The sequence below is a fragment of the Gallinula chloropus genome (genome assembly GCF_964237585.1).
Source record: "Gallinula chloropus genome assembly, chromosome: 2".
Lineage (NCBI taxonomy): Eukaryota > Metazoa > Chordata > Aves > Gruiformes > Rallidae > Gallinula > Gallinula chloropus.
In genome coordinates, this window is record NC_140086.1 from 41,933,648 (window position 1) to 42,063,291 (window position 129,644).

The 129,644-nt window shown below is 43.2% G+C and overlaps 3 protein-coding genes across 3 annotated transcripts; 2 read left to right on the forward strand and 1 right to left on the reverse strand.

Annotated features, from left to right (window-relative positions):
- Nucleotides 1-9,659: 9,659 nt before the first annotated feature.
- RPS20 (ribosomal protein S20) lies at nucleotides 9,660-12,758 on the forward strand. Its single transcript, XM_084280227.1, has 4 exons — nucleotides 9,660-9,793; nucleotides 11,300-11,399; nucleotides 12,064-12,137; nucleotides 12,535-12,758. The coding sequence occupies exons 1-4, from the start codon at nucleotides 9,791-9,793 to the stop codon at nucleotides 12,715-12,717; spliced, it is 360 nt and encodes a 119-aa protein (XP_084136353.1). The 5' UTR covers nucleotides 9,660-9,790; the 3' UTR covers nucleotides 12,718-12,758.
- A 2,949-nt stretch (nucleotides 12,759-15,707) lies between these two features.
- LOC311189019 (kinesin-like protein KIF20A) lies at nucleotides 15,708-37,857 on the forward strand (the record flags this gene model as incomplete). Its single annotated transcript, XM_084260604.1, has 18 exons — nucleotides 15,708-15,839; nucleotides 16,985-17,059; nucleotides 18,964-19,083; nucleotides 19,987-20,125; nucleotides 20,229-20,413; nucleotides 23,741-23,837; nucleotides 24,295-24,489; nucleotides 24,574-24,685; nucleotides 26,324-26,395; nucleotides 28,265-28,411; nucleotides 29,020-29,185; nucleotides 30,498-30,668; nucleotides 31,311-31,450; nucleotides 32,656-32,821; nucleotides 34,402-34,519; nucleotides 34,603-34,670; nucleotides 36,299-36,418; nucleotides 37,582-37,857. The coding sequence occupies 18 exons, from the start codon at nucleotides 15,708-15,710 to the stop codon at nucleotides 37,855-37,857; spliced, it is 2,499 nt and encodes an 832-aa protein (XP_084116730.1).
- Nucleotides 37,858-41,093: 3,236 nt separating this feature from the next.
- Nucleotides 41,094-96,199, reverse strand: LYN (LYN proto-oncogene, Src family tyrosine kinase; the record flags this gene model as incomplete). Its single annotated transcript, XM_084279801.1, has 13 exons — nucleotides 96,130-96,199; nucleotides 75,267-75,403; nucleotides 74,004-74,052; nucleotides 73,806-73,911; nucleotides 73,364-73,462; nucleotides 73,166-73,269; nucleotides 71,562-71,711; nucleotides 69,754-69,906; nucleotides 61,357-61,539; nucleotides 59,542-59,618; nucleotides 47,805-47,958; nucleotides 46,081-46,212; nucleotides 41,094-41,296 (listed from the first exon to the last, which is right to left on the reverse strand). The coding sequence occupies exons 2-13, from the start codon at nucleotides 75,396-75,398 to the stop codon at nucleotides 41,094-41,096; spliced, it is 1,542 nt and encodes a 513-aa protein (XP_084135927.1). The 5' UTR covers nucleotides 75,399-75,403; nucleotides 96,130-96,199.
- Nucleotides 96,200-129,644: the final 33,445 nt, after the last annotated feature.

Sequence of the window (129,644 nt, forward strand, 5' to 3'; positions counted from 1 at the left end):
ATGTCCAGGTCTTTTTATGTTACACCCCTCATTCTCCCCGCCCACCCCCACCTCCCCCCTCCCCCCCCCCCCATAAAAAAAGGGTGAAGGGAAAACAGTTTTATTTTCAGGCTGTGTATCTTTCTCAGCCACTTCAAAAATGGCAGAAGGGGTTTGATTCAGATATGGCACGAGTAAAGCTGGCCCCAGTGTCAAGTACACAAACTTGCCCCTGAACAGGGACTGTAAAAAAGCTGATGGCAAATGTGGGAATTGACAGGCGTGGGGAGGATGGATGTTCTTCTTAATAGTGGTTAACAGTAGATATTAAACAATACAGCAAGTTTAGAGAGATATTTAGAGATATACACTTTGGCCACATCCTTGTTTCTCTCTTATCTAACAGTTCCATTAGAAGGGTTTGCAGATAACACAGAAGCCACACACAGAGCTTTTGAAGCCTGTATTGCTGCACTGACATGCTGGTAGATGAATGGCACAAGAATTTCTCTTTGAGTAGAAGGTGACAGAACTTCTCCAGACCTCCCTTAAAGTTGTCAATCCCTGTACAGCTTTTGGGAGTGAAATGGTTGCTATTTCACATTTTGTAATTTAAAGGGAAGAAAAAGGATATGCTTAAAATTTAATTAATCATTCCTGTCAACAGCTGACTTTCGGAGGAAATATCTTTTTTGAAAGGAAAGCATTTTCCCACTTGCATAATTAATTTAAAAAGTTGTGTAGTGAATTGCAAACAGCGTTTGACAAAGTATCCCAACTGTAAGAACTGGCACTACCTGACAAATCATAGCAAGGCTGGTATGAAACCACCATGCCTGCCGGAAGGTGGCTGGCAGAGGCAATGGGACCACTCAATAGCGGGGACAGGGGAGCCACCCCCCAAAATGAACCCATTTCCTACAAGCTTTTCGATGAGTGAAGCTCTCATTGAGACATAAGGTTATGCTGGCATGTGCATGTCTGTGGCGTGTGCTAGAGCTGCCTGCCCACTGGACTGTTGGGACCCCGAGTGTCTCACACTAAGGTCTTGAACTAGTACTTAAAATTAGATGAGGCCACCAATTCAGTTCAGAGCCATCACCCATCACCACTGGGTCATAACAGTCTCTTGCTTAGTTAAGAGGCATAGCCTTCCCCTCACTGCCAGGCTTGGGGTCCCCAAAACCCAACTGTCCTGGCCCATCAAAATTAAAAATCAGCTAATTTTAAATGCTTGGTGAACCATTGCTGACCCAAAAGCCTGTTGAGTTTTCCCTTTCTTTTCTTGATGATCACACTATGTGCTAATCGCGATGATTAGTTAGTGCTATACTTCAGTAACACAAATGATTCAGCAATGTACTAGTACACAATAAATGAAGGACTTTTAATTGGAAAATAGATTTATTTTATATATAGAAGATTTTAAGAGTGAAAACCCCAGTTTTCTCTACCAAAGGGTAGATCAGGTACTTAGGGATATGGTTTAGCATAGGATGGGAACAGTTGGACTTGACGATCTTGACAGGTCTTTCCCAACCTTGTGATTCTGTGAAAGGCGTGTTGGCTTTCATTTTGGGTGGTTTTTTTTTTTTCCCTAGGGAAGAGGAGAATTAATCCCTAGATATTAGCACAAGCATTTGTGCCTGCCAGAACAAAGTGACTGGCACTACCTCACACCAGGAACATTTCACCAGAGGTATGAGAAGAAGCCCTTCCCCTGAACACACGTGGGACTCTTAAAAAGGAAATGTGCCCATTGCAGGGGGGCCAGTGACAGAATGAAGTACCTGCTGGGTGCTCTCAGAAACATTTTCCAACAGTCAGAATTACTGAAAAATTATTTCATAATATACATATATTCTACTTAAATACATAAAAAAATTTACAAGAATTAATATATCTTGAAATTTTTTTAGGGGACAGAGCTACCATACTCAAAAACATCTTCTACGTCTGCCACAGTAAATGTTGCCTAAAAATGGAATGCTAGACCTCAGCCTTCTTGAGCGCTACCTTCTCCTCAGCTTTAAACCAGTGGACAATACTGCTTTCCTTGACTTGTGTCTGGAAAACCTTTTGCTAGAGTTTGTGATGTGTACAGAGGTAGGAATGTTGGGCCTTCTATGAAATGACATTGCAGACTCTATGGATGTTTTTCCTGCCCCCCCCCCCCCCCCCCCAGTTTCTATGTAGTAGGCTGCAGCTGCTGCTTTGCCACATTAGCTTTTCAGAAAAGTTAGCAAGCCCTTTGAAACCAAAACTTCTTAATATTTGATGCCTCTTGGATCACTTTCGTGTTACATTGTGGACCCAACCAGCTGTTCTGAACAATCAGAGTGTAATGATTTCCTCCGTGGTTAATAATTCCTGCTTCTAAGGCACATCTTTAACACCATAGTATCTCCTTTAGTTCCAGGTCCTAAGTTTTATGTTATTATTTCTGTTTCTGTCAGGTTTTGAGTAATTTCACTGGGCTAGTTCACAGGGGGTCAGGTCACAACAGGAGAAGCATTACTGAATTGGCTTCAGTCTTTCTTTCAGATGCCAGGGTTGGGAAGGGTATCTCTCCACAAGTCCCACAGACGTCAATCTGAAAATGTAATCTAGACAAAACTGTGAGATGCAACTAATATCCTGTTCTGATAGCACCATCAAAATGGCAATTCCCCCTTGCTTTATATCCCTCATCATCCATGGCAAGCATTTGCTAAATTTTGTGCTTGCAAACGTTCATTATCTGAAAACCAGTTGGATCAAGAATGTCACAAGGAGGAAAGTAATCTTAAAGGGAAGAGAAAAACTTCTCAGGGGAAAAAAAAAACCCAACCACAACGCAGGATGCAGTCTATATCAAGAGGAGGTTTTCCTCTAGTTGTAAGGCAGTGTGAGGTTAGGATCATTCTTTAAATTATCCCTGCTCCATGATAGAGGCAGCACAAGCACCGTGAAACAATTCCCTCTTACTCTGTCTCGCCATAGAATTAGATTAGATTAAACTGCTCTTTGCAAGAAAAAAATGTGATCAGTGGCTGCATAAGTGGGCTCTAAAGCAGTAGACAGTGGGTCATGGGCAAAAATATACGTGGGCTACATATATTGGTGAACATAACTGCTCTAATATTAATCACATTTTTCTTCCTCAAGGGTGGACATCCAACCATGCAAACACCATGCTGCTGGTAGCTTCCCACAAAGTCTTGTCAGGAGGCAGACACCGGAAGGAAAGACAACTCTCAAGTCTTTGTTACCACAGAATTGTGAGAGTTTCCACACACCAACATGTATCTCTAGTTCCTGACCACTCCAAGTTCAAAGTGCCTGAAGAGAAGCAGCGAGGTAAGTGTAGCAAACCAACCCACACCCCAGAAGCCATTTCCAACCCAGTTGGTGGCACAACTTGCTATGTTCAGAGGGTCACCTGGGTATTTGAGAAGATGCAGCTTTCCACCATATGCTACAAACTATTGCAATCATCTTGACCATCCATTTTTTCAAAGTAAAACAGATCACAACACACTGTGCCAAGCAGTCCTGCCTTGAGCAGCCAAATCTGGATCAGAGAGATTTGTGTAGTTTGGAATCTCTTTTTTTATATTTGATTAATCTTTCCAAGCATCAAATCTTCCAAGGTGATTTCCAAAATGAAAACTGGATGCAAAAATACCAGTTTTGTTTGTGTGTCCACTAGTTCTGCTTTCACTGTACAGGAATTGCATGTTCCCTTCTTGGTAATGTGGTCTGGATAACAGCAGATGATATGGTAGGAACGTGAGTGCAAATAGCGAGTGTGAACAAAGTACCCGAACTGGCATGTTCTGAGAGGATGTTTGCCCAAAACCTGATAACACGAAGAGGAAATTAAAAATAACAAAGCTTGCTTAAGACAATGATCACCCAGATTAAACAGTAACCAGGGGGTTAGATTACCAAGAGCCTTTGGAGAAAGAAGGAAGCTTGAAAAGCAGCACAAGAATTTGTGACTGTAGGAAGAAACCTTGAGGTGGGAAAGCAGCGTCAGAGTAGCAGACATTGCTACTTCTAAGGCTAGACAGCATCCTCCCCATGGGTCCCAGTAAGAAGCTGACACCTCACTCCCAGTACAGGCTGGGAGACAGACTGGACAAGGCATAGCACTCAGGAGTGTACAGGAACTCTCAGGGTACGTGGATTAGCTGCACAGGTGCCTGCGCCCATATCTCCAGCAAGGATTTTAAAAGAGGGGAATTTGCTCCCCCCGAAGCAGGAGTGTGCTTTTGTAATTCACACTTCTTGCAAGAGAGGAGATGTGCATGTAGAGCTGTGTGAACCCGTGAGTGGGAATCAGATTTGGAAGATTAGTTGTAGGAGGGTATGTAAGAAATATGTAGGTCCTTGTTAACACTTTTTAAGCATTTAGTATTCTGGTTTCTGTTGTACTGCTGATACTGACCCACAATGTATAATTCACTTATTGGCAAAACACTTATTGCTAATTAAGAAACTGCTATGATGCTGTCAAGAGTATGCCAGCTGTGCAGTTACTCTCTGCAAAAAAAAAAGTAGTTGTTTCATTATTACAAATCTGACAGAAGCTTCACATCTGCAGAGCAGGGAGCAGAGAGGCTATGTTCTTCCAGACAAGCACAGAAAACACAATTCAGCAATTTGGAAAACAAAACAGAACTAAAAATCTTAAGGCTGAACTACAGCAGGACAAATCCAAATAATATCCTCCTGAAAGCAGCCCAGATGTGCAATCCTGTTTCAGTCCTGAGACATATTGCAGTGATGTACCACCGATTCAGCACAACTAGAGATGCTCTAGCATAGGAGCAGCTGTGTACTTTTTGTTACTGTGATTTGTGTCAGAAGAACAAGGCAAAACAGGCTGACAAAGGAAAAGTTTTGCCCTAACCAGGTCAATGATACCAGAAGCTAAGTGTGTTATCTGTCAGGTGTTAAGTAGTATTTAGCTTGGAGTTGTAGCTATGGAGTTCATGCTGTCTCGTAACAATCAATACTTGCAGCAACATTTGTCAACAGTAAAGAAGTCCACCAAAGCACAATTGTGCTGAGTTATGGATCTAGTTCATGTTTTCCATGGTTACATGAGACATTTTTAAGTTAAGAGAGTCTAGTGGTTTTGGGGAGGTTGCATTTTGATATGCTGAGCTTTCCACCGGGAGCGACATGAGAATTTCAAACAGACAAGCAAAGGTGTGACATGAGAACTCTGCCTGGAGCCTGGTGCCCATGCCCTGTGCGCTCTGTCTGTCTGCTACCTGCAGAGAACATTAGTTACCAACTACCCAGCTACACAAACTGATCTTTAAAATGGGGATATTTTCAGTTCCAGTGGGTTTTCTGGAAGTTTCAATAGCTGAGGCACTTGTAGACACAGCAAACTCAGATGTTCACAACCCAGAGAGGTAACACCTAGCTACTGAGCAAAGAACTTGGAGGAGGGTAGAGACAAGACACAGCAAGTGTCAAGACACACAAGAGTATCAGAAGACACCTACAATTAAAACCAAGCAGATGCTGAAGCCTTTCTTAAAAGGCTTAAAACCAGTTCTCATTGGATTGCTGCTGACTGGGTTTAATACTCCACCACCTACTGATGATTTCCCGAGAAGCCTCGCATATGAGGCTGCTTTACAGCTATTTTATGCCCAGAAGTTCAAACAAAAATCTTTAAGAGCCCACATTCAGATTTCAGAGACCTTGGAGAAGGAAGTAACTTTTGAAGTAAATAAGCATATGTTGTCAATACCTTAATCACCATTGAAGGCAAAGACTAGAGGTATTAGGCTGGCAAAAGCCACACCCCACTTCCAGGGAACTGCCCACATCAAATAATCCCTCTGAACAATGACAAAAGCAGATTTAAGGAAGCTAGTGTGAGCCCTGCCAAAACCACCCACTGGCCACCCATGTGGAATCAGTAGAATATGTCTACTCAAAAGAATAAATTGTGTTCACCAGCCAGTTTGCAAAGCCTGGGGAATACATCTGTCCTTTGAACAACTCAAAGGTGCTTCAGAGTTCAGCATTCACCAAGAGACAGCAGAGGCTTTCTTTTCCAGAGGTTATTACAATACTTCAGAAGATGCTGAGTGACTGCAGGCACATATCCTTCAGTTAAGTCTTCACTCACACAGGTAGTCTCATATCAGGATCTCCTCGTGAATCATGACCATCCTAAGCACTACAGAAACATCCAGAAGATCACCTTGAAGATCCTTTTTGTCACAGGAACAAAGACAGACAGAAGGTTAACTGGTATCAGGACTGAAAGGTTTTAGATTTGTAGAGGATTGGCACATCTTGTCTGAATTAAAAACTGTGTCACTTTTAGCCTGTCACAGAGGAAAAAGAAGTATCTTCCCAGGCAAAACCTAGCAAGATTAAATGCAATGGTGTAAGTAGCTAAAGAATCAGGCGACCATTGAATTGGCACAAAGTAAATACTTTCAGGCTAAAATTAAGCAAAGGACCAAAAATGCCTCACAAGAACCTACCTCCCTACACATGCCTATTTAATTAATAGGAACGAAGTTATTCATTTGAAAGCATAAACTGAATCCAGTTTGCTTTACTCTAAGCTAATAGGAAATATGTGGATAACAAATTATTCAGATCATTACTCAATGGTCATAACAACCCCAGGCAATGCTACAGGTTTGGGGCAGGGTGGCTGGAAAGCAGCACAGAGGAAAAGGATCTGGGAGTGTTGGTTGACACATGAACATGAGCCAGCAGTGTGCCCAAGAAGGCCAACAGCATCCTGGCTTGTATTAGGAAGTCAGTAGGACCAGGGAGGCGATCATCCCCCTGTACTCAGCTCTGGTGAGGCTGCAACTCGAGTACCATGTTCAGTTTTGGGTCCCTCACTACAAGACATCGAGGTCCTTGAGTGTGTCCAGAGAAGGGCAATAAAACTGCATCTAGAACACAAGTCTTATGAGGAACAGCTGAGGGAACTGGGACTGGTTAGTCTGGAGAAGAGGAGGCTTAGGGGAGACCTTACTGCTCTCTATAACTACCTGAAAGGACATTGCACTGAGCTGAGGGTCAGCCTCTTCTTGCAAATAACTAGCAATAGGACAAGAGGGAATGGTTGCAAGTTGTGCCAGGGGAGGTTCAGGTTAGAAATTAGGAGAAATTTCTTCTCAGAAAGAGTGGTCAGGCATTGGAATGGGTTGCCCAGGGAGGTAGTGGAGTCACCAAGGTATTCAAGGAAAGGTTCGATGAGGTACTTAGGGACATGCTTTTGTTAGTGTTATAGATGATAGGGGGACTGTTGGACTACATGATCTTGGAGGTCTTTTCCAACCTTAATGATCCTATGATTCTATATATCCAAACTCCCAGCCTTCTAACTAAACATTACCTGGAGAGAAAAATGTGTTAAAACCAATTTGGAACCAAAGGAAAACTAGGCATAATACAAAATATGAATCAGAAGCTAAGAATGAGAAAATATTCACAATGGATGTTTACCCAGGCACATAGCATGAAGAAGTTGGTGGGAGGTTAATAGTGTATTTCAGAGAAAGCAGGAATTCAGATACATTTCTGGCCTACATTTGTGGAGAACAAACAACATATTAATATCACTACATTCTAACAATAGCTAAGGAAAGCCTTAAACATAGAAACAGAAGTAAGGTGGTTTTTAAATCAGCAGCTCCGGATAGCTTGCATCCAAGAATTTTAAGAGCTGGCAAAGGAGACTTGTGTGCTGTTAATGTGGATTTTCCATAAGCTTTGAAAGATCTGGGGAAGCTGGGGAAGAAAAAAAAAATATCAAAGAAGGCTGATGTGATGCCAATCCTGGAAGTGTGGGGAGAAGTAACAAAACAAAAAAATGCAGGAACTTACTGTCAACCTTGCATTAATCCCAGGGAAAGAAAAATACTGACTTCACAGTACAGGAGCAAGAAATAAAGGAGGAAATTTTACTTAAATTCCGCAGCTTAATGAATGGGAAAAAAAATGTATCTTTTCAGATTGACTTTTTGTCATGCAATTAGATACATTTGGTAAACAACAGTTCCAGTGTTGCTATAACCCATTTGTACATTGGCTTGTTCGGCAGGACACTGACAAAGAGGCAGAGCACAGTTCATAGTAAGTAAACGAAAACAAAAGTGACAGCCATCAGTGAGGAAAATGGGACTTTTCTAAGTACTGGTCTCCATCAGCAACCCATTGCTGCATTTCAGGAAGCAGCAGGAGGATGACTACTTCCCAATCTGCGTTTATTGGAAGGGCTTTACTGCAATGCAGCATCTAGTCCAAAGAAGTTAGTAGCGAGCCAGAGAGTTCAAAGAGCAAGTACAAGTGAACCAAGCGCAAAAGAAGTCTAGAATTGGTCACCACAACGGAATAACTGGATTAGAAATGTTATCTCCATCATGTCAGGTTTAAGGACCATGTGAAGCCCTACTGAAATACTTTGGGGGAATTATAGTAAATGCAGTGTGATAGCTGAAAGTAAGTTCAGATTAAAATACCACAGCATCTTTTTGGAACAACTGTAGTAATTAATAAGTTTCCCAAGGTGGCAGCAGTTCTGCTGACAGCACACACATCTATCATCACTGGACAACCCCCACCAAGCTAGTATTAAAATATTTGTTTTAGAAGACGATCACAATGACCCACTGGAGGCTGTCATTTCATAAATTAGAACATGTTTCTCCAGCCAGATACACCTGCAATACAACTAAAAACTGGCATGGCCTCAGCAAAGTGCTTGTTTTAGGACCAACAGGTATCAATACCCAAGCCAAATCAATGGCTGTTCTCATTAAAAAAAAAAAAAAAAAAAACAACCAAATCAGAGGCACTTCAATAAATGAAACACACGCTCTTACAGTCAGGAATGAACAAAACCAGAGATTTTATTTAAGACCACTTAAAACTTCCATTCTCGCACCCCCACTTCCAGTAGCGACTAAAAAGGGGGAAAAGGAAAACAACACACACACACACACACACACACACACACACGCACACACACAACTTAGAGAGGCTTAGAGGTGAATGGGCTCGCCGCCTCTGTTAGTGATGAATCACAGAATCATAGAATTGTAAGGGTTGGAAGGGACCTCGAGAGATCATCGGGTCCAACCCCCCTGCCAGAGCAGCTCCCCAGAACAGATCACTCAGGCATCCAGGCGGGTCTTGAATATCTCCAGAGAAGGAGACTCCACCACCTCCCTGGGCAGCCTGTCCCAGGGCTCTGTCACCCTCACTGGGAACACCTGCTTGCATGCCGGCCGCCGAGGAGAAGGCCGAGATCTACCGGTAAACGTCGCTAGGAGGGCAAGCTGCCCGCGGGCCCCAGGGAGACCGGCGCTATGCCCCAGCCCGGCGCGGCGGCCACGGCCACCCCACGAACCGCCCTCACTGCGGAGCCCGGCCCGCTCGGCACCTCCCGCGGCAGGCCCCGGAGCTTACCCCTGCCGCGCGTACGGAGGGTGCACCCGCCCCTCACCGCCACCGGGCCCGGCAGAGCAAGCGAAGCCGCTCTAGGCCCCCTCTTTACTGAATGCGGTGAGTAGCCCCCAGCACCCACCCCACAGAAAACCAAACCAACCCAGTCCCCCCGATCCCTGCGCTTCCGGGCCCCGGCCCGGGGGTGAAAGGTCCCGCAGCACCCGGATGGAGGCGGCGCCGCTCGCTATATAAGCGCTCCGCGGCGCCCCAGCCCTCCTCTCCCCGTGCCGCCCGCAGCCGCTTCCTGGCTCACCGCTGTTCGCTGGGCCCTGCGCCGCCCCTCGCCCGGGAATAAGTCGGTCAGGAAGGTCCCGCTGCCGCCATGGTGAGGCGCGGGGCGCTGGGGAGGAGGAGGAGGGGGTGGGGAGGGAGAGGGGCCGCTGCCTCTTGCCGCCGGCAGCGCCGCGTGGCCGCCAGGCCTGGGCGGCCGCGTGCGCCCTGCCGGTGCCGGCCCTGGGCCGCCGCCTGGGCCTCGGCCGGGGGCGCAGGGTGGGTTCCCCCGGCTGCTGGGGCGGCTCTCGGAGCGCCTCCCTCAGCCCCCGACAGCCGGGAGCGCGGGAGAGGGGGACCCCCACGCCGGGGCCTGCGGGGGAGCGGTGCGTGAGCTCGGGGCGCGCCGGGCCAGGCCGCGGCGGCCGTAGCGCGTCCTCCTCGCAGAACCCCCCTTTGGGGAGCCGCTCCCGTGGCGGCGGGGCCGCGGCTGCCCGCGGGGGAGCGCGGAGGGGAGTAGAGGCGACCGCGGCCCGGCTTGAGGGGCGGTGGAAAGCCGTCGTGCCGCCCTTGGAGCCGGCTTTCATTAGGGCAGCGTGCGTCGCTTCCCGAGGCAGGGCAGCACGCCGGCAGCCTGAGGAGTGCCGTGTTAAACCCGACATGTTTTAAGGGCGGCCTAACTCCGTATTCAGTTCTCTTGGTCCACGCTAATGGCCAGTTACCCGCAAGCGCTTCAGTGCATAACCTTCTCGAAAAGTTTCCCGAGCGACTGAATTGGTGTTTCCAGCCAGCTGCCCCTCCTTGTTCTTGCTGTTCAGCTTGTTGCTGTTCCATTGATACCTTTGTCACTTATTTTGGGCTGAGATTAAGTTCCAAGATCAATGAAATTCGAAATGCACTTAGTTTCGAGAGCAAGTATTTGTGACTGGGCAGCCTGCTGTATATATGGACAAGTCAGAGAGGGATGTTGTTGCAGCTTCCCACCATCAGGTGCAGTTAAGACACAAAAAATTGCTTCATGGACCAGCTAGGCCTTTGCCCTTTTTTTTTGTTCCCACTATTTCTACCATACCACTGTACCTATTGGATATAGACCCATAGCATGGTCTGAGCTGGAAGAGACTTTAGAGATCACCTAGTTCCAAACCCCTGCTATGGGCAGGGACACTCTCCCCTAGACCAGGTTGCCCAAAGCTCTGTCATCTTGGCCTTGAACACTGCCAAGGAGGGGACAGCCACAGCTTCTCTGGGCAGCCTGTGCCAGGGCCTCACCACCCTCACAGGGAAGAATTTCTTCCTAATGTTTAATTTAAATCTACCTTCTTTTAATTTAAACCCATTACCCCGTGTCCTGTCTCGACTCCCTGAGAAACAGTCCTTCTCCATCTTTCCTGTAGGCCCCTTCAGGTACTGGCAGGCTGAAATAAGGTCTCCATGAAACCTTCTCTGGGCTTAACAACCCCAGTCGTCTTAGACTGTTCTTGTAGGAGAGGTCATCCGGTCAGCAGAATAAAATACTCCTGTAGCTAAATGGTTAATTACACTATAGAAGTTTGTTTTTAAGAGACTGCAGATAGTGTGTTGACTGCAGTGTGTGATACTTGTAACTTCAACATCTTAGGCATTTAAAGATACCGGCAAAGCACCTGTGGAACAAGAGGTTGCGATTCATCGCATTAGAATTACATTGACAAGCCGCAATGTCAAATCACTTGAGAAGGGTGAGTGATACTTGTTTGTTAAGTAATGAATTAGACACGATATGCTATATTGCAAAATAGACTATAGTGAAACCAGTTGTCATTAAAGATACTGGCATTTGCATGTTTGTATGTGACTTGGTTAACATGTCATCTCTAAGTCCTTCATACACAAATGAGTATATTCTAATATATTTTTTAATTGAAGCTTGCATTTTGGGGGTTTTCATCATGCTGAAAGCTTTATGTCATAACTAGCTTAAGTTCTTGTGGGGTCTTTACTTGTTGCTATTTGAATGTGCAAGAACTGAGAGGCACCAGTTTCTTTATTGGTATTTTGTCACTTGTTATGAAGTGGCTTTGCCAATGTTTTAATCATATAGTGTAAATGTTGTAGAATCACTATTCAATGCAGGATCTTTTGCCTGATAACACCTTTGATACAAGCTTAAACTTGTAGTAATTGCTTTTGCCTTCTGTTGTAACATGATTTTTGCTAACCAGGGTGCAATGCTTCCACTTGTATTTGGTTGGCTGTGAGGATAACACTTAAAATGAATAGCAATGATCATTTCATACGCTATTCTGAGCCAACATCTTGTTTTAAATCTTCACTTAAGAAAACAAGGAAAAATACTCACAAACCTGAGCTATTTTGTTGTTTTGGGATTGTTTTTTTTTCCAGTCTGTGCTGACTTGATCAGAGGAGCTAAGGAAAAGAACCTAAAGGTGAAAGGACCTGTTCGCATGCCTACCAAGGTACTTAACATTGTTTTCCTGTCTTAAAAGTGTTTTGTTTTGTTTTTCCTGCAAATGTGCACTTAAAACATGTCTTTAAATGAGACAAAAAGCAGCACTATTAAATTGGGGGTGTCCCAGATAATAACTTCGCAAGTTGCATTGGCACTTGGGGCAACTGTTCAGTGAAAAGCAAGTTGGAATATGGGAGGGGCTTTTTGCCCTTCAGTTTATATTAATAGTGATTTTTAAAATGAATTGAATATAGGGAAGGAGTACTAATATCAGTAGAACAAAACTTAAGAAGTAACTTTCCAATGACAGCTACTTTACAGTATTTTTAGGTGGATTTATTTGATTGTAGATTAGTCTTCTGTATGCATCAACTAAATACCCTGTGTTTGTGGGTCTTCTTCAGACTCTGCGCATCACTACCAGGAAGACGCCTTGTGGTGAAGGTTCCAAGACCTGGGATCGCTTCCAAATGCGGATCCATAAACGGCTCATTGACCTACACAGCCCTTCTGAGATTGTGAAGCAGATCACTTCCATCAGCATTGAACCAGGTGTAGAAGTCGAAGTTACTATTGCCGATGCCTGAGTGATGGTCATCGTTGAATAAAGTCAATTTACAAATTTTCATTGCTCTTTGCTTTTATGTTTGTGCCAAGAGCCTTGGTTGGCCCTACAGTGATGTTCATGAAGGAGGACAACAGAAATCACAAAGTGCTGTGTGAGGGGGTTATGTGGTGCTGATACTTAAGGAGGAATATGCCCGTTGTAATTGAGAGGAAGATGAAACTTGGGCATCAGTTTCACGGGGGGCTGGTGAACTGTATGGACATGCAGCACTTACTAACTCCTTTATGGAAAAGAATAATTAAACCTTGGCTGAAATCTTAGCCTATACCCAGACAAGCAGTAGCACTAAAATGGAAGTTTAGGTAAATTACTAGCTTTGGATTCCTAGTTTGTGCTGTGCATGGCTGAACTAACACTTGTCATACTTGGCTGATTTCTCCATGCTTTTCACAGCCAATGGATCCTGAGGGTGTTGGTTGTAAAACTTCATAATTTGTGCTGACTACATTGAATTTAGCAAGTTTGTTCTTTAGACTTGCATGTGGTCACACAACTCAGCTGAGGACCTCTAGTTGTCTGTCTTGGTTTAGATTTCCATAGATTTGAGTATTAAAGGCAGTATTAAAAGTAAAGCAATAGAACAGCCATTTTATTTGCTGCTTCTTAGCCCTCTCAAGTTTGTGGACGTGGGATTTTGATTTACAAATTAACCCTTAAAGGGACTACAATAAATTCTTGAACCTGACTTTTATAAGTTCTTGAAACCTACAAAGATTGTGTTGGTGCTTTTGCCTCAGCCATAGGAGAGAACTTGAACTCCAAGTGAGGAAACGTGCAGTTGTATGGACCTTGAGGTGCCATTTACATTTGCAAAAACTGGCCAAAGCTTGAGCTTTTTCTTACCTGAGGGATTCTCATCTGCTTGCTTGTCTTAATTTCATTAAAAGTAAAGCCTTAGGAGGATTCCCTCTAGTTAGCAGGCTCAAGAGCTTTGGTAGAAGGGAAAGGTGAGAAACATGAGTTGCATTTACACAGACTGTGACAAGCTCACTCCCTTCTGAAGCATCTCAGAGAGCTAAGGAGAAAGGAAAGACACTGTGTCTTCCTAAAGGTTGGTTTCCAGTAATACACAGTAGATATGAGCTGCCTGAAAAATACTTGTAGCCTAAAATGGCTTTTATTGTATGGTGGAAGGAAAGCAGGGTAAGAACTCAACTTCGCTACACCAGCCAGATTAAAAGGGGATAAACAAACTGGGGTGAAGAAGTAACAGACTAGAAGCGTTACCAGCTGAGGTGGACTGACCTTTGTGTTTGATCACCTATTTCACACAAGTAGCCTTCCCTCCCTCTGCTTAACCCAGTGGCCACCTCACTGAGAGCACCCTGTGGGATCTGGAGGAAGCTGGCTAGCATTAGTGTCATCACTGTCTTTGGTCAGGCCATAAAGGGGTTTTAATGTCTTACAGCCACCTGTGCTTCTGACTTACACGGTGACCCTCAATCATCGGTAATGACCTGAAGCCCCATCTGTGTTCTTTTGAGTGGCAGTGGCTCTTTGAAGTGTAACCCTTCTACTGCCTTGTGAGCGTGCTCCCCTCTATTCAGCTGTCCTGGACTTACAAAACCCAGGACAAGGCAACTTCCATCTCCCTGCCCGGGTGTTGGCACTTCACAGACATAAAACTCCCCCTGGATAGACCGGCTCGTACGTGGAGGTTTTCCCCTCTTCACCAGGCAAGGGGATCATTCGCTTGCGGAAGGTGCCGGGCCGTGGGTCCCTGCGGGGTCGGTCCCTCGGGCGGGGAGCTGGGTCCCACCCCCGCGCGGTGGGACGCGGTTCGTCTGATCCGCCCGGCTGCTGCCTTTGTGTAACCTCGGCGCTGGGCGACTTGTTTTCCACTGGAGTTTACGACGAGCCCGCGTAGCGTCGAAACAGTTACATAACGGGCACCGGGGCTTTATATAACGGCTTTGGTGGAAACAGTGAGGTGCCCGCGCCTCCCCCTCCGCGCCCCCCTCCCGCACGCTCAAACAAAGCACCCCTCCTCCGGCCGCTACCGCTGTCCCCGTACTTCGCCCGGCGCACTTTCTATCCCCCCGGTGCCGCGTTAAAGGCGGTAAATAAGCTCTGCGTCACGAGCGCACGCCGCAGACCCCCCCCCCCCCCGCTCCCCCCGCGTCGTTACCAGCTCCCCCCCCACACACACCCTCCCCGCGCGCGGCTCTGGGGCCGGCGACGCCGCGGCTGCCTTGTGCTGTGCGGCGGCGCCCCCTGCCGGGCCGAGAGAACCCCTGCTCTGCCCGCACCGACCTGTCCGTCATCGCCGCTCCGCCCCGCCCTCCCCCTGCCCTTCGGCCAATCAGCGCCCGCCTTCCCCGCCCATATGTTCCCTCCACCGGGCGCGCGAGGGGGGCGTGCGCTTCGCAGATTCCCGCGCGCGGCAAGGTAGTGGCGGTTGGCGCCGCGCGACCTGCCCGGCGCCTTGTTCCGGTCGGCCGCCTCCCGGGGCCGCCTCTGCCTCATCGGCGGGCAGCTGCCTGGTGGTGCCTGCCCGGTCCCCCGAGGCCGTCCCTTTCCCGTGTGGAAAGGGACAGGGCCTTGCTCGAACCGGCGGTTCGCTGAGGCAGGGCACGGTGGCCTCGGGGCTGAACAGGAGGGGCGCGGCCCCGGGCCCGGTGTCCGAGCCCTTAACGCCTGGGGCTGCTGAGCCTTCCGGGGGTCGGGGGCTACAGGCCGCGGCCCCGCGGTTGGGGGTGGATGAGAGTGGTGCCCTACGGAGACAGTTAGCGGGCGTTCGCATGCGTGTTCCTTGCCACAGCCCAGCTGTAACGTCTTCCTAAGGCTCCTTCACGCTCCCTGGCTTCTTTTGAGCACCTTATTTTCCTCAGAGTCACTTTTTTATACACAGCTGCCCTCACCTCTGCTTCACTCTCTCTGTCTCTGCCTGTTCTGTGGGAAAATGATGGAATTTTTTGTGTCCCCCCCGAAGTTCCTTTGCACAGAGCAATGGATGAGAAGAGGAGAAACTATGTTTCTGCGGAAGTATCTGATCTGCTTGAAACGGTTTCTTTTCTGAATGTAGAGGATAAGCCCTCACCTTTGGAGTCGACAGTATTGCCTAAGGCAGAGGATCAGGAGGTGTGGATTGGTTTTGTAATGTGTCTGTTAATTATGTTTTGGGGTGTTTTGTGGTTTGGGAGTTTTTGTTGTTTGTTTGCAGTTTTTTTTTTAAAGCTTTAATTCTAGAAAATATTTCTTTGGTAAGAACTGCTGTATTCCCCTGTCCCCAAGATGTGTTCGATTCATCTCATTGCTTACAAATAGATGGTAGCCAGTAGCACGTAGAGATTGATACTATGTGATGTGTTATGTTAAGCTTTTGAGAAAGAGGGACTTCAGTAATTATACTTTGAATATAATGGGACCGTACCATTCTTTTTAGTAAGCTGAAGCAGGATGTAAGTCCTTGTTGAAAACTTATTAGGTGCTTGTAAGTCTATAATGCTGTTCTGCAGTATGCTTTTGAAGATTCTACAGCCCTCTCTACTTTTTTGGAGTGGTGGCTTCCCTCAGGTGACTTACTTTTGTGTGATGAATGGGGTGCTCATCACGAGAGGGCTGTGGAGAGCTCTGGTAAATCCATCTGCTGAATGGAAGAGTTGCTGAAGCAGGGACTTTGAAGCTCTGTGAGAAAGGAAGGAATGCTGGGATCCCTCCCAAAATCTCCCTGGTATTACTGCCTCACTGGCATGGGGAGACCTTTGCCTAATGATATGGGATGGAAAAGCCCACCTTAATAACCAAGAGCTATTTTATAGTTGTTACTGTGAGGAGTACGGGAGTTCAGTGCCTGTGGTCATGAAAGGGTCTCTTGAGGCTAAGGATGTGTTCATCTTTGAACATGCTTCCTACAAAATGGAAGTGTGGTACTTCAGAGCAGCTGTTAGAGCATACAGCTTTAATTCACTACAGGCTGAGACCAGAAGGTGGAAGCAGTGCAATTTATGCCTTCAATAGGGTGTTCTTTTTAAATCGAAATCTTGGCTTTGTCATCAAAGAACGCTAAGGGTGGGAGGAGGTGGGAACAAAAAAAAAAAAAGGAGTTACTTGAGGACATGAGGAGGTAAAGAAGCAAATGAAAGCTTAGGGTAGGAACTTTGTAAGGAAGGAGAAAGTGAGGTAGTAAGCACATATTGCATCAGAGATATATGCTGATAAGATTTGGAGATGTTCTATTTTCTAAGTGGCCATTATAACTGGTTTGGGTTTTTTTTAATGAATAGGTATATCAACCTTTGAAAGTATTCTTGAGAGTGAGACCCTTTTCTGTCGCTGAGCTTGAAAACCATGAATCTCAGGTTAGTTATAGAATAAAGTTTTTCTTCTGCAAAGAATGCCTAGTATTGTAAACCAGAACTTTATTCTGTAAAAGCTGTGTACTGTATCCAGATAGTGGACAAATGGGGGGACAAACCTCTCTTCCTACCCTGCCCCCTCTTCCACCACTGTGAACACTGATGCACAGAGTTAGTTGAAGGACAAGGTCTCACAATATATTTCTCAGCCCTTATGTGCAGGGTCTCATAGGCTTTTTGATAGACATCTTGCTCCTGACCCATTCAGAGAAGGATTTAACATTGGTCCTAATTTGCTTCTTGCCATTTGCTTTTTTTAATGTATTCTTGCATTTAATCTGCTGGAGTTGGAACCTTTATGAAGGCTTTTTTCTCAGCCTCTGAAAACTCTGAATGCTTGACAGCATCCTTAATATTTTCTACTACTAATACTCTTAACTATCACCTGAATCTGTGAAGATGATGCTTGGTCACAAAAAACCAAACCCAACCAAAAAAACACCCCTTCCTATTTCTACGATCAATGAGAGATCAACTGAGTTTTTTGGTCCTTTTTTCGTCCTTGCCATGCATAATTTTCAGGAAAGAATCTTTGTTGCAAATACATAACAAGAAAAGAAAACAGTAGAACCCAAGACCTGTTTCTTAGAGCTGTAGACTGATGCTTTAAATAGATGGTCAACAGGTTAACTGATCCATCGTTGCTAGTAGTGATAATGATTTATACAAGTAAAGCTTAAGAGCTTTGGATGAAATTCTGTACTTGTGATACAACTGCCAGTGAGTCATCTGCTGGAGAGCAGGCAGTTGTCTTCAGATGTAAGTGATGTGTGCAGTGCCAGAAGTGTTCCAACTCCTGCCAACTTACCTGTGAGGTTAGCCATGGGAAGGCTACAGGAGTGATGTGTTACTGGCTGCTTTCCAGTCCTGCAGATCTGGCTGCTTCAAGGCCTCAGCTCATGAGCTCCGGTGAGGCTGGTGGCATCTGATGGCGCATGCTGCAGATGTTGAATTCTTCTGTAGCTCTGTAGGATTTAGTAGATCTGACCATTGTTATTGTTCCTGGCAAGGTGGGAGGAATATTAAAGAGTAAATGTGCTTAGAGCCTGGCACAGTAAGTTCAGTACCCAGTTTCTTAGAGCTGCTATACTAGTTGGTTAAAAGACTTGTTAATGGAGACTCGCACAAGCTGCACATGGATGATTAGCCTTACCAGCTCTGGCCAGCCTCTGAACATAAATGTCAGATGTAATTACACTCAATCCTTGGGCTGATGTCACTGTTAAACTATACTGGTTGTTCACTTTGTATTTCTGGTAGCCTGTCTGGTGTAAAATGAATTTTCCTGTGATACTGCAGTCTAAATTTATCTAGCTAGTGAGTGCTAGGTAACTGCATTTCACCTTTAATTGAGAAATAGTAATGAAATTACAACTAATTCAGTTTCTTTCATTACTGATAACACTATCTATCAATCAAAGAATACTTATTTTACTTCATTTATGCTGCTAATAGCTTGCTTCACATTGAAACAGTTGAAGTGGAAAGCCATTAGGTTTCTATACAGCTTTATTTTCAAGCCTAGGGTTGTGCAAGCCACAATCACAAAATAACTATGGCTTAGAAAGTGTTAAAGGTTGCTGGAAGGAATCCTAGAAACATTTAAAAACTCTTAGAAAGCTCCAGGTGATTGCCTCAGCTTTGTCTATACCCCGACTTTGATGTGAAGTGGCAATCTCTGTAGCTGTTACATGCCTTGAGTATATAAAATTTTGCAACTCTCTGTGGCTCTAGTAAATAGATTAAAACACTAGGGTTTAGAGTTTGTGGGGTTTTTTTTAGATAGCTTTTTTCCTAAATAATTTTGTGTAGAGTTTTCCTTTACCTTGCCTTGTGTTATTTTTAAGGGTTGTGTAACGATTGAAGATCCCCAGACAGTAATTCTTAATGCACCTAAAGAGTCTTCTGCAATGAAAAACAGTGAAAAAGGGATTGGCAATTCTGTGCACAAGTTCACCTTTTCTAAGGTATCCAAACTTCTTTCTAATTTTCAGTCATAGTTTGTTATATCCCCTGTAATGATAAAAATTGTGTTTTCTGCTATACCATGCAATCTGATATTTTTTTTCTTCTTTGAATTACACAGTACTTGCCTTAACCCCCCCCAGACGGCTGATTGTTTACTGTTAGGGCATCAAGAAAGCTGTGTTACAACGGAGGTGCTTATTAAATGAGACAAGGAAGCTTCTGCGGTATCTCTGTTTCCTTTGATTAGTTGCCACAAAAGCTTCTTGTAGGTGCAGATTTACAGTAGTTCTGCTGTTCTTGTAGATGCCCCCGTCTGGGAACTGTTACAGGAAATCACCTGTTTAAAACATCTTAGGTAAGCATAAGCTTAGGGACTTGCTTTTGAAAGAATTGCAGCCTAGCTGCTTTCTATACTGAAAGTAAGCTGCTTAATTCTGTGACCTGCTGCAAGAACTTCTTGCATCAAAACAGAAACAGCTCCAGGCATGGAGTCATTTACATCATTGTAATGCTGATCTTCTCGGTTGTGGGTGGCTGGTACAGAGTTGTGCATCACCAGCAGAGCTCTTGAAAGAATCCACTAAACACTATGTGATCCACCAGGCAGTATGTGATCAGTAGTAGGAAAATACTCAAAAGCTGTGTGGAAGGCAGAGTGACGCTCAGAATCAAGCAGGGAACCCAGTGGAAAACCTTGAACCAGAAGGGGTTCAGGCAACTGGAAACTAAGCTGGTATCTTCCACTCAGCTTGCTCTGAAAAACTAGTTGCTATTAATCACTACTTAATGTATTAAAATATATTAACATATTAAAAATATACTATATGTATAATGTATTAATATATTAAAATGCTTTGTAATTTATCAATGTTTTCCCCTCTTTCTCCATGCCACTTTTCCAGGTTTTTGGACCCAAAACTACTCAGAGTGAATTTTTTGAAGGCTCAATGAAAGAGATTGTAAGAGCGTATGTTAATGGTGTGAATGGGCTGGTGTTTACTTATGGGGTTACAAATGCAGGCAAGACATTCACTATCCAAGGTACAGACTGTTTGCCAAAAATATATACATATATAACAACAGAGTCAAAATCCAATGAGAAGTTTGTATGAATGTCTACATTTTATCTTTTGTTATTTTTAAGGGACTTCAAAAGATTTTGGTATTTTGCCTCGCTCGCTTGATGTGATTTTTAACCACATAAGGGGAAGGCATTACCTGAAGATGAACTTTAAACCATATTTGAGCAACAGTGTTAAGAAACTAGAAGAAGCACAAGTTAAGCAAGAAGAAGTCATAAAAACTGCTGTTCTCGCATCACTGAAAGAGGTCAGTTACCAAAGGCCTCCTGGTTACTAAATGGAGCTTCTCAAACACTTTCTAACTGACTGTCTTTAATAAAATCTCTGTGTCACAGTTGATTCTTTAGATTTATCTAAATCTACAGTATGGATACTTGGTGAACCTTGGGATAATAAGGTAACTGGTTGGTTTTGGGTTTCCACAGAGGAGCAGTTCTGACACTGTGGTACCACTTGCACTTGCCAAGTGTCTAAAGGCTGACCTATCTAGAACCTGCTTCTTTTGGGTCAGGTTCCCAGGCTGGGTCTCTGGGTGGTGCTCAGATTGCAGTACTAGCTCAGGAGAGATGATGGCAATATCTTAGTGGTGTCACCACAGAGGGCAAATGGCTTTCTTTTGGTGGAAGACAGTCTGAAGGCAGACTAAAAAGTTGGCAAAACTGTGATTTGCATAGCTTTATAAACAAACTTTTCTGATATGGTATATGGAGTGAGATACCACAAAGTGAATTTCCTGAGAGGGTTATAGCCTGCTTCTGAGGTTTGTATGTATCTTTTACTCTGGTCTCTGATGATGGTAGGTAGAATTACTGTGGCAGTCTCCTACTCTCATTATCTAGTAATTTCTGTGTAAGAAATGGGTCTCACCAGGAAATGGGTACCCTTGAGTGTATGACCGTTCTAAATTGGCTGGTTGTCAACTGTCACAAAACATCTGGCTTGTTTTCCATATGTTCAGAAAGTTTTTAACCTGAACTGTAAACATACTGCATTTGGGGATTATCATTTGTAGTGACTGAAGGAATTCTGAGAAGTATAGGAGTAATGATTGACTGGGTTTTCTTTTTTTTTTCTTTGTGGCCTTAGAGACCAATGTTGCCAAAGTACTCCAGTTAGCTCTGAAAGAATACTCTTCTATGAATCAAATGGGTGTGTAAAGTTCCACTCTAAATTCTATTGCTTAATTAAAACTCTGCAAACTGGCCTTAGTTTACACTGAGTCTGGTTAACTACTGAGGAAAGAGTTCAGATGAAAAAAATCTAAAAGATGGTGAAGGCTGCATATTTATTTGGAGTGTCTTAAAAGCTTACTCACATGAGTAGGGGGTGAGGGTCTTAAAGAAAAACTGAGACGGTCAGGAGGAGGATAGTAGGCAAATATCAAAAAACCCCCCCAAAAACAATCACAAGCAAACACCACCTTATGGAATCTACAGGCTTGCAAGAAAGAACAATCAGGAGGTCAGGGTCTGGAACAAGATGCCTTCTTTGTAAGGCAAAGAGTTATATTAAAAATACTCCATTTTTTAAACTGATGTCTGACTTCTTAATAGTGCAGTTACTGAATGTTGCAGCAGGGGATGGAGATGCTGCTGCATTACACTGAAAAGCTGGCAAGGGTCCACCATCGGGAGGGACAGGTACAAATGCACCTGGAAAACAATACATGCCAAGACCTTGCTTACGTGTTACAAAGCCTCCTCAGTGATAGCTCAGCTATTTGCAGTGCTGAAGCCATGTTGCTCGATAGCTTGTGAATAGCATCACTGTTTGGATGTTCACTCAGGCTTGTAATCTGAGAGCAGATATGGTTTGGTGGGCTTGGTTTTGGTTTACATGGGTTTCTGTAGGTCTTTTTCACAGGCTTGCTTTACATGTCATGCAGAAAGAGCCTGCTGTTCCTTTCATTCTTTCAATTTAAACTGCTCGGAGGTTGCTGTGATACCCTTGTATTTAATGTTCTACTGTTTGTGTTCTCTATACAGTCCTGCTGCAAAAACTCTTGTTTGACATGGTTCACACCTCTTTCTTTCCCTTTACTTGTTCTACACAATGGTGTAAATACTAGTTTTTACTGGATTAAAAGCTGCTTTACTTGCATTCCTATTCCCACCTGTCCTGTATTTGCTATTAAATGTCAGCTGCTGTCACTGGCAAACAATGCCAATTCCTGTTCCCACTTGTTTGCAGGCAGTCATCTTCATATTCTCTTCTGTATTTGGTTGTCTGATTTGAAGAGCAGGATAGCAATGTAGCTAACTCACTCAGTTTTGTTGAAATACCTTTACAAAAATTTAGCACATGCACAAGTACATTTTTTTTTTTTACATTGCAGTGCACATTTAACATGCTTAGATGTGCCATATGGGTCAGTCCCTTACCCTGCTTTAGAATTCTGCTTTATACTTTACAAACAAAATTAATAGAATCCATGCTTGTGTTTGTAAATACTTTAGCAACATAAGCATATAGACAGTGCAGTCATTGTAAAATGGTAATTTATAAAATAAATGCTGTTTATTTTCCAAATGGAAGACCTGAAAGTATGGCTTCATAATTTTCTGTTTGTGAAAATTCCACTGTGGATATATCGAGTGACACAGGTGTCAGTAGACAATCCATAATGAACTTAGCACTGCATTGTAATAGCTAGAAACTCTTTGAATCTGTTCCCTCCCCTTGCCTTCTACTGTAGGATGACTCTTGGGTAACCAGGGTGAAATGTCCTAATGAAAATTTACATCAGTGTATAAAATATGGGAAGGGAGGTTAGTACATGGAGATGTTGGAATCGCTGAATAGTGGGAGTTGCTACTTAATTACACCCGTTTTCCTAGTGGTAATTTGAAGCCTATGCTTTGACAAGTCTTGGCAGGTTTTTAAGTCATTTTGTTGATGTAAAGAAATTCAGCAAATGTGTATGCTTAAAGAAATTGTGCTGTTATCTGTACAGGATATTAAATGGCCTTTTAATTAAGTCTGAATTAAGCCGAATGAAGCTATTGGTTTATCAGGTTTAAGTCCTTTATGAAACAATCATTTCACTCTAAGGTCTTAAAGCAAGTTTGACTCAAACACTCACAGACCTGGCACAAGCTTATGATTCGCAAAAGTGGCTGGCAAAGAGTGAGCAAATGAGGAATCTCTGCTCCTTAATCTTCTGTTGTGCTGAACGAAACGCTTACTTCTCCAGTTCCTTTGGTTGACTGAAATACTGTTCAGATTTTACCCGTTCATAAAGGCATTCTGGGCTGTCACAGTCTGACAGGATTTGGGTTCTCCCAAAAGTGTAAAGTAAGTCTACTGTGTTAGCAGCAATTGGCTTCCAAAACAGGTTGCTGGCAGTAGCAGAGAGCAATAATTCTTGTGGGAGAAAGAGCACTTATTATTTTTTTAAATCTTTTTATAGTTCAGTACTGCAAAAAATATTTCACTTGCAGCTGGAGTAAGGGAAGCTCAACATTTAATACTACTGCTGTATTTAAATCTTAAATACCAGAATTACTGCCACTTTTTACTACTTCTATTCTGATTGTCCATTCATGTGGATGTAATGGTCTCTTATTTTCTCTAGGAGACAGAAAGCATCCCAAATACTGTCACAAACACATGTGATGTGGAGTCGCCGTCTTCACACAGTGCTTATAAATGTCTGTCTTCTGATTCACTAGGTAAAGTGGGGAAAAATTGTGGGGGGAAAAAGAATAGAAGTTTAGGAATATAAGTGGGTAATTATTGGTGGGTTAAAAGTATTTGTGTTGTGTTACAAAGTAAACATACATAGTTTTAAAAGAAATTTTAATGGCTTAACTCTAGAGAAAGAGTAACAATGTAAAAATATTTTGATAACTTCTCCTTTTGGTGGAAGAGAGAGGTTTAGTTCTGCAAAGCTAGTGTATAAGCTGCTGGAAGCTTGTGGTAGAGGGTAGCTTAGAAGTTGGACATGATTTGGTTACAGGTGACTGCTGAGAAGTTTAAATGTTCTTGGGTAAGCTGTTACATGCAGCTGTACTACACAAACATATAAAAGTCTCCCCCTTTTAGAAGGTTCTGGTTATATATACTGCAATTCAAACTTATCAATGAATTGTTTGATCATTGAGTTCTTTCTCTGTTTTGGATTAGCAGAGAACAACTCTGTTCCCCTTGATGTACACACGACTAAGGATCACCAAAGAACACAAGCATCTGTTTGGATTTCCTTCTGTGAAATTTACAACGAATATGTGTATGATCTATTGAACGTATTGTCTACATCAAAAGCTCAGAAGCGCAGAGTCTTAAGAATTTGTGAGGATCAAGGAGGAAATTCTTATATTAAAGGTAATAATACCAGTTTATGACCTCAGCAGTGTCACAGAATTTCTTTTATGATCAGAAATGTATGTGAAAGGTCTCTCTTCACAGACTTAAGGTGGATTAGCATTCGGAGCACTGAAGAAGCCTGCAAAATCCTAAAAATAGGAAACAAGAACCGAAGCTTTGCTTGTACTAGAATGAATGAGCAATCAAGTAGGAGGTTTGTTCCTCTAATTATAAGTATAGTCTGTCCTTTTTTTCTTTTAAGGGGAGGAGGAGGGGAAGGGAGGAGAAGACTGTAGAATATATTTGAAATGAGCTGCTCTTCAATAATAGCTTAAATCTTCGCTTGATTATTCTGGTTTAATTATGAAACTTTCTGGAAGAAAGCTGGGAGACACCCTATGACTTTAATAGTAGCTGGATTTGGGTTGCTGTTCATGGCTTTGGATAACCAAAAAGATCTGATTGTGGTGACGTTTGAGTGCCAACAGGGCTCTACATCTTGGCAAATGCCAATAGTGCCGAGTGGAATTGTCTGTATGAGGATGCTGAAGAAAAGCTGGATAATTCTCTGTCACTGGAAGCACATAATTCTTGGAAACCTGGAGTCTGTCAGTAGGAGACATACTGCATGACTCCTTCCTACCTTTCAGTGCTTCTAAATTATCTAGAGCCTTTTAGATTGTAGGATTTTAGCTGAGCTTCCTTGGTACCTTAAGAATTAAGCTCCTAGATCTTACCTAGCTCTCGGAGATAGATCAGGGAGAATGTGGTTTGATGGAGTGGGAGGAAATAGAGATGGTGGTATACTTTCTGCTAAAAATGCCTTTTTAATTTTAATGCCCACTTATTAACTTGTCCTTTAAGTGTGGAAGGGCCATGTTGTATGCTTAGCTAATACTAGGGCTAACCTGCTTTTTAGAGAAAAAGCATGAGTTATGTGGCTCTGTGTTAGCTCAAGACAGCTGCCATTAAATATCATGCTATGATTCCACATGAATTTCACTCAGACCTAAAGTAGTGCACAAAAGAACTAGTTTGTGCCTTTTTTTATTCAGAGAATATGTTGACCTCTACTTAGCTTACTTCTAAATTGTGTTTTTATATAATTTTGGAGTAATGTTTTGGGGGTTTTCTGTTTTGGGGTTTTATTTTTTAGAAAATTTGTTTTTAAATTGTTACTTGATGCTGAGTAACAACACACTGCTTTAAATCTATACTAGAGAAGTGTTTTCTTCTGTGCTTCCTGACCCCACTTTATACAGTAAATCAGGGCACTCTTTGTTCTGGGATTTTTCTGTTTGGTTTCAGACACCAAATGCCCACTGTGTTTGTAGCTTGATGACCAAAAAACCCTAGTCTTTAACTGATGTTAAAAATTCAACTTTTCTAGAAAACAGTCATTCCAAAACTGAACCAAGAACTGTGTGTGTTGAAGTAGGCAACATTACAGGACTTCCAAGCTTTAACTTCTTTTCAAGAAATTAATTGTTTAGATTTACTGAGTTCAAATACTGTCTAAAGCTTGTATACTATGAGTACTTGAATATTTATCTCCTGATTGGTAAAGTAAAAAGTTAAATGAACTGGTTTACTCGCTCTCCATGACAACTTTTAGGCTTCATGTGATATTTTCCCCTCTCCTGTACTGAATGAAGTGGAAAGTCACAAAATGCAACTTATTGCTGCTTTTTGCTGTTAAATGAATGCACTGCAAAGGTAACTAATGTACACTACTGAATAAATTCCTGTTCTTCAGCACTACACTTTCTGTAGCATACAAGTTTAATTTTGCTTCCCTGACTGCTTAATTTTCATAACTGTTGTTGTTAAAAAGGACTTCTTTCCGTTCCAGTCACAGTATATTTTCAATCAGGCTCCTAAGGCTAACTGATGAGCATCAACCATGTGTTCTGGGAGTTTCAGAGTAAGTGAATGCTTCAGCTGATTACTGGAATATAAATATTTTCTGGGAAGTTGATAAGCTGTAAATATGCTAAACTGGTGAACTGTTTTTTAATAAACAAATCCTCTGACAGCTGAGAAGGAAATCACATCTCTACTGGCTGCACCCCACTGATAGGGATGGGCATTGTAGTGTTTCCTTGCCTATTCTGTTAAGGTTTGTCTGAAGGAAGCTATTAAAACTGTCAGCAGGACATAAATTGATGGAAATATATGTATAATGTCTTATTGGGAGGTGGGGATAGAGTGATACTATGTAATAACGTGGTATATATTCCAATAATCTGGTAGAAACCAGTCTCTAAATTTAAAGTGAAGTAGTTGCTGCTGAAGACCCAAGGTATAAACTAAGCCAGTGTATATTTCTACTTTGGGACCAGAATGGAATTTATTGACTAAATGTTTATGGTACTACCCTTGATATGCTCCTGAAACACAAATTCCAGTCTGTCATCCAAAAAGAATGCAGGTGACCTGCTCTGGGATTGCTCCATGCTACAATCTACAGTAAGAGATGATCATCAGGTGATTTATTTAAAAATTGTTCAGATCCAAAACATTAATGTAGGTGTACCCAGTGAGCAGTGCCTACCTGTTCTGTTGTGATTTAGAGGAAGTGGTGTAATCTTTTGGCTAGACAGATAGCTGCTTTGGGTTTTTTTTTCTGATTAATTGTCCATTTGGCTTGATCTAGAAAAGTGAGGATAGTCTGTAATAGTGTTCTAGTTCAGTCCCATCTCCTACTGGTATAACACCTTTAATGTCAGATGTTACATTGATAGATACTCTAAGGAAAGATAACTTGAGGAAAGGACTGCTTCTGTGTTCCTTGCTGTTTCCTGTTGTCTTGTATTCCCCTGGCAAAGCTTGCAGCAGCTGTTAGGTGAATGGCAGAGTTTGTGTTGCTTATGAGAAAAAGCTCTTCATTCTCTACTAAAAAGGATAAAGATCATGAGATCACAGCCTTTAACAGAGTTGAAAAATATGCCTCATTAATATGTATAATATTAATATGTACTTAGCTCCATGAAAGGCTGTGATCTTGCAAAGGTGTTATTTTATGTAAATAAATGTATGTGTAAGTGGGTAATAGTTGGGTTACATAAATGATCTAACTTCCAGAGCTTCCTTTATTTCTAGGGCTTTCTTAATATAGCACAAGTGATGAAATTCTCTGATTATCAAGGATAACTGTTGCTGATTGTACCATGAGGGACAATTCAATAGCATGAGTCTTGTAGCACATAACTGCTATAGCCAAACAAAGAGCTCTGAGGTGATATGGGAAGGACTTCTCCCCTCATTTGCAATAGTGAACACATGGTTCTGCATCCAAAGAGGCAGACTGCAGTGGACTGAAGCTTACTGCTATCCTGCAGTCCTCTCTAGGTTTCTCTAGTGTAGCCCCACTATGCAAAACTGTTCAGAAATACCTCTCACCTTGTCTGGAAGTACTTATTTTAAGGATTGCAGTACAATTTTTGTTCCTAAACTGGATTTTTTACCTAAGAAATCCTACGGAGTTTTAAATGAACACTACAAGCAGGCTTCTTTGGATGTGTTGAATATGTCTTAGGAACAGCAATCTTGTTCAAATATTTTTCTGTACAATGGGAAGATAGGTTAATGCTGTTATCCTATCTAAACACATTGTGTAGTGCCTTCTGGACAAAGCATCAACAATAAAGTACAACTTATTCTGTGATCTAGGTAGGCTGAAATGTGTCACTCATTTACACTTTAGACATACAAAGAAATAAAAAGGCAAGCAGTTCTATTTTCATACTGTTTAGAAACAAGTTTGTGTGCTCTGGATAATTCTTTCACACAGGTTGTCTTTCTGTGATTTGGCTGGATCAGAGAGGTGTAATAAAACACAGGCCTTTGGAGACAGACTAAAAGAAGCAGGAAATATTAATAATTCTCTTCATATCCTTGGAAAATGCATTGCAGCATTGAAGCAAAATCAAAATCCAAAGTAAGTGACAAATTGTAAACAACTTATTGAGTTTTGGGTTGAAAACCTAAGCATCCCATTAGGTTTTTGCAAGGGGTTTGTGTGGCCAGAGGAAAATGGAAATTTATCAAATCCTGTATGCTGCCTTTATTACAGATGTCACTGGAGTACCTTAAATGAACATTTTTTTCTCTCTAAAACTGTTTGTGAGAATAAAAAGAAGCAACTAGCAGCTTTCCCCCCCGCCCAGTGTGTGTATGAACAATACACTCTGTGTAGAGAGTTCGTTTTGTCTGTTTCCCTTTCACCTCCAGATTATACAGGTAGATTGATCAGAGAGCTGACAGATGTCCCGCCTGCTTTGGCTTGTTCCAGTGTCTGCTTTGTAGCATGAGGGAACCGTGATGCAGACACTATAATACTTCTGCTTTTAAGTACTTCGATTTGTTGGAGAGCTTGAGATCAAGGGGGTGACCTTGCTCTTTGATGTGAAATAGATCAGACTTAAGTATGAGCATCCTGCTGGATCTCTTCTGAAAGAGAGAAGAAGAATTAAGCTAAGTTACAGTATTGCACAATTTAACAATTGTTTTTTTATTTCACAATTATGTTATCCTTTTCTCCATGAGGATGAAGCCAAGCTACATTCCGTTCAGAGAGAGCAAACTGACTCGTCTGTTTCAGCCATTTTTTTGTGGGAAAGGCAAAGCTTGTATGATTGTAAACATTAATCAACATGCTTCCACATATGATGAAACACTACATGTAATGAAATTTTCAGCTATAGCCAAACAGGTAAGAGTGCAGCTACTTCCTCTGCTATTTTGTATTTGTTACTCTTGGTTTGTGAAATGATCAGCTTGTATGGACTTGAGTGTGATTAGGGCTTTTGAATTGTCAAACTAATTCTTTTGCATTGGCTTCCCTCAAAAAGGCTTCCAATAACCTTGCCTATTCTCAGAGTGATAAGAAGTTAAGATAGTTGCTGCTGTCTGTGGCTTGTTTAGTTCTGCACCACAGACATTCTGTGTAAACGTAGAGAGGGGACTTTTGGGTATGACTGGTTATACCATATCTGAGCAAACGCAAGATTGAAATTCAAGCTTTTGATGAATTGTTTTTGATCAAACCAGTGTACAGTAGTTAACCATCTGTTGCACAAGATGGCAATTGTTTAAAATTTCTTAGACAACTAGTGGTGGTAGTTAAAGAACTGGCCTCTTATTTTATAGTTTGAATAGGACCTCTTGTGCCTGTGTTGCTGCTATTTGGTTAAGTGCAAGTAACAATGGTAATGAACAAAAAGGGAAGACTTTTTTGTAAGTTAAAGCTTGAAGGTAGTATGCTCCTCTCCTTTGAAGGTAAACCCCCTTTGCTAAATCTACATGCCTTCATGCTTTCTGCTAGCTTTGCTTGTCAGTCTCCCATTAAATTCAGGACTTGGGGTTGATGTTTGGTCTTACGCTCATTCAGTTTCCCTGGAAGCTGCTTTCTGTAGGGAGTAGGATCATGGGCTGTGCTGTCTTTCATGGCAGAAATCAAGTCTCTCACTAGCCTGAAACCATGGGTTAGTTTTGACACATTCAAGTCTGTAATGACATGTCTAATAAGATATCAGAGAGAAAGACTTGTTCTAATTCTGTTCAGCTCCGTCTTTCATAAGAACGTGCGCTGAGACAAGCTTCTCTGATACATAGTCCTATCACATAGACACTTAAAATCTTTAAATAACTACCGTGAACTGCTGAATCCTGGTCATAGTATCCCAGGAAGGAACAAATGTTTTAGGAATTTGCTGGTTTTCATTAACTTTCCAGGAAACTACACCAGAACCTTATACTTTAGGGAGGGAGAGAAAATGTTTCTAGATGAGCTTACTAAGTTTGAGAGTAGATAAATTTTCCTACTTACCCTTTGTTAAGAGTACCAAAGTCTTATATTTGTGTTGCTAGATGGTTTTGTCTGCTAAAAGACATGAAAATGTGGTTAATGTTCTTGCAATCATTAAATATAGTGTAATTACAACAGTGTGTTCGTGTCACTTCGTCCTAGTATCACAATACTTGCAATATTGATAAATCAGTGTGTTCAATTCTGGATTTTCCAGGTAATCCAGACAATCCTACCCAAAAGTTTTGGTTATTTTCCACCCAAGCTAGATGGAAGCAATGGCAAACCTGTTGTGCACTTTGATGCAGACACATCTGTAGATGACTTTCCTGACAATACTGAAACTTCCGCAGAAGAGGAAGTGGACATCACCATTTTGAGTCATGAGGTAGATACACATCTACTCAGAAGTCTACTCGAGAGCACCATTGCTATTGCCTCTATTATTAGAACCTTTTACCATGAGATGTGCTGGAAGCTGCATCAAATGAGAACTGTAAACTTCTGTTCAGTCTCAGAAAGGCCTAAAGCAGTCTAGTTCTGAGGGAACAAGTGTTGTTGTAGAAAGTCACCTGTGGCTTTCTAGTTAGTTCAAGTGTTAAATTTGGGATGCAGCTGATTGCTCAATGAGAAGAGTAAGGAAGAAATATGTATGATTAAAACAGCATTTTAGTAATTTGTGCTCTAGGGAACAGCAGGAACAAGTTGCAGCATTTTAAAAGGAAATCTATACAGTCTAATAGCACTAAACTGTAAAAATAAAGTAGGCTTTATGCTAAGTTTTTGTAGAAATATTTAACTTCCAGAACAGTAATAACCTTTCATAGCAGAAACCATCAAGATGGAGAAAGGTTGTCTTTGCAATAGGAAGTAATATTTGAAAATATATAACCTTTAGTGTAGCCCCCCTGAAAATACAGGCTGGTAGAAATGCCTTCTGTGGATGGATGACTGCATTAATAATTCATTTGACATACATTTCAGTATGTGTTTCTAGCTTGTTTTCTGAACTGAAATATGTTAAATTTAGGATCTCTTGAAAACTACAGAGAACCTAAAGGCGAAACTAGTTGCAGAAAGGCAAAGTAAACTCCTCCTGGAGGTGAAGATACGTAGAGAGATGGCAGAAGCAATGTTCCGACAGCTGTTGGAAACCGAGGAAGCCTGGAGGCAAGTCATATTGCAGTCCTTCTCAAGACTGAAAAGATTTCACATATATAAATGCATACATTTTTATATATATGCATATTTATGTATATGCAAGACATTCATACTGCTGTTTTTAGAGAAGTTAGGACTGGACAGTTAGACAGTTTCTGGTGAAAAGGGAAGGAGAAACATTAAAATAAACTTGTACAGATCAGCCTCTTCCTTGTACAGTGAAAAAGTAATGTTGCTTTCTGAACTTTGTATAATTGCTAACTCCTGGAGATTGTCCTGACACACTGCTAGCATCTAGCAAATGTGGAAGACTGTCACAGGTCACTGAGGCTTGTGATTGTTTCAAAACTTGAACCTGCTCATGTTAGTATGCATGCATGTGTTTTAGGTAGTTTAAATTTTAAACATTTTGAGGCCTCCTTTTGGATTCTTGCTCCTGGATGACTTATGAACCCTTGTTGGCATGCTATCTTAAAAACGACTGTGGTTGCCTGCATTGATGTTACTAATTTGGGGATTTTTTTCAAGTGTGTCTGGATTGCTCAAGCTGAATTCACTTCCTCTTAACTGTTCCCTTCTTGAAATCTGTTTCCTGCTCTTTGAATTACCAACAGAGACTAACCCCCAGTTAATTTGCTAGCTGAACACACTAGGGTTTAACACCTGCACTGACTTTAAATTTGCTTGGGTAGCTTTGACCAAATATGTGAAACAGGCATATTTTTTTCTTTTGAGGTGATGCTCTGTGTGTCTGCTGGGGCATTTTTTAAAAAACTGTGACCAGAGTAATGTGTCATGTAATGAAATAATAAGACAAAGGGAATTAGTCATATATATTTAATGGAAAAAATAAAACCCCAAACCGACAGTGTGAAAGATACCTCCTGGAAATACACTTCAAATATAAGGTCTAATTTAGTGTAGCAGTATCTATCACTACATGTTGGTGGATTTTTTTTTTTCATAACATGTTTTTGATAGATCTTAAGTATGTGTTTTTCTGCAGTGCTTTTTTTGGTATATGCCAAGTAGAAGTTATGCCTTGGTGCAAGTCTGTAGGATGACTGAGAATAAAGGAGTAAAGGGAGAGAATGACTACTTGGTCTCAACTTCACAATTTATGATTAGGTGAACTGGCAGTACCAAAGTTATTCAACACATGCAGTCAAATTGCAATGCTAACACATTAAGTAAACACAACATTTTGTACTTAGCAACCGCCTGGAAGATATGAAAGACAGTTATGAAGAAAAACTGGAGAGCAAATTTGAAATGTATAAAGAAGCCATCAAGAAACATGCATATATGTGTGCAATGGAACAAATTGAAGAGCATTATGTTCCCATAGAAGAATTTCTAGCTGAACAAGAGAAAGTTGAGGTATGACTTGACTGCTGTTTAAAAGAAATGTGTTAACCTTTTAGTGTCAACTTTTGCTTTTACTTAACAGAGTAATTCAGGAATCTTAAATGTAGCACTGAACAGACAAAATAGCAAGCAGTTCAGCCTGGCTGTTCTGGTGTCCAGTGCTAACCATAAGGAAAGAGCTGTCTTCTGTCTAACACTGCCTAAAGTGTATACCTGAACTTCCTCATCTCTGAGGGCACAGTTCAATTAAATCCAAATCATCTTTGTCTGTAGCACAATGACTGGTACACAAAGAGGGGTGGTGTAGACAGTGGTCTGGCTTTGTGGATATCCTCAGCATTGTGAGGTATAGGGTAAAAAACTAGTCTGGAAGGGCTGGTGGAGAATTCAGCACAGGGTAGCTATTTTAATCGTAATGGATCTCCCCTCTGAAGGTCTAAAGGGAGATTGTGGGACAAACTGATGAGAAATTAAACTTTATGCCAGAGAACTTAATTTCCTGAATGGTACTTATACCTAGAACTGCCTATAGTTGGTGTCTGTAAGTTCCTATTCCTTTTGCAACTGAGCCATGTGCAGCTCTGTTGGTCTTCTAGTGTCCGCATAGCTAAGGCAGCTCAGCGTGTCCGGAGGAGACCTGGGGGTTTCGGCCCCTTCAGGAGGTCTGCAGGAGAAGAATAGAACATCTGTGGTGTGCACCAGAGGGGCTTTCCCACTGCACACTGCACTCCATTGGTGGGTGGGTTCTTTTCAAAACATGAGGGAAGTGGGGTTCTGCTGTAGATTGTGATGTGTAAGCACTGCTGCTTTTACAGCTCTCCGGTCACTGACAAGCACCACTGTATTGTGTAACAGTCTCTGCTTTTACAGCTCCTTCAGGCTTACAATTTTCCACACTTAAACCCTGGGTTTATGTTCACATAAGTCCTAGCTACACACCATGTTGGAATGGAAGTGCTTTAATAGCACTCTCCATGATCATAGCTGTCTCTTGTACTGGCCACAAGGCTGTGCAAGGGAAGATTCAAAGAACAACATGGTCTTGGTACCAAGTTAAAGAAGAAACCTGATTAAATCCATAAGATGTAAAATTCTTAATTGACAAGGGAAAGCACAACATGAAATCCAAGTGGGCAGCTTCAGAGAACTATAATTAGATTAACAACTTCATAGTGACACGTTAAATTGCTGCGGTAGTATTTCAGAGTGAGAAATCAAGCATGTACTGAAAAAGATTGAAATGAAAATTTAGTTTTGTGAAGTATGTTCTTGTTTATTTAGCAAGCGAACTGGCAACAGCATTTAACACACATGCACTATGGTTTCCTTTCAGGTGTATGGTTAGCTTTAATACAGTTTGGTAATCATCAGTCATGAAGAGTTGACTGCTGTGTAAAAGAATTTATTCCTAAAAGGTCTCATGATCTGAGTGTTACTCCTTACTCAACCATAACAACTTCCACCTGAAATTGTTTTCAAACTGCATATATACATGCAGTATATGTAGTATAATTGCAGGATGTGCAGTAGTACATCAAGTTAAGCAGAAATTTTGACCAATTCTACCATGTGGCCTTTCTCTTCTTTTTCAGGACAGAGAGAGTAAAATACTGCAATTGGAAAGGCAACTTGATGAACAGTCAGGGAGGTTGTTGGCTCAGGGAAGTCCCAATCCAGATGTAGTGACTACTGAAAATAACATGGAACTAGGTAGGAATTTAATCTGGACATTCAAAGTTCAATTTAATTTTGGTATTGTGTATCAAGAAGCAAACTTCTCTTTTTGCTTACAGATCTTATGAACAAGACAATGAAGAGGGACAATGAAGTCCTGCAGAAAGAATGCAAGGAGAAAGAAGAGGTAGCTGTTGCTTAGTCATTAAAAAATCTGAGGATAACAGTCCTGAACTCTGGTGTAGTTCAGTGCTTTTAAAGGTCTGCACTGTAGACAAAAGCATGGAGATTCCTGCAAATTGGCATCAAGTTCAGAGAAAAAGCCTGTTCTCATTGTGCATTACTTTTGCCAGAGATTGGCTGTGTTCTGGCTTTGCTGTAGTTTTTAAAGTCATCCACTACTATAGTAAGTCACATGGTGACCATGATGCAGCTTGGAAGTAGGGAAGTATGTAGCCTTGTATTGTAATCGTTCCTGCCATGGCCTCAGTGCTTGCCTTCCTGAAAGGCTGCCTGCTCATGCACAGGGGAACAGTTAAAAGATCTGGTAACATTTCATGTCTAGAGGAACCAAAACAGTGCCTTAAACCAGTCCTGCCTCTAAGCACTGAACTTGTTTGTTCAGTGTAGTAAGTTCCCTGTGTTTTCAATAGCATATAGAGGTGGAAATGATGAGCTGCAGGAGGTGTTATCAGAACCAATTATTAATTATTTTTAGATATGCACTTTTGGTCTATACTTTGAATTACCTTCTTGTAAGGCTACAGCTGGCTTCACATATTTAAAGAGGATGGGCAGGAGGAAAGAGACAAGCCCTGCTCCTTTCACTAATAACAAATAGGAGTAGGGGTTGAAGAAATAGTTCCAGCAAGTTCTAATAAACCATGTAAAAGGAAAGTCAACTTAAACCCCTTTCTATTGAGAAAGTGTACTTCAAAAATAACTTTTTCACTAACAAGTTTAATGTCTTATGTCATGGCTCTGGTGTTTGTTTTCCACTCATGATTGAGAATTGTACATCGTTTTCCATTTCCTATGTCAGATTCAAATTCTGATGCTTGTAAGAAAGCTTGGCTTTTATGCTTGATATGCAGCATTGATTTTGTGTGCCTGTGTGTGTGGCTAGAAACTGTTAGACTGATGGCACTGCTGCCTGGCAATAACTGAAGTGAGAGTGACTTACAGCAGATGGTTCTGCTAGTGCCTTCCTGCTGCTTTGCCTGACATATCTGTGCATGTGTGATGAGTAATTCATTATTTTTAATTCCCTCCCATTCAGCCATTAAACATGGGCAAAGGTTTTATTTGCAATCTAGATATTTTCCCTCCAACCTTGTAGAAGTAAGTTGATGATATTAATTTTTTCTAGTTCAGAGTATTTCCCCCCACACACACCCCTCAGGACTTAATCCATCAGTATTCCCATCAGAAAGGAGAGGTCTTCTGTTGTAACTGTGTTCCAATGCATTAGACAAATGGTGTTATTGAGATGAGAACTTTCTTTTAACTATCCTTACTGAAAAGGAGCAGATTGTTCTAGTGTAGTCTGTGCTGTAGTTTTTTGACAGGTCTGTGTAAATCTAGTAGCTTTGGCACAATAGCCCTTGAGTGCTCCAGCTGTATTTTATCACCAGAAGTAATGGCTTGGGACACAAGAGGTTGAGAAGCAGGCTTTGTCTTCATTGCTTTCATCTTCCAGTTTGCACTGCTCAATATTCAGGAATGTTTATGGTGCCTGTATGAGTTCTAATCATAAACAAAATTAGTGTAAAAAGTGCTGTCTTGAACTTCAATGTGTATGGGTTTTATTTTCAGCTTATAAAATCTCTGAAGTGTAAAATAAAGAAATTAAACGAAACCCTGCTAGAAGCTAATGAAGGTTACAGAAAAATGGCAGAAGAGAACAGTCAACTGAAGCATACAATCATGCTCAAGGTTTGTCAACATGTTAAAAACAACTTTAATATGGCTTGTTTCTATAGTTGCTCTGGTTGTTTCTGCATCTTTGTGCACGTAAAAACACTGTTTGGGCTTACTAATTTGTTTTTATGTTAGCATAATGTTTTTATTTAAGCTTTTGGCTTGCTTTTTTTTCCCATCCTCAGAGGCTTTGTGCTTCTCTTCTTGACTTTGTATCTTGTAAGACAAGACTTGGTCAACAAGTTAACTTTGTGCTGACAACCCTCATTAATCTAAAGATGCTACAAATTATTGTCAAGCCATGAAAATACTACTTGGGTTCTAATCATGAAGTGTTTTGCTGAGGGCGAGTGAGTTGTTAGTGCCACAAGACCTAAGGATCTGTGGCTTTAAAGCTGTACTGACACTTCTGCAGAGGTTGCCATGCTGCATAAGAGATATGGGCAGGTAAACTGCTTAATAGAAAAACAAAAGAAATCTTTCCTTCAGAAGCAGAGACTTCATAGAGTTGACAGCATCTGACCTCAGGCATCAACTAGATACCTAAATAAAAAAAAAGTTTTGAACTGTTGACCCTTTGCATCTATGCCTCATCTGTAACCTGGCAAGGTAGGTACAAGACTGCTTAGGGATGCCTTCCTTCAGGCATTAGATCCTCCTGCATGCTTTTTGGTCTAAGTCTGAGACCTGAAAATTATTCATCCTGAACTTTGTGTCTTAACTAGTTTAAGACGTAGAAAGATGACTCTAACCACAAGGATTAGAGAGCATCTCTGAGACTGTGTTCTGCCCACTCAAAGTGTTTGTTCAGTCCTGGTTAGCAGGCATGTGACAATGATTACAGTTTTGATTTGACTAGTTATGCTTTCAGTAACTGCAGCTTAGGACAGCAAAGCTGCCTTTCACTGGTTCCTAGAACAACAGCAATTCTTTGCATGGTGTGGCTAAATGTCTTAGCATCAGCATCTTCAGTCAGGCTTAGTCTCAAACTAGATCTGATAGCCCTGTAGTCTGCTGTTCTCTAAAATGACACAGAAGAAGTGGGTACTGACTAGCCATCTGGCACAGTAATTGTAGGGGTGTCTCCTGGTACAGTAAAATAACCTGAAACAGGAAATGAGCTATTGTGAATGGGATTGTGCAGTGTTCACATACCTAACGCAGCCTTATCCTCACAGGATCAAGAAATGAACAGTCTGCAGAACTGGGCTAAACGTGTTCTTGAGCTTGAAGAAACAGTGTCTTCCCTGCAAAAAGAACTTGATGAACAGAAAAAGCATTCCTCTTTAGAGGAGCCAAAGCAACAAAAACCCAAGAGAGGTTTGCTGGCTAACCTGAAATCCACAGTAGCAGCAACTGCTAGTACGCCTCTTGGTAAAGGCTGGGGCAAGTATGAAGATGCCTCATCCTCTTCAAGAAAACATGTACTGTTCGCTCATAAAGCAAAGGAATAATATTTGGTTAATCAAAGGGTGCGATTTCTGGGCTTCTTTGTCAATCTTAAATTGTTAGTAGCTTTTTCTCACTCTTAGGTACCATCTTCACTGTCATGTTAATTGACAGAAAAATTTTTAATACAGAACTTTTTAATTGAGTCAGGGTTGAATTTGGATCTGTCTAAGTATAGACCAAAACTTGTGCTTTTACTGTTGATATGGGGATGTGATATGGGATACATAATTTTAATTCTTGATTAACTGCTATCATGGTCTTCTATACCAATAAATGTGTGATTCACACAAAGTGGGATGTTCATCTGCTGCTTTTGTTACCTTTTTAAATTAAGTATTTAATTTTCATTGATTCCTAGAAATCAGATCACTTGTAAGTTCAGTAGCTTGATTCTTCAGATAATACTTTGATCTGGAAAGTGCCATCCTGGGACCAAACTGATGAAGTTACTAACCCCAAACTTAAAGGCCAAATGATCATAGTGATTGACATATGATCTTGAGATGAAAGAATTATAGCCCTGATCATGTTTGTACTTTTATCTAATAACTCAAGGAAGGCTTTTGTAGAGCCATTTCAAGCCAGCTAAGGTGAGAGCTGTTCCTAACTGCTGGAAAGTACCATGTCTAAGTGCTGGAGGATTGCTTTAGAACAAGTCAGAACCGGTAAGTAAATAGGATGACTGATCTGTGCCTGTAATGCTGTATCTCATAGTGGAAGTGGACTCGGTTCAGAGCGGGAACCTCTCCCTCCCTGTGGAGACACTAGGTGGTGCAACCTTCCCGTGTGACACGGAGAACAGCCCTTCTCTGGCCAGACCGCTCCTGCCAGGTCTTTGGAGTCTCGGGTTGGTCTGTGCAAACGCAGTGGTAAGTAGTCGCTCTGATGTGTCTTTAACCAGCCTGGATATGCCCGTGCTGCTCATGTTATGAACTATTTATGTTAAATATAGGTTATCTGGCTCTTGTAGTTCTGAAGGCCTATATGCCTTCAGTGTGGAATTTCTGCAATATTCTCCTCCCACACAAACTCTTCCAGCTATGAAAGGTTTTGGTGTAGTGATACAATACAGTGTGTGGTGATTCCTCCAGTAAGGAGTCTGTTGCATACAAATCACTCTAAGAACAGCAATACTCCAACAGAAGTTAAAAAAAACCCAACCTCAAAACAGGCCAGTACTGGAAACTGTCTATAATGACATTTCAAATGATCTAGTGCTGCACCTCGACAGGCTGTCACTTGTCTGAGAGGGTATGTTAGAAAGTTTATGTAACACCAACTATAATGTCTTATTCCCTGAGTAACTGCTGTTTCCACATTTCTTCCTGCTTCCCAGAGCTCTTCATTTCCTTCAGGGAATGGTTTAAAAGACAAGGTCACATTATCTTAAGCTTTTTTTTTTAACACTTAAAATTACGTCTGTAGTGAAATATTAACCAACTAACTAATGCTTTCCAAAGAGTTGCAGTGAACTGTTGCCATTAAACTAAATGCTTCTGAGAAGCTGTTTTGAAGGACAGCTGAGAACTGCCTTCTCTTCTTCCTTTCCAGACCAAAAGTAAAACCCAGCAAGGATGCAGAAATGTCTGGTTCAGTTTTCTTCAGCTTCTCAGAGCACAATGGATGTAAAGAAAGCAGAATTCATAAATATTTACCATAGCAAAATAATCTCGTTAGTGATGATGAACAGATGTTCCTCTGCTCTGCATGAAGCTCACCACTCTGGGTAGAGTATCAGCCATTTGTTTTATCTCAAATTACTCCCATACAACTTGCTTTAGATTAGGTGTTTATTAAAATTAAAAATCACCATACAATATAAACTATTTACATATTTAACTGATAGTCTGCTTTAATGGCACAGTTTGACTGAAGGAAGCCAATAGAAAGGAAAAGCAATTAATATTTATGCTGCTGAACTTTAACGGCAGGCACCCTGGAGCTTTATCAAAAGGGCTTTAAGCTTCTGCAAAGTACCGTTTGTCTAAACAATTGGGCTGAGGGGTGGCAAAGATGTGCTGGGGTTCAGTTGTAAGAACCAGTGTCACTTTGAAGGAAGAAATAAAAATAATCTATGCTGTAGTTACATCACACCTGTCCTAGCTCAGCTGTTTTGGTAAGCAATTTGATAGAACAATTCCAGCTCTGCAAACTGCCTTCACTGTTATGCGTTAGATTTACTTATTGAGCAACAAACCTATAGTGTCCCTGCAATGTAACTCGATATCCTAACATGCATTTCCACAAAATGTTGTCCATAATGCTAGAGCTAGTTTCAGCTTTAAAACAGACTTGAGGTTAGTTGATTAAAGCAGCAAAAGTACAAGGAATATTCTTGAGTTATCACAGAGGATTAAAAACGAAGATTAAAATATTTTCACTGCTACTGGTCTCAGCAGCTGCAATAGAAGTATTAACTTCCTTCAACAATCCTGTGTTTTCCCTTGGACTTCAGATGGTGGCTTTGGCCTTGTGGGAAGTGTAGGCTGAATAGAGAGCTAGGTGTGCTGCTGCTTCTGCCATCGTGTGTGTGTGTGTGTTCACACTGTGCATCTGTGATGGCTGGGTGATGCCTTGGAAAGTATTTTACATTTGAGGAATACAGCAGTAAAACAGAATCAGTTCAGTGTCAAGAATTACATACATAACCCTTTCTTAAAGGAAAGCATGACACAGTTTAGGAAGTATTACAAGAGGTGACAGTACTCCAACTACTCATGTGAAATAACAAGGATATAAAAAGTAATTTTTACAATATACTGACTTTCAAAAAAATTATTAAAGACACCCCTATCTCTTAAATCTGTAAGTTTTCCTTCATGACTTTTTCTTTTGAAAGCAGCTGTTTGTGCCTCTTCTCACCCCTTTTATAAAGGTCTCCTTGTAATGTATTCCATGACTTAGATTAGATTGTTAAAAAAAACTGTTGTCAGACTGTACGGTGCATGATCGCTTTCCTTCCTTCTCCCTCCCCACCCCGAAAAACCCCTCCTTGGTTTGGGATGTTTCTGCAGATGCAAAACAAGAGCGTTTAAGAACTTCCATCTTTAGAGGAACTGTTTTTTACCAAAGAAAAACACCATTATTTCCCAGCAGTAGTACTCTTCCCTTCAGCATTTCAGCTTCGACACTCAGTTAAGACATCCCAGCTCCTGAAGGAATCAGTTTGAGCAGTCTGTCCAATTAATTGTCTGTGCCAATGATGATCCATGTCAATAGAAAAATATTGTTCTTTGTTCTATGGCTGTTGTTGATACTGCCCTTCTGTTGCTGTGTAGAAGTCATCAAGCACGCTCTGTAGATAATCAAATGTTGGCCTCTCTTCTGCTTTGTCTTTCCAACATGTTTTCATGATATCATAAAGCTCAGCTGGACAGGTTTCCATGCGTGGCATCCGGTACCCACGCTGAAGAGCAACCATCACATCTGAATTGCTCATACCTTCAAAAAGAAAAAGAAAGCTTTGATCAAACTGTCTCAATTTCTGATTAAATTATTGTTTTTCTTTTTTTGACTTTGCTCTAGAGCTCTTCACCCAACAACACAAAGCTATCTGGGAGGGCTCAAAACACTTGTCTCTGGAACCAGCTCCATTCTCCTCTGACCAGTCCTGCTACCAGTTGCTCTGCTTCCAGAGGTGGTGAGATTCACAGCAAAAGCCCACCCTGGCCTCAGCCTTTGTCTCCAGCTGCAGAATTTTCAACCCGTTCACCCATCCTAAGATGGTGAGGCACCCATGGGTTTCCCCACTGTGCAGTGTGATTCTGTAACACACTTTTTCCTCCTTCATCAGCTGCTGTGTAAGTGCTGCTGATTACAAGACCCTGGACATGATCACTTGTGATGTCATGACTTGTAACAGGCAATTTCCCTTCCCTTCTTCCTCATGCTATTCCTATTGTGCAAAACTATTTTGCTAGCTGTGCTGAGCTTTGCTTTGTTTTCCCGTTACAGGGGGTTAAGGACTCTACATACCAGCAGTGCATCCTGAGCCTCTTGTGCCAACTGAAGTCATGTGAGAGGCCTGCCCTGGATTTCATCCTCAATTTTCTGCTCTCCCTGGTCTGACTTCCCCCTTTTTAACTCCTTAAGAGAATGGTTCACAGAACAATTTCGACATCTCCTCTCACAAGGTCAGCTGTGGCAGGGCCAACAAAAGGGCTCACCACTTCCTACCCAGAAACCTGCCTCTTAGCTTGTCCCTTCCTCTGCAAGTCTTATGCAACCTAGTCAAGTACTGTGCCAGGATTGCCTTCTCTGGGGGACAGGCTCCAAACACACCATTTCTTCCAATGCCTGGGCATGCAGGAAGCACCTGTGCACCAGCCTAGGCATTTGCTGCCACTGGTGAAGGGCTTCCCTCTATAGAGAAGGGTATTGCAGACCCTGCAGCTGCTGGCCCCTCCTGGGGCTAGATGCTCTGTGTGGCACAGTTCTACCTCAGACTACAGCTTCTCAAGGGTGTTTTCTCAGGCAACTCAGCCTCTGGTCAAGTGTGTGTGTGACATTCACTGCTCCTGCTCATGCCATGTCCCCTGGGGGGGGTTGGGAGGGAGCAGCTACACTCTGCTGAGAGGAGGTGGGACAGTCTGGCTCAGAGCAAGGGTGGCAGGGGAGATGCAGAGGGGGTGCTCCCTCCCTTGAGTACTTGGTGCCTGTGCAGCTTTGTTGCTGCAGACTGTGAGATCTTTGTATGTGTTACCTGACAACTGAAGCTATGATTTAAACTGCTTGGCAGGTAAGGGCACACCTGAATTACAACCAAATGATAACTTTATTCTAAATAACTACTTTGACTAGTCAAGAAGCCTATAGTTCAAGTTCAGTTCAAGCCTGCTGGCTTTTAACTAGTCTAGAAATACTGTCAGCCATGAAATCTGGGTCTGGCTCAGAGTGCTTACTGTGAGCACATCTTTTGTATTCCCAGCTCTGCTTTGGAAGGAGGAGTGAAGTTTTCCTGAACTAATACTGCACATGTGTAGAAAAACAGTATTTTGGAGGTAGCTGTGGAATGGCATGTTGTCACAGAGTAAGGAATCGCTGCTATTTAAAGACAAAATAAACATAGGAAGACAGCCAATAAAGCACTTTATAGAGAACAGCAATCTGAGTGCTTGAGCTTAAAGAAATGGCTCGTGTATAACATACAGAGTAAAACAGTTACTGACATTCTGAACACTGAGGACAAAGCCTGGGTTTCAGCTAACCTGCTGTTGACTAGTCATTTAACTTCACAAGCCAAAAATGGAAAGACTTTTCTCAGTATTTCATAGTAAATGTGCCATGAACATACTTCTGTATGTTTGGGGGTTTATTTAAAACAAAAAGGCTTACCTGTCTACCCCACAGTCCAAGCAGTATTCTGTAAACAGTTTATTTTTGTGTGACTAGAGAATTACCTATCTCATCAAAGCTACAGCCCAGTCAGTAAAAGAAATATATCTGATGATATACATATTTGTTACACTCAGACTTCACTTCAGTGATAGCAAAGAGCACTAAAGGTTTGGTACATGTCTGTTCATTCACACTGCAGTACCTGGTAAGCTTCACAAAGACATATTTCCTTACATAGAGCCTGGGAAATGATGTGAACACAGTGGTAGAGAGGGAAAATCCCACCATATAAAAAGTGTCTTATCTTGTGAAAAGCAGCTGACAGAATTGGAATGCAAGTATGGATGGCAGGGGGGTGGAAATAGATGAGCTCCGGGGTTCCTTCCAACCCCAACCTGTTCTAAGTCACCAGTATTTGACATACTGTATAATTAGCTGGAAATTAGTGTTAACAACCAATTCAACTTGCCCGGAGATTCAGGTACTTGCTTCATATTTCAGAGGTAGTTCCTGAAACTACAGTCCCACTAATTGCTTTGAGTTTCTCAGGAAGAGAAACAGCCATTGGAATTTAAGAGCAAAGATCACAGAAGCTCCATGTTTCTTGGCTGGAAATACTTCCTACTGAGTTGCCTGCCTAGAGTTCCTTCACAGGTATTAACTACTTGCCAGTTGCAACTCAAACTGTTTCATATTCAGCTTTATGCTGACTACTGTTTAGTTGTTGGAACCAGTTAATATTTGAAAATAGTACTTTGATTTTTCAGTTTTAGCAAGGGTGTGGCAATATGCTGTTTCTCTGCAGTGGCTTCTGGTTACAACCAGATTACTCTTGACACAGTGGGGTAATTTGCTCAAATCTGTCACAACCCTTCATCTAAATTGCTCACCCATTTATTTTGCTGTCCCTCTGGTTCCTCAGAATAAATTTTCAGTCTAATAGGCTATTTTAATTTCTACTTCTATTTAAGAGAGAGAGACATACACCCCTCTTCCAGTTTAATGTAAGCAATGCCTGCCAACTAGCAAAATCTTCTCATACGCAGTCAAGAGGCTTCTGCTTGTTGACAAACAAATCCACAGTGTATGGCCTAGTTATGATGCTCATAAAAATGTTCCCATATTTAAAAAACCACCCTAACTTTCCCAGATTTCCCTTGGAAGAGATATTTTCCCACACTAGTAAAGCTTACTACAGTGAGCAGACAGCTGCAGAATTAAGTGTCGGTTTGAGGGTTGTATTTTTGTAGTGCAGGTTTCCAGGTGAGCTCACTGGTTTGCTCAGGGAAGGACAATTTTCAAGGCATCCAGGAATAACTAACTTTGCTGAGATGGCCTCACAGAGGCAACTGGCTGGGTACACAGACATGTGCTAACAGGAAAAAATTTACTCAGACTGTGGGACAAAGCAAGCATTACTTGGCTGCATACAACTCCCATCTGATAGTTCTTGAGGACATGAACAGTGTTCAGAATAGCTTTTGGAGGACCTGCTTCTCAGTCACATATTTTATAGCCCTTACCTAAAACCCAACCTGGAGCATATGTTTAAACACTTAGCTGTGCAAGCAGCCCTATCACCTCTTGAAGTTTAAGGGGTCTACTCTTGAGCTTAAGTGCTTTCCTGGACTGGAGCCTTACTGAGCAATGAGAATGTCTGGTCTGGCTCTACCTCTTGAATGGGAAGTTGATATGTTCTTCCATAACGTAAAGTTGGCTGTTGTCACTCCTTCCCACTCCCCCCAGGAGGTCTGCTTCCCCTGTGCCCAGAGGTGTTGAGCCTGCTGTCATTTCAGGGATTCAGGTCTACCCTTTGCCATCTCTGGCAGCTCAGGATGGAGAATTCCAGCTGTGCACAAAGTGGTAGTGACGATGTTTTCACTGTTTAATCAGCAAGAGCTGCTGCATTGGAAGCACTGGGAACATTTTGCTTGGGTGAAAGGTCTGGTCTCCCTTTGCTGAACCCTAAGGATTCTACTCAAAGTCACTCCATCCAGGCTACGTGCAGTACAGATGGACATGGCTGTGCTTTCCCCATTTTCCCACAAGACCAGAGAATTTAGGTCAATTTTCCATAACCTCAGTAAGCTTAAATGAACGCAGTGTGCTGCCTGGGGTTAATCAGCTAGGCCTGACGTGTGACAATGTCGTGCATGTAAAAATATCCTTCATCCAAGCTGTTTCTGTTGTGTTTAAAACATTAATATGTATTTTATTTAACAGAAAGGAAAGTGAAATGTGAAACATGAAGCACATAACCATTTCACAGCTACCTAAGGCAGCCATGACGGATGTACTGCTCTGTGATCTCATACCTGAACTGTACAGAACAAGCAAGAGTAAATATTCCTAGCAGTCTGCTAACACTGCTTCAAGGTCTGCTTGCATATTCGGTTGGGTTAGTTAATGCTGACAAATTATTACTGCCTGTTTGCTTGTGAAAACATGTGAAAGTACTGGAAAGGCATATTATGCCATTCAAACCCCCACAGCTTGCACAGCACCATCGGAACGTGTAGCGCTGCATCCTCACCACGTGACTGAGCTGCTGCCCGTACAGCCGGGATCCATGACATTGCAGCACCTGCTGCAGCTGTAACACCTTTTGCACGTGCAGAAAAGACTGCGTGCTCCTGGTGCCATTGGTCAGCCCACTAAAATTCACCCCAGGGAGGCATGTGGTTTACACAGCCAGTGATTTATAAGTTTTCAAAGCAGCACCATTACCTGCAAGACATGTTGCTGTCATGTCGCTGCTGTCAGATGCCAGCTCTTTCCCAATGCCAAAGTATAAATACTTTGATAGGATAGAAACAATACTTTGATAGGATAGAAACAAACATATATAGGTAGAAATACAGGGTAATGGTATAAACACAGGCCCATACCTGGATAAGGAATCTTTCCGTATGTAACGATTTCATACAGGAGAATCCCAAATGACCACACGTCGGATTTAATCGTGAAAGATCCGTAGTTAATTGCCTCTGGTGCTGTCCATTTAATAGGGAATTTTGCACCTAAAAAAAGAGTACAGTCTCAACCAGTTAAACTTAAACACTTGACATCAAGTGCCTAGAAGGTCTTAAACAGCTTGACTATGACACCTCTACACTAGCAAAGTTACCAGCAACTCCTCCTGTCCACGAGTTGTCAGCAGAGATGTCCTGCAGGATGAGTGTGGCCACACTGCATGTCCTGCACCAGAGGTGCAAGTAAGATGCCAAAAGTTACATAGCACCCTTTGACTCTTGGGCACGGTGAATTTTTGCTAAATTTGCAGTCGTCATTTTCCCTTCTGTGCAGTGGTCAGGCAACATTCTTACAATTCCCATCACCTGGCACTACACAAGTATTTAACTCGCTTTTCCTATTTTAAAGAAAGTTGGTCTAGCTTCAATATACACTTGGCATTTCACATTCAGCCATAGATGCAAAAGCAGTAGCAAGTCATATCTTAAATACTATCTTTCATGTCTAATTAAACTGATTCCAGAAAATCACATACAAAAGCCAACCCCTTCCTGTGAAATATTACATTAATCCTTCAGACACCAGAAAGAAGATTCTCTCTATCCTCTTTTTAGCCTGCTCTATCATTCTGGTACAAAATACCAAGTGAGCTAGGAAACTTTTCTGAACGGCAGAAAACACATCAAAGAAACTTGGCATAACGAATTTATAACCTGAAAGGTGCGTTTAATCAATATACAATGTCCAGATACAGCTAAAACAACACAGATAAGTGTTCTGTACCTCTGACAGCTGTTTAATCAGACCCATCCTTCTGATCTACTGAATTACCGTTACCCAGTGGCTGCTGAATAGCTCATCGTCCTTTAATCTCAACTGTAGCGCACTGGTCTCTTTCTTCCTCATACCTTAGTTCTTTCCCCTCTCGTCCCACATTACCATAGTTTCCATCCAGACTGTGTGAAAACACGAGGTAGTGCCTTTAAAGCTGAGAGGGGGCTAGCCAGCCAACAAACCTGCTCCAAAAAGTTACCCTTACTGCAACCAGCGCAGGGAAGCACAAACACAAACTCTTCACGACAACGAACTGACTACACACTTCTTGAGAGGATCCTTGACCACAGGAAACACAAACCTGGACAAATATCTTTAACAGTATTAATTTCCCCACTGCTGAACATGCAAACCAGCATTGCAGCTCCTAAAGCACCTTCAGAAAATAAAGTTCTCCTAGAAGTTTTCTTGGTACCAGCAACTACACCTGCTAGGGCTCCTTCCTTTCCCTAAGCAAAAGGAGGTGCGTTTGGCACTTAAGGATGTGAAAATCAGATCATATTTTCTTGGCATTTGATTCAGTGGGGTGGGAGCGGTGGGTGTGCAATTAATTTGTTCAATTTAGTGCAGTTAAGTACCCTGGATTTGCTTTGTTCTTCAGATTTACTCACACTTTTCCAAAAGTCTGGGGAGCACAGGAAGGTTATTTCTTTCCTTACTCTTTTTAAAAGTTGCTGGCATTAAAAGGCTGCCTCTAGGAAGCTGTTACAGCATTTTCTGACCTCAGTGACCACGTTACTGTTAGATACAGCCCTGCTGCCTCCCAAAGGCTGGAGTTTTTAAAGACAGAAATAAAACTACACACCTTCCCGTGCTGTGTATTCATTGTCCTCGATGACTCTTGCTAGTCCAAAATCAGCGATTTTACACATCAGTAAGTCTGAAACCAGAACATTTGCTGCTCTCAGATCTCGATGGATGTAATTTTTTCTCTCTATGTACGCCATCCCTTCTGCAATCTGTAAGAAAAAGAAACAACTGTTTTGGTATTTCAACACCACACAACACCTTTAGTTCTTCCAATGCGGCAGCAAAACCTCATCCCTTTATTCATTATGAATATCTTTGGAGCACTGTTTAGATGTAAGCGAGGAAAGGGTGAGTGCCACAATCCAGTCCTGAAAATCTACACTTATAGTGGTGGCTTCAGAAGAATTGTTTGGGTGACTAACAGCTGCAGGATTAGAGAATCGTATTAGAGACGTTTCCTGCAACAAAACCTTAATCAAAACATTACTAAAATTTCTAGTAAAACACTCTTGTGTCCAAATTATCAACAAGTTTATTTTTCCAAACACTAAGAAATTGGAAGGGATTAATTAATCAGATAAGACACAGACATTCTTTTAAGAATCAATGAAGCGACAGTTCAGATAGAGTTAAAAAAAACCCCAACAACTTTCTATTTACCCAGTATGGGCCTGGACAATCAGGAAACAATTACTAAGACAGGGCAAACAACTTTATTTTCTCCTACAGCAAAACATACCTGTTCATACATGAGGACTGCTTGGCAACAGCCAGTTCTCAGATATTATCATAAGTAAATTTAATTTGTATTTCAGCAACTCAAATTAATTTCCAAACCAAATTAAAGATGATTAATGTCCTCAAAATATGCACTGGGGATGATTATTTCAGCATATGCTCAGACTAACTCCCCCTCCAACCTCAAGAAGAAAAACATTTTACTTTTCAGCAAAAAAAGGAAGCAATAGTTTCTAAACTCAGAGCAATAAAATCGATGTGTAACTCATATTCTGTCCAAATGTTCAAAAGGAGCTAAGAAAAAAGAAAAATAAACCCAGTGCTTGTGAGCTGTCAGTTTTTCTTACTCTTGGAAGATTCTGGTGATCACAGAATCACAGATTCACTAGGTTGGAAAAGACCTTTAAGATCATTGAGTCCGACCATTCCTGTCCTCTACTAAACCAGATCCCTAAGTACCTCATCTATGCATATTTTAAACACATCCAGGGATGGTGACTCAACCCCCTCCCTGGGCAGCCTGTTCCACATCCTGACAACTTTTTCAGTGAAGAACTTTTTTCCCAACGTCTAATCTGAACCTGATGGGTCATTCCCAGGCAAAGCCCGTGGTCCAACCTGTGCCACAGGAACCTCTCCAGCATGTCAGCGGGCGGGTGAGAGCTTACTCTCGGCCACGCAATTTGGGGAACATAAAAACTCTCAGATTTACTAATGAAGCCACAGCAAAGCAGTGAGGGTCGTTCCCAGACACTCACACACGGGCTGTTTCCTCTCCAGCTCAGGAGCAGAGAAGCACACAGGTCCCTTCTCAGCCCCAGAGGAGCTCATTTCAGTCGGGAGCACCTGCCACGTTAACATCACTTCTGCTTACCCCTCATTTAAAAAAGTCCCCGAGGGGCACAGCAAAGACACCCGCTGCCACCACTTACAACACAAAACCACACGGTCTTTGTTCCTCTTTTTCAGTTTAGGCAATGGAAAAATAGAGCCACTTGCCCTCCCACCTCCTTCCACTGCAAACCTCTTCTTACAAACCGATGTGTTCTTCAGAGCAGAGAGTGGCATTGCCCTCGTACAGCGCGGGGGGGGTTCTCACACTAAACCAGAAAGAAACCCCGATGGTGAAGAGAACCAAGGACACCTGCATTTCATGTTGTCTAGAAATAAATGAGTTTTAGATGAAGGAAGCAGCTACTACTGAATAGTTGCCACAGAGAGTCTTACTAGAGACTCAGGGACAAAACAGAAGAAAGACTAGTATCTGATTAGACCCTCACCTGCCTCTCACTCCTCCCCATGCAATTGGTTGGGTTTGAGGAGGAATGAGGGATGCAAGGGAAGGTTTTGCTCTAAGACCAATGCTGAGATTGGACTTGCTAGACAGGTCCAGTAATGTCACCAAAACCACATCCCCTTTCACAAAGGAATCAGCTTTCCAACTGCTTCCCTGCGGAGGTTTAACATTTGGGCCAATATTTGGGCTGGATGAGGAATGAAGAACCACTTCACAAAAGAGACGTTCGCGATGGCAATATTTAGTTTCTGAGACCAACCAAACAAAACCATTGGAAGGATTATTTTATTTCCTCTCCTTTGTGCCAGACCCTCTGAAGTTATCGTCTGGTCAGTCACATCAAATGATGCATTATGTTTCAGCAGATACAAACCACATTCCTGGGAAATTCCAGGACAACAGTTTTGACTGCACCGAATCAGAGAAATTCCAAGACGACACGTATGTGTAAGCATTTGGGCATGCACAACATTCCCAAGTAGGAAAAGAATAATGGACAAGGAATTTTAATGGAAGAAGGAGGGGACTGGACAACTGAATTCACACGTCTGGTCATGTTAAACCTTTGCTTGTAGGAAAAGAAAAAAAAAAAGATAAAGAGGATTTCTTTGATCAAGAGAATGGGTGCCAGAGCCCACGTGATAACTCTTTATGATAATTACTGGGTTTTCATTCCCAAATGATATGTTAAAGGTAGAAAAATTCATGGGAACAAAAGAAAATTAAAGCCTTTTCCTCTTTCTTTTAATGATCATTGGTACCTGTCAAGACTGTTCAACGACATGTAACTACTACTCAGGAGCAGGACAGGAAAGCTAATTTGGGTTTCTGCAATCTGTTTTGTGGCCCTTAAGAGAGGATTCTGCCTACACTGCACAAGTGTTAGTACCACGAAGGGAGCAGCTTCCCCTTCCCCTTTAATGAACTACTGACACACTTCCAGAAATACCCAAGTGAAATCCTTTTAAAAACAACCAACCAACCAACAAGTCTCTAAATACCGGGGAAAATGCACCCAGGGTAAGAATGGCAGACAAGTTTTCTGGAAGAAATAAACGACACCACAAGACAGTCTCTGCACTGTAAAGCTTCAGCTAAACATCACGCAGTAAATTAATGGCTCGGAGCTGCAGTTCTGCAGGCAGCTCTGCTACCCTTTTGTGAGGAATTTCAGCCAGCAGTGCTCTGTCCTCTCTGTTTCTGCTCTTCCGACCTATAAAATAGGGTAATTACTTAACTTGCCAGAGTACCTGTGGGTCATCTCACAAACAGGTATAAAACTCTCAAAAATGCTGAAAGAAAAGGGTAGCAAAGCATGGGGCATAGGCTACTTTGAAAAGATGCAGCCCTTACTTTCTGATCCATTCTTTTAGCTTCTGAAGGCATTCAGGGAAAGAGACAAAAGCAGCAGAGGGCTTTGAAGTAGAGAGGGGAGAACCTACTGTCACAGAAGAGCTACACCTTCTGAAAAGCAAAAGCACTTGGTCACAACTCAGAGATTCCCTTGGTGGAACATCACAGCTGATATTAAACAGCATGTAGAGAGATGGAGAGGTCTAGGCTTTTTGTTTGATTGTTTGTTTGTTTGTTTTCAAAAGGTAAGATTCAGCTATTTTAATTTTTTCTTTCTTTTCTGCAAAACCAGAGAACTTCTGCATTCCTTCATGGGCCCATTTTTCAACTCAAAGACACGCTTCATTTCAGCTTCCATCCCAAAGGTCTGTGATCCTATTTTGCAGGAGTTATTTCAAACAAGGCATGTTTTACACAGTTTGCAATGCTGTTTCTTCATGCAGAGGAGGGGGGGATTTACAGCAACATGTGTAATGGATTCCCCTTGTTCATTTCTAGGTTCTGTGTAAAAATGTGGAATACTAAAGAGGCCAGATGGGTTTACTTAGAGGCAGCCTGATAGAGTGTTTTGACATCATGCTGAGAATGCGTTATATCATGGAGAGAAGGAAAATTGACAGGGATCATGAAAGAGAGTGGAGTGAATATGAAAGGGAATGAAAGAATAGCAAAATGTGTCAGGAAAGCAAGGTTTAAACAACTTAGAGGTCTGGCAGGTATAACCTAATGGGAAAAAAAGTCTCAGGTACAATCACATCATTAAAAAAATCCCAGTGATTGCAAGTGCAAATTACACTTATTGCAATGACAGTGCCTGACAAGGAAAATTTAGAATAGAATAGATTATTTCAGATTGGAGGCCACAACGATCATCTAGTCCAACTGCATGATCACTTCAGAGTTGACCAAGATAAAACAAGCTATGAAGGGCACTGGCAAATGTCTCTTAAACACTGACAGGCTTGGGGCATCGACTACCCCTCTAAGAAACCTGTTCCAGTGTTTTACCACCTTCTTGGAAAAGAAATGCTTCTTAATCATAGAATCATGGAATGCTTTGGGTTGGTAGGGACCTTGAAGACCATGTAGTTCCAACCCCCCTGCCATGGACAGGGACACCCTCACCAGATCAGGTTGCTCAAAGCCCCATCTAACCTGGCCTTAAGTGCCTCCAAGGATGCGGCTTCCACAACCTTTCTGGACAACCTTTTCCAGGACCTCACCACCCTCATAGCAAAGAATTTCTTTCTAACGTCTAACCTAAACCTTAAATCGTGGGGCCCTGCACTGCACACAGTTCTCAAGGCAAGGCTGCACCAAGGCTGAGTACAGTGGGATAGTCACCTCTCTTGTCTGGCTGGTTACTCCTTGTTTGGTGCACCCAGGATGGGGTTTGTCTCATGGCTCCCAGGACTTATATTGAGCTGCTAGCACCCAGCACCCCCAGGTCCCTTCCTGTGGGGCTGCTCTCCAGCCACTCCTCTCCCAGTTTATACTCGTGCCCAGCATTCCTCTGTCCTAGGTGGAGGATACGGCACTAAAAGTTCATGTCAGTAATCATTTCCCAATGCTTCAGTCTATCTAGATCCCTCTTCAAGGCATCTTGTCCCTCAAGACAGTCAACAGCACCCCCCAGTTTGGTGTCATCCACAAACTTACTAATGGCAGATTCAACTCCTGCACCCAGACCATTAATAAATTATTGAACAGGACTGACCCTGGGATTGGACCCTGAGGAGCAGCACTAGTGACCATTCACCAGACAGACGCAGCCTCATTTGCTAAAAGGTTGCCCTTCACCCAGCACACCATGAGCCCGCTCACCCCACAACTTGTCTAGAAGGATGCTGCCAGGGACACTATCAAAAGCCTTACTAAAATACAGAACAACTACACCCACAACCCTCCCTGATGGGTGACTTTATCATAGAAGGACATCAAATTAGTTAAACAAGGCTTTCTTTCCCTTTGTGAACCCATGCTGACTGTGATCTCATTGTTCTGTAAAACCCTTCCAATGGTTAGTACCCAGAAAAATTTCCATATTTTTTCCAGGAACTGAGGTTAAACTGACAGGTCTGTGGTTTCCTGAGTCTTCCCTCCCATCCTCTTGGTAGGTAGGAACAACATTGGGTAGCTTCCAGTCAGCAGGGACCTCCCCAGACTCCCAAAGACCTTTGGTAGATGATCAGTTTATCCAGATCTTACAAGGTCAGAAACACCTCAAAAATTATAAAGTCATAGAAAACATAGACTGCTGCCACCCCTCCCCCGACCAAATATGACAAAAGTCAGAAGATCTCACCCACAAAATATACTACAAATAGCAAATCTACAAAGGGAAAGTGGAAGTGCATTAGTAGTAGGGTAAGACCATGGACAAGACCAAGTGCAAGTGCTGGAGAGAAGTTTTTAAATGCCTGCCTTTGCTTCAGTGTCCACTGAAAGGGCCAAGGATGCACATTTGGTTAACATGAGCGACGAAGGGGTAAGAACACAGGGTGGAAAAGGGAAAGAACTGGGTTGGGACAGTTCTAGTGGGTATAGGTGGCTTATGAGACACCTGAAAACTCCTGGTAAATCCAAACTTATGCATCCTCTCTTGCCTGCAAAGCGGGCAAGCAGAATGGGGAAAAAAACACTGATGAATCAGTATTCAGAGTGGAGCCTAGTTTTTATCTGGTTAACTCTGTTACACCCCTTGTCCTTTGCTTGACAGGTGGGGTACAGCGACCTCAGACCTGCTTTTGGATGTCCATCATTTCAGGCCCAGGGCTCAGTGGGATGCGCCTGCCAAAGCAGATAAAGCAGCCTGAAAACCAGAGTGGCAATGAGCCCTAAGCACTTAGGGTGGGAGGAAGCATCCTGCTGGTGAAGCTTAAGCAGAGGAAATAATGGGCCTTATCTTGAGTTTCACACTGCCCTAGATTTGGTAATTCTCAATTTCTTAGGAAGACCTTCACTAAAAACAGGCTGAAGTTTTGAAAGGTTTGAAGCAAACACGTGTTACTGATCTTCACAAGATTGTCTTTGGTCTAGGATTAACCAAATTTACATTCCTTTCAATAATGTCCTGACACATGATAAAATAAAATCTACTTCTTGATCACAGAGTTTTTAAAAAGAGAGTTCATCTACCAATTTGCAGTTTGCAGCATCCTAAAGGAAAGGCTGTAAAAACATATCCCTATTGCTCCAGTCAAGTGGATCTGTAGTCAGAGCAGGCCCACATGGCCAAAAAAAAAATAATGGATTATTAAAGAAACATACATAATTATGCACTGGAACATTAGAGGGTATCATTAAAAGTGAAAGAAATCTGAAAAGGAATATGGTAAGTCTGCAGAGGAAATCTCCCAATGCCAAACAAGAGTTAAAATGAATTCTGATACAGGACTTTCCCTTTTCCCCTTAAAAAAAGGGGGGGGGGGGGGGGGAGGATTAAAGCACTGCTTCAAAGGTCTCTATATTAATTTTATTCTATTTTAATTTTATTTTGTAGCCTTAGAAGGCAGAAAGAAGAGGATACAAGTTGCCAGTGAAGTCATAGAACACAGAAGAATTACTGAAAGCATCAGCGCTGCGCAGGAAAGAGGACAGGCTGTGTTTGTGACAAGGCTTTGCCCAGTTTGGAAGGTATGATTTGAGTATGTTCAGTAACAACTGGTATCGTTTTCCTAACCACAGCCACCATATGTGTGTGTGCTACATGGTAGATAAGGGATTTGCATCAGAAGCAGGAAGAGTTTTCACATGCAAAGGGTCGGCTGAATTTGCGTCCTACGTGTTCATCGGCTCCCATCAAGGAGAAGTGAGTTCAAGAGCTGCGAAACAAGGAATCGGGAGCTCTCTGAGAAAATCACCTCTAGGGAGTGACAAAATACAACTAGGAAAAAAACCCCAACTAGTAAAAACAGCTCTGTTGCTCTGGTGGTGAAGGAGCCAGGCTGTCGCCTGCAGATGACTGAGGGGAATATAGGCAACGTCCCCCTGAGACTGTTTCAGCCTGCTGCACTGTCGAGACTTGGCAGTACAGCTTGTGGATGCAGTGATGACACTTGCTAGTCCTCCCCCTCCCGATTTGTAACTGGGAACCAACTGCACCTTTGGTTTCCCCGAGCCCGCTGATGGGCAGAAGCCGCAGGAAGGGGAACCGCTTGTCAACCGTGTCAGCTAACGGCTGCCGGGCGCATGGCAGCTGCGAGCCGCTGCCGTGCTGCTCACCCAGGCACCAGCAGTGGTCACGCAAGTTGGGAATGGGCTCACATTTTGCTTTCCTGGCTGTTCTTGCCCTGTCTGCTGACTGCTATGGGAAACACTACAGCTCTGCTCTGTACTGAAGCAGCTCATATGTGCTTGAAGACATGTTTGCAAAACTCAGCTCCTTTTAACACACACTCCTTTCAGAGACTTCTAGCATTCATCCCTAGTGGCCAAAATCATCTTTACCAGGGCACAGTAAACACTACGTTTCCCCAGCCCATATCACCCATGAATTGAAACATAAAAGAGAAACTTCAGCTTTTTCAGAGGGCAGATTGGTTGAGAAAGTGAGCTGAAGCACCTTCCTAGCAAACATTTTCTCACCATGCTTTCCAGAAGCCTAGTTTCAGAAGCTGTGGTTGTCAGTACAGAAAAAAACTGCCATGCAATTGGGAATCCACAGCTGTATGCTAACAGAGACACTAGATCTAAGTGTAACTAGGTAGAATCACAGAAACACAGACCAGTTTAGGTTGGGAGAGACCTCAAAGCCCACCTAGTTCCAGCCCTCCTTGCCATGGGTAGAGACACTCTCCACTAGACCAGGTTACCCAAAGCCCCATCCAACCTGGCCTTGAACACCGCCAGGGAGGCAGCTACAGCTTCTCTGGGTAGCCTGTGCCAGGGCCTCACTGCCCTCATGATAGAACATATTTAGCCTGACTGCACCCTTAAATGAAAAATTTAAAATAATTACCCCTTGTCCTATTGCTACAGACCCAGCTAAAAAGTCCTGTCCTCAGCACTCCACTGTCGTTGCCGAGTCCATGAGAGTGGGCGTTAAGGGAACAAAACAGCAAAATCAGTATGGCAGAGTAGGGCTGTATTTCATTACTTACTTGAAAAAACCCCTCTTTTAAAAAGGTGTTTATGTCACTTGGGGGAGCAGCCCTTGCTTTTTGCAAAATCAGAACATTCAGACCTCATAAATGCAGATTTCTTTCAAGACTATTCCAGGTGAAGGCATTATGAAGTCAGCGAGCGGAGCACTAGCAGCAGTCTGGCAGTTGGAAACACCAACCCTCGGTGCTCTTCAACACCACTTGGAAAATTGGCCTCAGCTGGGGGCTCATGTTCAACTACCCACACTCCATTCTTCAGCTGACAGTCACAGACTGCATCCTTCCCCACCATTCTCCAACTTCCAGTCCCTCCCTATCTGACAAGGCCACTGCAAGGTGGCAAAGGTCATTCCTCTGGAGAAGAAGGCACCCTACTAAATGGAACCTCTTCTTGCCCATTTTCTTCCTGCTGTATCACAAGTCCATTTGTAAAGTACCTTTCTAGAACGGGTTGGGTTCTTGCAGTAATTTTTGTTGCAACAGATGTCTTAATGTGAACATATGTGGATGTGAGCCAGCCAACTGTGTAGCAAGGCTGTGAGAGGACCAGCCTTGGACAGCATGCACAGATGCATGAGGGAAAAAATATGCCAACCCTCTGGTACCGTTTGTTGCATTTTCTCTCTAAGAAGCCTGGATACTCTGGAAAACTGCCTTTGCCAGTGGTGTGGTTGGACAGTCATGAAAAGCTCAAGTGTGTGTCCACCAAGGTGGAAAAAATATGCCTGATCTTAAGTAGTTCACCATGAACTTCCTTCCATGCCTTTTCCTACTTTTTATTTAACCTTTGCTGAAACATAGCTCTCCAAATTTCTTTCCCCTTAGGCTGTACATCACTGTTGTGAGAACAAATCAGTCCGTTTGTACAAACTAGAGTCACACCAAAACCACCAGACACATTTAGTGTTCTCCTTTATATGCAGCCTACATTCTGGAGAAGTGTGATCCATAGGTCTGCAGTAAAATTACCATTGACCCTCACAGCAGGCCAGCAGAGTTTGGAAATATTTTTGTCTGTCTTTTATCCTAATGACCCATCAATTAATGTTCAGACTATCAGAGAAGACCAGTGGAAACCTGTGTTGGACAGATGGAAATCTCTGGTTTGAGAACCACAGGCAGCCTGCAAGTCTATTCTGCGGAGTCCTGTGGCACTGAGGGCTCTTTACAAATGTGTACAACCTACACATTCTTTCTGTATGAGAAGTCCTGGTATCTCTGTTCCAAAGTTTTGACTGGCTTGCAGCTAGAGATCCTTAGAAAGACTGTCCTAAACATCCCTTTAAGATCACTCTGCAACCCAAACCGTGGCTCCCTCTCAGGAATTTCTGTTGATAGTCTACATATGAGGTGAAGAGAGGGACTTCTCAGATCACTTGTGCTGCTCAAGGTCCTGACCTCTGGGGCCAAGTGCAGGAAGCAGCTCCAAGAGACTGCTGTCAGACTGGGGTGACAAGCCATGGCCATTTTAAGCGACTTGACCTTCAAAGCTTTGTAAATGACAGTCGCTAGCCCTTGTCACCTTGGAAGTGATTCACTCAAGTTGCACACAGTTAGAGCTGCTGTAGTTCATACAGATTTTTAAGCTTTAAATTTCCAAAACCACAACAGTCGTTTAAATTGAAAGCAACATCCCTAACTCCAATGAAAAGGTCTGCTACAAACCCACACATGCTTTCCTCTTCACATCCTGAGTCTCCTCTCACGTCACTGCCCACAGATGTTCTTCTCTTCCTCAAGTTTTACACGGAATTCTCAAAGCTACATTTTCTTTTCTGTCCACTGTTATTTATCCCTCCAGACTGTGGCATCCAGCAGGTTTTCCACACCTACAAAGCTTTTGCCCCACTAAGTTCTCAAGCACTAGTTATCCAGAAAACTTAGGAAGCCTACAGCTACACTGGACCAACCATTATAGCAAAACCAGGTCCTGCATTGAATCTATGGCAAATAAAAACCTATATTTAATGTATTGAACATCTGTATAACAATATGTGATATATAATATAACACAGACTAGAAGAGTTCCAGTTGGAAATGACCTCCAGTGATCATCTAGTTCAACTGCTTGACCACTTCAAAGCACTTTAACCAAAGAGCAAGTGTGTTGTTAAGGGCATTGTCCAAATGCCTCTTAAAGACTGACAGGCTTGGGGCATCAACCACCTCTCTAGGAAACCTGTTCATTCCCATGTTTAACCACCCTCTCTGTAAAGCAATGCTTCCTGATAGCTAATCTTATATTTATGCATATGGCACGTGTTAGATAAAAGTTATATAAACTCACGGTGAACTTTTGGTCTGAATCCCCAGTGGTTTATTATGCCTTTTTAAATTTTTCTCATCTCTCCTCATGAATTATAACAAGTTAGTGTAAGAGGGTACAACAGTCTGTAAACTCTAATGCATAATAAAAACCCCAAAAGGTCGGTGAAAGAGTAACCCACCAGAAACACCTTCATTATTTATTAGCAACGTGAACTACAGCTTGCTAAAGCACAGTTCTTACTCTATTTTCTTTTATGCCTCCCTGGATGTCTACTGCTGGCAACTATCTGAGGAGAAACACTGCTCCAGACACCTTTGATCCAGGCTTTAACACACAAATCACCCTGGGGTCTCTCTGTACACCTTTTGCTTGTAGAACTTGTGTTATAACTTTTAAGCACTCATCACAGTTCAGAGTGGTTCCAAATAATGTTTAGCAATTAGTGATAGGCACTTTATATATATAAATATAAATATAAATATACAAAAATCAATCAGCTACTAGTACATGAAACATCAGTTGACTGGATTTCATTTATTGCCCTATAATTTACATGAGGACCTGTAACTGACAATAGTCTGGAGAGGTGAACAGAGGAGTTTGATGAATGGACATAACTTAAGAAGTACAAAAGAGACATTTATTAACACTGAGGTAATCTCATAAGCCCAAACTCGCACCCTTGTACTGATGCTTTCAATGCACAGCTGCTCAAAGTGAAAATGGCCTTTCCATGATGGAAAGTGGCTGCATACCTGTGCCACCTAAAAGCAGGGTACCACTGCCATCTAAGCACGTCACCAGCAGTATCTAAGAGCTAAGCTTAACTTCATGTAGTCCCTTTCAAACATCTTTTAGCTACTCATTCCTTTCAAGTAACCTTATTTACTCAGACCAAAACGTATTTGAAAATTAAATGCATTTTTAATGACAAAAGCCCCTTAGGATAAAGTTGCCCAGCAAGAGTTTCAGACTCAGAGAGAAATAAACTCAGAGAGAAATAATTTTGAGCATATTTTTTAACATTTACCTGAGCAGAGAAGTCGATTAACTTTGGAAGCAGCAATTTACTTCCTTCATCACTCTTCAGAAAATCCAGCAAGCTTCCTGTGATGACAGAGAAAGATTTAGTCAGTGAAATTTATTACTAATATAAAGGTCACACCAGGTCCCCAATTTTCTGGGTCACAAAATCTTTGCAGTGAAGTGTTCTGGTGCATTTTCAAGTTGACTACTCTAAGCTGGTCTCTTTACATGATCAATATGTCAGGTATCCAAGCTCTGTAATTTTCCTGGGCATAGAAAACTCCCATCAGACCATTCCTTAGTTCAGTGGTGCTGAGTTGGTAAGTACCCAAGTCTGTGGACTACTGGGAAATCTATCTAGGAGAATCATTCATATTAATCATTTCCAACTCATAAAGAATAAATGGCTCAACACTTGTTTATGAAGTTATCAGCAGAATTGCTTGAAAACAGAACAAGCCAAGAAAATCTGGGAAGGAAACCTCACTTATTTTGTGTAGTGATGCTCTAATAAAGGTTGCCTTTTTCCAGCACTGCAGCCATTCTTGCAGGATGACTCACCACTCATCTTATTACACAAATATTTACCAATTCAAGGGCCACATAAGACAACGGTTTGTTCTAATTGCCTTGCTATGACACCAGGCACAAAATTAGGTAGGGAACCCAAGGGAACCAGAGCTATTCTGGGGGTTGTGCTCTGCATCTGAACCAATTAAAAATGCCACAATTAAAATTGTGCTAAACCAGTTTATTTCACAAATGCACCAACAAATCATAAAATTAAATACTCAGCCTTCTTCTAAGACAAGTGCTCCTTCTCTTTATATCAGAGCATTCAAATGAAAACCAACAAAATCCCAAGTGTTCATTTTTTATTTATATTGGGTTTGCATGGCAAGGTTGGCTTCTGTGAGAAGCTGCCAGAAGCCTCCCCCATGTCTGACAGAACCAATGTCAGTCAGGTCCGAGATGGACCCAGTGCTAGCCAAGGCTGAATCCATCAGTGATGATGGTAGTGCCTCTGGGACAACAGAATTAAGAAGGAAAAAAAAAGCCCGCAGAAACGTTTTTTGCAGCCAAATTGCAGAGTGAGAAGATGTGAAAAACTCCACAGACACCCAGGTCAGTGAAGAAGGAGGGTGCTCCATGTGTCAGAGCAGAGATTGCCCCTGCCGCCACAGGAGAAGACCACGGTCAGGCAGGTTGCCCCTCTGCAGCCCACAGAGGATGATGGGGAGCAGAGATTCCACCTGCAGCCCATGGAGGACCCTACATTGGAGCAAGTGGAGACAGACGAAAAGGTTGTGACCCCATGGAAGCCCAGACTGGAGTGTGAGGAGTCCTCCCCCTAAGGAGGAGCAGCAGAGACAACATGTGATGAACTGACCACAACCCCCATTCCCCATCCTCCTGTGCCGCTCAGGAAGGGAGGAGGGAGAGAAGTTAAGCCTGGGAACAGGGAAGGGGTATGGGGAGATGTTGTGGATTTGGTTTTCACTCTCATTACTCTATCTTGCTTGACAATAAATGAGATCAATTTTTTCTGTAATAAGCCTGTTCTGCCAACGACTAATTGGTGAGAGATTATCTTGACTCCTTATCTGTCTTTATACTGACTCCTGAACCTTTAGTCATATTTTCTGTCCCCTGCCCAGCTGAGGAGGGGAGTGACAGAGCAGCTTTGAGGGGCACTTGGCCTCCAGCCAGGGTCAGGTATCCATCCCCCTAATATTCCCTCCTTTTTAAAGAAAGAGGATTGATTTAGGAGAAGCAGAAGAGTTTACAAAAACACTGCTTTCAGATCCAATGTTCTCACCTTTAGCCATGTATTCTGTTATAATATAAATGGGTTCTTCTTTGGTCACTACAGCATAAAGCCTAACGAGCTTATCATGCTGAAGTGTTTTCATGAGGTTGGCTTCCTCCAGGAAGGCTTGCACAGACATCGTTCCGGGCTTGAGAGTCTTCACAGCCACTTTTGTGCTATTCTGATAGTAACCTAGAAGGAGGGAACACAATCAGCCCACTTGAAGTCTGTCTGTGGCACAGAGCTCCCAGACTAGTAGGAATCTGTAAAGCAGGTGAGGTTGGATTCCAGTAATAGCTAAGACCCTGAGAGCAGGTGCCAGATGTAGCACAAATATTTACGCTAGAATTCCTTTTTGTTTTGCAACTGAGACAATGTTGCTGTGAAAAATAATCCATTCCCTATGTTTAGTAATCAGTTATCTGAAAAAAAAAAAAAACAGTGGATGAAAGCAAGCAAATTATTTTACTTCACACCAAGTTTTCATTTACAAGTAGTCATAGAATCATAGAATGGTCTGGGTTGGAAGGGACCCCAAGGATCATAGAGTTCCAATCCCCCTGCCACAGGCAGGGCCACCAACCTCCAGGCCTGGATCTACACAAGGTTGCCCCATCCCACCTGGCCTTGAACACCTCTAGGGACAAAGCATCCAACAGGTACCTCTCTGGGTAGCCCGTTCCAGCAGCTCACCACTCTCTCTGTAAACTTCCATCTAATATCCAATTTAAACCTTCCTTCATTTAACTTCAATTCATTCCCCCTTGTCCTGCCACTGTCTGCCCTTTTAAAAAGTTGAATCCCCTCCTGTTTATGAGCTCCCTTTAGGTAATGGAAGGCTGCAATGAGGTACCCCCACAGCCCTCTCCTCTCCAGGCTGAACAAGCCCAGCTCCCTCAGCCTCTCTTGGTAGGGGAGCTGCTTCAGCCCTCTAATCATCCTTGTGGCCCTCCTAAAACAGCCCATAAAACAGCCAAGAGAAGTTTTAATGAATGTCCATAAGATTTGTCTCAGAATCTAATATCCGCGGATTGCTTGTGAGCTTCTGGAGCACCTTTAAACACCGTGATTATCCCCATTGCATGCATGCCTGCCTCAAGCTTGCAATCCTTTCTGCAACCCCCAGAACTCAAAACGGGGAAGTGCAATGGGATGAGCGTTCGCGTGACCAGCAGAGATGCGCTGCCCGGATAGCAGTGCTGCAACGTTCCGAGCAAGATTGAAAATGTGATAACTTCTTATCACGTAGCCCATGCCATCAGTGGAATGGACTGTGGCTGGTTCATTTCTGTTTATCAAACCTTCTAATGTAATGTTCTAATTAAATAAAAAGTAACTATCGGTAATTTTCTGCTTTAGTTGTTTCCAAACGTGAAATAAATGTGAAAATGCCATTTAGAAACAGTAGAGGGGCAAGCTCTGATCCTAAATTTTATCTTGTGAGTTAATTTACCTTGACAAAGAAAAAATGTGGGGGGCAGAGCAGATAAATACAGCTTCTTCCTAACATTTCAGATACACAGAATGCTTCAGTGATACCAAGCCCCAGCTTTTTGTTCCCCACCATCTCCATTTCAACACTGCAAAAATATTTCTCAGAAGAAGTAAAACTTTAAATCAAATAGCAGCATTTCCTTATTCTGCAATAATCCAGGCGGTGTTACCACATCAGGCACATGGAGCCCACAATTACGTTAGGCCATTCATCATCTTAACATAAGAAATCAGGGGCAAAGCAAGGAACTCATTTCCAGGCCTTAAGCGATTGCTCTAACTGCTGCATCTTCCATCACCTGTCTTAAAGAAGGATCATCACCAGAGAAAAGTCATCACATCAATCTCAAATTGTTCCCCTCCATGATTACAATATATATTTTTCCAACCACGGCCAGGTTAAAGCATAACAGTAACCCTAGAATCAGACTTGTTGGTGTTGGAAGGAACCTCTGGAGATCACCTACTCCAACCCCCCTAGCCAAGCAGGTTCACCAAGGGCTTGTCACACTGGAACGCACCCGGGTGGGCTTTGAATGGTACGCCTCTGGATGATCAAATGCCCAGGTAAACAATTCACATCCTTCAGGAAAACAGAAGTTATATACATCTCTTTCTGCTTAAGAGGAAGAAAGTATGACTTCTACAATTCCATCATGTAACATGAAGCACAACACTAGCACCACTCCTAATTCGTTGAGTGCTCTAACGAGCATACTAATTAATAATGAGCATACTAATGAATATCACTATTTCTGTGAAGCAGTTGTGTCCAGCACACTTAGCATTAACTGTATGACAGCGTTTTACTTTCACTTAAGAGATCCGCCAAGCCAGGGTTGTAGTTACAGAAAGTTTCCGTTCCTACACCACCTGAGCGACACTGAGGTTTTCTCTCGGAAAACCTGACCCTCCGGTGGCACCACACAAAGCGAATTAGCTGGTGAGAGCAGTAAAGATACTTGATCATCATCTCTCTCAAGTTTACTTGCTCCCTCAGGTATTGGGAGGGATGAGACACCAAAACACTGAGGAGATGTTGTGAACTCTATGAGCCCACACAATGGCATCTGTAAAAAAGCAGTTTGGCAAACCTGGAGTTTGTCACTTTCCCTCACCCATTACAAACAAAAGCAGCATTAGCTTGATTTGGGCTGGGGAGCACACCAGAACTGAACCCTCACAGACCACGAGTCCCTGCCTCTCAGCTAAGCAAACGCCACCTCACCATCTGGGAGAAAGCTCCCATCATCTCAGAGTCAGAAGTGGCAGAGTAAGAACAAGGTACCCCAAAGGGAAGGATTATATTGGCATATGAGGTTAGACAGACCCGGAGCAGGCAGCGTCTTTTCAGGATGCATCTGTACCACAGCATCCTAGTCCTCATGTCAGGTCACTTCTCGTTACTGTGAGAACCTCTGTGGTAGCTTCCATGAAGGATACCTGCTTTGCAGGTGCGCTCTTGCTGTACAGGTAAGAAACTGTGGCCTTGTGCAAGCAGAGGGAAAACCAGTGACCTCAAGGTATTTCAGTGAGTGGGAGCAAATGTTAACATTCAATCTGCATCACAGCAGAATTCCAGTGGCACACAGGGAGCTGTGGGAAGGGGTGGCTACAGCACTGCATCGCCCCTGCTTCATACAGTACCTGGGGCTCTGAACCCTTGACTAATATCATCCTTTGCTGAACTGAGCCTGGCCCTGGGTGAAAGCCCAGAGCTGGCTGCGTCACAGTATTCCCTGCCATGTGATAGGAACAGACATGGTCAGTTTGCTGCCTGAACACGAATTCAAAAAGAGAGGTAAGCAATGAAATTCTTGCTCACATCTAGAGCATCCAGCATATGATTCATATTGCTTACAAGTAGCATTGAGTTTATGTACACACAGAAAATAATCCATTTCTGACAGTGATGAGATGTACCACCTCGTACCAAGCAAGTTTTCTTTCTTTTTAGACGTCTTTTATTTATTTTAACAATGGTATTTCTGCAGTATGGTTCTTCTAACAGCTTGCATAAGAAAATACACCTCCAAACTGCCTATTACTTACATTCTAACTTGGGGAGCACCGAATGAGAGAATCTTTTATACCTGAGATACAAGCAAAACGTGTCTCATCAATAAAATACAGCGTAATGGCTCCCTTTGGCTGGTTAACTTGTCTCTTAGCCCTGCTTGAGAATTCTCTTCATGGATTATTAACACTGCAGAACATTATGGGTCACATCATATCAGTGCACACTAAGAACAAAAATGCATAAAACATGGACGCCGCGCTCGCAACGCCACTCTGGCTCGTCGCGTCGCTAGAGAAGGTGCCCAGATGCACCAAACTCCAATGTCAAAAACCCTTTCATGCCATGGCAGCCAGCAAGTCTCTCCACCCTCTAGGCTTTCGTAAAAGTTAAATGTGAAGCGAGCAACAGTATGTAAGTCTGAGGGGTGTAATGAGAGAGAGCTGTGTTTTTCTCTACCTGCTACAAAAGAATCCTCAAAAAAAGTTGTTTCATGTATTTATGATCACTTGGACAGTATAGTATCTTGGATGGCCCAGTTGCCACCAAATTATTGCATGGACTTAACCAGGACAGGCTGCGATAGGAAATTGTGACAGTGAGGAGGTCAAGCCTACCGTTTCTGACCAGATGTCCAGGACTAAAGATGAACAACTTTGTGAACAAGCCTACAAGATGTAGCTCTCTTTCTCTGTCTTTGCAACAATTCCCTGCAAGGTTATACTGGCAGCAATGTGTTTGAGCCCTGGAGGTATGGCACTGTGAAAAGCCAGATAACGTCTCAGGCCACAATGACTGCAGGAGGTACAGTATTTCTCAAAAGCTCAATGAAGAAGAAACTGAGGAAGAGCAGCAGCTTCTCTGCATCCTAGCACATCTCAGCACATCACTCCTCCTTCGTCAACTGCAGTTATCATTCAGCTGAAGACCAGAGGAAGGCAATGGTGGCTCCATCTCCAACTCATGTCCATACAGCCCATTCAATGTGAAGGCAGAAAGCACAGGCTGCAGCTTCCTAACTGCTTCCATGGTGCAGTGCATAAAATGTGAACACAACCTGCCATGCTGTTTTCATCTGTCCTGACAGCACAGCTTTATAAAATGATTAAATTACACATAGATGTAATGAAGAAAGATATTAAATGCCCTTGTAGTGATATACAAAACTGGGAAACTGATGGTCCTTCACAGCAAGTTTCCTCTGTGTAAAAGAAACTCTTCGAAGCAGGAGGAGATTCACCTACCTACTTCATTAGTGACAAAGATTCTCTGCACAGGTTCACAGGTGCATTCAGAAGTAGCACAGCCAAGTTCCTGGAGGACATGGAAGTCTGGATTTTGTTCCTAGACTTTCCTTTGTTCTCCCATAACATAAGCGAACTTCCTCCAAAACTTGCAAGAGGAGGTCAACTAGGAAGCCAAAAGCATACTTATGGATGAACTAAAAAGAAAAGTCTATAAAAGAACACCGGCAAATCTTCACACTGCAGTAACAGTATTATCTCTATCTCTCCACATATCACAGAATCACGGAAGAGCTGAGGTTGGAAGAGATCTCTGGAGGGCATCTGGTCCAACTCTCCTGATCCAGCAGGGCCATCACCCACAGCTAGTTGTCCAGGACTGTGTCCAGTTGGCTTTTTAATATCTCCAAGGATGGAGACTCCACAACCTCCCTGGACAACCTATGTCAGTGCTCAGTCACACTCGTGTAAAAGTGTTTCCAGATCACAGAATGACTAGGTTGGAAAAGACCTTTAATATCATTGACTACCGGAATTAAAACATATCTCCAAGTACCTCACCTACCTGCCTTTTAAACACATCCAGGGATGATGACTCAACTACCTCCCCAGGCAGCTAGTTCCAAGTCCTGACAACTCTTTCAGTGAAGAACTTTTTCCTAACATCTAATCTGAACCTGCCCCGGTGCAGCTTTGTGCCATTTCCCCTTGTCCTATCATCTATCACTTGGCTGTCACTTGGCTGAAGAGACCATCTCCCACCTCTTTACAACCTCCTTTCAGATAATCATACACAGTGATAAGGTCTCCCCTCAGCCTCTTATCCAGGCTAAACATCCCCAGCTCCCTCAGCTGCTCCTCATAAAATTTGCCCTCCAGCCCCTTCACCAGCCTCATTACCCTTCTCTGGACATGGTCCAGGACCTCGATGTCCTTCTTGTAGTGAGTGGCACAGAACTGGACACAGCATTCAAGGTTTGGCCTCACCAATATACAGTGGCACAATCAGTTCCCTAGACCTACTGGCCACACTGTTTCTGATACAAGCCAGGATGCCGTTGGCCTTCCTGGCCACCTGGGCACACTACTGGCTCATACCCAGTCATCAGTCAACCAACACCCTGGCGTCCTCTGATGTTCAAAGAAAAACTCCTCTGGTTATGCCCATTGCCTCTGGTCCTATCACTGGGCACCCACAACATGAGTCTGTCTCTGTCCTCTTTGCTCCTTCCCTTCAATATTTGTACGCAATGATGAGAAGCCCCCAAGCCTTCACGTCTCCAGGCAGAACAGGCCCAGCTCTCTCAGCCTTTCCTCACAGGAGAGATGCTCCAGTCTCCTCATCATCTTTATGGCCTTTCACTGGACTCTCTCCAGTAGCTTTGTATCTCTCTTTGCTGGGGAGCCCAGTTCTTCTGAACAGGATGCTGTTCTCTCTCAAACCACAATTCTCGGTACCCTTCATTGAGAAGATGCTTCCTTAATAATTAAACTATGGAATAATATTTCTCCTTAATTCACACCACAGCTTCAAAATAATTTTGTTCTGTATAAGGAGAGGTGTAACAACTAGCTCCCTCATTAAGAGCAGCTCTAGGTTAATTTCTCAGTACCCCTCCATAACTCCTGATGCCCCTGGTTGGCCGCCGTTACAACACACAGTGTTTGTTGATACCCTCCACCGCACAGCTGACCTAACACGTCTTTGCCAGCTTGGTCTTCCCTGGTTCTAAGATTAACCACGCTCCTGATTCGAGAGGACCTGCACCATGCAAATCAGCTCCTCTCGCTTCAGAAAGCAAGCAGAGAAGAGGAAACACAGCGATCGCTTTCACAGTACATTAATTTTTCTCACAGTGCAGCAATTCAGATGCAGGGGGTTAGGCCGGATTTAGATCTTCAAATGATGACACAAACAAGAGGAAACATCTTGAACCAGAAAGTTGAACCCTTTTAAAGTTTGATGCCTTTATATATGTGTGTGTGTGTGTGTGTGTGTGTGTGTGTGTGTGTGTGTGTGTGTGTGTGTGTGTGTGTGTGTGTGTGTGTCTGCAGAAGTAGTCACTTCCCAAAACGCTCTACGTTTTCAAGCAGGTGATCACCTTCTGCTACAAAGTCTCTCCCAGCATTTCAGCGGTGGTTAAACATTTCTTGCCCTGGCTTATTAGACAGAAATATACTGTGCAGTGGCTGACGCTTGTCTTGACTAGTATGTAAATCGTCACTTACGTATATCACAGCTAGAGGGTTCCTTAAGTGTTTTCTCATGAAGGCAGTTAAGAGGACGAATTTAGCAATAATATATTATAGAGGTGTTGCATTTTTTTACATGATCTGTGTCAAAATACTGAATTAGTGCTTTCTGATTGACGCTACTGTAGCCGTGCGTGGAATCTGCCACACAAACAGCGCTGCTCTGTGCTTTACTTTTCTAAATGTTAGCATCTCTTCAAAGCAATGACACTCACATCGCACTGCTGCACTCCTGCACAGCACCAGAGACTCCTTCATGGCTTTGTGTCTTCTGGTAAACTTTGGGGTACGCTTTCAAGTTGCTCAGAAATTCCCTGTCTTCATCATCATCACTGCCACCATCATCATCTAGTATTACTAGAACTGTAGCAATTTTATTCCTATTTAAATATAACATCCCAAAAATGAGATTCAGGGATGGACTAAGAGCAGGATTTGGCCTGAAAAAACATCCCAACAAAAACTTTGGGAGGAAGGTATAGCTTACCTTCTTACCATATTGCTTCCCAAGTAAAATGGCAACTGGTAGCAAGTGTGTAAGTGTGACTAGTAGTACACAGAACATGCAATATGGAGCCCAAGACGAACACCCAGATGCCTGAATAAGCCACATTTAAAAGGCAAGAGAGTTAGATAATTTTTGTCGAAAGTGATTAGATACTGGTCAGAGCCCCTTGCCAGAAGAAGTCACTGAGGCTGAGAAAATACTGTTTATAAGCAATGAAAGCTAATTACAGATATAATGCTTATGGCTATAATGTTTTGCAAGGTATGTATTAACATTTACAACTTGTGAGTCTTGAGACACTTCCATTACTGGGGACTTGCATGATAATCCAAGATAGGGGGTGATCAGTTTCAAATCTTACTACCTAAGTCACCTACTTCCTGAGCAGAAAACTGGCAGACAATAACCTTGCATTTAATGTCCCTTTTTCACCCAGTACGGCAGTCCCATGCATCGCATCGCAGCATCTTCTTTACAAGAGACAATGAAAGCTCTATACATAATTCACTAAAAGACCTGGTTTCTTCTTATTTCATCTTCTTTACCACTTTCTAATTTGAAATACATTTCTGTAAGGCTCATCAGTTTCGAGAATCGAGAGTCACCTCCTACTTCCCCCACAAAGCACAACCACCACCCCCACCCCCACCCCCTCTGCCATTGCCTCGGACCTTGTAAATTACAGTGCTTACTCACTATTTTTTCCTTTAAAAGACACCAAAGGATTTGTTCTGCATCACTGTCTGGTATCTTCCCCCTCCCAAACACTTTCTCCCCATGAGAAGGTGTATTCTGGGCCTGACTGAGCTGGTCTACAAGTATATTGGACCAGGTTCATGTCCATTATGTTTCTGAATGAATGAATACACATTTCAAAGGAATAAACTTACCCATCCAGACTTCTCCAAACTGACCAGCTCCAAGTTTCTTCACTAATTTAATCGATTCCCGTGGAATTTCCCATGCATCTTTATCCCATGGTTTTTGAGGCTTGGGACTAATACAAGCTTTTTCCAACTTTCTGCATAAGCCATCTGATTGCTCTGGTTTGCAAAGGGAAAACAAAACAGAAAATTTGTTACGCTTCTGGGCCTCAGATTACAAGCATCTCTCAATTGCAGGTGTGAGCAAACAAGCTCAAAATGTAATGTTCAAAATAATCAGCTGCCTTGATGAAAATGCAACCTTTCTGGTGCTTTCACATAGCTTTAAGTACCTCTGAACTGAAGTTTGGTATTCAGAAAACCATTTAATAAAGATGTGTCACGTGCATCTAGTTACCGTCATGTTATTAAGGGGTTTTGGTGCAATTTGTACCAAATAAACACAATATAAACCTGATTACTGGCAGCATGTTAATAAAGATGCTGGAGCCAGACTTGGGAACCGCATGCTGAATTTGCCATTGCGTTTTCTTGCAGTATGGTTTCAGACACATGTGCACACAAGCATAAGTAGGTCACCAGTATGTTTTTCTCCAGACACTGACCAGCCATAACTTTAATTTAAATGTTGAACAATTCTCAGGTTTTCCAGCTGTGCCAAAGAATTGCCACACATGTCTAACAACTCGGAGAAATCTCATGGCCAAGTCCTCAGCATGGATTTCAAAAATCATGAGGAGATTTTTCTCTCCTGCATTTTCTGTCCACTCTGTCTTCCCTGTTACAAGGCTAAAAAAAACCCCAATTTTTTGAGCTATCCCACCAGGAGGTTATGCAGAATGAAAAGTCACTTTTGCAGCCAAAACACAGGTAGAAACTTGTGGCCAGTCCTCTTCCTTTTATTTTATAAATAATATATGCATCATTATTATACTATTATAAATGTATATTCTCTATGTGGGTGCAATTTTCTTTCTTTGAAGTCAATGGAATTTAATTGCTTCAAAACACCACTGACAACAAATCAATAAACAAAATTTATAGGGAAAGTAAAACCAATCCACGATCAGGCCAGATAAAAGACATTCACAAGTCTGGAAGTAGTTCTGGTAACCACAAATACAACTTTACCCTGAAATGCAGGATGAATTTACTTAAAATGGAGGTAATCATTACTATACTGTCACATAATCGAAACTGATAGGGTGTTTTTTACAAAGCTATTCTTTATCACAGAATCACAGAATCAGTAGGTTGGAAAAGACCTTTAAGATCATCAAGTCCAATCATTCCCATCCTATGCTAAACCGTATCCCTAAGTACCTCATCTACCCTTTTTTTAAACACATCCAGGGAAGGTGACTCAACCCCCTCCCTGGGCAGCCTGTTCCAAGCCCTGACAACTCTTTTAGTAAATATTTTTTTCTAATATCTACTCTGAACCTGCCCTGGCACAGCTTTATATCCCCTTGTCCTATCTCCTGTCACCTGGCTGAAGAGACCATCGCCCTCCTCTCTACAAGCTCCTGTCAGGTAGCTGTAGGTGATGATAAGGTCTCAGCCTCCTCTTCTCCAGACTAAACAATGTTTCACAATAATATGTCACAGAGCAAGTAGCATGAGATCTGACTATGATAACAATGTTACTTGGGTTACAACTGGTTTTACTTTATCTTTGATAACACACAGGCATAGGTTATTGAAGGGGAAAAAAATATGAAAAGGTTTGAAACAAAACAAGAAAGCATTTCTTTGCCTCCACAGGAACTAATGGATGCATTCTATTAAGCAATTCACTAACCGATGTAACTTACTTTGATAATGTTTGATCATATCATTGATGTTGGGAAAAGTTATTCTTGGAGAGATGTAAAATCCTCCATTGTCTAGACTCCTAATTTTGTAGTGCTTAATAACATCGCCGTGCTGCGGATCGTAGTCTCTTATGGAGAGCGAATAGCTGCCTGTGGATAAAGAAAGATTGATCATCAGCAGACATCAAATCTACAGAGTCCACAGATATAGTTAAGCCTAAAAAAAAAAACCCCAACAACCAAACCCCCTTTTTTCTGTTTGTCTTTTTACTCCCTTATTTCCTCAAAAAGCATTTTGCAATCAACATGGGGAAGTTAGCCAACAGCCAGGCCTGAACCCTTCACCAAAACGCTTACAGTCACACTTTCTTTTTCAATCTTATTCAGTAAAGTTAGGAGCTCCATTGGCCAGACAGCTCCACGCCCAACACGCACATCTGCTGGAATTCCCCCTGACTCAAGCGGAACTGGTTGGGAAAGCAAGGCCAGGTTTGTCCCACTGCGCAGGCAAAGGCTGGAATTTGGAGACAAATGTTTTGGAAGAGGAACATGCTGGATGCCATGGGCCAACGAACAAAAGGATAGTTTGATGATGGCTTAAGACAGCCAGGAGAGAGTGCAGATCTGACAGTCCAAGGGAGCCTCACCTCACCTGGGATTTAAGATGGAGCAGTAGAGCATGTACCCTAAGCTGCAGAGCTTTTGATTTTTTCTACTCGTACAGCTCTTGTTACCCATTTTCAGCCACCACCCAGTCCCTTCTCTCTCACCACACTCAGATGCAGTGACAGAAAGATTCTGGGGGTATTTTACTTTGCTCCTACCAGCCTATGTTGAATTTAGATATCCGTCTTCATTTCAGCCCACAGAAACAGTGATCTGGGCCCATTACCGAGAGCTACCTAATCAAGAATCAGCAGTGTTAGGGCCAGAAAAACCACCCCTCTGGAGAGGACAGACATACAATCCACTGCATGCATTGATGCATGTATTCAACTGGAGAAGCCAGTCAGGCTGCTGTCAGAGTCCAGATGCTGGGGCAGAACCTCATATGCTCCTCTGAAAGTCTCAGTCAAAGAGTCATGAGACTTTGCTAAGCTTTTCAGTATCCAGAACTTTGTCTACAGCAGAAATCTCTATCAAAAAGCTTTTGGAAAAAAAAAAATCATGCTAGAGTGCAGAAGTGTAAACACTCACTGTGCAGTAACTGCATTTTAAAGCTCATAGAGATGGATACAGACCCAATAATGGGAGACTGTAAAATGCAGCACCTACTATGCACAGTGAAAATGTCCTTTGGTAAAGGAATCACAGAAGTTAGGAAGAGATCTCTCATTTCTTTCATTCCTGCTTCTTGTCAGTGGAATTGCTCACACACACTTTTTTTTTCCCTCTCTCAACTTTGGGTGATAACCTATAAGTCTCTCCTCTCTGTTCCTGGTGATTTTCTCATCCTTCTCACTCCTACATAACTGGGGAAAATTCACACAATAGGACACCCTAGGACTGCTCTGCGCCCAGTGCCACCTGATGCCAACTTTTGTGAAGACTGACTGTATTTTAACTCCATCATCAATTCCAGAGTAACCCATCCCAAAGCCTACCTTTTAATGTTTCGCTTTCCCTGATAAGGAAAGATCCAGGACTATTTCCAGGAGCCAAGAGTAGTCTTTCTGCATCTTTCCGGGTGATGTCTTTGAAGAACCATCTGAAAAACATTCCGAGGAGTCAGAACCCTTTCTTTCCCCTGCCCACAAAGGATACACCACCAGGGTGAAGAAGTTTGCCAAGGTGGAACTTACTCTTCTGTTTCCAAGGTGTTTACTTTTGCTACGTAGTTGCTGGGAATGAAGCCTTCCTTCCTCGTTGTGAGAGATTTTGCTCTCCACCATTCTCCCTGCCTGAAAAACAGAAACAACAGTAGTATTCACAGGAAAGGAGAAAGATAAGGTGTTATTTGGGCTCTACCATTCTGAGAGCTTTGCCTGTGCCGGAGAGAGAAGCAGCATCTTTCCCCCTGAGAAGACATTGCCTCCACCAGATCCATGTTTGGTCACTGTTACCGAGGGCAGCTGCCAAGTCCTACCAGGTGCTCCATACGTGTTTGTCTTTTCACAAACTTGTTAATTGTAGGGAGCTCCCTTACAGTTGATACAGTCATGTTAAGAGGATATAAAAAAAATTATGAAGGCAATTAGATGAGTGCAAAGAAAAACTGCAGTACAATCAGTATGTCATACTTACTCCTCGATAACTTTCAGTTTTTCTCCTTTCTTGAAGGACAAGTCGTCTTCGTGAATGCCATCATAGGGATACAAAGCTACCACAATGACTCCATGCTCCTCTGTGTCTGCAAAGGTAGAAAGCCAAAGGCACGTTTGCAGTATTTGGCAGGCTGACACAGGCGCAGCACACAGCAGTAAGATTCCTAAGGGAACATACCTTCAGTGACAAACCTCTGTCCCGGTAAGAGCTGTGCTTCGGGATTTGCCTACAATAAAATAGGTCTTTCATTAAGCAGTTGTAGATCTTGGCCACAGTTTTATATTACAATTACATATCGTTCAGTTGCTTCAGCATCATCTTACATGTCTTAAATTGAAAGGAAACGCTCAGATCCTTTCCCACCATTCTTCAAAAGCGAGTAACGACATCAAAAAGTAACAAGTCCCCACTAGATTTTGAATTGAGCAACTCGGACCTCGGGAAGGTGTGACACAAGCTGTGGGGAGGAAGTTAACAGTTTTGTGGCTTCTGCTGAAGCGGCTTTAGCAGGGCACTTTAACAGGACAGTTATTTACACATAGCTGTCATGCTAAAGAACTAGAAGCGCAGTTAGGTTGCTAAGATTCTGAGAGGCACAAAAAGTAATTAAAAAAACTGTGAGCAGTGATGTTGTGATGTGTGTATGTTGACCACGAGCACACGGATTCCAGTGTGCCAGCTGGTGAGGCCAGGGAGAAGGGTGGCCTTCACATCCGTGGAGAACACGGACCACGAGCAAGGTCAGAAATGCGGTTTCCTCAGCATAGCAGAGAGGGAGGGGGGGGAAAAAGGGTGCTGGTCAACCTGCAAAACAGCAAACCCACTTGGCACCTGGCAGGGCTGCGCTGCCCAGCAGCCTCCCTTCCTGGCTCCAGGCAGCATGCATGGACCTGCCATTGGCCTGTTCCTCCCTCATCTCTGTACCCCCCGCTCCCTTCTCATGCTTACCTACACACCTCGTGCAAGGACAAGTACAGCCCGCCAGCGGGTAAAAGGAAAGCTGACTAGAGCTGGAAAAGAATCGCTCGTGATTACCTCAGCCTTTTTAAAGAGAATAAGCAACAACTGGATCCCATGGCTATTAAAAACCCAACACCAATGCTTTTAAAAATGGTTCTAAACTACTTCAGGTTTCCTAAAGTCACCTAGCGTTTTTCTACAGCCATTGCCACATCCGGATTAAGCATTGCCAAGGATTACTGTTTGCATGCAAAAAACGATGACAAGCATGAAGTCATTAAACATCAAAATGCCAATTTCTATTTGTTATTTATTGAAGTACTTATTCATTGAGGGTGAACTGCACAACACTAAGAGCCCAATTGTGGACTAATGATCAATTTGAATTTCTTCATGCACATGCTTTGGATTGAAATTTAAGTTATGCCAGTCATGTTTTGATCTTGCTACTGGAATTCTCCCCTGAGACTATCTACTTACTGGCCTTTGCTGTTTATTGGACGTTGGATCCCTCACATAAATAGTTCGTTCAGTTTTACGTACTGGTTGATTCTTCAAATCTAGCCCATCTCCATGCAGATTCTCTTTCCTTTTTGATTTTATACATCCCATATTTCCTGTTGGAATAAAAAAGGTATTAAACAAAACACGTTACGCTGTTATCCAAGCCATTTCCTACGCAATCATCTGGGCTATGCAGCAAAAACACACTTCCTCTTCGTACACAATAGTTCACCGAAGGTTAGGAACACACACTGAAAGCTCTTTTTGGCTGCAAAGGAAAGAAATTACTTCTCGTCTCAAGCTACAGGTGAAGTAAATGTTTCAAAATGCTCACCATTTCAACATTTTCAGATACACCATATTTTCTCACCAACACCCGCCCCTTTCCTCCCCAACCCCCCTGACGTCTTTCTGATACTTCTGTGAGCTTCAGAACAGATACAAGCAAAATGCAATTACTGTAGTGACAACTTAGTTCTGTATGTTTTAGAGAAAAGGCTGCTTCAGAAGATGTAGGACAAAATTCCAGCCCAAATGCTGAGAACTGCAGCTGGAGGTAGCAACGCCTGCATCTCCCTGCTTGGTTTTTGCATATGCCACTCTGACAGGGAGCGCAGCTTGATGCAGATCCCCGTCTCACACGAGGCTGATGGCTCATGCAGTCCCAGCTCCATGGGAGATACGCTGCTACTGTGGCCTTCAGTAATGAATCGCCTTGTTCAAACAGGCCTGTTAAAATAGCTGATGTGCGTATCGGTGACAGCAAATCAGCACGCGCCTCTCTCTCCTTCAGCACAGTTTAGAAAGCTAATCCTTCTCTCTGGATGTGCATCCCTGCTAAACCCGATGAGATACAGCTGTTAGCATCTGCATGACTGGAACCTGACCGCTAATCCCATGATGTAATTACATAGTACTTCAGCAAACACATATACAACATCATCCCTATATTCCTCCCTCAGAGGAGTGTAATTATACTTACTCTTCAAAGAATCCACTACGAATGCTTTTCAAACCTCTCCTTCCTTCCTCTCTCCCTCCTTTCAGGTCAGTGCTCTAATGCTAGGTTCACAGTCACATTTTCCCTTGCAGGCACACACTCTCACTCCCCCCCTGCCCTAATTAATCTTTAAAGCCAGTTCTTTGAAGAACAATGTAAAACCTAAAATAAGAGCTCAGTGTATGTACAGCACTGAGTAAAAAGACGGTTGGAGAAGCTAAAGCAGGCTGTTACAGCCTACACTACACCTCGCTTCTACCTTCATCTCTACAATAGAAAAGGTCATCAAAGTACACAGTTGAAGTAGCAGAGGTGCCCCACTTGCAGACACCACTGTTTCAATGGGATGGTGCCTAGCACACCCTACCCCCACGGGTCAGACAATTAGCCAGATTGCTCTGGGTCTGTATTAATATTTGTACTTTTGTAAAAATACCAATGATAATCATAATCCTAACTGACTACCGCAGAAAACCAGGGCCACGAACACTCCTACCCGTCAGGTCTCAACTTCCCACATCACCTCCATGTAATCTCCCATCCTGCTGCTGAGGAAACACCACATCATGGCAGATGAACTGACCTATCCACAGGCAGAATGTTTGCTTCTAAATACGTGAGGGAAGTCGCTCCTCTCCTACCATTTCTGGAAATTATCTGACATCTCTTGCCAACAGATCTCAGGTTTTCATAGGACCTTAGTAGTGATGAAGTGAACTGTGACACCAGTTTAAAAGCAGCATGAGAACTCATTGTCCCTCTACTCATCTTCTCTTGAATTAAAAATTAAAAGAATCATACAGAAAATCAATAGGCACTGACCAGGCACCACCATCCCACAGAGGCAGAGAGTACAGCTTCCTCCTCCTGTGAATCAATATTTTGGTGTTCTCGTTGTTGTTTGAAGGCACCAGGGAGCACCTTCAGTCAGGATCTCCCCTTTGAAGCAAATATCTTTAATGCTTAATTTTTGGTTTTGAGAACACCCTTAGGCAGGTTTTTCCAAAATCTCAGCTCTACATGGGTTAGATACTAGTTCTTTTGAACTACTGGGAAGAATTTTTTTTAAAAAATATTTAAATATTTATTTATAATTGTGGATATGTTAATGATTCGTGTCCTGTAGCTAATGGCTCATAGAACATTTCTGTACACCCACAGGCAGGCTGGTGCTTGCATGCTCACCCTTGACAACAGGAAGCCCAGTGTTTAATTACCTGCTGTATCTGCAGGATCAGGTATTTAGCCACTGAAGTGCTAACCTTTTGCTCTTGAATAATTCTGCTTCCAGAGGAGAAACACCTAATGTGGAGGACATAAGGTAACTTGATCTAAACTGTCAGCCAAAAGTCCCTTTCCCTATTGCTGTAAGAAAGCTGAAGATATCTTTAGAGACTGCGGCCTGCCCAGTGCCTGTGTGAACTCAGACAAAAGGATTTTTATTCAGCTTTTCTTTTTCTGCAGCTCTAAGCACGTGAACAGCTAGCTGTAACTTAAGCCTGCTGTGAGGCTGTGCTGCTAAGCTCAAGGTTAGCATTTGTTCGTGACAGTAGCAACAACCTGCCAATATGCAGGTGCTCTGTAATCCCACAGAAATCCGCTCAGTGTAATGGGAAATCAGGAGAATACAGTGAGAGATAACACTCCCAGGACTCCTCTAGGTCTACGTGAGCTAACAGCCCCGGCAGCTGGTGCTGAAGCCCACACCAGCTTTGAGGGGTGTTATCCCCTGGGGTTGCTCCAGTATAGCCCCAATGACTGAACATTCAGCTGGAGCAAGACTGCAGCTAGGGTTTCTTTAAAAGTAAGCCTTGCAGTACATCTTCCTAAACCTGTCCTCTTCCTGTGCTCCGAGTCTGCCCCATGACATAAACTACAGCCTGGCAACCGCTTCAGGAATGGGATCCCGATCTCATTAAAGTGCTAATCAGCCTTCCAGTACCTGAAGGGAACATACAAACAGGAGGGCAATCAACTTTTAAAAAGGGTAGATAATGGCAGGACAAGGGGGAATGGACTAAAGCTAAAGGAAGGAAGGTTTAGATTAGATATTTGGGGGAAGTTTTTTTACAGAGAGAGTGGTGAGGTGCTGGAACAGGCTGCCCAGAGAGGTGGTGGATGCCCCATCCCTGGAAGTGTTCAAGGCCAGGTTGGATGGGGCCCTTGGCAACCTGTGGCAGGGGGATTGTAGCTTTATGATCCCTGGGGTCCCTTCCAACCCATGCCATTCTATGATTCATTGTATGATTCTAATGTAGACATGTCCCGAGTTTTAGCTTCTTTATAAAACAAGCCTGTTAAATCTTACAAAACAGATGTGAAAAATATGCAATCATATAAACCGAATGTTCAGCTCTTAATATATATCAATATAGCTAAGTATATGATATATAATATTTAATTTTCTGATCTTATGTTTTCTTCTAAACAAGCATAGATGGACAGCAGGGACAAAGTATTAAAAAGATGAAAAATATCTTTTAAGCAGTAGAAACTGGATCAGTGAGCACGTGTTCTTCTGACACTGTGAAACGAAAGTTTTTTGAACTCTTCAAAGCCCACAAGATCTTATATTTCTGCCCTTGCCACCCCTCTGTAAAGCTGTGTGCACTGGCTTCTGGATTGCACATTGAAAATTCCGTAAGATCAGCCATAGGCCCAAAGCAAACGTGTCTTGATTCCAAAGGCTTCTGCTCAGTTCATTGGCAATGCCAGATGTATTTGTTTCCAGCACAGCATTACATATACATTCTTTGATGAAAACTGATCTGGGTCTTTCCCAGGGTTTTGAGAGTGGTAGCAAAGTAAAGATTCAGCAGGCCAGTATAAACAGCGGGCGCTGACGGGAGAGTTTCAATTGAAACACATTGGAATGGATTTCAAAATGCTATGTATCGTTATCAAAGTTAACTTCACAGAAGTTTGACCCTAGTAAATTGCCCATACAATAAAAGCTGTGAAATACAAAATGTGTAAGCAGTGTACATCCTTCTTAGTTTGTGCAGCAGTCATAAGGAAAATCTGAAGGGAGGAAGTTTGTGCATAAATAAAATATTTCACTTGTCGTAAAATGTTTATTTGCATGGCTCTCTGTTGCTGTATCACAATGAGCAACAAGGAAACGTTTTGTACAGATAAAGAGAGAAAGAGAATCTGTTATGCAAAGAGTAATCCAGAGAGCAAAGCACCGAAACTATGGTATTGTCAAAGATAAAAATAATTCAGACATCAGAGGAAATGCTGTCAGTCCCTAGTGAGACGTTTCCCCTTCCAACAGTTTTGCAATACAGAAGACACCACTTTTCATCCATGCTTTTTATCTTTTTGTCCTGTCCACGCCTCTAGACATGAAAGGTAAACATTTAATTAAAACTCTGTACAGCAGAGCCACTAACTTCTATAAACAGATAGCTAAAAAAGTAGCATATGGTATTTCAAGACTACACGGTAAGGACAGGTACTTGAGTCAACATCTGCAGCGTGGTGACAAGAATCTAAGATCAGGCACCCTTTGAAACACCATTGCACAGACCCTCTGCAGCAGGTTGTTCCACAGACACCAAGTCTGATGTCTACAGAAGCATCTGCCTCTCATTTCCCCCCACTGAATTCCCTATCTCATCTTGCCACAGCAGCACTTGGGTCTTCGTTTCAAACCAGATCACGGGGAGCTAGTGCAACATTTCTCCAGGGTTAAAAGCTGCTGTCTATCCCCAAAATGCTGCTGCTTTATCTGCCTTTGCTATACTGCCAACAGAGTCTGTGTCTAACGCCACAGCGGTAAAGGTTCATGTGACCCTTGCCTGTCCGTCCACCATCAGCAGCATCTGAGGTTTCATTTCCTCCCAGTGCTTATCCCTCACATCATCTACAAAGCCGATCTCATTTGTCATTTTGCTCGTGGTCACAACTGTTCTCCTTGCGATTCCGTTACTTACAGTATTTACAGTGCACATTAGAAAAAAAAAAATATCCTAAAAATCCACCTGACATGTCCAGGCTTTTCTTGATCAAAGTCACGTCTTCATGAAAACGATTTTCAAATCCTCACAGGTTTTCCAACAGGTCAGAGTGCCTTCATTTTAATCTTTGTAGAAAATGCAAACTTTAAAAAAAAACCCAACTAAAATAGCTTATGCTTTGGCTTTCCCAACAATAAAATAACTTTTTAAAGAATTACAACTAAACAGAGAGTATACAAGCAACTCAATTGTATCAAATATCTGTTGTTCGAAATGTCAGTAATTGTGTATAAAACCCAGTTCTGTGGGTGGCTTAAGCTTTTAAAGGATACATAGGTATGTTTTTGAAACAGGTACATAAATAAACTTGTACTCGATTGCAAGGTTTATAAACAGTAAACTCATTAAAAAACCCAGTATTTCTTATGCATATATATATACATAAAAAGATGCTCCTCAGCAGCAGAAGTAAGAAACAGTCAGTGCATTAAGAAGTATAAAGAAAGAAAAAAAAACCCAAACCCCAAAAAAGCCCCCCAAAAACCAAAATAAAACCCCCAGAAAACAAGACTCAGAATAATTGGTGAGTCTTGAACGTTGCTCTATATTTAATCTTTTGTATCAAACAACAGGAAGCAAATGTTTACACCTATATATTAAAAAACCCCAAACAACTGGTTTTAAACCTGGAGCTTTAAAGCAACTTAGAGAGCAGAAGGGTACATAATTTTATATTTTAACTTGCCTTTCACAAATTGAAAAGGACTCCTTTTCCTTCCCTTGATTCAGACAGATCATTCTGGCCTGGTGTTTTGCTTTTGAACTCCTGAATAATCAAGAATGTAAGACTTCTCTGCATTACCTTCAAGGTCAAGGCAGAATTGTCTTGAAAAACAAATTCAGAATGATCAGCTTAAGTCTCAAACTGCTGTAGAAGAAGAACTGTAAGCCGACTCTGCTCAAGGACACCAACTTCTCAGTATCTTCACCCAACTTGGTACATACATTTACTGCTCTAGTTTACCATTCCATGAAAAAAAAATGGAAAAAAATATTCAATTTAAGGAATTAATCTATCTTAACCTTTATTATTGACTTCCTTGCTATGTTAACCTGCTTCCTTGCTATGTTAACTTCACCATTGTTATTAGGACTGTGAGGAGGAACATCTCTGGGAAATGGGTTCCTTTTTGACCCATCTCCACACGGTGCAGAGCAGCAAAGGAACACAGAGGAGGAGTTTCAGCTGAGGTGTGGGGCTTGGCATTCCTCATCTGTACTGCTCTGCACGTATCTCCACAGTCCCAACGCAGTTGTGCTACTAGGCTGGAGTGAGAATAAGAGTGACATAAATTAAGTTGAGGGAGAGAGTCATGGGAGAGAATTAAATCAGACAGTAACTGAACAGAAGTTAATACCTATTCCTTGCTTGTGTGAAAAAAAATCAGTTTTGGTTTTGTTCAGCCTTTTTCTTCTGCCTGCAATTAATGATGCATATATTAAAATATTTAAAATATGTATATATATCTTTATAATGATATGTAATAAAATATATACGTGTACACACATTTAAGTTTTACTGTAAGCCCTGACTGCCTGCTAACTTTCATCAAACTAGACTCTTGCAAACACAGAAATCCTGGGTCAGCTTGGGCTTGTTTCACTTCCTACATCTTGTTTTTGCACTGGCAACCAACTAGGGGAACTTAAGCAGCTTGTTCCCTTGCCTTTCTGCTGAAATGGTTATGTATGTCTCAGTCACCCCTTACCTCACATATTTTAATCTCTTTTTTTTATATAGATAGGTCTGGATTATATCATTTCTATGCCTCATAAACTGAATTTATCCCTTATGTGATACACACATACATGGGCATATGTGTGCGTATATAGACACACACACACATATACACATGAGCACAAATCACCATGTGATGTTCTGCAAGGCATAGAAAAGGGAGTATGGATAGCCTAAATCTCCTCAGTACTTAACTATGACAGACTTGGTCAGTGTAGACTGCCTGTGTTCCTGTGGTGTGAGAAGCTGTAGTCCATTCTTTAGCTGCTTCAACATGGTTTTGGCAGGAGGTGGGGCAAAGCTAGAATAATATTTTGACATACGTTTCTATATAAACAGGCAAAGAAGAGAAACAAGATAATCCCCAGTGTAACCATGAAAACCCATATATGATTGCAGTAGAAAAGTATGCAGCAAGCACATTACTGTGAGATTTCCTCAAACTTTTTCTCATTTAAGATAAACTCTCGAGTTTTCCAAGGGTGCACTTCTATCAGAGCAAGATCACAAAGTTTATCATCCATGAATAGAGCACAGGGCTAAAAATTACTTTCTTGGAAAGGCAGACCTGTTTGGAGCAGCACAATTACATCATACAAGCTCAGAAGTGAGTTTGCCATGTTCCAGCTTTAGAGAGGTTAAAGGTTGGTGGTGGGGGAAGAATTAAGTATTATTTCTGAAAGGTTTCAGAACCACCTCACTCTGCCTGGCTTAGTGGCTGCCTTGTAAGTTCCAGTCTTAAGCATGTTTTGGAGATGATAATGGCATTTAGGCCTTCATCCTCTTGCATGATTAGGAAGAAGTCACATCTCTTTCAGTCTCTTTTTCTAGGCTTTAAAGACCAAGCCCTTTCAGTCTCTTCCATTTTTGCTAGTTATCCCAGGAGCAGGCCTTCACATCTCTTTCAGTTTGAACTCATCTCTCCAAAGGGTGGGATGCAGGAGCTGGTCAGGTGTTCCTTTCAGCAATGCCTTGCAAGAAATAGTATTTCTATTTCTTCCCTCTACAAAAATCCATTACTCAATAAGTCCCAGCTATTAATTTATTATTTTTGCATTTTCATCAGTCACACTAGCCTTTGTATCACCTTGTGCTCAGTTAAGGCACTCGAGTTTGTTTCATTTTCCATAATGACAAACTGTTGTCATGAGAGATTTTCCTCTCCTATCTCCAGTGGCACGACCTTGTGCCCTGGCTGTTCTTTCTGCATGGTATTTTCAGTTGCTTGTGTGTTTCTAATACCTCCAAATATCACAAGGGGACCCCCCACTTTTTTGTTGCAAATGAAAACACTACGAAGAATAAAGTCTCAATGTAATGCTAATGTGACATTAGGCAACAGAAAGTGGTATTAGCAAGAGTTTGGGGAAGTGCAGCACACAGGCACCGCTACCCCATTCAGTTTCTTTCACAATTCCTTCCTTAGCAGTTGCAACCACGGCCAATTCTATTTCCACCGTGCTATCTCAGGCTGTTCTTATGGTCTTCCAACATCAGCTACAGAAATTATCGTGCTACCACCTTCACTCTCTCCAACACCTACTGCAGTTACAAACCCATCACGTCTCTATTTCTTCTACAATGTTGAGTTTTAAGCCCTGCACCAGAATTTTGTCTCCTCCTCATCAGAGCCCAGTTTCCCAACTTTATCACAAAAATATTTTGGTCAGACCAAAACAATCTGGGTTTGCAGAAAGTTATTCTCTTGAATTTATCACCACACTCACTACTGTTCTCATTGATAATCTTGACATCCATTCTTCCACTGTTTGACGTCCCAACATCCTTTCCCACATCGGCCTGCACACTAAAATCAGAGCTAGGAAAATGCAATATTCATAATTCACCTCCATTTCCTAATTTAAAGAGTTTTTAAATCAAAATTTGAGTTTGGGGTGGAAAGGACGGGGAAGGTGCGCTGCCATCTGACTACAGCAGAAGTGCCCTTTGTATTAGCAAAAGTTCCCCAACAGCTGACATAAGAACAGGAAACTTCTGGTGAGATAAAATACCTGGTGTTGATGTATTGATGTGTCAATTTTCACTGTACACGTGGGAGAAATCTTTTCTCCTAACCCCCCCTGACCTCTTGTTTTTAAAATTTTGAATTACTAGTCCAGGTGTTTTAGCTATACAATAACCAACATTAATGCATTGCTATACTAAATGGAAATTAAGCACCTTGAGTTATCACACAGCAAGTATGAAGTAAATGAATACGGTTATATAGAAATCAGGTATGATCAGGCAAGATTCCAGGCTTATATACGTCCCTCTGCAGGAGGGCTTTGCTAAAACTAACCCCCTCAGTTCAGCTAAAGAGTTTTCTATTTTTAAGTGATACTAATCCACGGTCCAACCTTTGCCCGTCTAGTTTTTAGGTGTCTGGGGAGAGGGTAAGTTTACCCAGTGCTCAGCTAAATGATAACGATCTTCGTAGGAACTCGTGGTATTTATTATAGATGTTATGCTGTCATGTATCATAGCTGGCAACATAAAAGGTAGCTCTAGAAGGGATGGGTGGCCTTGACCAAGAAAGAAGCATTTTCTCTTTTTCAATAAATCTGCACCAGTTTTGCCTAGATTAGCTAAAGGTTTGGTTTTGCTCAGGAATTTTGGCAGGGGTAAAAAAAAAAATAAATTAAACCAACCAAAAATAATCAAGAAACACTGAAAATAGCTAATGTAATTGTGGAACCATAATAATGTTGTAATGCTGGTAAATGGAGGAAAATAAAATTCTGAATCAAACCATTACATTGAAACATAGAGGAATATAGGTCCTACAAACTACTGATCCTTCTTCTTGCTTATTCAATTAAAGAGAAATACCAAAACACAAGAAAGTTAATCCACACAAGACTGTAATTTTGTTAACATTGCATAATAGACTTCATACATTATGAAAAGGTTCCAGATTCATGCAGTCAGTATTTTTGGCACTGATTTTAAACCAAGTCTTACATTAACCTAACATCTGTTTTCTGAACTTATAACACTCGCTTCATTTTATTACAATCATTTGCCTCAACTACATCCTCCAGAATTTTGAATCAATATCAACAATGAATTAATTCACTTTGCCAACCCCCAGGCAACCGCATCTTCCATTTCCTCATTTTTTTTTCCACTGTAGTATATCTTTTGAAGATGGGGAAAAGGTCAAATAACATCTTAATTTGTCATAACAGAATAAATACTTCTACCAAATTCTTCAAAAGGATCATATGAAATCGAACAGAGAAAAACTGTACCAACATGTTAACCAACTTAAAGAGAAGGTTCCCAAAATACTTTACAGACTTAAAAGCGTCATGCAAACTATAAGTAAAAATGTCATTTTCTTTACCAGTAAAAAAACCTCACTAATGCTAAACAGCAGCTCTATATAAGCAAATCTCCATTTCCAGATGAAAATTTCGCCAAACCACTACATTGAAGAGGACTGATATTTTCCCTCAGTATTAGGAAGTGTCCCATTCCAATTTGCAAAACCCAAGGACTATGTCTATATTCCAAGCTAAGCGTATCTATGACTCACATACAATTTTTTCAGCTTCAGGTTGACCACTTTGGCCAATGACAGCCGTGCACTAAGGTTTCAGTATTCTAATATTGCCGCTGAGCTTTATAGCTGTCCATGTCTATCAGTAGTATAAGGATCCTTCTCCTCTCCCTTTTAATGACTAGCACAATCACTGTGACACAGGAATATAAGAAGCGACCCATAAAAACAAGGTTTTTGTGTGAGGTCTAGAAGCAGTGCAAATGACATCATCATCATCATCATCATAAGTGACATGACAGAAGGGCAGAAGGACAAGCTTCACACAGTTACTCTGGAGTTCCCAAAAAAACTAGCTCTTAACTGAAATTTATTACTCCATCTGCCCCATCCAGAAGGCTCATAGGAAGACAGATTTGCAGGTAGCAGCCAATACCTACTAATTCTACTAATGCAGCTAAACACTCAGCTCCCACATGCCCAGACAAATGTACTACCAGGACATTTGTTAGGGAGAATCATTAATAGCTACTATGACTAAGGGGAAAAGACAGAGATTTATGAATGTGGACTTCAACCAGTTAAAGATGTTGTTGGCAATGAGGAGTATTTTGCAGATGTGATCTCTTCATTTGAGATGTGTCTGTAATTCAAACCCACTGCTGTACTGCAAACAGAACTCAAAGATCGTGAAATTAACACACAGTGTCAATGAAACCATTGTGGGGGACAGCAAATTCACAGCCAACAAGCCCTGATGAAGGTTTTGAGGGTGACCTCATAGGAAGTACACCACTTCTCTTTTGGGTTTATCTTCTCTTTTCAAAGTGGGAAAGAGGGAGCAGATCATTACTGCGTATTAGCTTTTGTTCTCTCAAATGCAGGTAACCATATCACCATGGGATAAACCGATTATTACAGACCTTATTTGGTTATATGCAATCCACTTTCAACATGGATTATGGTAGTTATGACCAAATAAGTGCAGAATGACTTCCGTGTCAATGGATCTTAACTCTGTCTGGTCATTTTGTAGCTCACATTACTTTCCACAACCCTGCACTTACAACCCTCTCCATTGGTCAGAAGGCTTCTTCCTCTGCTGTCACCTCCATGTTTAAATGCTGACACGTACTCATGGCCAAACTTGCAACTTAAACGTAGCATTCTTGTTATAATAGCATCATATTATGCCTTTGGCACCTCTCTAAGGCACTGGCTTACACAAAATAACTCACAAAAGAAAACTAGATTTTTTTCTGCCCTCTTCAAACAGTAGCACGTAGTTCAGTTGCATAGTTCAGTTTTCTCCAGCAGACTGTTTTGTGTTTCCTTAGCTGTGCAGCGTTAGACATGCACAGAGGAACCTTCCTGAAACACAGGTTGTTGTACTGGCCTGTGTAATATGGATTTAAGAATGAACCCTAAGCTCAGAAAACAACTTGGGGTTAAATCATTCAAGCTGATGTGAGTTGACACTTACTCAGAGCCCAGTTCCTCCTGGAGCTTGGCAAACCTTGGACAAGTTTTCTTAAGTCACAAGAGGAAGTTGCACGAGTTCTCAAAAATAAAATAAATTTTAAAAAAAAAATCAGCCAGTGTGGAATCCAGTGCCAGTAAATGACAGTAGCAGAAATAAAATTTTGTGATATTTAATCTTTATAGGGGGAGTAGGAGAACATTCAGCACTAACCAAGTAAGTGTCCCTGTTGGGAACTACCTTGTCTTGCACTCGCTGATGTACGTAACAGAACCTCCCTTAACTTCAAGGGTGTAAGATTGTACTCCAGGCTCTGGGACTTCACAGAGTTCTATTTATAGCTTGTTTGTTTCACTTAATTTTAAACTCTGTGTTAATTATACACCTTTGAGAGCATGAATCTAATCCATGCACATTCCTGCTGATTTCTGGCCCAGCTTAGTAAAACTGCTCTAAGAAACTGTTGTGATTTGGGATGTACGTGTGGGCACCAAAAGATGCTGTCTGAAACAACCCTTTGCTGCAAGTATGATAAACAGAGCTAGAAGGGTTTTATCTTGAGCAATTTTGGGAGGCTGTTTAGATTAAATCTGTGAGATGAAGGTTTTGTTAGTAGATATGGGTACACTTACACTGTGCGCATACCTACCAAATGTACCCCGAAGGACTGCAAATTGCCAGGGGTTCAGGTCTGAAAGCCTAGCATGTAAAGCCAGATGCACACTTTAATTAAAGTCTTGAGAAACCACAGGCTCAAGCTGGGGTGACAGGAAAAGTGCAAAAGGAAATACATCACTAAATGGACGTGGAGTAAGAATTCACATCCAAGTTCCTTAGCACACTTTACACATTTCTTGCAAACACGAGCATGAACATGAATTTTACTGGAATTCAAACAAAACTAGAAGTAATGGACAAGCTTTCCATTTTCAGAGAGGAGTGAGAGTGAGAATCTGGAGATGCTCTTTTAAGAGAGGGCTGTGAATCACTGTTGTGATGGTTCACTTGGTTGTTCCTACTTTGGTCATTCTAGAGAAGGACTGGGGACCTTGGGTTTTAAACACACACACGTCTTTGTAGATGATGCTGAAGAAAGAACAGAAAACTTCTCAAATCACTGGGACATCAGCTGTGTAAGAATATTAGCTTGATTAAAGATCTTTTATATTTGAAAGAAGTTCTTCTACACTAAATAAAAGTTCTGAGTAGAGGACTGACTTGAAGAGCATGTTGTGTTTGCTTAGCACTTTATTTCATTTTCAGAAACCAATTAATATTTTGACCACTGTTGTTATTTTTTCTTTGCCTTGATATTTCTTATTTTCCTCTCTCTTAAAAACAACCAGCATTGCTGTGTTCAACATGTATCGTTGCTGGATTGCACAGCATTTAGTATTTTCTGTCTTTTCTAGTCCTGCTTAATGGTCAAGAGCCTTGCAACTGATAGCAGATGAAGACCTAGCAGTTGCAACCACAGCCAGTTCCCCTAAACCAGGCTCTGATCCTGTAAGTGACTGCTCATGACTTGCAGGAGCTCTACAGGCTTTTGCAGACTTCGAGATGCTCACACTAGGACTTCTTGCAGAACGAGCAGGACACGGTCTTAAAGAGTAGGAGAACATATATCAACAGCAATTTTGGCAGATTTAGATTCATGGTAAACTGGAGATCCATGGCAAGAATTTACTTTCACATTCATATTGCAGACTGTGAGATTTCACAGCGCTATTATTGCAACCATCCCCATTGCTCATTAAAGTTCATAACCTCTGTAGCTTCTAATATCAAATATATAGTTTTGATATACATATATAGTTGGGGTTTTTTTTTGTAGACACTGCAATGAGTCTACAATGATCTTGCATTTGAATTCCATAGAGTTAAGCACTGTGCAAAGATAATGCTTAAAAACTAGCAAGAATGCTTTATCATTGGGCACACGTAGGAAGTTCTCAGGACAACAGAATCCATACAAAAAAAAAAAGGGTAGGAAAGCAGGTTGAAATCCCTGAGAAGTCAGAATTGGGGTTGATGCTGAGAAATAAATTAAGAGCAAAGACTGTAGAAGCAGAGAGATAAAAGGAGAAAAACTGATCAAATAATGGAAAGGAGGATGACTAATGGGGCAGAGGCAATCACAGTCCTTAGGAAAGCATACATTCTCAATCAGTGTGACAAGATACAGAATATGTAATAAACACCACATAGTCCCATCACTGAAACTGTATTCTGTGCTCAAAGGAGAAATCATTTTCCTGCATCCACCAAGCATCTTGCTATCTCTGCTTTTATTGCAGGAACGAGGAAAAGGACTTTCCACCCACGTAAGCCTAGCAGGAAAAGACTGCCCTTGTACATAGTCAAATACATTACAGAAGAGAATACTGTTCCGATCTCCGATTCAAATAAGCTATTCAAATGCTGAATTCTGCACTTTCTGGGACCTGTGTCCAATGCCTTCAGCCTTGCTCTAACTGCTCCACTGAGAGCAGAAACATCTCACCTGCAGCACCTTTCTGCCACTTGTTCACTCCACCAGTCAAATCCCTTTTCTCCTGGTGCCAGCTCTGCTCAAGTTGGTTCTTCAAAACAGGTACTGCCTTCTTAAACTGAAGCCTCTGAAGTTTCACTTTCTGTGGGAACAGAGCATGCGGGGCATGTCGACACCAGGGAGTGCGGCATAGAAACCCTGGAACAAAAGCTGTTTGTTGCCTCAGCACCACACCCTGACAGTACTGAGCCTTGGATTCTTCTTCACGGTCCGGCACACGTGCCAATAAATCTGCACTTTGCATCACTGAACCAGGTGTATTTACAAGAAAGGTCAACACTGGCCCCAAAACCTTTCACGTGTGCCAGTACACAGCACAGAGAAACCTCTGGCATACAGCAGAAGTGAAACTTGGGCAGAGAAGGTTGAAGCAACATCACAGGCTGCCAAGCAAAGGGGTCTGACCATCCATGCCAACAATTTTCAAGACAGAAACTGACTTATTTCAAGTCACATTGAGGTCATCATTTTAAATCAGGCAATAACTGTCTCTAAAGATAGACTGCACCTGAACATAATAGATAATCTACACAGAAGAGCTTTGTTGGCCATCTCTAGAAGTACAAGCTGCCCTTTAAGGAAGCATAAGCTTCCAGCAACACTCTGAAGACCATATTGGAGCTTCCAGGTTGGTAGTCCGTTGGTCTTCACACCTCTTCAAGTGGCTGAGGGTACATATTTTGGCGCACGTATTCCCTGATAAGGTAGCACAAGTAGATTACAAGTGACAATGAGATTATGAAAGGTGCCAAGGCTTGTTTTTTTCTGGAATGGGAAGAAGAAAAATTGCTGCACAGAGAACAAATAGAGAGACCATGCCACCAACAGTCCTGAAGAGAGAGGTAGAAAAGAAAGAAACAGCAGAATGATGCTGAGGAAATAAAAGAACAATGGGAGAAGAAAAAAGGAAACAGTGGTAAGAAGGGAGTGCTGCTACAGGTGGATAAGGGCTGAAATATATCTTTTTTTCCCAGGAAACTGGGGAGAAAATACCCCAAACAAAGAGCACACTATTCCTAATGAAGACATTTGAAGCAGCGTGGCTCCAAGACTTTTCAGACACACTGGTAAGCATCATGACAGCGATGGGAACCACTACTGAGGAAATTCAGTGGGAGATTATCAGAAGAGGCAAGCTTTTCTGACCCACCCTTGCGGAAGCACTGCTGTCTACCACCTGCTGAACAGAAGCCATCCCAAGGGAAACGGGCTTAGCATTCCCCTTGATACGTCCCAGAGTTTCTCCACTGGTGCCAGGACAGCTGCTGCAATCTCTCTCACAGCCAGCACAAGAACAGCTGGAAATCAGTGACAGAGCAAAGACCTCGCAAGGCAGAAAAAGGAAGACAAAGTGCCATGCTAGCAATACAGTAGGGGAATTGCTTAAAAGGCAAGTTGTCTACACCTCTCACGGGCCTCAATACTTCTCTTGCAGCCTTTGCATAGCTTAGCAGATCTTTTGCAACGGTAGGCCTGCAGTTACAAAAATGTACTTTAAAATCTCATTTGCATGTTCTGCTACGCCATAGCAGCGCATTCAAATGCCTCTTGCAACGTATTTAGAACAAGTTGAACCCAGAACATCCAACAGAGGATTTCCTCTTTCTCCTGCCCATCCCCTTCCTGTGTGTTTACCAAAAACTTTCACTTCCTCAGTGGTGCTGACACCAGCTCCAGCAATCCCTTAACCCACTTCTCCCAGGAAGACACATGGTAGGGCTGGGGTTGCCCTGCAGAAGAGCAGTTTGTGTGCACTGCATCTAACAAATGTAAGCACCATGACACTGGCAAGGGATGCTCAAGCAAGAAATTTCAGTAAACACAACAGATGTGCTGCTCTTCAGAGCTTTTCCCATTAAAGGGAAATATTTTCTTTATCTGGACAGAGAAAAACAACATCACAAGTGAGACCTACTGGTTTATAAATATGTTGTTATTATTACATAGGAACTCATTCAAACATATGCTCGACCTTTTAATATTTTGTCCTAAGCCCCTAGTATGGCCACACATGGAAAGAAAAATCCTCCTTATCAGCCAAATATACTTATGTGCTAACTCCTGTAATAGCCTATTGCTTCAGCTTATGCCCAAAAAAAAGCTTGAATAGGATTTCATATAAAATTTGATCAAGCAGGTTTGCACACACCTATACCTGTACAAACTAATGAAGGAAACATGAAAAGCCAAGAAATATATTAGAGATGCCACATCAGAAAACCCACTTAACAGACTATGCTTTTACTGACAAACTTCCTGAAATGGCTTTCTGTTAAACCAACAAAGGAGTAGTCAAGATTACATCCCAGAGGGAGTCCATGCCCTCCAAATTTTTATCACGTTGAGACTTTCAGTAGCCCTCTAAAATAGAGAATATTGCAGAAAAAAGCCATTCCAGAAGAGTAGCTGCATCCCATCCTTCAATCCCTGTGGCGAGCCAACCCGTCTTCCAGCTTAAGATGGCACAATTTGCTATCACTGTCACTATCAAGAACTGGCTTGGTGACAAGAACGCCCATGGTAAAAAGCAGGACTTTGCAAAATAAAGTAGCAGATACTACAACACATTGGCCACAAAGTAGAGAGGAAGAAGTAGCCTCATGCTACACATAGCAGAGACCTTAAAGGAAAAAGGACACATTGTTCAGACTGTTTATCATTTGAGTACTTTGAACTGAAAAAGTAAGATAGTCCGCTGCACCAACACAAGAACCAATTGTAGATACTTAAGATGCCAGTGGTTTGGGGAAAGAAAAAAAACCCAACAAAGGACAATGCTGACCTAAGGGACGGCAAATATCGTCCTGAACGGTGCCCATTCGCCTTTCCCCTCACCTCCGAGGAATGAGCTCTACTCAATCAGCCCTTTACCTTTCCATGGTCTCCTCTCCCCAGCAAAGCTCTACTGTCAAAACACTGTCTCTTTTCTGATGTTCAGCTGACAAAAATAACTAATCTATTAGCCCCTACGAGGAGTTCTCTAGGGCACACAACTGATACAAGTATCTCGTAAGTATTCTGAGGAAATGCTTCCAAGGCAAGATGAATTCTGCCCTTGCATTTTGTTGCACAAGCCCACATCTTCAGGAAAGATGTCAAACATGACTGTGAATAATTCAGCCTCGGAAATTACAGTATTTAATGACAACGTCAACAGGAAATGTATTTGAATCGGGCAAAAATAAATACAAAAGCACAGTCCTTTCCCATCCTTCCCTGAAGGACAATTAAGTTTAAACTAGGAACGGACAAAGGACAGTTACGTTGCACTTTTATTTGTAGAAGCTGATCTCTTTGAGAAGGTACCATCTCTGTTTACAGTACAGCAGTCTCCTCCTCCTTGTACGCTTCACTAAAGACTGTTTTCATATGAACATAGTTTTACATTTTTTATCTACATAGTTTCCTGTGGCACAACTCACCAAGTCTGGAAGCCTTTCTTCCTATACCATCTCTCTAGCACTGCTGCACTCTGATGGAAGAGGGGACACAGATAAAAGGGAGAAATAGGAGTACGACCTGCAGGATAAAAAAAAATCCTAACTCTCAGCTGGGCAACTGGTTCTTCTACAGAATGAAGCTGTTCTTGGAGACAGAAATCCTACAGGGATAAAATAACAATAAATACTACTTAACAGAGTCACGTGCTGCTCACACGCCCAGCTCCACAGCTTTAGGAGGAAGTATCGCCTGCCACTCACAAAGCGCACGCAACCCTCAGGATCCCCAGACAGCGGATTCTCATCCCATTCCTTGCACTGGCACATGACAGCTCACATTCTTCAGGGAACACTGGTGCTGTGGAAATGCACCTCTGTGTGCAGCCACACTGACAGAGTGCTGTGGATCCTACACCTAATGTCCACCCAGGGCCTTTATTTATTTACTAATTAAGTATTTATTTATTTATCCATCCCTACTTCCTTTCTGTCTTCATTCATTTCTGAGAAGGGTTTCCTGAACCCCAAGAGTAAAACTGGCTCCACAGTTCCTTGGACACATGAAATAAAGTCATTCAGTCATTCCGAATATGCACATATAGGAAGGAGGAAAAAGCTCGCCTCCTCCCCAGATGACACAGCCCTTTGAGTAAAAATAAATTCTGTTTCATGATCAACATGCTTTTCATCCAAAAGCCTTGAAGACGACCATTAAGATTCCAAATAACAAAGTACAGGTAGGAAACCACCTCCTTTTTGTGACAGAAATGGAATCACATCTGAGATTAAATACCGCAGTTCTAAAACTTATCTGAACTATGGAGAGCTATAGAGCAACTATAGATGCTGCTGTCTGATGTGCAGCAGAAGAATGGTCTTCTGAGCCCCCTGACTAAATCTCAGCTACTGAACTGGGCCAGGAGGACCTTGGACCTTTTTCACTGACCGCTTTAGGCATGCCATTTGTCTTACAAGAGCCAATAAGGCCATGGGAAGATAGCTCATTTTGATTGCATATGTAAAAGGGGAGAAAAAATTATTCCGAGTTACTTAGTAATCAATAAATGCTGGAAAGAGCTCTACAATTAAGGAACCTTTTTTTGAAGGGTAGCATTAGAAAGCGCAGTATTACACATTGTAAAGGCAGTGGGGTTTAACTGCGCACGAGAAAGTTTCGCAATTAATTGCATTGTCGGAAAAAGTCATTGGGCAACTCCACTGGTCAAGGAAGTTATATGTAAAGGCCTAAGCCTTACCCGAGCCTCTGTATGTTTTATATGGGAAAACCCCCGCTTAGTTACTCAAAGAAACTAGAGGAGAAAAGCAGAATAACTGCAAGTCAGACATATCGTTCTCTGCCGCTACAGTTCACCAGCCTAAAGCATCCTGTGATTCTGTGATAATGAAAATGATCTCCACAGCACACAATTAGAACGGACCTTCACGTTAGCACATCAAGAATTCTTTTCTCACTAGTCTGTAGCTCACAAAGCCGAAATGGAGAAAGAAAAAAAGCTCTAAGACACCGAAGAGACCCATAGAACAAGGCATCTGTTGATCTCAGCGTTCGCTAATTTTAATCCTTGCCCAAGATGCTGTAACATCCTATTAACAGTATCTAACTGACTTCTAGCCTGTTGTGACTTTTGCATAGAAAACCATTTGATTCTTTTTCTCATCCATGCTTTCAGTGTTGCTGATGGTACCTATTATAAAGATGACAAGTCCCCAGACATAAAACGTAAGTAACACCTACTCTGCATTTAATACTGGCTTGGAAACAATTACTGCGACCACAATTTGACTGTCCCTTTGGTAAAATCAGGCTACATTTTCCCAAGAAAAATCTTCCTTTTCTTTTCTTTTTCTTAATAAACCTTTAGTGATAGCATGGTGAGCACAGACTTACCTGCCCGGCATTCCTGTTTTACAAATACTTGCACCTGACATCAAGATACACAAATTACCAAGGTGTTCCATATACTTCAGGGGACCAAGCTAAAAATGTTGATTTCCTCTTTGCACCATGATGTGCCAAAATACTTTAAGATGGGTCAGAGTGTTTCTTTTTATCAAGGTGGGAATGAAAGGCAAGGAATAGGATGTTGATTTGGGGTTTTAGATGAAATAACAGAATAAAGACTCAAACTTTGTGCTCCCTGTGTGTATCTGCAGTAGTATGATCAGGCTAACAAGTTTTAAATATTAATCTCTCTGGGTCTTCAGAGGTCAGCGAGACAGTGAGATGAGTTCCTGCAAACCCATTCACTGCAAACACAGAAAAGATGCAATTTCAACAGAAACTCCTACCTGCTCTACTGAAGGCACAGCACCAACTAGAGAGATCTAACCTGACTTTCTGATCCTAAATTAAAACTGGAAGGAGAAAACCCCTCAAGACCACTCCTTTGGCGTGTGGTACCATTACAACAGTAGCCAGTAGGCAACACCATGCACCAAACTTCACAACACCATTTTCTTGCCTTTAAGCTAACGTGCATTTGAACACACAATTAGGAGGAAGCAGCTGTAACGTAGAAGACGCTCCAGGATTTACTCTCCTAGAAAAAAGCAGCGTATGAAGGAATACCCAGAGGCCACATTATCTCGCCTAAATCAAGGCTGTCGCCTTGGCTGGAAACATGGACTGTGGACTTTCCTCAGCTCAGTTCAGATGCTTCCCAGCACAAAAAAGCCGGGCGGACCCGAGCCCCCCAGGTCAGAACGGACGCCGGGCAAAGCAGCAAGAGGTAAATCACGCTTTTGAGAACGATTAATTATCATTTTTTTAAAGGTTTTCCCGAACGCCCCATTTCCTTTCAGACCCCATCCAGTCCTACCCGGGTCAGGCGGCAGCCGCACCTCCTCCGGGAAAGGGAAAGCGGGGACATGCCGCTCCGGAGAGCACCTTGTACCGGCCGTGCCGGCGCGGGGGGCACGCAGACAGCCCGGCCGGGCACCCCACCCCGCCCGCTTCACCCCCGTGGGAGAAGCCGGGAGAGAGAGCTGGGGCTGCGTTCCCCTCCCATCCCCCCCACCTACCCCCCTCCGCCCTACCCCACCGCCGGTCGGTCCCGGCGCTGCCGCGGGCGAAGGCACTTACTTTCCCGGGTGCGAAAGTTGAGCGGCAGGGAGTGAACTCCACGGTTAGCGCCGGAGCGCCGAGAGGGGTGTCCCGGGGGCGGCGGGGCTGGGCTGGTCCCGGTGTGCGTGCGGTGCGGGGCGCGGCGCTGCTGCCCCGCCGGCCGGCAGAGTCGGGCTGCCGGCGGAGGAACCTCGCTCGGTTGGCTCGCAGCCTCTCGTCTTTACTTCCTGGTGCCGGTTAGATTTGCATGCGGGGCTGCGAGGGAGCGCGGGGCGAAAGACGGGCAAGGCTGGAGGCGGGGAGCGGGCGGCCCCTGTCACCGGCCCCGGCAGCTCCCGGGGGCTCGGCGCAGCTTCTCCGGCTGAGCCGCGGAGCGCTGAGCCGAGAGAAGCTGTGACGGGGGCGAGGTGGGGCAGGGGCCACGCTGCCTCGGGGCAGGGGGAGCTGCTGGGCGGCCCTGTGCAGGCTTCATGCGGTGGGCCAGGCTCCGTTAGAAGTTATCACTCCGATAGGTAAAGCAGGACACCTGTCCTGTTCCACCAACAGCCTAAAAAAACTTCTCTAAAACTCGACTATAGCATCTTCTAAGGTCCATGGGAAGCTGGGTTGGAAGAAAACAAGTAAGGTTATCTTTTAATTCTGATTTTTATTTTGCATGATTTACTAGTCGGGTCAAAAGTGAAATAAAATCTCATAGGTCAGAAAAACAGGAAATACAGATGTGTGGACACAACACCCAGAGGCTCTACAAGAACTCGAGTCAAGGTATCATATATCCATATATACTGCCAGACCACCAGGACGAGTCTGGGTCACAGAGATTTCAAAGGCAGAGTTTCAGAAGAAAAGCATTTAGGATTTCCATGTAAAATGTTGAACACAGCGGAACAAGTTTGGGGAATGTTCCAAGTGGTGCTCAAGTACAAGATGCAAGGTGCTCAAAGGTATCTCTGTACATTGCCTTGAAGCCAACCAAGAAGGACTAACTGAGTTGGAGCAAACTGGGGAGCTGGCGGGGACTTCCAGCAGGGCAACCAAATAGCTGAATGCAGCAACACCCCAGAGGTTTAACTTGAATCATGTCCAGGAAGGCAAACTTGCATAGCAGGACTTACAGATCTTTGACACTGATGTAAGAGCTTGTGATGCACAGCCACGTACACCCAGCAGAGTCTTCACTGCAGTGTGTGCTGCAGTCCAATTTCTAGGCTGTGGTTCCAGCAGGGAGGCCACTACCTCAATCCCACAGATCAGTCCACAGAAGCATTCAGAACCACCATCTGCCACATTTCTAAATGAATTCCAGATGTCCCTGGGCATCTGTAAAGCTTTGAAACGTGAAGGGCGATATGTGCTTGTTATCATTGGTTGTATTATCAATGATTAAAATAACACCATGTAGATACTCATACTAAAACCACCTTCTAAAAATACAGTAGGCTGAGATAGTGCAGCATTCCTTCAGTTCTATTAAAAAGATTTTGGAAATGCTATCAGAGGCTCAAGAGAATGTACTTAGTGCCTCACATTTCCATTTTCCTCGGTAGGATAAGTATGTATCTTGAACTTCATCTTTCTTCTTGGGGCAGAGAACTCTAGGCTCAAGCTCACAACTTTAGGATTAAGAGCCCTGTGCCCTACCACTACCCCAGCTCTTCAAGCCCCAAGTTAGGCACTGAAATAAAGAACTGCACAAAATCACATCTCTCCCACAAGCCCCTCTTATGGGACAGTGATGTCAGGTGGTGTGGAAAACAGCCTGGGGTAACTCAGCTCACCTGGGCTGGCTGCTTGGGGAGGTTGACTCTGGCCTGGCCAGAACCAGGACATGCACAGAACTCACATCCGTCTTGGCATGCCTCCTCTCCTCACTGTTTCTTCTTTTATTTATAAAGTATTCTGTTGAGTTTAAAATTCACTTTCTCCTATCAAAGTATTAGTGTATATAAAACAAAATTTAGCTTTCTAAATGCATACTAGAGTCTTGCAGTCTAGTAAAACGCAATCATATCTCACATATTCACCAAAAGGAAAGGAAAAAAAGAAGCTGGTTCCAATCTATTTACATCTCCAGATCTACTGTTAGTCACATGTTGTAAAATGTCTTTGTGTATAGATCAAGCAATTTGTAGGGTGGTGTAACGTGCAGCAAGAAAGGAACGTCAAGCCCATCACTGAAGTGGAAGTCCTTGCGCGAAGGCCTGTGAGTCACAGCGGCCAGCTAGTGCTCATGCTCAGAAAATTGGTTTTCTGCTCCCAGAATATGTCTCCACTAGGAGCAAAAAACTGGACATGAGTCAACAATGAGCACTTGCAGCCCAGAGGGCCAATCGCATCCGGGGCTGCATCAACAGAAGTGTGGGCAGCAGATGGAGAGAGGTGATTCTGCCCCTCTACTCTGCTCTGGTGAGACCTCACCTGGAGTACTGTGTCCAGCTTTGGAGCCCTGAACACAAGAAGTGGGACATGGAACTGTTGGAGTGGGTCCAGAGGAGGGCCACGAGGATGATCAAAGGGCTGGAACACCTCTCCTACGAATATAGGCTGAGAGAGTTTGGCTTGTTCAGCTTGGAGAAGAGAAGGCTCCAGAGAGACCTTACAGTGGTCTTCCAGTACCTAAAGGGGCCTAAAGGAAAGATGGGGAAGGACTGTTTGTAAGGGCATGTAGCAATAGAATGAGGGGAAATGGTTTTAAACTAGACCAGGGTAGGTTTAGATGGGACATTAGGAAGTTCTTCAGTATGAGGGTGGTGAGACACTGGAACAGGTTGCCCAGAGAGGTGGTAGAGACCACATCCCTGGAGGCATTCAGGGTCAAGCCCAATGAAGCTCTGAGCAATCTGAGTTAAAGGCATTCCAGCTTACTGCAGAGGGGTTGGACTAGAGGTCCCTTTCAACCTAATGCATTCTATGATTCTAGGCTGAGGGAAGCATGGCTGGAAAGCAGTGCTACAGTACTCAGGCCAGCTGACATTGTGAGAGTCTGTGTCCGTGCTCTTGGCATCCAGAACATGGGGACTACACCTAGCTGGTGATGGATAGTACTGTGCTCATGTTAGGCTCAATCCAACAACTTGTCACTAGACTCAGAGGAGTATCTAGCAGTATTTTCTTGGGCACCATTAATTACTGGCCTAGACGTAGCCCTATAGACATTAGACCAGTCCAGCTACATGCCCGTGCATGTAATCCAAACAAATCATTGTTTGGATTGCATCTGGGAGCGTGAAGTGGCACAAAATGTAGGGGACAGTGACCCTGAACTGTAAATCAAACTTTGTGATGGACAATGAAACCATACAGCAGACTTCACTCCATGGTTTTACACATTCCCTGGTCTCATCCTTGCTGAGGACTTTCTATAGCCTGCTTGAACGTAAAAAGAGAGCAGTAACAGAATACTAGTATAAGTCATGAAAGCATAAGTGGCATAGTCACAGCAGTGATTTGAGAGAGATCCCGAGGAACACCTGGGTTCATTCAATTAAAAAAACTCCAGAAACAAAAAGAAAGAACCAGGGGAAAATAATTTTGTTCAAAAATAGGGTCACAAGGATTTAAATTCTACATAGAAGAACAGAGAAAAAGAGAGCAAAGGTGCATGTAAAATTAAATTATTGAGACATCTGTCCTTTTTGAGAGAGCCAGAGTTTTGGAAACTCCTTCTCAATTTGTTGACACAGTAAAGGTCTTTTCTCTAGCAATTCCAGCATTTATACTGTCACCACTTGCATTGTTTTTCTGTGGTTTATTTCTTCCTCAAGGGATTATCATAAAGTAGTTAAAGTCCGAATTATTAACCTGCTTTGTAATAATGTGGCAACTCTTAAATGAGTAGTGAAGAGTGGATTAGAAAAAATGAGAATCAAGTCACTTGTTTGTTCTTCATGTAACGTTGTTGGAGAATAAAACAATAACAAACCCCTCAGAAAATAAAAGCAGGATGTTTTGGCATTTGTTTTCCATTCCTTCGCTTCTTCTTGTAGCCTATGATTTTAGAGAAAGCCATATTGACCTATGTAAGAAGAATATTCGCAAACTTTACTCTAAGAATTGTGCTTTTTATGTTATAAAGACGGTTTGTTTGTTCAAAGAAAAAAGAATATAGGAAAGAAATGTTACTTTCAAGTATGAAGTAACTAGTTAGCACATCCGTATGTGTAGATATTTATCGGTTCCTGTTCTCGTTTCCAGTTTGGAGCTTGGGAAAAGATATTTTGCGACACTAAAGAGAAATGAAAACAAAACAAAACAAAACAATCTTATTTTTAAATTGTAGTTCCGTTGAGATTAGTTGAAATGTATCACACATTAATTTAGGATCTTGACTAATTTTATGGCAAACATTTTAAAAATAATTTTAAAACCTTTTTTAGGGAGTAATGCAGATTTCTATATTGACTCAACCTGCATTTGGCCTGTCATTTAGACAAACACTACTCAGTAGGTTAAACTAGGGAAAGCTGGTATCTTTCCTGCAGAGAGGGGTCTGCCTAATGGACAGCCACTTATTTTTTATTACGCTGACACTTTCTGACCATAAATCCTAAATTAATCTTTTTTTTATTTCATCTTGTTAACTCCTATTCCCGGGAATGAGCCATATTAATCCAGCACATAGAAGTGTTTACCATGAGGTACTTCAATTCTGAAAGTCAAGAAAAAGCTGCCTCTTCTGTATCTTTCCTGAGTTTAAGCATTTTATTCACCTGCCATCACCCTTTTATAGACACAGGGATACTTCCCACTTCGTTTCCACTTGTTTCATATCTGACACCAGAAAAATTGATAATTAGAGAATCAAAAACGTGCCCAACAGTGGAAGCCAGCTTGAGAACCAGTGGCAATGAGCTGGACTGTGTTCATGGGACGGTGCTGGCAAGTATTCCAATGGAGGCTGCAAATGGCCTACATGCAGCCTACAGAGTATCCAGATTGCATTGCTGTAGAAAAGACAGCTCAGATAAAAGGTCATTTTGGTTCTCAGTAACACCATCTCACTCACAGAGCTGAGAAGAGCAGCTGGACTGACGGGTTCTTAACAGTCATTCAGGTAGGTAATAATACGGGTGAGCTGGCAAAGTGGTTCCAGGAGCTCTCCGTGATCAAATATTTGTGGTCATTTACAGATACTCTTGTTGGTCTGAAGAGGCTGCCTGCTCTATTGAAAATGTGTTTAATTTGTGCTTAATTTAGTGCCCAGCTAGGTGATCGCTGTTATTGAATTACCTGAAAGAACAGATTTGAGCTAATTCAGGGGCAGGTGTGTGATCATTTCAAATTAGCAGGATTACACAGCAGGGATTTGTTTGCTTGTTTGTTTGCTGCCTTGTACTCCAGATATTAAGCCTAGTGTCACCATCCCGGTGGGGATGTCCAGCTTGCACCCTGCATCACAGGAATTCTAGTTCAGAAGCAACATAGTGTTTTTGGAGGCAGCTTCCAGAGTGGGCTGCTGTTGAAGCCTGGCTTTCCCTGCTCAAGGTCAGACATTTGCTACAGAAAATTTCCTCACAGAGAGGTACCGAACTATTACTACCATTTGCACTGTGCACAGGCAACGAACGCAGTGTTTAAGCAGCCCTGGAACAGCTGCAGCAGCAGTAGGAAGGCAGTCCTATTCCTGGTTGCAGCCATACAGAGGCACAAGACATCCCTGCACCAAGAGCAGCTTGTGTTTTCCTCTGAAGAGCACAGAGCATCAGGCAACATATGTAGAGATGGAGATAATGAAGGCAGAGCTGGTAGCATCGATGAAAACATTTGGTACCAATTGAAGTTGTCAGACCCTCCCCTTTATTGCACAGGATTTGTGAGAAGCAGCTTGTATTGGGGAGAGAAGATTGTCATCACCAGAGTGCCAGTGAGCACTCTGAGAAGGCTAGCATGACTACATCAGACCGAGGAACACCTAACTTTTAGTGGTGGGTTACCCATCAGCCTGAGCTTGGAAAGGTGGGAGCTACCTGTCTGCATTAGGTCGTGACACCTGGCTCCTCCTGCGGGCACAGAGGACGTGTTGAAAGGCTGCACTACCTGTGATGACAACATGGTACAGTGATCTCTTTAGTCCCTATCTCCTGACACTGGCACAAGTCCACTCCATCACCAGGAATGTCAAGAAGAGCCATCATGGCTAATGATCAGATACTTGACTGCTGTCAGCTGTGGCTGGCTAATCTGGTAAGGCATATGTCACCCACGTCTTTTATATCTCCTGCCTGTCTGATACCACACACCCATGCTGAGTACAAGCCTGCTGCTGAGCCCATTTGGAGCTACAAACTCTCCTAATACCAAATGAGTCTTCTTATTTCTTCTTGCATTATTAGCAGCCTCTCTGTGGCTAGAACCTCTTGCATTGCCACCTCAGACAGGGCTCCAAAATGGCTGTGTGATGTGCCTAAAAGGATGCCGGAAGGCTACGGAACTGCCCTGTTTGCACGCTGTGTCCTTTGCAAAAGCTCAGAGAGCCAGAAGAGCAGATGGTGGCAGGGTAGGAGTGTAGCAAGTGGAATTACTGCCAGTCCCTCCACCAGCTGCAGCTCACTCATTTCCTGTGAAAACTGGGAGGGTCACACAGTCAGGGACAACCTGAGTGGCTGACAGCTGTTTGCTGTAACTTGAAATCACGCATATGTCGGACATGAGCAGTAAATCAGCTTTTCTCTGACTTCCCTGTTCCCGACTGCTGTTTCCCCCTGAAGCCCTTTGTATCCCGTTCTTGGAGCCAGGCCCTACTGGCTTTGAAATCCCAGCTGTGCTGGGACGTCCATTGCAGCTCTGCAGCTCTTTGCCCCAGGCTTTGAAGCATTCAAAATTCCAACCCTTAATATCTCTGATGCCATCCAGCCCTGCTGTGAAAGCTCCTAAATAATGCTCTCAGCTGGAAACAAATGAAAAGTAGGAAGAAACTTGAAAACAAAGGCAAAAAGAAAATAAAATCTTGAACAAAACTGGATACGGCAGTGATTTCCAGACATACTTGAACTGAAGATGTGGAAAGTGGGCACTGTCTGAGTTCTTCTTGGGGATCAGGTTGTAGCAGGACTTTCATACAGTGTCTCTTGCAATGCCTGCTCTGTTAGGAGCTGCTCCTTAGCAGCCGCTGGGCCTTGGGTAAGTTGTCTGGTATGAAGGTGTTTAGGATATGAAGGGGTCAGGGAGGCTAAGTGTGAGGTAGCAGGAGCTTCTGAGGAAGCAGGAATTACTGATGTTTATTATGACCACTATCAACCTCCTCTGAGTCTATGCTAGAGCTTGTGATCTCAACAGCAGCTTCATTTCTCACCTGGCTCCACTCTTTGGATGCCCTAGGATACTTACTCAGCCCATGACAGAGCCTGTTCTTTCTTACCATCACAAGCCCCTCTTTCCTGCATTCACACATTTGCCACCACAGAACTGCCCAGCCTCATGGCTATCATGCTCTGTTTTCTGCCATGGTTAGAAGAATTGGTTTAGTAAGACAACAAAAGTAAGCCTTGTTCTTTCCTTAGCTAGACAGGTTTGTTAACCTTTCCAATGATTATTTGAAGGTCTATCACAAAGGGAAATCCTAGACTCTTTGCCTTGGAGTCCACTTTGTTCTCTGAAGGTATGTGTATGTCCCCACCCAGGATATGGTCCACTACCATAATGACAGTAAACCTGTCAGCACCAGCTCATCCATCCTTTCCTTTCCACTGTTGCCTATCACCACCTTGCAGAACTTTTTAGACATGTTTTTTGCTCTTAACTTTCCCAGTTCCTTTGATGTTCCCATTGAAGCATCTTTGGGAAGTGGTGAACTCTGTCTTGATATGTATTTCCCACAAAGGCCTGCAGTGTGGTGAAGGGCTGATTTCTGAGGAATGTCAGCTATATTTTTAGCTTGCATAGATTTATGGCTTGTTAGTTAGTTTTGTTGTAAGTCAGTGACAGTGCTGTGTTGGCAGAAGGGTTCTGTGAATGCTGAGGCAAAGGCAGGGGCTATGGAAAAGATCTGATGAGGAGAACTGACGCAGGGCCCAAACCTATGACAAGGTCTGTGAGTGTCCACAGACACATTAGAGGTGTCCAATGTTTGTAAGACTGTAAGCTTGCAGGTTATGTCCAAGGAATGAGCAGAGGGGTGGGAAGAAAGCATTGGGGAAGACTCCTGGGATGGATCTGGCCGTGACAGAGGCATTGACTTTATACCACAGCGAAACCTGCTTAAACTCTGTTGTTAGCAATTTAACCCGTCAAAACTTTCCACTGTATGTATCAGGGCAGTGCTTTCTATTAGATGGCCACTGCAATTTGGTTTCAGTAGAATTTAAAATTGTATTTACAGTTGTATTGGACCACAGCCTCAGACACGAACATGGCAGTATAAAGACAACTCAAAGCCAAGAGCCATTTAAGACTGAGCTGTGGGGAGATGAGGCTAATGTTGTCAATGGCATGCATGTTAAGAGATGTCTGATTAGCTGGGTTAATTTTCATCCATAGGAAGTAAAATGCCAAGCATAGGGACATTTTTTCCCATTGTCTGTACCGTAACATAAAACTTTATTAAAGACCTTCCATTGACAACTCAAAGAGCTCACACTACTAACATGAGGTCATTAGTACAACCTGCAACTAGGTTCCACACATGTGCACACATAGCTGTCACTCAGGCAGCCCACTTGCTCATAAAGGGTTAAATTTAAGCGAGCTGGTACTCAGAATTAAATCAAGTTTGCTGACAAAAAGGAACACAAAAGTGCACTGTGTAGTCCCCTGATGCACAGAAATGCATACATTACATTAGGCATGCAAATTGCCTAATGATAAGTGTGGATAATTTGCTATTTGTGTGCATATATCAGCATTTCTTCAGGTGCAGCTCTGAGGGTGCTTGTGAAACGTGCCAGCTCAGAGATAAACTGAATGAACTCAATCTTTAACGTTCTTAACTAAAATATGAGAGACGTGGTAGATTCTAATCTAATTCTAATCTGCTACCTAAAGTACTGTAGAGAGAGTTTCTCCAATTTTACTGTTTGTGCTAAGTAAAGATGATGAAAGTAGATAGGAAAAATATTATTTTGGGCCTGAGAAAGCAAAAAGACACTATGACTTTTCTGAGTCTTTCACCTCCCAAGAAAGCCACCAAATAGGGAGTTGCAAGGGCAATGGAGGTATCAGAACCATTCAGAAGAAGTGTAACTGTTCAAGGACTCCCAGCACCTTCAATATTGTCACCAAAAGAGCTCAATTGGATTCCATCTCTTTCAGTATCTTAAATGGGCTCAAATGGGACACCGCTGATGGCAGCTGACTCTGTGTGTTTCCTTACTTCTCTGACTTCCTCTTCAATTTGGCACTTAGACTTAATAAAAATATATAGAGCTGTGAAGATTTCAGCTCTTTCTGATTTTTAAATGCTTTTTATTGATAACATTATTATTTCAGTATAAATCATAGTTTTGAACAACAGCTGACATTTATTTAGATGATTAAACAGATTGATTCACCATAAAAATACTTTAAAAGTGGACCAACACCCCCCACCCACCCCCACAGCAGAGGTAGGTATATAGTTCATAATTTGCAGTCATAACTGAAAATGTTGAATATCTACTTGATGAAGTAATACACTGATCAAGAAAAAACTATCAGACAACCCCGAAACCCATGCACCAGACTAGTTTTGTAGGTAATTAAACCAATGTTTTCTCTAAAAAGGCAAATGTGCTGGTTTTAGAATGAATAGTCTTTTAAAACATGGTCACTGTTGTCCCACAGCGTGGTGACATCACTCAAAGTGCTGCTCTGCTTTGCCATCACCTCTGCACCAGTGTAGTGCACAGTCAGGGACTGACATTACCAGGCCTCCAAAGTGGCTGCCTGCCCCGATGTGTCAAATCAATGTCTGCCAGCTGTGGTGATGGGGTCACTGAGCAACAGCCGGTTGATCTGTCAAGCTCGCGATTAGAGGAACGGTTCACAGCAGTCCCAAAGCAGTAGAAGAAATTTCTATTAGTGGCAGCTACAGCCCTGACATCCACTTGGAGCAAGAACTGCCAAGTGACTCTTAAGACACTAAGCTGAGGAGTGGCTTTCCAGAGCAAGAGGATGCTTCAAAACAAAGGGGAATGTGGCAGCACGGGAAGCTCTTGACCATAACTGCTGCAATAAGGAAAATTAAAAAATCGGAGCTTGGGCATCGCTGCCTGCCACCCCCACATCCCTGTCTCAGAGCCGTCTTGCTTAGACATCTGTGTTCATGGGAGAGTAAGTCTAATGTAAAACCTAGTATCACTTTTCTTGGTAACTATCTTGTGTGAATAACCTTCCATCTCATACTCTCCATAATTTATGCACACTGCTGCAAAATTAATTACATTTTTAGCAAGACATTTTTGAAATAAATCCACACCAACACAAACCTTTAAAATGAATCAGAACAACTTCTCTCCCAGATAAAAGCTTTTTGGGCTGAATTCTTGAGGTGTTCTAGCAACAGCTACTACAAGGCACAGCTGAAACCATGAGGCCAATTTCCTCATGCTCTTTTGTTTGCTTTCCACCTCCCATTTTCTTTTGGATACAGTCCTAATTGCTCTGGGCTTTGTGTTTTTTTGGAGGGTTTCCTCAATGTTCTCTTTTGCCTCCTCCCTTTTATCCTATTATCTTTTACTTCTTCCTCATCAGTGATCGATTTGCAAATTGGTGCAGGTTCAGCAGAGGACCACAGAGAAGATTAGAGAACTGGACTGAAAGACGTAGGAGGAGAAGTAGAGACCTCTGTTCATCATGGAGAAGAGATGGCTCGGTGAAGGTCTAATCATAGTCTTCAATTACTTGAAGATGTGTTATAGAGAAGGTGACAGATTCTTGGAGGTGCAGAAGGAAATAACAAGAGGCAATGGCCAAAGTGACAGCAATAAAAACTCCAGCTGGATCTAAGGAAAAATATTTTCTCCATGACAGTGGTTAAAGTGACTACAGGTGTCTAGAGAGCCTGTAGGATGTCCGTGCTTGGAAATACTGAAAACTACAAGATAGGATCTTCAGCAATTGGATCTAACTTTGAAGCTAACCCTGATTTGAGTCAGAAGTTGAACTCCAATGTAAATTATTCTATGATTCCACCTTCAAATCTCTTTGGTCTGCTAATCTCCATTTTCTTATGGCCTTCTCAAATAAGCTTCCCTTTAATTTGTGCCACTCAAGCTTTCTGCTCTAGATGGTGAGCCATCAGCAACACTGGCCCCGAAGTGAGACTATGTTTTTGATTCATTGGCATGCTTTCCTCTCTGCAGTTTTTCATCATGCTCTCCCACACCCAGCTCTCTTTGGACCGGAAGAAGTTACTTTAGCTCTCAGCTGTTCTGAAGGTAGCAGCTGGTGGACAATAAGAAAACCGAAAGTCACACCCAACTTGTTGCATAAAAGGTTGAGCCCACCCATCCAAATTGCATCCAGATGGCGTCTCCAGTGTTTGCTTAGGGCAGCTCTGTGTCACACTGTGTGCAGCAAGTTCCCTGCTTGATCTGACGCTGAACATCCGAGTTGGTGTAACGACCAGAACGGCGAAGTCACGATGAGAAAACATAAAAACGTGACGCAGACATTAAGGCACGTTTGTTCTCACCCAAGTATGTCACTAAGGTGAAGTGTACCAAAAAAAGAGACTATTGATTTCATAGGTTTAACTTTGCCTGCCGAAGCAAAACAACTGCACTCCACTCAAAGGCCAAATGGCACTTAATCAAAGTGGTAAACACCTGACCACTGCGTGGTAGCTGTGGTCTGTAGTACATTGTTTCTTGAAAGGCGAGTTATGAATAGCAGTTTTGGCAAGATTTTGTTTTGGCTACCAACACTGGTATTAACTTACCTTTATGGCATGCAGGGCAAAGTTGAGGCTACTTGCTAATAGTGAGCGCACAGAGAAACCTGAAAAACTGATGTTTCCTGAAAGAATTAACCTGGATTAACCTTAGAATGGCAAAAATATTACATTATAGCACTTAGAAATGCCTTTGGCCAGACAGATCCCTTAGGCATGGCAGATAAAGTCTTCAAGAACTAAGTAGCCTGTTTATTTTTGACCTCGCAGCTTCCCTCTTGTATATGCTGCAGAGAACACAAATGAAGATAAACAGGAACCAGAGTGGGCTACTTCTTTAAAAAGAGAAACATCAAAAATGTCTGAAGGAGTCCCACAGGCCTCCCACTGCCCAAGGAAACTGTCAGGTTGAATGAGACAGAGGAAAGAGAGACTCAGTGGTGTAGAGGACTTCTCTACGTCAGGAGGGAACTGGCAAGGAGCTCCCAAGACTTTTTGGACCCTCAGATGGGGAATGTGTGAGTGTGTTGAGATCTGGGGAGAAGCCAAAGCCCCCAGCTATGAGGGAAGCTTCGGTCAGGTCCCCAGGACTGTTTTCATGGGTGTGACACTAATGAGGAGGAGCATGTCTGCCGTGCTATACAGTGGCAAGATGTGAGGGCAAAGGCAGGCAGAGGGAGGTGTTTATGAAGCACCAAGGCATCTGTAGGACAGTCTGATAATTGTTGTTCAGCCAGCTGTGCGGGTGAAGGGAAGGCTACACAGAGGAGGGGTGTCTAACCCAGCCTTGGCTCCAAAGTGGTCAGGAAGCACCTGCACAGGACAGACACAGTGTGCACCTATCTCTGCCAGCAGCTGCCTGCAGCCTTCTGAGGCGGAGCACATCAGCCGGGAGGAGCCGTTCAGCATCTGCCAGAGCCTCATGCAGCCACAGGCACAGGCCATGGCTGCTGGGAGGCAACACCATGTAGCCTCCATAAAGGCTGCTGCTCTGCAGCTCCGAGGCCCCTCACTGGGACTGTCCTTCTCTCTCACAAGGCCCAGCATGCTGCTCCTGAACGCGCTGCTGCGGAGGCTCTGTGAGTATCGGGCTTCTGGATATTATCCAGTACGTTGGGACAGGCTTTGTGAAAATAAAACAGTCAGTGTAAAAATAAACAGTGGCATAAAACAAACTTCCCCCTCCCCAGCTTCACTGTTAATGTTCTGTGGTGATTTGAAAAAACCCCAGACAACTTTTTAACTAATTACTCATAAAATGCTCACTATTTTTGTCAAAGATAAAGGAAACAAGTACAACCCTGTACTGGTGTATTAGGTGTGCTCTGATATACAAGTAGAGGATTTCAGTGATTACACCAGACTAGGTGAGGAGAATGTACAGAAAATTGATACCACAATAGAACAGAATCATAGAATCTCCTGAGTTGGAAGGAACCTATAAGGATCAACAAGTCCAACTCCTGGCTCTACACAAGGCCAGACAAGTCAGAGCATGGGACTGAGTCCATCGTCCAGACATTTCTTGAACTCAGTCAAGCTCAGTGCTGTGACCACTTGAGCCTGTTCCAGTGCCCAGCCACCCTCTCAGTAGAGCGCCTCTTCCTAATATCCAACCTAAACCTCCCCTGTCTCAGTTTCATACCATTCCCTCATATCACTGGTCACTAAAGAGAGGAGATCAGCGTCTGCCCCTCCACTCCCCTTCAACAGGAAGCCATAGGCCACCATGAGATCTCTCTTCAGCCTCCTTTTCTCCAGGCCAAACAAATCAAGGGACTTCAGCCTCTTTTCATAAGACTTCCCCTCCAGACCCTTCACCATCCTCATTGCCCTCCTCTGGAGGTCCCTCTTGTATGTTTTATGTCCCTCTTGTACACAACCACCAAGCATGCAAAGCAGGTTAGTACCTAAATTAAAGAGAGTTCCTAGTATTATAGAAATAAAAACACCACCTGGAACAAAGCAACACTTTCTTTCCTGTGGTATTTTTCACAGCATGAACTACTAAGCCAACTAAATAAAAAGTTTTGGAAAACAATTGTGCGAGAAAAATTAGGAGAAGAAGATAAAGTTCAGGTAATATTTGAAGTAAAGTGGGGAAAACCAAATTATTCAGGAAGGCCATTGCAATTTAAATTGAGAAAGAGAAAAGACTCTATACTTCTGGTGTCAGCCTCAATAGAGACTGCAAAAGCTGGATGAAAGAAGCTCAAGGGTTAGGAGGACAGTGAAGAAATTGATAGCAACCCTTGTGTTTTTCACCCACACCAGCATTAGTTACTGTAATAGGACTTTGAGGTTTGGAGCTGTGACTTTTTGAGGCTAAGTAAACATACATACATGTCAACCCAGAGACAGTCCCTGCCCCAGAGACTTCCCAGTCTAGACTTAAGGCATTAATCCTGATGTGGCAGGAAGATAAGGAGTAGAAGATGTTTTGTTGACGAAAACAGTTGTGAAACAGATGGTGCTGTAAGCAGACAGGAGAATCAGCGATTGAAAAGTGGGGAAAAAAAAGCTTGCCAATATAAAGAAAAAAATTTCCTCCTGACAATATACCCATGACCTGGTCAAGAAAAGACTCAAAGAATGAGGAAGTGGGGAAGTGTGTAAAAGAGGTGTGTAAAGGAGCTGCAGCGAACTTCTCACACAGGAGACAATGTTGATATAAATTGCAAAGGAAACTAAGGACCCTCCTTTTTATGGTTCTGCCTCCCAAGGCTCTGTGTGTGGGGGGGGGGGGGGAGAAAGAGGAAGAACAGTGCCAGAATTAAAGCTGCATGATAGCAGTTAGACACTGAGTCTTCCTCATTTCCCTGTCAGGTCATGAAGTTATGACACTTACTTATTGACAGACGTGGTTCTGGTAATTATTAACAGGTTTTATTGAAACCACCACCGCAACTGGTGGAAAGATACTTCCTGACACTAAGTAAAGGGAATATAAAATAAGTCAGAATGAAAAATGAAATAAAATCCTCTGTACCTCAGTAGCACATAACCCAGTTTCATCAGCTTCTAAGCATCACAGTAGGGCAAGTCTCGAAAAGGGATTGAGGAGGAAGATGAATTTCAGGAGATTCCAGTTATTTCACATGAAGTCATGCCTCTAAATTTCTGTCAGGAATTATTGCTGAAAGTTAGGCTTTATTCATTTGTTATCCACTCATTTCTTTTCACTTCGTCTGTCATCGTAAGGCTGTCTTGGTGATTATATATGTATACACACACAAATGCAAACAGTGTCTCAGGCTTTCTCTAAGGTTTTTTACTTGATGTTTATCTAGCGGATATTAGATTATTATTTTCTTTCCCAAGGTCTTTGGGTAAGATCAGATTGACTTTTGATAGATCTAAGGTTCAAAACTCTGCTTGTACTTGAAGATAGAGTAGAAAGAGGAAAGCATAATTTTTTTTGCCATTTTTTCAACTTTTCATTCTTTCTCTGTTACCTTTAATATGTCAACTCTATGACCAGAATTACTATGTTCTGACTTAGTTTTCTTTTGCTGGGATCAGGAGTTGTTTGACTTCAGTTACGCCACTCTTACTGGTATTCTGATCAGCCGTGTCCCTTTGTCAGCATCCAAAAAAAAGAAATCTCTCAGAAATTTTTCTACTGGCAAGAGCTTAAAAAATTGTTTGGGGCAAGATTAGTTTCAAGACTGGGTGAGAGAAGGGACTGTTGGCACTGAACCACCCACCCTCATACAGGTGTTTCCCAGTAAACTCCAGTGGATCACAGAATCATGGAAGGGTAGGAGCCAGACAGGACCTCTGGAGATCATCTAGTCCAATGCCCCTGCTAAAGCAGAACCACCTAGAGCAGGCTGCACCAGGTCACATCCAGGCAGGTTTTGAATATCTCCAGAGAAGGAGACTCCACAACCTCTCCAGGCAGCCTGTCCCAGGGCTCTGTCACCCTTGCAGTGAAGTTTTTCCTCATGTTGAGATGGAGCTTCCTGTTTTCCACAATCAGTGCCAATTGACCCTTGTCCTGTCACTGGGCACCACTGAGAAAAGCCCGTCCCCATCCTCTTGACATCCACCCTTTAGGTATTTGGAAGGATTGATCAGATACCCTATCAGTCTTCTTCTGCCTAAACAGACCCAGTTCTCTCAGCGTTTCCTCATAACAGAGATGCTCCAGTCCTCTCATCATCTTTGTAGCCCTCCACTGGATCCTCTCCAGTAGTTCCCCATTTTTCCTGGACTTGTGAGCCCAGAACTGGACACAGGACTCCAGATGTGGCCTCACCAGGGCAGAGTAAATGGGGAGTAGAACCTCCATCAACCTGTTGACAACGCTCTTCTTAATACCCTGGGCTACTATTGGCCCTCTTGGCCACAAGGGCACACTGCTGGCTCATGGAGAGCTTGTTGTCCACCAGGACTCCCAGGTCCTTCTCTGCAGAGCTGCTTTCCAGAAGGTCAGCCCCTAACCTATACTGGTCCATGGGGTTATTGCTCGCTAGGTGCAGGACCCTACACCTGCCCCTGTTGAACTTCATTTTGTTCCTCTCTGCCCAACATTCCAGCCTGTCCAGATCTCACTGAATGGCAGCGCAGCCTTCTGGTGTAGTGGCCACTCCTCCACTTTTGTACCACCAGCAGATTTGCTGTGGGTGCACTATATCCCTTTGTCCAGGTTGTTGATTAATATGTTGAATAAGACCCAGTACTGACCTGTGGGGCACGCTGTTATCTACAGGCCTCCAAATGGACTCTGCACTGCTTATCACAATGCTCTGAGCTCTGCCATTCAGCCAGTTCTCAACCCACCTCACTGTCCGCTCATTCAACACACACTTCCTAAGCTTTGTCTATGAGGATGTCAGGGAAGACACTGTCAAAAGCCTTACTGAAGTCGAGATAGACAACAACCTCATCTGCCCAGCCAGTCATGCCATCATAGAAGACTCCATTGTTATGCTCTCCCTCTGATGCTAGTAACTTCTGAAACTCCTCCATGAGACAAAATGCTCAGAAAAATAACATCAGCTTCTCTGACATCCCTCAGGATGCTTTGCTGTTGAATTCCCTTCCTCTGGCCTGCAGGAGACCACAATCTGTCTACATATCTCACTACTAAGGTAGGTAGTCACTGCAAGAAGACTGAGTTCCCTCTTCTGATGCAGGAGAGGATCCAAACATAGAGGAGTGCCAGGACCGGACTACATGGCCACTTTCTTCCCTACTTCACTATTTATGTTGTAAGGGGAAAAAAAAAGTAGAAGTTAAAGAAACTGCACAACAGTTACAGGATGTCCTGTTGCATTTATCTAGCGATGCAGGCGAATGACTCACCCAAAATATTTGATGATCGGAAACTATATGTTATTCTTTTTTTCCTCACATTTCTTCCTGAAAATATCAAGCATTCAAACTCTGAAACATGGTTAAAGGCGACATCTTAAAGCTATATGAATTCAAGGAAAGAATAAGGAAACTAAGCCTGTCTTTGAAAGCTTCTCATAGTCCAGAAAAAAAATCACGTGACAAAAATGTGTCTATTCGTCTCTGAAAGCTGTGCTGCAGGAAAGCAAGCAGTATCATCCAGCTCACTGGAAAAGATCCTGCCCCAAGCATATCCTCTGACATGGACTACATATTGAGTTTATCATTCTGATTTTTTTTAAATATTTTTAATAAAGAGCTGTAACCTTAAATGGTTCCCACTTCGTGTTGTAATGAACCCAATGCAGGTTACTCGCCTGTGAGTGTCCAGGCTGGAGATCACTGGCTCGTGGCCTGTGCACAGCTGTGGGATGCTGAGTGTCTCCTTCCTCCCTTTGTCACATCTCTTCTGGACCAGCCTGGGAGGGGGGAAACCTGAATCCCAATCCCTGCTCCAAGGACCCTACAAAGTAAGCAGAGCTTGGTTATGAAGCCTGGTTGTGCACAGTGCTGAACATATCTGTGCTAAGAAATGATTTATGCAAAAAAGACTGCAGTGCAAAAGAGATCTGGAAAAGAAATACAATTATCCTCCTTTCATATAGAAAAAAGAAATTAGGAACTTGTAGAGAGGCTTTCCCAAAGTCCTGCAGAAAGTGTGTGAGGATAGTGCTGACGATAGTGCTATGGCACCAGTGCTCAATGCAAATGGGCTCCATTCTCACAGACTGGTGCCACAGCACCAGTGACCATGCAGTGATTACAGAGAAAGAAGACCATATGAACCCTTTATTAAAGCTGCAGAGAGAACAAGCTGGGTAAGTTGTGAGAATACCCAACACATACAGGTGCAGGCTGACTATCAGCATACACTTTTGGACCTGTAAAGGGAAGAAAAAAAAAATCCTAAAGGTGTCTGACTGGGGATGAGAGTGGAGACTTACAGGATATTTCGCTAGGAACCAGTCCTTTTGTATGGTCATGTTTAAGATGTAGCCAAGAAACATTAGGCATGTTAACCCAGGAGGAGTGACTAAAGGGTTAGACTGACCATCAGATGACTGTATTTACCTTCAGGATTTCAGACTGCCTCGCTTCATATTTTCTCAGCAATCACAAAGCTGGAAATTTACATGTGATTTTTTTTTTTCATTGTGTTAATGAAGTCAAGATTATCATGTGGTTCCTCGATTACCATCAGCCAGAGAATTAAGAAAACATCAAATCCCATGACATCCACGAGATCGTGAGAGTTGATTGGACTGGCTCTAAGCACACAGAATTATCTCTATGTGCTATGCTTAATTTTGGTATTGAACAGTCATCTACTTCTGGATAACTTTCTACCTTTCTCTTTTTGCTTGTAAGAAGGAAATTTTCAGTGCTATGCAATAGAGAAACAAATAGGAAATGGCAGTTCCTGTCCCAGGGACAGACAGAAAAATAGGTGGGAGGCAGAAGAAGAAAAATTCAAGCAACTCAGCTTCTTGGCCAGACACTGAGCTCTGTTCTGACTTTTAACTCAGAGCTTTGGACCCCAGCATCATTTACATAGAAGATATTGTTTTATCCACTGGGTTATGTAAAGCAAGGCAGTCTAAGAATATCATACTTAAAAAGAACAAAATCCATGTCTTTAAAAAGTCCTTTTATGGTCCTTTTCCAAAATAATAGCTCCCTCAGGCTCCAATGCTGCATACCCAAGTAAAGATTTTGTTTAATTCATAAAGAAGTTGATTTGTCTGCTAGATTGTTTCCCATGGATCAGCCTGTTCGCAAACACAAAACATACCGGCATCCAGCTGGGTGTTACTGCTGCCAATTTCAAGACAATAAATGGTTCAGTGCAGAGAAAAATTCAAAACTTCTATTCCACAGAGCAAGAAAAGCAGTAGACAGTGCCTACTGACACGCTGCCAGAGTAAATATTACCTACCGTCTAAGTTTCCATTCAGAGCTTTCATCAGGCCAAAGTACAACCAGAGATATTATCAAGCTTTCTACTGCATTGAAAGAGTTTTCACCAATGATTCACAAACATTTTAATTATATTTTCAAACACATTGCTCGTTGCATCTTAATGAGCTGCAATGTCCTTCAACAGCAGCGTATATCAGGTTAGTGCTATTCTCCTGAAGAGACGGGGTTTATTTTGGGATGAAGCCTTCAGGGAAGAGTGAAATGGCATCCATGGCATTTCTGGCACCCCAAGACATTTGTCCCCAGCACATAAAAACAAGGGAGAGCGTCTGAGGTCAGCATGTCTACAACGTGGCCCCTGGCAGCAGCCAAGCCAGGAGCCGCATTTTGAACTTACCTTTATTTTTGGGTTGTTTGCTTATTAATACACTCAATTCCCACAGGAAGGAGGAGGTGTCAGTTGTCTGTTGACCACTGGTAGGTTAGGGAGCTGTCTCGAAGTGTTTGTGGAAACACTTGCTACAAATAGAAATCAAATAAATGTGCCAGAAATGGGAGTGTTTGTGTATTTTTTTTCCTTAAAAATAAGTCCAGTATGCTCTAACCTTGTAATACGTAACAAAAAGACAGTCTGGGTCTTTCTGTACCTTTGATAGCTCCACGTACCAGTTCCCAGCTTTGTCTTGCAGTCAGAGTGAGATGTCCTGCGTGCAAAACACCCAGGCAGCAATCAACAGACCTGGTTCTGTCCTGAGCACCAATACAGCTATTATCTCTGTCTCCACACTGGCTGTTAAATGGAGAGTGTGTTTCCTATTTAAGCAATTTGAGCTATTGCACAAATCAAAAAACCTCGCATCAGCTGTGGGGAAAAGAAAGAAGTTGGGCTTTGTGGTGGGCATGGGAAGTGAAGGGACTTGGTTGATGGATAAACCCAAGGTGTGAAGTTTGTTTCAGACCTGATGACTTATCATTATGAATATCTGCCAGCAGTTCCTTTACTTGCACGCTGTAAGAAAGTAGCTGAGATGCTGCACTGGGTGATAGGAGAACAGCAAACTTCTGGGTGACAAAATAAACAGGCCTCTGAATGGTACACAAATGTAGTCCAGTGAGGAGGACAATGGTTTACCTGATTAGTAGAGCTGTCTGTGCCAGTTTCAGGACTCTAGGTGTCTTTCACCCATTAAAAAGGAAGATTTTGATACCCTCTGGGGAAATTGTATACCCCAGACAGGAGGTGGACCATCCACAACCTCCTAACAAGGCTTTTAAAAAATTCGGTCATTTCCATTAGATAACCCAGTCTGTTTTCCTTGGTGTGATGCAAGTCCTCATGGGCCATCTTACAAGGTTTCATTTGGGTTTTGGTGGTTTTTTATTCTTCTTTCCTTGGTTTACTCTTCCTTTGAAATGCCCCTTTCGAGCTCTCTCCAGTGAAAGACTGTGTGTTTTTCAGGAAATTATTTTTCTGGTTTCATCGCATACTTTAAGCTGTTGCTGCATCCAGCAACCCCACACTATTGAATCTTCCCTCCTCTTTTTTGGCTTTTATTGACTTGCTCTGCTACTTTGCTGTGCTGCATCCCCAAGCACAACTACAGTCTGGGCAGGGAATGGATTGAGAGCAGCCCTGAGAAAAAGGACTTAGGGGTGCTAATCGATGACAAGCTCAACATGACCCAGCAATACATACTTGCAGCCCAAAAGGCCAACCATGCTCAGGGCTGCATAAAAACCAGTGTGACCAGCAGGTCAAGGGAGGTGATTCTGCCCCTCTACTCCATTCTTGTGAGACCCCACCCGGAGTACTGTGTCCAGTTCTGGGGTCCCCAGTGCAGGAAAGGCTTGGAGCTGTTGGAGCGAGTCCAGAGGAAGGTCACAAATATGATCTGAGGGCTGGAGCACCTCTTGTTTGAAGACAGGCTGAGAGAGTTTGTCTTGTTCAGACCGGAGAAGGCTCCAGGGAGACCTTATTGCAGCCTTCCAGTACCTAAAAGAGGCCTGTTTGTAGGGGCATATAGTAATAGGACAAGGGGTAGTGGCTTTAAGCCGAAGGAGGGTAGAGTTATATTTGATATGAAAAAGAAATCCTTCCCTGTGAGGGTGGTGAGGCCCTGGCACAGGCTGCCCAGAGAAGCTGTGGCTGCCCCCCCACCCCCCCCCAGCAGTGTTCAAGGCCAGGTTGGATGGGGCTTTGGGCAGCCTGATCTAGTGGGAGGTGTCCCTGCCCATGGCAGGGGTACTGGAACTCGATGGGTCTTTGTGGTCTCTCCCAACACAAACCAGTCTGTGGTTCTATGATTCTTCTTAGGTCAGACTTGGGTTATTTTTTTAAGACAGCTTTTAAAAGCAAGATTTTTCTCTGCTCTACCCACTGCTCACCAGCTTTGTTTTCAGCCTGATGGGCATGGATGGAGTTTTCAGGCTGCTCCAGGCCGTAGCCTGGCAATGGTCAGACGTGTTCCCTCCCGGGGCTGGGGAATGCGTGCACAATCGGTAGGAAATGTAAGAGTGGCCCAGGAGAGGCCGATACGGAAGCCGTTCATTAGGGACGCTTCAAGTAAACGTGTCCTACAGCAACAAGCCAAGGGATGAGAATTGCTTAGGGACTGTGTTTTTACTTTGGTGAGAGAGGCATTCCTTTGCAAGGTACATCGTGTGGTGGGAGAGAAGCTCCAAAGAAATGATAGGAATGAGCCTTGGAAAAAGCCAGGTCTTTGGGGCATCAGGAGTTAAAGCTTGTAAGGCGCTAATCTATTTCTGGAAAAGAGCTAAGAGCTTTGTGTATGTTGTAACCAGCCCTGGCTCCTGGAGCCATCGAGGTGGCAGAATCAAACTCAGAATGCTAATTACTGTAACTGAAGAATGAGTATGCTTATTATCCGATATAAAGCAATTTTAGAAACACCCACAGTTTTAAAATAATAGTAATAACAGTAATTGAAAACATGAACTGACAAGTCACTAACAACCCATTATATCACAGCAGTGTGAAAGAGCCTCGTATCTTTACAAAGCACCCTTCTGTCAATCCTTGACAAATACACACACCCCAGCGTGGTCTAAAGAGCTGCTGCACAGAAGACATTAGAATATGTCACAGCCCAACACACAAACTGTGGTTTTTCTGCCAGGTCTTTTGTTGCCCGAGTAAAGTGGAACTCAAAAAAATGTATCTCTATCTGGCTTCAAAAAGACACCAGTGGTTTGTCTAAAGAGGTTTGTCCCTGAGGGTAGGTTAAATTAGCCCAGATTTCTCTTATTTAGGCTCATATGGGACAAGAATAAAACTTATGGACAGCAGAAGCTAGAAGACTGGCCTTATTTATCACACAGGAGCAATTTCGAAAGTGGCTTGGACAGACACTCATCCTTGATCCAGAAGTTTCAGGCAGCCACCCTCTCCCCAGGGAGCTGCATCTCATCCTAGACCCCACCAGTGTCCTGAGCCAGGCAGGCAAGGCAGGAGGCAAGGCACAAGTCCCATGTCACTTTCTCTTTCTTCAGCTGGCCTTGAAAGAGAAAAAAGACAAAAAGTTTTGCAAAGAAGCGAGAACCTCGGTCAAATGCAGACTGGGGCGAGGGGAGGGAAGCAAGCTTTCTTTCAGCCTTCCTTTTCTTCATTTCATGGAATTCAAGTTTTGGAAGTAGTAGCATAATGCAACTGAGAAAACAGCTCCATAAAAATTCCCGCTCCCTATTCCACATGGGCATTCAGCAGCTCTAGGCTACCTTATCCTGTGACTGCCCATGGGGAGCGACAAGCAAAGGAAGTGGGAGGAGGAAGAAGGAACATATTTGCATTCCTTGGACTTTCTGATTTTGGAATTTTAATCTGATATAATCTACAGGGTTGATCAAGTCTCTATTTAGCCCCAGAACTAATGAGGTGCAAGAGAACTCTAAGTCAGCTTCTCCTCCTCCAGCCCTTCTGCGTGCCCTACAACACGAGCAGCTCAGCCGCATCCAGGCTTGCCACATCCTCCAGATTTGTGCAACCTTAGAAGAAGGGATCTATCTGGACCCCTGCCCTGACTTCTCCAGTTACCCAGAGAAGGCCATGGACTCGGGGGTCTGCCTTTGCCAGCATCCTCCTCTGAGCTCGCACCAGGGCCGTGATTTGCAAGTCTCCATCTGCGGACAGCCCCAGCCTGCTCGCTGCCGCGCACAATGCGGTTACGCTTTGCTCCCTCCGTGTGTCTTTCCGGGTGTCTGCCATCTGGCAGAGCCCACTCACGTTTACAGTACCCTCCGCGGAGGGTGACGGATTTGCTTGCCACCGGCCGCACAAACACCCGCATTGTATGGGGCTGGCCGTGTGCCTGGCTTCTCCCAGCCTTAGTGTAGCCCAGCCATTCTGTACATCCCAACCCGGGTGCATAATCAGCTTAGTGTACAGTAATAATTGTCGTGGTTTCACGCCGGCTGAGAGCGAGATCCACGCAGCTACCTGCTCCTTAAAGGAAAAGAGCAGGGAAAAGGAAAGGGGGGGGGGGGGGGGGGGGGGAAGAAGTAAGGGAAGGGAAAAGGAAGAGGAAGGGGCAAATAACCCCAAAACCAAGAAATTAAGAGGCCCGTGGGTTGGGATAAGGATAGTTTACTAAGATAACAGAAAGATACAATGTAACAATGCTAACAGGACTTTAGAGCAAAAATATATGAAGCTGTTGATACCCAATGCAGTTTCTCACCAAACCACACAACTCAGGCCGTGCCACCCAGAGCCGTTCCAGAACCAGACCGTCCCCCAAGAACCGTGCGTCCCGGAGCCACCCCAGGCCTTCCTCCCATCAGCCCCCCCGATATCCTGGGCAGGACGTAACTGGCGTGGAATACTCTCTTTGGCTAGTTTAGGCACCTGTCCTGGCTTCGCCCCTCCTTTCTCATGAAGAGCTGAGAAAGTCCTTGACTGTCTGACAGCAATTAACAACATCAGGGTGTTATTAGCACTACTCCCATTCCCACTTCACAACAGTCTTGCCCTTCTTGCTGCCACTTCGTTAATTTCTTAGACGGAGTCGCATCGTTTGTCTGCTGAGTGACACCCAGCAGCTCTGTGGCTGGAGCATCGCGGCTCGAGAGGTGCTCTGTCCCAAGTACGTGCAGACCCAAGGGTGGCCAGTGTCTGTGTGCGCTCTGTGCCTCACAAAATCAAGAGGAATGGCAAAGAGGTGGAGGTAGAGTGTGAAATGACCTGTCTAGATAACTGTGGTGTTTACATAGCAGCATCTGGTATTTTAGGACATCATCCCCCCCCCCTCCCCCAGTAGATGTATAATTAACACGATAATATTCATGATTAACCTCTGAGCTGCCTACAAGGGTGGTGTGTGTCTGCAGTGCACATGTGAGGGGATAGACAGCTTTAGCCCATAGAACATTCCATGGAAGAGAAAGAATGATAATTTTGGAGAGGCAGCCAGGATTTGGGCGGTCCCTGCACTGTGCTACGCCGGTAACGCTCCAGTTCCCTGCTGCCTTCCTCTGGTTCCGACCAGCCCCACACACCCCACATTCGTGGGGACCTTGCCTGCAGCTGGTGGGCACTGCTGTCACAGCCCCAGCTGGGGCTGCCTCTCCCTGGAGAACGCCACACTGGTAGCTTCTCAGCCAGCCCCAAATCACTCGGCTCAAACCGAAATGAATTTTAAGTGAAGGCAAAGTGAAGTTGTATTGACATGCAAAGTAGAAGCGTTCAGTTGCTGTCTGTAGAGACAGACACACAGAGAAATAAGGAGAAGCAGCACAGATGGCTAGCAGTGATTTTATTTTTATTTTAGCTCCAGTTGGTCCTCGAGTTCTTCCAAGTAGAGAGCAGTGGGATGCTGAGTTGGGGTTCAGTCCCCAGGCAAGGCCCCTACTATCTCTAGGTATTTTTAGACTGGTTGTTTAATTTGGATCAAGAACACATTTTAAAAACTAATGTTGTGGATGCTCCCCTTGCTGTGGCTCACATTTCAGCTCAGTCTTGGAGTGTGCAAGCTGCATTCCAGCCCCGAGAAATGTAGCCAGAAGATCACTTTGACCACCAACATGCCCTCGGCCCAAAAGACCGGATTAGAGCTTCTCCGAGATGAAGTCCCAGTGATGTGTGGTGCATGGGGCCTCTGTGCTGGTGGTCTTCCTCTGTAGCTCCCTTCTGAGGGTGCTACACTGCCTGTGCATACCTAGCTGTTGTAACCTCTGGCTGGAGCACTGATTTTGGGATTGGAATCTGGGTTGCCATGGCAGAAAGGTGACATGACAGAAAGAAAGCTGAGAATCTCTCTTTGGCTACAAGGAAGGGATTTGGGGATCGTGCCATTCATGGTACCGAGGAAGCGCTCAGCTAGAGCCACCAGGCATCAGCAAGGAGCAATGACTTCAGAACTCCTACTGCATACTCTTACACACAATGTTTATTCACAGCTATTTGTGTCAACCCCTCAAAGCCTTAGCAAATGCATTTTATTGTGCAAGCAGCATGCAGCAGCATCGCTATTTTTCTCTTATGGCCAGAAAACTAACACTTACTACACCTCAGCAGCAAACTGTTACTGCCTCAGGCCACTGACACATTTTGACCTGCTTTTAATGAAAAACTAACAGGAAAGGACAGCACAGGTGCTAGCCCGCATAGATGGGTGGCTGGCCTCTGGTTGCACCACCTCCTTTCCACAGCTGTCTTCAGAGACTCATGGGGAGCCCCAAGTGTTTCAGGTGCTGTGAAGGGGGTGGGGGGTACCACCCCTCTGCCTATTTGGCTCACGCTGGCCAGCCATCCTTTACCCCTCCCCAGCACACGACAGCTGGCTCCCAGGCTGGCCAGCTGAAGCATCTGTGGTATTTTTCTCCAAAACGCTGTTTGTGTGCTGTGCTGCAGCACTCGGGAGTCCTGCTGTGGCCAGCACGGAGCAGCTTGTGCATTTGCTTCCTCTCTGAAAAGCTGTGGAAAATCATAGCGGCGGTGGAGATCCGAGCATCGCCGCTCGGCCCGTAGGCTGGAAAACATGGCTTGACACCTGTCACCAAGGTCATTCGACCGCTTTTCTCATGTAAGTGAAAAATAAAGCTCCCTGCATGGCCTGAATGGCAATATAAATACAACATTGCAGATGAGGAGGGGAAAGGAAGAAACAGTGTTTACTTAACACAGCCTGTACTCCAGCAGGAATTAGAAATCCCTTTAATATTTAAGGAATTACACATCTCATAATATCCCTTTATCTGAGTTATTGCACATTGCCATGGATTTTGCCAGTCACCTGTGCTCACAAGGGTCCTGCTGTGCATGGCAGCAGCACCTTTAGCATCATCAGACCCGTGCAGCAACCCCAGTCTGCTCCCAGGCATTCCCTCCGGCACCTGCGCTAGTCTGGGCACCACAATCTGCTCGCTCGCTCACTCTTAAAACTCATGGACTTCCTGCGAGACTGCTTACCTATAAACTGTGATCTTGGCATCCTGGCTCTTTGCATTTCTCACCCAAGCAGCTGACTTCCAAGCTGGGACCCGCTGCTCCTTGGAATTTCTTCTCCTGGCAGTTTTCCCAGGTCCCTAATCCCCACTGCTGATCGTGTCTTCCCGTGTGCTCTAAGCTGGCCAAATACTCAGAATCACAGAATTGTAGGGGTTGGAAGGGACTTCCAGAGATCATCGAATCCAACCCCGCTGCCAAAGCAGGTTCCCTAGGACAGGTCCAGATGGGTCTTGACTATGGCCAGAGAAGGAGACTCCACCACCTCCCTGGGCAGCCTGTCCCAGGGCTCTGTCACCCTCACTGTGTGAAAGCTCTTCCACATGTTGGTGTGGAACTTCCTGTGCTCCAACTTGGAGCCATTGCCCCTTGTCCTGTCTCCACAGACCATAGAAAAGGGGCTGAAACTCAGGTTCAATTCTCTCATGGCTCATAGCTGTCAAACAGCTGCTCATTGCTGGTTCCTCCTCTGGGCTGAATTGAGATCGTGAATCTTCTCAGGTTTGCTGAATTTTTTGTGCTGCCATCGTTTGTGGTTTTTTTTTTGTTTGTTTCGTTTGGTTTTGTTTGTTTTTTTTAAAGCTAAGTGAACAGTGCTATTTTTGCCAAACCAGACAATTGGATTTCTTCAGACCTTGATTCTGTAGCCACCACGTCCACTTGTGAGCTGTTTTTCTACTTGAAGAGAGAACAAGTGATTTTGCCATTTTGAATTTTTATAACAAGTGGCAATAATTTTGGGTTCGGTCATTCTTCTCATTAACAAAGAAAATAAGCATGAAAGAAGTCAAACTGTTTCCTACTTCAACTAATTTATAATAAATGCCCCAGAGACAAGAATCATGGTCAAACTCAACCACTGGAAAAATCCTCTCAGCCTCTTTCATCCCTGTGCCTCAGGCCTAAACATGAGGTGGACTTGCCTATGAAGCAATTGCAAAATAGTTAAATGTCCAACACTCTTGTCTGATTTCTGCACTATTATAACACATCCAAGTCTTGTTTCTGTGTCAGCTCTGGGGTTTTTTTGGTGAGTTGGTTGGGTTTTGTTTAACTGCAAGGACTACAGGTTTATTTTTAGATGAAAGCTCATTCCCCCCTGCCCTCCCCCCCCGCCCTCCTCCCCCTTCCCTCCCCCCCATCCTCCCCCCATCCCCCCCCCCCCCCCCCCCACGCTCTTTACAAGCTGCATTAAAGTAAAATCAAAGGACTATCAGTAAAGTCACAAAACTTGGTAACAAGAGAAAAAGTGGACACAAACAGTGGCTCCTGGAGAAGCTATGATCCAGGCACCACGGCATTCAGCTCTGCAGCCTGAACACAGTGACTTTGGAAAGCCACAGGCTCTGTCCTGCTCCCAATACTCGGGTCAGCCCTGAGCCATTAGGAGCACTCGCTTGCAGAACACATCCTGCTTTATCTGACCCGACCACAAAGTTTGTTCTCAAACCCAGCTCTTAACAGCACCTCTTCCAGACAGGGTTAATGAATGCCCTTGCTGGTAATTTCCGTATTAGGTGAAGTCCCTCCACAAAACTCACTTTTCTTGGTAGAACTGGGCTTCTTGGTGTCAAAATCCAGCACTGATCACAGTTCCCAGTGCCTGGTTTCTCCCACAGCAGGAACTGCCGCCCAGGGCTGCCTGTGCAGCCGCTTCCTGGGGAACTCCAGCTTCTGTTTTGGGCACTGTCACTTTGCAGTACATGTCTGAGCCTGAGCTGCAGAGAGCATTGCGTCTGCTGGGAACATCCAAACACACTTGACATCTGAGGGGGAACCCCTCGGATAAGCCCAGCCACAACCTGCATCCAGGGAACTCACTGCCACACCGACAGGGACGTTTGGCATGGACAGTATCCCCCAGGGTGACCCTCAGGGGCGATGGGCTCTGCCAGTTTGGAGTTCTCTTGAGCAAGGCTGCCTGTGCTTAACCTTCCTAGGCAGACTTTCAGATCAAGTTCACGTAGACCGGGAAAGCAGAGCGTACAATTTGCTCCCCTGTTTGACATAATCATAGGCTCCCAGCACCTGGAACAATTTAATGAGTGCCTTAGGACGGGCTCTGCTGTCAGATCATAATACCGCCTCTCACAGAAGCTCTTGCCACTGTCACCATTGCTGTGTCTGACACCACGACGATGTGAAGAACTCCCAGAGCGCTCGGAAGCTGTGCACTGATATGATAAATGCATTAATTCAACCTGTATCAGCCTGCAAATAACTATGCAGAGGAACATCCTTTCTAACGCCCCTTCTTCGGCCGCGTTTTTAGGAGAAAAAAATGTGGAGAAAGGAATTTAATTGCTCCCAACAGACCGAAGGTGCACCGTGAGCCTCTGGACTGGTGTTTCTGCAGTGCTGAAGCTCTGGTGATGCCATTGCACTCCTCTAATAAACCACAGAGGTTTCACAAGGAGGTTGCAGCGCAGCCTTGAGAAAAAGGAAGAAAACGAGTTGAGCCACAGCGAGCGACAGGAAGGATCGCGCTGTCATCAACCCCAGACTGCCTCCAGCAGCACTTTTTTTCCTTCAGCAGCCTGAGAACCCCGAGACATGGAGCAACATTTCAGGTTTCCACTGAAGCCCGTGCTGCTGGGAAACGCTTTGAAACTCACCCTGGTTTTGAAATGTCATGAGGTGACAGGCCGAGACCTCAGAGACACGCCAAAAGGAAGAGCTCGGAAAACGCGTTTGCATGAAGCTTGAAGAAGGGTACGCAAGGGGATGATGGCAAAACCATGCTCTCCAACACCCAGAGACACCCCTGTCGTGACATGTGCTAAAAAGACACTTGCACTTTGAGTCTGTACTGGGAGAAATCCAGGGCTGACTCGCAGGTTGGCAGGAGAAGGTAAATGCTGAGACCCCGCTGCAGGTCTCAGGGGGGGTGTGCACAGCCTGGCCGGGGAATTCCCCTGCACAGGGAAACCCTTGAGCAGAGCCCAACCACATCCAAGCCAACAGCCCTGCTCACAGCATTACCCAGGCACTACCAAAGCCAAGGCCATCTGTAAGAGACACCGCAGGACCACGCCAAGCAGATGGAAACCAAACCCTGGGGCAGACAAACCCTGCCTGCAGCCTCAGCCTTTTCCCCTGCCTCCTCCCAACATGCTTCCAGCTATGATTTTTCACGGCTTGGGTAAACCTCTAGCCTCACTGAAGTCAATCTCTCCAGCTGGTTTTAGCCATTCCTGGTGCTTCCTTTCAGCTAGCGATGACTTCTGCAGCCTCTCAAGTAACAAGCTGCTTTTTTAGGGCTTGTTTTCTGTATGAATTATTTTGGGTGTTTGGGAGACTTAACTGAACCAACACAGCATCACTCTTGTAAGCGTTTCCCCCCGCAAGTGTGCATGTGGGCACCGTTCTGCCCTGAGGGAGCAGGCTGGAGTGCTCAACAGCTTCACCATCTCATAGCTGAAACAGGGTGGATGGATGTCAAGCCTGGATTTAGAGCATTTTTTATTTCACCACACACTTACAAAAATAGCTGTTTTCATATAGAAAACTAAAGCTTTCTCACCAATAATTACTATTTTTTAAAGTACTGTGAATCACACAAAGATATTCCAGTGGCAGTACCCAGGCTTTTGTGTTGGAAAGGCAAAATGAGCAATTATAGAATCATAGAATGGTCTGGGTTGGAAGGAACCCAAAGGATCATACAGTTCCAACCCCCCTGTCACAGGCATGGCCACCAACCTCCAGGCCTGGATCTACACAAGGTTGCCCAGGGCCCCATCCAACCTGGCCGTGACCACCTCCAGGGATGGGGCATCCACCACTTCTCTGGGCAGCCTGTTTCAGCACCTTAGCACCCTCTTTGTAAAAAACTTCCCCCTAATATCTAGTCTAAACCTTCCCTCCTTTAGCTTCAATTCATTCCCCCTTGTCCTGCCATTATCTGCCCTTTTAGAAAGTTAGTTCCCCTCCTGTTTGTATGCTCCCTTCAGGTACTGGGGCTGCGATGAGGTCCCCCCACAGCCTTCTCTAAGCTGAGCAATGCTGTATTAGTTCATGCTACATTAGGACTACCCACCCTGGAGGTGGGAAGATTCAGAGGAGAGGGGAGGCTGGTTAAAGCAAACAGAGAGCATGAGGCATACCAAAACAGAGAGTAAACCAAGTGAAAATGACCTAATTTTCTACTGTTCTGTTCAATGAGCTACTGCAAGTAATTTTTTCCTTGTGCTATTTATGGGGTTTCCCTCTTCTAAATGTTACCATGGTCACTGTGCTGTAACATTAATTTGTTTATATAACCCCTGAATTGCACATATACCCAGATGTTATTTAAGAACCACTACACTTGGGGAAGATTTTCTAAAACTTGCACATTAAAACTTCATGGAAGAGTGATTTTTTACCATAACACTAATGGGGCCTCCTTCACAGGCAGGCACAACGTTAACTGTCCTACCATGAAAAGACGGTTGCTGAGCCCCGCTGATGCTCTGCAATGGTCCCCTCGAACCTGCAATTAGACCTCAGCCTTGTACCACACTTGTTTTACCCACGTCCCATTGCTTCTCTTCGTACCACGTACCAGAAACTGGCGGACTTGGTTTAATGCTGGATTTAATTAGGATAAACCTAAGAGATTAGCAGCTAAAGAGCACAGTGGAAAGTATAAACCAGGGCATATTTATTGCATTTTGTCCAAATATTAGTTAAAGAAACCCCATCCTGCATTCTTCCTATAGCTTAATTTGTGGCTTAAAATCAGTGAAAGACCAAAACTCTACAAGTATTTCACAGAATCACAAGGTTGGAAAAGACCTTTAAGATCATCAAGTCCAACCATTCCCATCCTATGCTAAACCATATCCCTAAGTACCTGATCTACCCTTTTTTTAAACACATCCAAGCAAGGTGACTCAACCCGCTCCCTGGGCAGCCTGTTCCAGGCCCTGACAACTCTTCCAGTGAAAAATTTTTTCCTAACATCTAATCTGAACTTTAATGTAGCAACATAAGTTCTTTGTAGCCTGACATACTTGCAAAATACTACCCGAGTCTCAATAGGGTATTAAAACTCCAGGCATGAGATGCCTGGACATTTAACTGCATCCCAGCCCACATTGTCTTCAGAAGATAAAGCAGAACAATGCTTTACAGAAACTCATGTCACAGGCAAAGCTGTCCCCCGTGAAGCTCTGCTTGGCTGAAATTACTGACAATGAAGTAAAACTACTTGTAGATGTATTTTAGGCTTCACAGATTGACAAACTCACAGCCCTGGGGAACTTCACCTGTTCTGCGGGTGTGAGCTGAGGGCAAACATTTATCACAACATATCAGAGGGCAATCTAACTTCAAACTGCTTTAAAAATAAATAAATAAATTTAAAAAGACCTTTCCTACACAGTTACAGGGAGGAACAGCCACGACCAAAGATGTTCTTCCGCATTTGGTGCTTCATACACTTGCAAAGCTCAGCAGAGCCCTTTGACAAGATGTTCCTTTTTCCCAGTAAGTTCACTATATTGGAAGTGAACATTGAAATAGTAAAATGTTGTACCTTTTCTGAGCTATTTCTGCTTCCATATTTTACATACTGGGCACTGAACAAAACCTGAGTGCTTTCCTGAAGGTAAAAGTAAATTCCCTGGTATTTCCCCTACAGAGCTTCCTTTTATAGGAACAGCATCAGCGGGACCTCAAAATGCTTCTGAAGCTACTCCATAACTTTAGGCAGGAAAAAAGGACTGAAAAATAAACCAACAGCCTTTCTGTAAGCAGCAAGACCAATACAGTAAAATTTTAGTGTACAGTATATGGTGATGCACACTGTAATTAATAATTAATAATTAATAATTAATAAAGGAATTTATTCTTCCTTTGGCCTCATGACTCTTTCTTGGATTTTTTTGTAGCTTGTATGGAAAATGTAACAGCATCATTACGCTCATGTACCACTGCTACAGGTTTGAACCTCCTGAAGCACTTGCACTCTTGCCCACCTCCCCAGCCTCCTAGCAGCAAACTTCTAAGTGATATTGCAGAGCTGGTAATTTCTTTCCTCTACAATTGCCTTTAAATACTGACACAGAGGCTGGCTCTATCACAGCGCTTCTTCCTCACGGTAGGACAGTGGCAAGACGCAGTGATGTGACTTAGTCAAATTCTCTTCAAAACAATCTAAAATATATTACATGAGCACAGATTTAATAGTCATTAACAGTTGAGCACTTCTGGACGGACAGTAAAGTCAGAAAAAACCCTGATGTCCCAAGTGCCCCCCCAGTTTGGTCTCTCAACTGATTTTAAGAGTTGGATTTAACTCCTTCTATAAGAAGAAAAAAAAATAATTATTTGGCTATTCTACACTTTACTAGAGTTTTGCTTGTCAGAACTAATGCATGGTTTAGTGCTTAGTCCCTGCTGCCTTCAGCATCCTGCTGCACTCCAAGCAGAGCAGAAGCAGCACTGATTTATTGGCTTGGAACCCATATTCCTACACTTTTGCCTCATAAGCAGGCTCAAAAATTGATCTTGGGTACTTAGGGTAAGCACGTTTCAGTGAGAGCACCATATCCATGCCCTAGGCATTGTCTGTCTCCCTACCTCTTCTGCTTGGAGAAGTGCCCAAAAGCCACTCTTCCCCACCTCCAAACCCTGAGTGGGAGCAGAGAGACCACACCAAGGAGAGCTGGGCTCCCTCTGCCCTCCTGAAGCCAAGAATTCAAAAGGCCTCAAAAAGAGGAGGGACATGTACCCCTCTGCTTACTGAGACAAACCTCCAGTCAGAAGGTTTCTTCCCAATATCTTTGTAACAAAGAGGACTGGCAAGGAGGAAAAAAATAATTTACCATGACCAGAGAGTAGAGCCCTGCTGCTGAACAGAAATACATCCCACTCCCTCCCTGGGCTGCAACATGCCAGAGAGCTCACCGCAAGGTGGACCTTCATCCTACACAGAAAAGCTCAACAGGTTTCACAGTGAGC

Bases quoted from the DNA above. Each gene is read 5' to 3' on its own strand.
- RPS20 (XM_084280227.1), top strand. The intron at 11,400-12,063 runs GTGAGTGATACT...TTTTTTTTCCAG, and splicing joins TGTCAAATCACTTGAGAAGG to TCTGTGCTGACTTGATCAGA. The intron at 12,138-12,534 runs GTACTTAACATT...GGTCTTCTTCAG, and splicing joins CTGTTCGCATGCCTACCAAG to ACTCTGCGCATCACTACCAG.